The sequence below is a fragment of the Trichosurus vulpecula genome, chromosome 5 (genome assembly GCF_011100635.1).
Source record: "Trichosurus vulpecula isolate mTriVul1 chromosome 5, mTriVul1.pri, whole genome shotgun sequence".
Taxonomy (NCBI): Eukaryota; Metazoa; Chordata; class Mammalia; order Diprotodontia; family Phalangeridae; genus Trichosurus; species Trichosurus vulpecula.
Window position 1 is genome coordinate 174290338 of NC_050577.1, and position 144179 is coordinate 174434516.

At 38.0% G+C, this 144179-nt stretch overlaps 4 protein-coding genes across 6 annotated transcripts; 2 read left to right on the top strand and 2 right to left on the bottom strand.

Moving 5' to 3' along the window:
- Positions 1-3471: 3471 nt before the first annotated feature.
- Positions 3472-27930, bottom strand: ATP5F1C (ATP synthase F1 subunit gamma). 3 transcript variants are annotated; one of them, XM_036760121.1, is made up of 10 exons: positions 27779-27930; positions 21816-21850; positions 18303-18434; positions 10442-10646; positions 9390-9533; positions 9165-9229; positions 7029-7184; positions 6347-6443; positions 4667-4702; positions 3472-3617 (listed from the first exon to the last, which is right to left on the bottom strand). In XM_036760121.1, exons 1-9 carry the CDS (start codon positions 27832-27834, stop codon positions 4696-4698), a joined length of 897 nt encoding a protein of 298 aa, XP_036616016.1. In that variant the 5' UTR covers positions 27835-27930; the 3' UTR covers positions 3472-3617; positions 4667-4695. The 3 variants fall into 3 exon arrangements, with proteins under 3 accessions (XP_036616016.1, XP_036616017.1, XP_036616018.1); XM_036760122.1 differs by lacking the exon at positions 4667-4702; XM_036760123.1 differs by lacking the exons at positions 3472-3617; positions 4667-4702 and having other exon boundaries at positions 6343-6443.
- Positions 11057-14220, top strand: LOC118850077 (methyltransferase-like protein 17, mitochondrial). The gene is made up of 2 exons (XM_036759274.1): positions 11057-11104; positions 12699-14220. The coding sequence occupies exons 1-2, from the start codon at positions 11057-11059 to the stop codon at positions 14049-14051; spliced, it is 1401 nt and encodes a 466-aa protein (XP_036615169.1). The 3' UTR covers positions 14052-14220.
- A 76-nt stretch (positions 27931-28006) lies between the features above and the next one.
- Positions 28007-58775, top strand: KIN (Kin17 DNA and RNA binding protein). Its single transcript, XM_036761869.1, has 13 exons — positions 28007-28223; positions 31610-31704; positions 36775-36818; positions 36907-37029; positions 39010-39191; positions 41675-41723; positions 41928-41982; positions 45450-45579; positions 47998-48048; positions 51219-51287; positions 54063-54162; positions 55936-56036; positions 58439-58775. The coding sequence occupies exons 1-13, from the start codon at positions 28110-28112 to the stop codon at positions 58499-58501; spliced, it is 1176 nt and encodes a 391-aa protein (XP_036617764.1). The 5' UTR covers positions 28007-28109; the 3' UTR covers positions 58502-58775.
- A 17628-nt stretch (positions 58776-76403) lies between these two features.
- Positions 76404-134391, bottom strand: ITIH2 (inter-alpha-trypsin inhibitor heavy chain 2). The gene is made up of 21 exons (XM_036758898.1): positions 134201-134391; positions 131851-131925; positions 125564-125602; positions 122018-122190; positions 119499-119603; positions 117543-117708; positions 116036-116143; positions 114526-114654; positions 111881-111997; positions 110127-110295; positions 108992-109117; positions 107217-107398; positions 104761-104946; positions 98875-99014; positions 96118-96290; positions 93726-93863; positions 85465-85578; positions 79743-79941; positions 79297-79469; positions 77896-78007; positions 76404-76962 (listed from the first exon to the last, which is right to left on the bottom strand). The coding sequence occupies exons 1-21, from the start codon at positions 134282-134284 to the stop codon at positions 76803-76805; spliced, it is 2868 nt and encodes a 955-aa protein (XP_036614793.1). The 5' UTR covers positions 134285-134391; the 3' UTR covers positions 76404-76802.
- Positions 134392-144179: the final 9788 nt, after the last annotated feature.

Genomic DNA, 144179 nt, shown 5'->3' on the forward strand with positions numbered 1-144179 from the left:
AATAAACACTAAACTTCTACGTGTCAGGCACTGTTGCACCCTGGGAATACAAAGCCAACAAAACTAAACAACTTTCTGCACTCAAAGAGCTTACATTCTATTGAGGGGAGATGGGGCTCCTCTCTTCCAATGTTTTTCCTTGACTGAGGAGTCAGAGCAGTCCTAGAATCTCTTACAATTCTGATAGAGGAAGAATAACATATGGATTAGGTCCCTGGAGACTGAATTGAAACTACATCTTTCTTAAAGCCTTATCCCAAGATGGTAAAAGATGAGTCACACAAAGAAAAAATTCTGCATGTAGTACAGGAACTCTGGCTCCCACTCTATCTTTGATGAACTAAGGCTCAAAATCTGTGATCCTCAAGAGCAGATCATCTACTGCCCTAACACCATCTGAGTCATAAAACTTGACTGGAAATCGGTACAGCAAAGAAGCACATTCAGAGATACTCTTTGAATTACAACGGCACATCTGGTGGGAAAGAACACAAAGCATGTATCACCCTGACTTGAGAGCCTGAAAAAGCATTAGTTTATGCTCCTAGAAGTTAGGGACTGCTCTCATTTTGGTTTTTGTATTGCCATTGATTAATTGAGCACCTGACACGTAGAAGGTACTTTTAAAAATGCCTATATTATGATTGGTGATTAAAATGTACTGGCCAAAGAGCATACAGCTTATATAATCAGTCAACAAACATTTATTAAGTGCCTGCTATGTGCCAGTCACTGTGCTAAGTCTATAAAGACAAAAGATAGTCCCTGATTTCAAGCAGCTTAGTCTAATGGGAAGCTAATATGCAAACAACTATGTACAAATAACTATATACAGGATAAATTGAAGTCAAGGCAGCCAGGAAACGGAGATGAAGGGAGAGAGTATTCCAGGCATATGGGAGACACACAGTGAAAAAACTAGAGTTGGGAGATAAAGTCAAGAGTTGTTTTTTTTTTAATTTTCATATTAGCAAAAATTAATGTGAAAATTAGTGAAAGAATTAGAACCAATGTGAGGAATCACGAGAAAAAAAGAAACAAAAGGAGAGAGCAAATAATATGCTTCTATCAGCATTCAGACACCGTAATTCTTTTCCTGGATGTGGATAGCATTTTCCATCATGAGTCTTAAGTCCTTGCATTGCTGAGAAGACCTAAGTCTATCAAAGTTAGTCATCACACAGTGTTGCTGTTATAGAGTTACGGTTTCTTGTTGGAGGAACAAGGTCATTGTCACTGGATAGTAGTATGTTTGTGAGGGTGGTGGTGACTGTAAAGGTGGGTGGAAAAAGGCAGTTTTTGGAGGCCTTCAGCACTAGAGGATTTTGTACTTGATCCTGGCAGTGACTGGGAACCAGTGGAGTTTTGAGTATGTGTGGAGGGGGTGACGTGGTCAAACATGCTTTAGGAAGATCATTTTGACAAGTGAATGGAGGGTGCACTGGAATGGGTAGAGATTTGTGGCAGGGAGACCAGCCCAGCAGCCTTTGGTGGAGATGAGGGCTTGCACCAGGGAGGTGGTATTATCAGCAGAAGAGACATATTCAAGAGTTGTTACAAACATGAATTCGACAGGCCTTGGCAACAGATTCAATATGGGGAAGTGAGGGTGAGGACTCAAGGGAGCCATCTAGGTTGTAAGCCTAGCTGCCTGGATGGTGGAGCCCTTGACAAAACAGAGAAGTTGGAAGAGGGGAAGGTTTGTGGGGAAAAATACATGCCGAGTTTAAGATGTCTACAGGACATCCAGTTCAAGATAGCTAATAGGTAGTGGGAGATGAGAAAGTTCTTATTTTTCTACATTTTACAAATATTCATGTGTATCTACACGAGTTCAATTCTGTCACAATGTCTAAAAAATTGGTAATCTTGGTTTACATTTCTCAAAAGACATACAATCTCAAGTGAAAAAACGACCCATACTTGTAATGCTCCTTCCAGATTTCCACCTCCTGAAATCCCTTCTCTGGGTTCAAAGTGTGAGCTCAAGTGCCACCTACTTGCCTCAGGGTTGGAGGCTTCCCTTCCTAGTTACTTTGTATTTGATTTCTATATCCCCCTGTATGCACACACCTCTCCTTCATGAATATAGATAAGCTTTTTGAAAGGAGTGACTTTCACTTTTGTCTTTGTATCTTCAGCTGAACAGTCCTCTTCATCAGTGCTTTGGATTGTTAAGAATGCACTCATTGTTACTATTTTGTATACATATGTTTTAAGAGCTACCTTAATACTGAAACACACTATACAAATTTCAGATATATTTTCCCACTGTTTGCTGAGGCCATGCCACATTAAACTACTGAGACAATAGACAAGGAACATCAAATGATAACAGCATTTATGAGGTTGTGGTGAAAGCAAGATAGAAGCACAGGGAAGGCAAAGCAGCCTACGTGAAGCAGTGCCACCTAGAAAAAGAGATGAGGCAGCATGTGCCAGGCAAGTCAAACTTTTACTACTTTGATCAACATTTCCCCTTAGATGGAGACAGCATAACAGCCTAAGCCCAAGAGCCTTGGGAGTATAGCAGGGCACCCCAAACCATCAGCCCTGCTTCCAGCCCAATCCTTCTAGCCATCAAAGGGAACAGTCTCTGTGGAGAAGTGGCCCATTTCCTCCTCATCACTAGCAATGACTGCTAACAAAATGCCAACTGGCAGACAGGCACAGGAACTGAGAGTGGCAGCACTCACCCAGACCATTAATCTTGCTTTCATCCCTGCCCTCTTAGCTGTCATCTAGGGAAGCAACTCTGGTGAAAGGGCCAGCCATTCCTAATGCCACTACAGACAGGCAGCTAAACTGGGTTAGCTGAAACAGCGGAGAGAGGAGGCAGCAAATATAAACTAAGTCATTTGCCACGTCATACCCTAATGGAGCCAGCCCAGGATCCCAAGCCTCAAAGTCTTGAGAATACCAATACTTCAGTGCCCACATCCATCTTGGAAACTAAACCCTGTGGAGATGAATGCTGGCACCTGCTCCTTCAGGTGCTACAGCCACAGCTACCATAGGCTGAGAAAACGAAGTTCTCGTCACCAAAGACTTTGGCACTGTCAAACAGTTCATTATCAGAAAGTAGTATGACTTTTATAGATGGAATGACATTAAAGAGACCTTGCCATCCATCCGTTCCCTTTGATACCAGTAAGAAATGTCCAGGGGGAGGTTATACACTCTGATTATTTCGATCTTACTAAACATTACTCTTTATTCTCAAATTACTAAGCTAGAGAGCATTAAAAAAAAAAGCAGGGGTGATATTATAGAAGAATAAGAGGGGAAAGTCTTACCACTAATAAACCACATTTAAAAGTTTTAGAAATACTCTTCTCAGTGTGGCTCCTTTCATAACATTCTACTGTCTACAGTATTTATACAATAGCAGCCTACTATATTAACTTTTTTTAAAGTAAAAAAAAAAGCTTAAATTTTGCATCACTGTAATGAGACAACACATAAAAGACATTATTTTCACATAATTTGTTTATTGTAAGATAATTTACAAATATTTTGTCTTCCATGTACACAATGGACCATGTACACAATGTAGTTCTTCTGACAGATAAAAGTAAGCTAAACTAATTAGCTTGCTTCATATTTCATGTCTTTACCTGAAAAATAAAAATAAATTGAACAACGTTAATTTGGAAGGTAAAATGTCCTAGAGGTGATGTAATATACCCTAGTGCTTTTAAATGACACTACACCATTGTTGTAGGGCAGCTAGGTGGCCAAGTGGATAGAATACCAGGCCTGGAGTCAGGAAGACTCATTTTCCTGAGGTCAAGTCTGGCCTTGGACACTGGTTGCGTGACCCTTGGGCAAGTCACTTAACCCTGTTTGCCTCAGTTTCTCATCTATAAAAATGAGCTGGAGAAGGAAATGGCAAACCAGGATCTTTGCCAAGAAAAACCCAAATGGGGTATTGAAGAGTTGGACGCTACTGAAATGACTGAACAACAAAATATTGTTGCAAATTGTCCTAGTCAGTAGCTAATATAACATTTAACAAAAGAATAAAATTTTATGACGTGTTTTCTATTACTGGGTCACAGTTCTTATCTAACATAAATACTGATGGTATCTCACTTTCCCTAAAAAGAGATTTCCTATACTGTTTGCCTATTTCAATAACTCAAGGATCTGTCATTTTTGTGTAGAGGTACTTACTCTTCTATAACTTGATAGATAGTGAAGAGCTGCTAGGGCATTTCACCAACATGTGTCTAAACTGGTGATGAATCTCTCCATTTTTAGCAAGGCTGCTTAATGCATAATAGATACAGAGCCTTTTTATAGGCCTTTGCATCTTGGTAGGAATTGCCAGAACTTGTGCTCTGCAGATATAGCCTAGGAGAACCTAGAGTCACTGGAGTAAGACTTTAGCAAAGGGCTGGTCTAATCTACCTTCTTTAAATGATTAGAACATTTGGGAGTTTACTTTTAGAAAAGGCGTAAAAAAAAAAGCCCTCAAACACATGGCACCTTCTATTATGCTATACTTTATAGTTAAAGTCATATCACATTAAATCTACATATAAAAAAAATCACGTTCACTTCTTTTAAAATAACTAGTTTTGTTAAATTAATTAAATTTCCATTTTTTTTTCTTTCAGGGGTTTAGAGGGATGGGAAGGCGGGTGAAGTGTTGCCGTTTTACCTCTTGAATTTGGATAAAACTTGGATCCGTTAGTCCCTGGTTATGTTAGAGGAAAAAAAACACAAAACAAGCAGATCAAGAAGCATTCCATGCAAGCCAACCAATCACATTATTTTAGACAGAAAAAAAGCACAACTCTTTACCTGTAAAGTTAAATATATCAAAAAAAATTCAAACATTCCTACATAATTTTATTTATAAACACATATGTAAGTTATAAATTTCACTTTTGTTAGAAACTATAAGCTTTCTCCATGCAAACAACACATAGCACACAACCAATAAAAATTTTGTACCTGTGGGCAGCACTAAGAATAAATAAATGCTGCATTTTATGCATGTTTTATTGATAAAGACACAAATGCACATAGGCAACAAAAATTAAATGCTCTATTCAGAATAATCACGTATTTCCTAGTTCCTGTGCAAGCTAATCTGTCATGTGTGCAACCTACCTTTAACTGCACAAATCATATTTTTATGGAAGGAGCAAAGTGTGTACTTCACAAAAGATAAAATTTTCACTTTGCTAACTTCTTAGATCATTTTCTAATTATTTGGATGTTGCTATCCATATTTTAAAGGTAGACCAGCACAAAAAATTTTATTCATAGGTCTTCTCACATCTGAGGAATCAAGACCTCTGGTAGCCTTCTTTCATGAAGCATTCTCATCTCTCTCTGAGCAGGTGTCAGTGTTCTGGAAGTGATGATACCTGTCACTTAGAGCACATATCAAATTCTGCCTTGTATTTATTTCTACACGTGTATCACCTCCCCTATGGGATTATAGGTGTCTCCTTTCCTATAGTTTGTAAGGAAGGGGTTGGTCCTTCTTGCAAAGGCTAATCTCTCCATTAGGCATCTTGATCTCACCCCCTCCACCCATTTTTATCCAAGAAGCATGCTCCCTTTAACATTTTAGCCTTTTCATCTCTAGTGTTTCTTTTATCCACTGGTGCTATCCCACAATCTTCAAGCACCACCACATATATTCCATTCTTAAAAAAGTCCTTCACTTCATCCTGACAGCCCTAAAACTATCACCTTATTATCTGCTTCATTTCACAGCCACATTCCTAGAAATAGCCATCTATATTATTCCTCTATTTCTTCTTTTCATTCGTTTCTTTCTTTTCTTCTTTTTAAAGGCTGGGTGTTTCACTGTCTCACTCAGGCTGGAAGTACAAGGGCTACTCATGAACCCACTGCTGACTGGCATATAAGCTTTTACCTGCTCCATTCCTACTTGGGCTGATTAGCCCCTGTGTAGGCAGCCTAAGATCTTACTCACATTGATACCAGGCACATGTGCTTAGAAATGTTACACAGGCAGTTTTCAGCACTTTTTCACTGCTATTTTATCATATAGGGATAGCCTGTTGGAGACCATTTGCTGTAGCCTCATCTTCTCAAAGACCAACAATTTCCTATTAATTTGATAATGCTAAAAATGACAACATAGTCATTTATAAAAGAATTTGAACCTTACTATTCAGTGATGTTAGCCAGAACACACTGGAGAAAAACTCATCTTTACCAGATTTCTTATGATGCCAGAACAAGACAGAAAACAATCATGCAATTTCTGTTATCTTCAAATTTTAGTACCCAAATACTAAAACTAGCAGAAACAGGGATGCAGAAACTAAATTGATACAAAATCTAAACAAATACTTACAGAGCTGCAGCACCAGAGATGATTTCAATCAACTCCTTTGTGATGACAGCTTGGCGAGTACGGTTAAATGTCAAAGTCAACTTATCAATCATCTCAGCTACGAAAAAACAAAAAAACCCCACCAAATGTCTTACACATTTATGTATGTGTACACACACACACACACACAGGATTTGACAAAGAATCATACAGCAGAGCATTCCTTAACCTAGCTCTGAAAGAAAATAAGGTTGCCTAAGACAGGGCCCTAAAAATAGGACTAGTTACTAGTACTAAAGCACTAGTTATCTTCTTAAATGGTTAAGTATAGAGTCTCTGTCCTTATTCAGGGTGACCACTTCCAATATCCCAAAGTCTATCATTACCACTTAAACAAGATAGGTATACTTTTGTAATGAAAAAATTCCCATTTACTTATAATTTCATTTCTTATGAGTCCGAAAGGTACATAAACCAGGTGGTATTAATATCATTGTATAAATTTAAAAAATTTGGGCAAAATTATTCCAGGACCGTATTACAAAACAATGACAACAGAAGACTAGATTATTACCCCTGTCACTGATGGAGATGTTGTCACATAATTTTAATGTTGTTACCCCTCAAAAAGTTACAAGTATGTAGTTTTAATAATGTCTTTATGTTTCCAGGCTATTGAATTTACTCAGTATATTGTTCTTACAGGCATTCTTGCTGGCATTGTCCATAGCGGTCATTCTTGCACTCTGCTCACTGGTGGTGGACTCCTTTAGAGTGTAGTAGATGATGTTTGCCAGGCTATACTCTTGATAGTTTTGCAACACATCAGCATCAATGTCATCGTAAATACTCATACTCTCTGTTAAGACAAGTTACAGTTTTAAAACAGCAATACTTAGTACTGATAAAACGAAAACTCATTTTTATGATCAAGGTTGATGATACAGCAGATCAGAAGGACTTTGTTCCAACATTTTCACTTCTATTAGTCACACTGAACAGTCTATAGAACAATATATTATTAATGTTCCAGTGGATTACAACATGGAAACAGTATACTTCATATCCTTCCAGAGCTTTCTATTTAACTTAAAGATTGATACCTCAAAGAATTCAATTAAAAGAGTACTGCTAAAATCTCGGGGGCACAAAGTCCTTTGACTCTGCAATCTGTTATTAGTTATAAACATTTACAGATCACTCCCACTTTGTGAGTTTTCTTGTAACAAAGTAAAATAGTTAAGTAAAATAATACAGTGTCCTCATCTGAAAGTACATGTGACATTTCACATCTATAGCAACCCCTCAGCACTTCTATGCTTTTTAATAAATTTTGCTGATGCCTCGTTTCTCACATCATCAGTTACCCCCAGTATACTTCCTCCTCCCCCAAAGAGCCATTTCATGCAACAAGTAGTATTTTTTAAAGAGGAAAAAAAAAATCAACATCCAACTCTATTGAAAAATAAATAAAATCTATTTTCTTCCTCTCAGCCCATGCCACACTGGGGGAAAAAAAGGAAAAAAAACTCTTGTAACAAATTTGCATAGTTAATCAAAACAAATTTCTTCAGTGCTGTATATAAAAATGTTTCATTCCATACCCTAATCAATCACCTTTCTGTTATCAGTTGAAAGAATTATCTACTGAAATACTTTCAAATAAGAGAACCTGCATTTTTGAGAAATAGGAAAACGTTGCTCCAGGGAATGAGAAACTTTAGGCACTTATAACAGAATGGAAGAACTAGAAATTGCTTTGAAATTTATTGTTAACTTAAAAACCGACTTACTGGAAACACAAATCATGAGATGGTATCAAAAAAAAAAAAAAGCTTTTTGAAAAATAAAAATCAATTTCACCAAGAATTATCATAAATTTCACTTCCAAACACTTGGAATAAGACTAAGTATTGATACTGGGTTAGTAATTAAAGTACTCCCAGAAGAGAAGCCATTCAAAGGTAATGACTGAAGCATTTAAAGGTTGATGTACACAGGCTACAAACTAAGTGTATAAATATGATTTATAAAGGTCTCATTGAGTATTTGAACAAAAAAGAGGCTGATCACTTGGCAAGAGCATGGGATAACCTATGCACAATCTATGTGATTTATTGGTATTCTCATAAAGAGAGGAGAAAGCAAATCAGCCCCCCGCCAAATGTTGGATGGACTCCTTGTGAACATATGGAAGGACATGGACAAGAATCCCATCGACAGAGATGATATGTAATCTGTTTACTAGAAGGAATATGCACCCATCCTGATGAGATCGCATATCCACCTGAGTATTCATCTAAGAAAAACAAAACTTAATGTTATAAATATGGGTGGTCATAGCAATTAGGAATCAATCAAGATGGATTGAGATTTTACTGAGACAAATGAATTTCTCCCAATATTAAGAAATTCCTACAAAAGGGCCCTGTTGTTAGTACTCAAAACAAGCTGTCAGTAATCCTTCTGTTACATCTTTTAGGATCTTCTTCTCCCCTTGCCATCCCTGGGCAGATAGATTAAGCCCTCCTTTCTTACAAAGAAAAACGATTTAGCAAAAATATTCAATATAGTGATCACACTGTACGATGTATACACTATTCTTCCTTAGCAGTCTTTTACCTTTGCCATGAGAAAGGAGACTTCTTTCAGCATCTGATTCCTAATATTTGGCACAAATCTCTACCTAAGACCTGTAGGGCAAGGACCATATCTCATTTATCTGTCTTCCCTAATGCCAGGCATGTAGTGAAATGATTAAATGCCTGCTGAATGACAAAATATATTATGACACTCTGAAAACATGCTCTTAAATAGGTTTTTAAATTTTAATACTTACCAGCATTTGCAACAGTATTTAGGGAAAAGATGGGTTTTTCTTCTGTCTTATAAGAGATAACAGACCTAAAGATGAAAATATATGTAATTTTCAAAATAATGTTTAAAACATGCCTCCATGTATTTGTGATTTGTGATACTTATGTTAAATGAAATAATTCAGTTCTATTCGTACATTTTATAAGTCTTTCATTAAAAAAAACAAAACAAAACAAATGTATCTTACTTGAATCTATTAAAGATAATAGATCCTTCATCAAACTCATATCCAGAATTTAGTAGCTCAAGGGCAATGACTGAAGCATCTCCAAAGGTAGGGGGTTTCCTCCCCACTTCTTTAAATGTCACCAAGAAGTGGTCAGAGTGAGTCCTAAAACAAAATTATGTCTCCATTAAATGAAATAATACACATCAAAAGGGACAATATAGAAAATATCCCATGGAGCTTTCTATGGGTTTTCCTGAAGTTCTCCAGCTATTATGAACATGTTTTTCCTCCTATTTTTCTTGGCAACTGTAAATGGCTAATGTGGTAGCAGTAAAGCAATGGTTCTTAATCTTTTTTGTGTTATAAACAGTTTTGGCATTCTGGTAAGGCCAGTGGAACCACTCCCAGAAAAACATTTTTTAAAATGCATAAAATAAAATAATGTAGGATTATGAAAGAAAACAGTCATATGATTTACTGAAGTATTAATTTTCAAAAAAGCTCACAGACCCCAGGTTAAGAACCTTTGGCCTAGTATTATACTTTGATCATCTTTGTAATTCACCAATGGGACCTATTTTTCAGATAGACATCATTTTAACTATCACCTGAGTCTTAAGTACTCATGTTAAGACAGCTTCAGAACAGTATGTTTATGAACAAATGTTAATGGCTTTTGACAGACTCTGTATTATTTAGTGAATGGTGATGTGGAAGGAGGAAAGAAGCAGAAAGGGAGGTTAAAAAAGTATTTTTTAAAAAGTCATATCATGGAAAACAATGAACATAAAACACATAAAAGCCCACCTAAAATAACTGCCAGTTTATAAAGCACTTTCTTTATAAAAGCTCTTTGAATTGGGTAGTACAAGGACCATACTTTATAATGGATGAAGAACTGAGTCTCAGAGAGAATGGGTGACCTGCCAATCATCAAATATCTAACAAGCAACAGTCATACTCTGAACTCGGGTCTTCTTCTTAAACCAAGACCAGTGACCTCCTTCTTACTATTATTTCAAAGAAATTGCGTTTTCTATTTTTTACCAAAGTCTGCAATAAACACTTACCTATTGAGTATGCCTCTGATTTTGTCACCAACACCAACAATCATAACTTCCTTCCCAGCTGCTGTGAGGGTAGCAACCTCATTTTTCATCAGTTTAGCAACTGAGGAATGGATAGCACCACAAAGGCCTCGATCTGAAGATACACCAATGATGAGGTGTTTCTTCATGTCTTCTGGAGCCTTAATATCAGCTTTTTCATAAAGAGCTTAAAAAAATAAATTTAATCATAAATACTAGTAGTTCAACAAAGGAAGAATTAGCTTTTAAAAAATATTTAATTTTAAAATATCCACCAAAATTCAAGTAATCTCAATGACAATTTAAAAAAAAAATGCTTGTATTTCAATCCCTCTTACCATATGGGTCATATTCTGTAACAAAATCTTCACATAATAATTCTAAGCCCTCATCCAAAGGTCTTCTACTCTGAAAGAATACTCAAGAGAACTAAAGTCTAGTAAATAAAGAAATGTGAACAGTCCCATTTGTCAATCTGATTAACAACAGAGGGGTCTGTTGTCTTCTAGGGGCATGTATCTAAGACATAACAGGGAATAACATCCCAATAGCTGTTACAATACTACTACCCATTTACAGTAATTCACAGAGGCACAAATGGCACCAGAATCCAGAGAACATAATCTAAGGATTAAAAAGCCTAAGGCAAGAAACTAAAGGGAAGCATAGTTGGTATCATCTTCATCATTGCTGCTCACTGATGGCAGGAATTATAGAAGAATAAAGAAGAATTGGGAACTGTACAAATAACTGATTAAGAAGATATAGTACTGAATGATAGGCTCTTGGCCAGGGAGAGAACACAGCCAACAAAAGTTGCTAAGAATGTATTTGCCTGTACACAGCACACACAAGAGCAGGTTGAAATTTGTAACCCTGCAGTTCATTCTTACTAGACTTGCAATGGCAGCCCTATTTAGGACAACCAGACCTGAGTTCCAGCTTTGTGTATTCTGAAGCGTGCTATGGGCCTCATTAATTGAAACTAAATGGTGACAAGGACATGCTGCTTTGGATGTTAAGTTGGTGGGTCTAATGCCAGGTAGAAAGCATGCTAAGTGTCAGTCCACTCTTCCCCAGAGATGTGATGTAGGGGAACTTGGGCCCCAAGGTGTTGGGGGAAATGTTTGTGTATTCACTTTTGCTATATCTTTGACGTAAATAACCCTTTGTAAAAGAAACAAAGAAGTATTTCCCTGCTGTCTTACAAATCTAACAGAAAGCACTTTAATTGGAAAAAGATGGAAGAAAGGATAAAATTGTATCTTCACTAAACTGCATACCATAGCTAACAGTTTGTGGGGGAAAAAAAAATCCAAGAAATAAGACAGTATTAAAACCCACAACCTCAAATGTCAATATACAAGAACCCAAAGTTTAGGAAATAAGCAAGATAAAATAGAGGTCCTAACACAAGGATGCATATTAGATTCCACTGGGAGACTTGGTGGGCTGAAATTTATGATGGGAAATCCGTGACACTGGATAGGTAACTTAAGTATGATGGCGAGAATATGGGTGAAGGGAGGAAACAGAAGTGATTTTAAGAGTATATATACACTACACTCTATGTGAGGCTACAAAGCATTGTGTATAAAGAGCTGCCCTCAACGTCTGGAATGTGTAAGCTTACGTTCTGCCTCTGACACATTTGGCTGTGTCACTGGTTAAGTCGCTGATGAACCTCTTAGGGTTTTAGACACTTCTCAAAGACTCTTAAATTTCAGAGAAGTTGCCAATTTGCGTAGAAGGCATTTCTTTGCACTAGGCTTCTCCACACAAAGGAAATCATAGGTCCAGTCTGCATCCCCTATTTTATAGACTACCTGCCCAGAAAGAACAGGTGAGAAGTACAATCACAAGCCTGCAGAGAGGCATGATAAAATGTGATAGGAAACCTCAACTATTCAGATATCTGCTAGAGCTTTCTCTGACAAAAGAAGAGAAGCTAACTTTGTAACTTACTTTAATTAAAATATTTTTAAAAGGTGAAAGAAAAAAAATCATGTGAAATTCAATTCTGAATCTCATTCTTGCCAACAGGGAGACTTTGGGATTAAAATTCTACAAGAGCATAGGATAAGCAACAATAGAAGAGGAACTATATACAAATAAGGTTTTAAAAAATCCAATAGCATAAAAATCCTCTAAAAAAAACAAGCAATGGTGGCATGATCAGAGGCAGTTTACAGGACGTCTGGTGACATAAAACAGCAATGATGAATAAAATCGAAACCAGGGGTTGTGGCTGAGAAGATGGAGCCGCCAGCCGGCAGGAACCCCGTTGTCCCGGGCATTTGCTGACCTTATTCCCAGAGTGTCCCAGGAGAATGATATATTAGATTTCCTGGGGAAGAGACCACATCGTAAGCACCCAGGGGTCTTACATTTGTCCCAAGTGCAGCTGCCACAAGCCCTGGTCACCGCAGCCCAACGACTCGTGCAAGAAAGCTCTATACCCAACATAGAGAAGCAGGTTCAGACACTCACCAACTATCTCTGGAGTCGAAAGCTTCCTACAGAACCTGAGGAGCTACGCAAAAAAGCAATACAGCTGGAAAATAAACTCCAGGATACAGGGTCATTACAGTCAGAGAAACAGCTTCGTGGAGCTGTGTTGAGTGCCCTACGCAAAACTATTTACCTTTGGCAAAAACTGAGCTATGATGAAAGGTTGAGCCTAGTATACATGGCAGCACGACTAGATGGTGGCTTTGCAGCTGTTTCCAGAGCTTTCCACGAGATCCGAGCTCGTGTTCCAGACTTTAAGCCACAAACTTTGATGGATTTTGGCTCAGGCACTGGTTCTGTTACTTGGGCTGCTTATGATACCTGGGGCCAGAGCCTTCATGAATATTTGTGCGTGGATAGCTCAACTTCCATGTTGGCCTTGGCAGAAAGGCTTCTGAAAGGTGGCTTAGATTCTGGGAAACCCCATATTCCAGGAGTCTTTTTTAGACAGTTTCTCCCAGTCTCACCAAAGATACAATTTGATGTGGTGGTGTCTGCTTTCTCCCTAAGTGAATTACCCAGCACGGCTGATCAAACCGAAGTCATCCAAACTTTATGGCGTAAGACAGGCCAGTTCTTGGTTTTGGTGGAGAATGGAACAAAAACTGGACATCATATCCTCATGGATGCCAGGGACCTAGTCCTTAGGGGACCAGAGAAATCTCCCATAGACCATCGACCTGGACATGTCTTCGCTCCATGTCCCCATGAACTTCCCTGCCCCAAGCTAGCTGCTTCCCCACCCCAGGCCTGCAGCTTCTCCCAAGCATACAGCACCATCCCTTTTGGTTGGAACCATAGTCATAAGGAGGAGAAGTTCTCTCTGGTTATACTAAGCCGGGACCTTCAAGGGGAGGATCATCGATGGGCCCGTCTCACCCAGCCTGTCCTTAAACGGACACGCCACGTACATTGTCACTTGTGCTGCCCTGATGGGCATCTCCAACATGTGGTTACTGCCCGACAACATGGCAGACACTTATATCGCTGTGCTCGTGCTAGTACCTGGGGAGATTGCTTGCCTTTGACCACTTCACCTGAATTTCCTCCATCCCCTGTTCAAGATCCTTCTGATGACTGACAAGAGATCTTAGGAATGGTTGGCTGACACCTCCCCGGTTTTGCCTTCCTTGCCAAAAACAATGCATCCCAAGGATTCATGATAGGGGTGCCAAGTACCCTCTGACTTTTTAATTGAATTGTTTTATTTTTTTTAAAATAGAAAAAAAGAATTAGTGTTATGCTTAGCAGGAAAGGATTCAAGTTTCCTTCCTTCCTAACACTGTAATAAAATTTAATTCCAAAAAAAAAAAAAAATCGAAACCAGGGCAACAGCATCAATGATAACACCCCTGTAATGGGTCCCCCTCAAGGGAAGGATAATCTATAGTAAAGTAGTTGAGAGGTCACAGACTTCTTATATGCAATGCATTCCCAGTTCCTTCATCTGGTTTTCATATGGCATGTACTCAAGGCCCTTTATCATAGTGGTTGCCCTCCCAAAGATGCTTTCCAATTTATCAAAGGGAGGTGTTTTGCTAATGACATGAGGAAAGTGAAATTATCTTTTCACTTGGAAGAGCTGAGAAAAAAGAGGAGGGGAAAAAAAGGAGTTGAACATCACTACCAGGAAAAAAAAAGAGTATAATTTTAATTTTAATAGTGAAAGTTGGGTTTCCCTTTCATCATAAACTGGGCTAGTGAGATTTTTAAAAAAATTTCTTTTATACCCTTTTAAAATGTGATCCTCCTCCTGCACTGCCCCTTCCCTAGAGGCCCCCAGTCTTAATTCATACTGATATTCAGTAATTAATATTTTAAAAATGATCATTATCACTCAGGAAAATAACTGAGGTAGTATAATATTCCTGAAATAAATTCAAAATTTGTCTTACACCTAAACTTCACCACCACCACCAAGGACTAAATATTAGATGTTTAATACAATGATAAATACTCTGGAGAAGTGTCAAACTCAAAGCCTCCAAGCTGCCCTGCAAAACTCCCCAGTTGGTTCAAGCCAGATCAAAATGTAATTGGGAAATGTTTAAATAAACATACAACACACATAATGTTAATTAGTGGCTTCCTAATCAGTTTCTATTTGAGTTTGACACCATTATTCTAGAGGTTAAGAGAAAAAGTGTAAGGCATGATTTGTACCTTTAAGGAATTAAACAAAGAAGCAATTACAAGTAATATATAATCAAATGCTAAATTTTGCAGTAGGACATTGACAGTAAGGAAATAGAAAAAGCACCAGCCTGGCATTTGGAACATCCAGGTTCTAGGTCAAGGCCTATACAAACTAGCACCTTAGCCATGGTTAAGTTACTTAATCTTTGTACTTTATTGTTTTCTCATCCATCAAATGAAAGGGAATGGACTAATTAGCTAGGGTAGAGTGTAAACTTGAGCCAGACACGAATTCATTGAAAATGGAAAGAAAATACCCTAGGAGTTGGGAGACAAATATCAACTACCAACATTTGCATTAAGTTTGATGTCAGTAGAGGATAAGTCTGGAAATGGCAATAGGAAGCAAGAAGCATTTCAACTCTTCCACTGAGATCAGTGATCTGGGAGATACAAGGGAAAGCACAACCAGCAAGGGAAAAGAATGGCCTCCATATACTGTCATTCAGGGAAGCCCCATCTCACTAAGTGACAGAAGATGGAAGGAACTGACACGAATATATAACACCAGAACCATTACTTAATGAGCAGCCAAAAAAAAAAAAAAAGAAAAGAACATTTCCTCCCAAAATGCAAACTATACATGACCACATGCACCAAAACATAAATAGTAAGAGCAATACAAAAAACAACTATTATTTCACCTCATATCATGCAAACTGGCAAAAATGAAAATAAATGGGACCAGCCAATGTTGGAGGGGCTCTGGGAACACAGACTACCTAATAAATTACTGGTAGAATTGAGAAGTGGTCCGGCTGTTCGAGCTATCAATTTGGAATTATGTGAGAAAAATTACTAACTACCCATACCCTCTGACTCAGTGATCCTATACAGAGAATAAACCCAAGGGAAGTCAGAGAAAGAAATAAAAATATTCATAGCAATACTTTTTTTTACTAACAAAGAAATGGAAACAAAGCAGATGTCTACCAAAGGAAGAAGCAAAATAACTGGGGTAATATGAACATAACATTATCATGCAATAAGAAATAAAGGATATGAGGAATTAAGAGAAACATGAGAAGATTTGTATGAAGTGACTTGAAATGAAATAAACAGAAACAAGAGAACAATATACATAATGAGTACAACAATGCAAATGACCAAGGTCATTAAAGCTGAATTGGGAGTCACTGAAGAATCAGTGAGTGTCCTGGAACATAGATTATTCCTCCCTCTAGGAGAAAGGCAGGGAATTACTAGGCCAGATTATTGTACACAGTGTTAGATGTGGTCACTATATTTGATATTTCTGCATATATTTTTTTGGTCACAAGGGAAGATTCGATCTGGAGTGTGTTGGCAAAATGACTGTGATATAAAGACAAGGGAATCAATAGAATCCATTCTTTTAAAAATGACATATCACAAAAGAAAAGCCAAATGTATGAAATGTTAATTGTGCAGACTATATGACATGCAGGTGAATGGGTAGTACATTACCCATTAGTCCATCAAAAAGTGTATTTGGGGTAAATACTCAGAGAAAAGATAAATCTTTTTGAAAACCAATATTCTCCAAGTACTCTTGTGTGGTTATGAAGTATGAAACACTACAGTCTTTGGAATAAAAAAATCACCTGTGAATAAAAAAATCACACCTGTGACCTATGGGGCATGGTGGGCACAAGAAGGTTGTAGCATTTACCAAGGATGAGAGCATACTTGCAAGAAGAGGCTTGAGGGACATCTTCCAGTAAACAATTGATTGGAAAAGTAGCTATTCTTGCATGAAAAGTAAGACAACAGAAAGAGAGCTGCATAAGTAGCCTTGAAATATACAGAGCTAAAGTCCTCCATCATAGTGAACAGATTCTCTGTGGAGGATTTTTGGAAGACAGGGAAAAGAATGACACAAGATATGAAGGCATGGATCTGTTGGTATAAGTACAGGAGAAAAATGAACTTAAAATGAACAGAAGAAAAGTAACAGAGGCTGAAAGGATAGTGTTAGGCTTTTGGTAGGAAGCTGCTGCTAATCACCAATCAAAGTAGCTGGGCAGGATAGCCTCACTCCCTGAGAAAATTTTTTGTTATTTCTTTATATTATAAGCAAATTAAAAAGCTTAGGAGTTTCTATGAACAGATAGTCAAAGTCAGCCAGCAGTTTCCTCCAAGAAGTAGCCACAGGAACTACCAAGGAGACTGAAAATCTGGTTTCATTAACAACAAAAGACAGGAAATTTTGCAGTGACCCAATAGTGTTCACCATGTTTGACTGTCATGGCCAAGTAACTGCTCCACACAAAGTATAGGCTATTTTCTCTCCTCTACTGAGATTATCAAGGAGTAATGTTCTTTTAAAAAACTTGAATGCTTTACAATTAAAAAAAAAAAAAAGGATATGAGGTGGCAGATCCTAACTTCTACAATGTTAAAGGGCACAAGAATGTGACCCAGAGAAAGAAGAGAAGAAATGGACCAACAAACACTTGCAGCAATAAAAGACACGGGGATTTTCTATAAAGGGACAAAATGAATCCTCTGAGGAAGATGCTGTTGCCTACAACATAAGTAATGGTTTTGTGAACCAAGAGGTGGCAGTAAAAAAGATCATCCAATAACAGCCAGAGGAATACTGCGTGAACAGTAGTAGCAGTTACCTGTTGAGAAGTATTGAAGCCAGATTTGCAATGTTTCATAAACCCATCTACTTCCTCTTTCTATCTGTGGTCAGTAGTATATTTCTATAATAGTATCACTTCTGTTTCTTTGTTGATCTTTACCATGCCTCCCTCTTCTGTTTTTCGTATTTCCTAACATGACTACAGCTTATTATGTGATGCTATCCCACAGCCTCCCCATTACCTAGCTTTCCTTTAAAGAAAAGACTGTCAAAGGAAAATTCAGTTAAAAATATTTACAAAATTAAAAGACCTATAGTTTAGAAATCATTTAGTTCAACCTCCTACTTTGACAGATGAAGAAAGTGAAATCCAGAGGTTAAGTGACTTTCCAAAAAACATTACCTAGGTCCTAGGCAGTATGTAGAAGAGATGGAATTGAAATGTCTGATTCCAAGTTCAGTGCCTTTCTGCAGTATTCTTAAAGAATGTTTTTAATAGGTTAAAGCAGTTACTTCTCTTTAAAGTAGTCTTTTCTGTCTTAAGTATCAATTGTGTTTTTCTCTTACCCAAAGATCCAACTCCGTATACTCTGGCCGGTTTCAGCTCTCTCTCAGCTCGGGCATACTTTGCAGCTGCAACCATTTTCATAGACTTGGTTATTTTCTGGATGTTTTTGATTGACTTCAATCTCCTGGTAACTGAAAATATCCAGAAGTTAGAACCATTAAAATTCTCCAATACATGATTAGTTGCATAAAAGTACACTGGAAACCCCACACATTTCTTGCCCTCAGTTAAATTGTGAGAAACACAGGATTTTAGGCCCAGAAAGGATCATACATATAATTTAGTCCAATGCCTTATTTCAAAATTGAGGGAAATCAGTTTAAGTGACTTGACCAAAGTGACACAACTGGGATTAGAAACAAAATCTCCTAAATACCATTCCATTGTACTTTTTCTGAACATGCTGTCTCCTATGTAGCCACCTTATTAAAGTAGTTCAGATATATCATGCGTTAAAGTACTAAATCTAAAAGGAATAAATTGTAGAACTAGAATTGGAAGGGACCTCAGAGGCAATCTAGCCTAGCCCCTTCATCTTATAGATGAGTAAATGGAAACAATAGGAGGCAAAGTGACTTGCCCAAGTACACAAAGGAATGATTAAAATAATCTTTTGGAAACCAGTATTTCTCCTTAAAACACAAACTGAGGGGTGGAGCCAAGATGGCAGCTGAAAAGCAGGGACTAGTGTGAGCTCCCCATCAAGTCCCTCCAAAAACCTATAAAAAATGGCTCTGAACCAATTCTAGAACTGCAGAACCCAAAAAATAGCAGAGGGAAGCAGGGCTCCAGGCCAGGACAGCCTGGATGGTTGCTGGGTGAGGTCTATCCTGCATGGAGCTGGGAGCGGAGCAGAGCCCAGCGTGGGCCACGTGGACCAACCAGACTGGGAGCCAGGCAAAGCGGGCCCCATCGCCCTGAATCAGTGAGCTGTGGCAGTTGCCAGACTTCTCAACCCACAAACACCAAAGAAAACAGAGAAGAACTGCAGAACCCAAAAAATAGCGGAGGGAAGCAGGGCTCTAGCCCAGGACAGCCTGGATGGTATCTGGGTAAGGTCTATCCCGCACGGAGCTGGAAGTGGAGCAGAGCCCAGCATGGGCCGCGCGGACCAATCAGAGCAGGAGCTGGGTGGAGCGGGCCCTAGTGCCCTAAATCAGGGAGCTGCAGCAGTTACCAGACTTCTCAAACCACAAACACCAAAGACAACAGAGAAAGTTAGTGGGAAAAGCTGCTGGGGATAGGGTGATAGAGTTCGAAGTTCAGCCACTGCCCCGGGGGCAGCGGAGGTGGGGCAGCTATAGAACTACAGCTGCAGTTGCTCTAGGCCCACCTGGTGGGAGGAATTAAGTGGTGGATCAGAGCAGGAGTGCAGAGCCTGCTGAAGATCTGAGTCCAGTCCGGGTTGGAGGTTCTTGGGGAAGGAGGAGTGCTGGTGTGGCAGAGCTGGCGCATCTCCTCAAGCTTGGAACAAAGTACTCTTTACTCTACAAGCAGTCATACCCTGAAGAAAAACTCAAGGGTCAAGTAAGTTGGCTAAGAACATGGCCAGGCAGTGAAAACACACCCAGATTCAGTCTCGGACTTTGGAATCTTTCTTTGGTGACAAAGAAGACCAAAACATACAGCCAGAAGAAATCAACAAAGTCAAAGAGCCCACAACAAAAGCCTCCAAGAAAAACATGAACTGGTCCCAGGCCATGGAAGAGCTCAAAAAGGATTTGGAAAAGCAAGTTAGAGAAGTAGAGGAAAAATGGGAAGAGAAATGAGAAGGATGCGAGAAAACCATGAAAAACAAGCCAATGACTTGCCAAAGGAGACCCAAAAAAAAAATACTGAAAAGTATACTGAAGAAAACAACACCTTAAAAAATAGACTAACTCAAATGGCAAAAGAGCTCCAAAAAGCCAATGAGGAGAAGAATGCCTTGAAAGGCAGAATTAGCCAAATGGAAAAGGAGATCCAAAGGACCACTGAAGAAAATGCTACCTTCAAAATTAGACTGAAGCAAGTGGAAGCTAGTGACTTGATAAGAAATTAAGATATTATCAAACAGAACCAAAGGAATGAAAAAGTGAAAGACAACGTGAAATATCTCATTGGAAAAACCACTGACCTGGAAAATAGAACCAGGAGAGATGATTTAAAAATTATTGGACTACCTGAAAGCCATGATCAAAAAAAAAGAGCCTAGATATCATCTTTCAAGAAATTATCAAGGAGAACTGCCCTGATATTCTAGAGCCACAGGGGAAAATAGAAATTGAAAGAATCCACCGATCACCTCCTCAAATAGATCCCAAAAAGAAATCTCCTAGGAATGTTGTCGCCAAATTCCAGAGTTCCCAGATCAAGGAGAAAATACTGCAAGCAGCCAGAAAGAATCACCTACCCAGCAAAACTGAGTATCATGCTCCAAGGCAAAATATGGACTTTCAATAAAATAGAGGACTTTCAAGCTTTCTCAGTGAAAAACCAGAGCTGAATAGAAAATTTAACTTTCAAACACAAGAATCAAGAGAAGCATGAAATCAAGAAAAAGAAATTGCAAGGGACTTACTAGCGTATGTATGTATGTGTGTGTGTGTGTGTGTGTGTGTGTGTGTGTGTGTGTGTGTGTGTAAACAGAGGGGGGGGGGCGCACAGGGTGAGTTGAAGATGAAGGGATGATATCTAAAAGAAATAAAATCAAATTAAGGGATGAGAGAGGAATATGTTGAAAGAGGGAGAAAGGGAGAGATAGAATGGGGTAAATTATCTCGCATAAAAGTGGCAAGAAAAAGCAGTTCCGTAGGAAGAGAAAGAAGGCAGGTGTGGGAGAATGAGTGAATCTTGCTCTCATTAGATTTGACCTGAGGAGGGAATACCATACATACTCAATTGGGTATCTTACCCCACAGGAAAGAAGGAGGAAGAAGATAAAAAAGGGGGGATGATAGAAGGGAGGGCAGATGGGGGAGGAGGTAATCAAAAACAAACACTTTCAAAAAGGGACAGGGTCAAGGAAGAAAATTCAATAAAGGGGGATAGGTTATGAAGGAGCAAAATATACTTAGTCTTCCACAACATGAGTATTGTGGAAGGGTTTTACATAATGATACACATGTGGCCTATGTTGAATTGCTTGACTTCTTAGGGAGGGTGGGTGGGAAGGGAAGACGGGAGAGAATTTGGAACTCAAAGTTTTAAAAACAGATGTTCAAAAACAAACAAAAAAAAAGCTTTTGCATGCGACTACAAAATAGGATGCACAGGCAATGGGTCATAGAAATTTATCTTGCCCTACAAGAAAGGAAGGGAAAAGGGGATGGGAGGGGAGTGGGGTGACAGAAGGGAGGACTGACTGGGGAACAGGGCAACCAGAATATATGCCATCTTGGAGTGGGGGGGAGGGTAGAAATGGGGAGAAAATTTGTAATTTAAACTCTTGTGAAAATCAATGCTGAAAACGAAATATATTAAATAAATTAAAAAAAAAAAAAACCACAAACTGAGACACACAAAATACTTACTGTCTTTTAGGGTTGCCATATTTCTGACTTGGATCCTGAAAATGAAGATAAAACTTTAAATAATATTTCACCTCCATTTGAACAGGTTCCAAATTATAGCCCCCTTCTGCCCCTGCCACTTCTATGAACAGCAGAATCATGATTTTTGAAGTATATTTTGGTTTCATGGATTTATATCACTACCCCTGCGCCCCCCACCATTTCTCATCCTTTGTGAATCTTCTACATATCTTTTCCCATGAGCCCCCTACAGCCTGGGCCATCTCCAGTCATCCTGATGAATATCCAGGTCGCTGGATGCAGATGGCTCTGGAGGAGAAAGTAAGGCCGGGATCTTGCACAGCCGTCCCTCACTCAAATCATCAAAGTCAACTTCAAGTTATACCATCACTTCTCTGATGCCATGGTCCTCTTCAAAAACGAAGGACAAATACACAAAAACCCACTCTTTTAGAAAGAACGGCCTTCTAATTTTCACATGTATGCTTCTTGTAAGGCTTTGGTCAAACACAACTACCTTTACAAATTCTCAGCTTTATAACAACTATTTTTGCCCTTCAACAAATTTTGTTCCATTAACAGTTATAGTCCCTAATAGAATCGTTATTTTCCCAGTTATGACAAAATCACACACACACACACACACCCCTCTCAAAAACTGGAGAGAATACTTAATCTCCTCAACTAGATTTTAAGCTTCTTAAGGGAAAGAACTCTTGTCTCTCACATTTTTAACCTGAAGAATGTCTAGTACAGTGCTGGTCACATGGCAGTACTTGTTGGTATATGTATGCATATATGTATCCCTAAATAAAATTACTTGAATATGCAAATGACACTTTCTTCAATAGTCCAAAAATGCTCCGTTCTAGTCACAGAACGGACCATTAACCAAGCCAACCACCTTAACTACTAACTTAAATCACAATTTAGCCTACCGATGAAGATTTGATGTAATTCCACTTTTACAACCACAATTTTAAAGCAGTGATTTACTTTCAAACGATTTAAATTTTGTAGCTACCTAAAAAAGCCCAAATGGCAATTCACTAAGGCTAAAGGATATAGATACTTGTTACATCTTTTAAAAAAGGTGACATCCAGGATATATAAAGAATTGATAAAAATATATGAGCCATAACCAATAGATAATAGCATCAAAGGACACAAATAAGCATTTCTTAAATGTAGAAAAGACTATCAACTGTGGCAACTAGAATTTAATAAAAGGGTAAACTGAGGCAGATCCCCAAGTAAGATAATATTTATTAGCAAAGGCACAGGACAAAGAACAGAACAGGGTAGATGACATCATGGGATTAAGGACAACAAGACGGGTTACAAAGTTGAGGCATGGAGAATAACAAGGCTGGTTGGAAGTTTAGTAATGGGGACTAGAAACAATCCTTCTCTAATGAGACTAAGAGCACTCATTGTTTGAGTCCAGGTGAGAGATAGCAGTCCAGACTTTTGGACAGCAAACCAGACATCCTTGAAGGATGGCTTGGTGGAGTAAAGCTACCAGACTCTACTCCCTTTCTTTCACACACATTTCCCAAGATTGAGGCAAGAGGTGAATTTTTAAACTTAACCCATTACAGGCCAGCTGAACCCTGAACTAAGTTCAGAGACAAAGAACCATGACTTAAGCAGTTAAGAGGACAAAATCAATTAATTGTGAATAGGAACAAGAAAACAATACAGGAACAATTTTAATCGTCTCACAATTCCATGTAAAAATGTTCTACATCGCATAATTATAAGAGAAATGCAGATTAATACATCTCTGAAGTTCTATTTCACACTCATGGATCTGGCAAAGATGATGAAAGAGGAAAATAACATTGTTGAAAGAGTTGTAGAACTGGCACACATTAATACATTGTTGGTAAAGCTGTGAACTGGTTCGATCGTTCTAGAAAGCAATTTGGAACTGAATTAAAAAAAAAAACCTGCTTAACAGTATAAAGAAATCCAATTAGGCATCTATCCCAATTATGGTCAAGAACAGATGAAAAGGTGACACGAATATTTTGAATAGTATTTTTTGTTGTAGCAAAGAACTGGAAACTCAGTAGGTGCCTATTAACGGGGGAATGGCTGAACAAACTGTGGTATATAAATGTAATAAGATAGTATTGTGCTTTAAGAAATGACAACTACCCACAAGCATTGATTAAATGTCTAATATGATATAACAGATTTAGAGGTGTGGGGAGTTTTCCATGAACTGATACAGAATGAAATAAGAAAAATCAGGAAACAATTTATACAGTGATCATAATAGTGAGAAAAAAACAATTTTTTAAAGACTTCAGAACTTTGATAATGAAATATATTTCCCATCTCTTGGGAGAGAGGTGACAGACCAGAGGTACAGCATGAGACATGCATTCTCACACACATCTAAAGTGTTAATTTGCTTTGCTCAACCATATCCATTTGTTACAAACGAGGCTGGGTTTGTGGGCAGTGAAAGATATACAAAAATAAAGAAGCACCAAAAACAAAAAACACAAAAAACCAAAACCCCCCAAAATCCCCAACAACGAAAAAACACTTTTAACAAAATACAACAAAAGGGTTCAAGATAAAAAGAAATTGTGTTGCACTTTTGTTGTACCTTGTTATACTTAAATATATAAACCTATATGTATTTCTTTTTTTAAAAAGCTGTACATAACAGTGGCTTGCTTGAGTACCTCTTTTTTTACTCCTGAAATTAAACACCTAGCACTTAAAACTGGCCCCAACTTACTTTTCCAAATTTATCCCATATACAACATTTCATGTCCCATTTGTGACAGAATGGCCTTCTTTCATATGGTGAATTAGGCCCTCCCCAATATACATGTTTTACAAATTTTTTGCAAATTACCAAAATATATCTTTAGATGTTTTGACCCCCCCCCCCCAATATTATCACTTGCTATAGTGATTCCCTTAACAACTAAGTCTAGTGTTTTACTTATCACCCAGGCCTAAAGTTCCCTGAAGTCAAGAACTGCTTGGGTTCTCATGTGAATGAATGAAAGGAAAAAAGCTTACCCTTTTGGTGGTTGTAAGCAGAAGAGGCTAGGGAGATGGAGAAGCAAGGAGTAAGACCTTGGAGAGTGGAACCTGAGAAGGTACAAGATGGCATTTTCCAGCTCTCTGATAATGTTTGCTACCAACTCATTGATTCACTTACTGAACCATCTGGGTTATACACCATCATACTCACAAACACAAAGATATTTAGTCACCTCAAATTAATGATTTTTTGCCTTTTCTTTAAAAATTCTTTTTAAAAAATAGTACAGCATTAAACATCAAGGGTTGACAAAATGAAGTTCTTAAAATGTGGTGTAGTAGAAGTAGCAATGGGACCTAACACGTTTGCAAATTGGGGTAATACCTTTGAAAGACTAAAAGTTATGTTTTAATTTAGCATTATCACGCATTAATAGCCATAAATAGCAAAATGGCTGCTATTTAATTAACAGCAACCATTTAATAGGATAATTTTGTTTGTGTATTGTAACTGTCTTTCAAGAAAAAAAGCAATGATAAAATCTTTAAAAAAGTGCCCATAATAGCCAATAACAAAAAGGTAATTTAAAATGAAATTTGATTTCTAGTTATCAATTTACCTAAAGTGTCTCTCTCTCTCTCTCTCTCTCTCTCTCTCTCACACACACACACACACACACACACACATACATTCTCTCTCTCCCTCTCCAAGTTTTAAATCCAAAAAGCAGCCTATTTGGGGGGGGGTGGGGTGGAGGCAGGGCAACTGGGGTTAAGTGACTTGCCCAAGGTCACACAGCTAGTAAGTGTGTCAAGTGTCTGAGGATGCAGTTGAACTCAGGTCCTCCTGACTCCAGGGCTGGTGCTCTGCTCACTGTGCCACCTAGCTGCCTCAAGCAGATTAACTATTTACAAGAAAGAACAAATTAGGAAAGACAGATGAAAACAACTTCGGAGGAAAAAAAGCAGAAACAAATACGACTATGTCAAGATGAGCTTTGTGTAACAGTGGTGCTTATTGAGCTTAAGACTTGCAGACCTCACATTAGTGTTAACAAGAAGTGTTAACTGGTGATAGTGTTAACTGAAGATAGGCTTCCAGACTTCTGAGGTTCTAGGATAATCACCAGGATAGTCTTAAAGTCCTGGGTTTGGAGTCAGGACTTGGGTGTGAATCTCAGCTCTGCCTCTTACTTCCTTTGTGAATCTCGGCAAATTATTTAACTTCTCTGGGCCTGTTTCCTTATCTGTTAAATGAACATATTAGACAAGATAGTTTTAAAGGTTTATTCCAGCTCTAAGTCTGTAATTCTACGGTCTAGCTGGGTCTCCAAATGAGGGTCCTAGTTTAAATTATACTTTACAACACACTCTCTTGGCTACAGTTAAAGTTCAGGTCAAGGATTCCACGTGAAAACATTTCAACTTTGGTTTCAGAAGATTTTTCACTTCAGTTTAACTACGATAACCACTTAAATAAAAGTTTCATATAAATTTTAACAGGTGATATTAATATATAGCACAATAAATAATTGTATGTTGTTCTAAAGAACTATTTTGTTATGTCTTCAAACAGACTGACCTACACTGACCTCTGAAACCCACATAGATAATATTTTTTCTAGGTTGAAAAACTACTTCTTAAATCTCAAGAAAAATGAAACAATCTACAAATTTATACAGCTTTAAGGATTTAACTGCTCCAGCTGTTCTGACATGTCTCCCTTTTTATTATAAATTAGTTGCTTACATGAAGATTAATCTCCCCCTAATTTCTGCTTCATGCAGCCAACAGTGCAACACTCCTTATTCTCTGATTAAAACAAGACTTTCTTTCACTTTAAAACTTGAAAAGTTCTATGGAAAGGTCTGTAATTTCTTTCCTCCCAAGAGATATCTAAATTCTTCCAGATTTTGCATAATCCCCAGTGTGCCAGCACTCCAATACCTCTATCTTTATTACTGCCTCCAAGCAGTTTGCCCAAGAACTACCCAAGTTCACGAACATACACATACCTTCAAATCTGCTAACAGCCCTAATCTGTGTGGCAGCAAACAATGGCACACATTCATTCTGCTCCCAGATTCTAGGACATAATTGCCTCAGTACTTCGTGACCTTCCTAAGGAAGTCTTCTACATAATTTCCTGCAAAATCCTAGTTCTTTTCCAGCACCCAAACTACAGACCTAATCTCTCTTACACAAGAAGCCTTAAAAATCTCAATATTTCTCTCTTTGGGTAAGTAACTTAATTCAATGAATATCTCAAGCACTCCCCCTTACACAAGAATCCTTAAAAGCCACAATTTTCTCTCCTTGTGGTCTTTCTCTTACATATCAAATTCTTAGTTCAATAAGCGTAAAACTTAAGCATTACCCCTTACACAAGAATCCTTAAAAACCACAGTGTGTCTCCCTCTTCGGACTCTTCCTTACACGAAAATCTTCAAAACAGTATTTCTCCCTTTTTAAATACCTAAGCCTTAATTCAATAAGCATATCATAAAGCTTCTACTACGTGCAAAGCACGAAGTCGTGGGGCTACCCGGGCCCTTGAACTTCCTTTTGCTCTCAGGGTGGCTTCTGCACTCTTGACCCTTACATCGCGCAGCGGCGGCCTCATCCATACTGCCCTTAAAGCCGGAGGTTCAGGGTCATCCCTTCCCCCACCCACATGTGTAGACTCTCCGACTCTTAATCGATTTCGGGCCTGCGCCACCAGGGGCATGGGCCCTTTGGGTGACCTTACTCGTCCCCCTGCCCATCCTGCAGGCCAGAGCTTTCCTGGAGCCTCCTCGTCTCGGAGGAAGAGGCCTAGCCCGGGCCCCACGACCCTCTCCCACCCTACCCTGCCACGTCCTCAAAGCTCTACCGCCCCGGCGTCCAACCCTATACCATCAATCCCCCAGACCACTCTGCCCCCGTCCTGCTATCCACGAGGGTCGCGTACCATTGTGGCTGCAGAACCAAAGCGGAGGAGCCTGCGAGAGTAGCTCGACAGAACATGGTGGTACCGGCCCTGCTGAAGGTCGGGCAGACGGACCTCACTGCGCACGCGTCGACCGCTCCTCCCGCCCCCTTTCTCAGGATTTTCCCTCTCAAAACCTCGCGATATTTCTATTAGATTCCACCCCACCCCTTCTCCCTCCCGGTTTTTTTTCTCTGTCACTCCTTCGCTCCCCGCCCCCTGCTCTGCTTCCGGTTGGCACTACTTCCGGTTTCTATAGCGGTGGGTTTAGAGAACAGAAGAGGGTCTTCAGTGGTCGCTCTTGCTTCTTACCATGGGGAAATCCGATTTCCTCACCCCCAAGGCCATCGCTAACAGGATCAAATCCAAGGGGCTCCAGAAGCTGCGATGGTATTGCCAGATGTGCCAGAAGCAGTGCCGGGATGAGGTGAGTGTGTAGCCCAGACCGGGCTGCCTTTCTGATGTGTGTGCTGCGCGATCCTCGCACCTGGAGGGGCCTGGAGTCCGAGTCCCGGCGCTGCGGGTCCTGGTTCAGAGAGACCGCAAAACGAATGGTGCGCGTGTGAGACTCGTTTGGGGAGCACTTGAACGCTTCAGTCAATCTAGAAATATTTGTTAAGCGTTTGCTATGTGCCAGCCACCGGGCTAAGCGCTGGGCATACAAAAAAAGGGGCGAAAGACAGCCCCTGCCCTCAAGGAGCTCACAGTCTAACGGGGAAGACAACATGCAAGCAAATACAAAGCAAGTTATATATAGAATAAATAGGAAATAATTGAAGCGCCGGAATTAAGAGGGACTGAGGAAGACTTTCTGGAGAAGGTGGGATTTTAGTTGAGACTTGAAACTAGGGAGGTCAATAGTCTGAGCAGAGGAGACATTCCAGGCTTGGGGGACAGCAGGAGAAAAAGCCTGGAGTGGAGAGATGGAAACGATTTCAGATTAAAGACTATCCTTTCCGCCTCCCCCCCCCCCCAATTCTTTTTTATTCTGAACTCCACAAACATCTACTAAACTGAGCACTGCTATATATACAGAGCGGCACAGAGAGGGTTGTACACGAAACTGCGAATCTTTACTATTGAGACCCTTATTTTCTTTTTAATTACATAATGAATTCAACACATAAAAACTGTTCTGCTCGTCTGTGTTCGCTGTTTTAATAACCATCCTTTTTCTTTTTGGCAACTCTGTTCCCTGCTCTCTTCTCTACCAAATTGAGAAGAAAGAAAAACAGAAATGCATAGTAAAGCCAAATAAATTCTCATATTGGCTGTGTCAGAAAATTTGTGTCTTATTCTGCAATTTGAGTCCATCCTCTCTCTGTCAGGAGGTGGCTAGCATGCTTCATCATTGGCTTCTGGGATCATGGTTATAGACTAAATCTTTTCTTCTAGCTCTACCTCAATCAAGAAACCAAACAGTATTCTGTATAAGATATTACAGTGTTACAGGGGAAAGATTGCTGCATTTGGAGTAATAGAAGCTTGGTTCAAATCTCAGCTCGGGTTTTTCAACTAATTGGCTGATAGTTTTTTATTGTTTTCTCCGCCAGAGGTCTGAAATAGTCTAAGAGGGCAAAAAGTAAAATAATCTTCTAACTCTTCTATATATGCCTATACTATATAAATAGTACACAATCCTCTGCACAGAGTCTCAAATTTTTAGACTTAACAAGTTTTATAGCTGAAAGACCTTTAGAGATCATGTAGTCTACATTTTCCCCCCCTCCCCCCTTTCCCTTTTCCTTCCTTCCTTCCTTCCTTCCTTCCTTCCTTCCTTCCTTCCTTCCTTCCTTCCTTCCTTCCTTCCCCCTTCACCAGTTGGGGAATATTGTTCTTATGAAATTTTCAGTATTTTGAAAGAAGTTGAGATTTCAGGGCAAGACCCAAGAGGAAGCATGGTGGTGGAACAACCATTGAGATGGGAGGGGTAGGTTTTGAATACTAGTTCTACTGTGATATTGATATCTCTGTGATATTGAGTAGGTTTTTTTTAAACTTAGACTCAATTTCCTCATCTGTAAAACGAAGGAGTTGAACTAGATGAACTCTGAGGTCTCTCTTTCCACTCTAAATCTTACAATGCAAGGCCTCACCACGAATAAGCTGCACAAGTGTAAGTTGAGGAGATGAGCCTAGATAATGCTTCTTTTGAAAAAGGATTGAGGATTTTAGTGAAAGGAAAGCTCAGTGTAAGTCATCAGTACTACCTGGAAGTCAAACAAAAAAAAAATAGTACTATTTTAGACTGTTTAAAAGAAGCATAATATCCAGATTGAAGGCCCCATTCTACTCTGACTTGGTTAGTCAGTCAAGCATTTATTAAATACCTACTTTGTATTAGGCACTGTGTATTGGGAATACAAAGTAAGCAAAAAAGAGTCCCATCCCTCAACAGACATTTTAATGGGAGAGGGGTGTGTGTGTGTGTGTGTGTGAGTGATAGACATGTCTCCAGTCTTAGTTTCTTCAATTGCAAAATGAAGCTAATAAAGCATAATAAACCTACCTCCCAGGATTGTTGTGAGGATCAAATGAGGTAATATTTGTAAACCACTTAGTATAGTTCTTGATACATAGTAGGTGCTTAATACATGCTTGTTCCATTCCACATCCCACCCTGTATTGGGTTCTGGGTCCAGTATTTTAGGATAGACATTGATAAGCTGGAATATAGGGTGCTTACCCACATGATGAGAGGACTGGAGACCATATCATAGAAATGTCTAGAATGGGACAGATAGCCTGGGGAGGTACATTGAAGATTTTCAGAGGTTCAATAATCACTTGTTGGCTGTGTTCTAGAAGGGATTCTTTTTGAGTTAGAGTTGGACAAGATGTCCACTTAGGTTCCTTTTACCTGTGTGATGCTGTTTGCAGTAGGGAGCCATAGACTAGGTACCCCTTCCTCTCTTATAAGAGAAGACTGAGGTCTTCATTTCCCTCTACCTTCTCAACTCTTTTTTTTTTAACCTGCTCAACTGTTACTCAGAATCATTACCTCAGTCAAGGCTCAGCTCTGGTCCACCTAGTTTTTTGTATTCTCGTCATCTTACTTTGTATTTTTGTACATATTGAACTCTATAGAAGAATGTAAATTCCTTGAGGGCAGAGACTGTTTTTCTGTTTTGATCTTTTTATCTCTACCTCCCAACATATTCTATGCATAGTAGGAGCTTAATATTTTTAGTTGAAATGAAAAATTATGGAGAGAAGCAAGTTTGGGACAATTTTCAACACACTGAATTTGAGGTAGTAACAGAATAACCAAATATAGCTTCCCAGCAGGTAGGATTTATGTGTATTGACAGGTAAGGCTGGAGTTATACATTTTGGTATCAGCTGCATACAGGCGATGAAGTCATGGGCATGGGTAATATCACTTTGCCACAGGTGCTTAGAAATGACCATTTTCCTGAAAAGTAACATAGGCCACAGCAGAAATTGTTCAACAAGAACAAATTTAGAGGAAGCTAGAGAATTGGGCTAGCCTTTAGGTGTAAAGGAGTAGAGATATATAAAAAACACCTCCCTGAAGAAGGGAATGCAAGAAATAGATAATACTTCAACCATGTGGAAGTGTCTAGGGAAAATATTTTTTGCCCTCCATCTTTCCCAGTATGGAGATGGAAATATAGTGATATGAAAAGGAGAGGGAATAAAGCCAGGATTTGAATATGTATAGGCATTAGCCTTGGAAAAGAGAGACCTTTTATTCTGAATCAGGTAGGAATGTGGATCAGATATTAGAACCCAGTTTGATGAATTATGAAAATTAAGAAAAATTTAACCATCATTTTTTCTGTTTTGTAGAATGGTTTTAAGTGCCATTGCATGTCAGAGTCTCATCAGAGACAACTCCTTCTGGCTTCAGAAGATCCTCAGCAATTTATGGATTATTTTTCAGAGTGAGTATCTCAATACTGAGTATCCATAGTTAAGAGACATTATTCAGTTGGGCAGCTAAGTGGCACAGTGAGTGGAGAGCTGTGCCTAGAGTCAGAAAGACCTGAGGTCAAATGCAGCCTCAGACACTTATTAGCTGGGTCATCCTGGGCAAGTCAGTTAACCCTGTTTGTCTTAGTTTCCTCATTTGTAAAATGAGCTGGAGAAGGACATGGCAAGAAAACCCCAAATTTCTGCCAAGAATACCCCAAAGGGGGCACGAAGAGTCGGGCATGACTCAACAACATTCAATTGAACTTTTAAAAAAATCAGTTTTTATTGATGTCCTTTTTTTAAACATTACCAAAGTTTCCCCTAGCATTCCTCCATTTCCCAGAGAGCCATTTCATATAACAAATAGTATTTCTTAAGATTCATCTTAAAACATTTTTAAAAAAATCAGCATAATTGATCAATCCATCAAAAAAATCTGAAAATATTGCCGTGTGTAATACTTGTGAACCTTCGTGAAAGGGTGGGCTGGAAATGACTTCTCATACCTTTTTTTGAGCCATGCTTGTTACAATTTTCACATTTTTTATTTTGGTGATTGTAATTGTACTTTGTATTTACTTTGTTATCATTATGTATATCTTTGTATGTAGATATTTCCATGATTCTGTGTATTTGTGACATTTGTCATTCCTTACAGCACTGGAACATTTCACTGCATTCCTGCACCACCACTTGTTTAGCCATTTCCCCCCATTGATGGGCATCTACTTTGTTTCCAGTTAGTTGAACATTGTAACTAATGATTTACTTTTGAAAAATAGAGAGTTCTTTTAGTGGGTCATGTTTTAGTAGGGCAGATTGTTTCCACAAGCAGCTATTCAAACTTAGAGCTGCACCAATACTTTAGAGATACCCTATATTACAGGATTTAAGAGCTGAAAGGGACCTTAGCAATCATTTATAACGGAACACTCATTTTACAGATGAGGATACTGAGGGTAAGTGACTTGTCCAAAGTTATGTAAATAGTTGTATTTTTGTTTCGGCAGCACGAAATTCTGTGTCTGTTCTTTTTATTTGTCTTATATAGCTTATTTAAAGAAATCAGGCTGAACTTACTTCAACTGTGTATCATAAATTCTCATGATATTACTTGGTCCTTGCCAAATAGTCCTTTCTATGTTTAGTTCTTCCTTCATAAGAATAGGTTATGTCAGAGTAACCTTATTTCCTTTTTTGACAAGGTTATTTAATTGGATGGATGAATGGACCCAGGAGGTTCACTCCCTCCTTCCTTATTTCTTTCCTTTCTTCCTCCTTCCTTTCCTCCTTCCTTCTCTCCCTCCTTTGTTCCTTCTCTCTCTCCCTTCCTTTCTTACCTTTTACCCAGTCCCTACCTGACAACCTCACAAAACTCAATCAGTTAATAAACATTTATCAAGCCCCTATGATGTTTCAAGCAGTTTGCTAAGTGCTGAGATACAAAGAAAGGTAAAAGAGCTTGCCCTCAAGGAGCTCACAATCTATTGGGAGAGATAATGACAGCAAATTAAAACAAAATATATACATACACACAGAAACAAATTATATGCAGGATACAACACAGTAAATAATTAACAGAGGGAAGACACTAGAATTAAGAGGGGTTGGGAAAGGCTTCTTTAGAAGATTGGATTTCAGTTGAACTTAAAGGAAACTAGGGAAGGAGTTGAGGACCTAGAATCTTCCAGGGATGGGGGATAGCCTAAAAAAACTGAAAGAAAAAAAAACAAAGCACAATACTTGTTACAAATTTTCACAGTCAAGCAAAAGAAATTTCCACATTAGCCACTTCTGAAAATGTACGTCTTATTCTACATCTTAAATCCATGGTAGCATATTACACCTTATTTCTCATTGATTTCTAAAATCATGGTTGGTCATCACATTGATCCGTATTATATGCTATTTTTGTGGAGATGAGATACAGGGATGTGGACTAGACCATAATACAGTCAAATGGATTCAGAACTGGTAGGATGGACATATTTATAAGAGCAGTTGTTAATGGTTCAGTGCCAGGGTGGCTTGAGAACTCCTGTGGAATACCTCCTGGATCTTTGTTAAGTACTGTGCTATTTAACATTTTTATTAATGATTTGATAATAAAGATGAAATACTCATCAAAATTGCAAATGACACAAAGGGAGGATTAACTAATAGTAGATGGCAGTCAGGATCTAAAAGGTTCTTTGACTCTCTTGATCCTCTTTTCTCTCAAGGTTTTCTGGGTGCCACTCTCTCCTGAGTTTCGTCATCCCTGTCTGACTGCCTTTTCTCAGTGTCCTCTGCTAGATGCTCATTCCGATCACACTTCCTAACCTTGGGTATCCCTCAGGGTTCTGTCTTGGGCCTTCTTCTCTTCTCCCTCTGCTACTTCATTGGATCTCATCAACTCCCATGGATTTAATTACCATCTTTATGCTGGTAATCCTCAAATGTAACTGTCCTGCCCCAGTCTCTCTGCAGACCTCCAGTCTTGCATTTCCAGTTGCCTTTCAGATATGTCGAACTAGATGTCCAGTACACATTTTAAACTAAAAATGTCCAAAACAGAACTCATTATTTTTTTCCCTGAAAACCTCCCCCACTCCTACCTTCCCTCTTACAATAGAGGACTACATCCTTCCAGTCCCTCAGACTCACAACCTAGGTATCATTCTGGATTCCTCACTACCTCACCCTTCCCTGCCCCACCACGTCCAGTCTTGCCAAGGCTTATTGATTTTACCTTTGCATCTTTTCTTGAATATGTTCCCTTCTCTCCTCTGACACTGTCACCATTCTAGTGCAGGCCCTCATCACCTCACACCTGGGCTATTGCAATAGCCTGTTGGTGCATCTGCCTGCCTCAGGTCTTTCCCCACTCCAGTCCATCTTCCAGTCACTAAAGTGATTTTTCTAAAGCTTAGGCTAACCATGTCATCCCACTACTCAATAAACCACAGTGAGTTCCTACGGCCTCCAGAAACAAATACAAAATGATCTTTTTGGCATGCAAAGCCCTTCATTATCTAGCCCCCTTCTGCCTTTCCAGTCTTACACTTTATTGCCTGACACATACTCTTTGATTCAGTGACACTGGCCTCCTGATTATTCCACAAACAAGACCTTTCTAGTCTTTTTATACCTTACTCCTTAACATGTAACAAGTGACACTTGTGTCCTGACTGGAAGAGCTAGGAACAAGACAGTCAATTTCTTGGCTCTGGGCATTCTCTCTGGCTGTCCCCCATTCCTGGAATGCTCTCCTTCCTCACCTCTGCCTACTGACTTCCCTAGTTTCCTTTAAGCCCCAGCTAAAATTCTACAGGAAGTCTTTCACAACCCCTTTTTCTTCTGGTGCCTTCCCTCTTAATTGTTTCTTATTTATGCTGATATAGCTTGCTTTATTTATATTTGTATGTATTTTGTCTCTCCCATCAGACTATGAACTCCTTGAGAAGGAGTTCAGGAATCCTTGAGGGACAGCCTCTTGCCTCTTTTTGTATCAAGGTGTCTAGCACATAGTAGGTGCTTAATTGATGTTTATTAATGGATTGACAGGCTAGATCATTGAACTGAATCTATTAAGATAAAAGACACTAGGGATAAACAAAAAGTGTTGCACGTGGTAACAAAATTTCAACTTCACAAATATAAGATGGAGGATATGTGGTTAGGTAGCAGTTATTCTGAAAAAAGATCTGGGGGTTTTAGAGACTGCAAACTATATGAGATAGCAATGTGATGCAGCAACCAGCTAAGCTTAATTTAGTATACTGAGAGACATATCTTCCAGGAACAGTGAAGTGATATACTCTGCCCTTGTCAGTTCTTGTCTGCAGTTTTGTGTTCCATTCTGGGCACTGCTATTTAGGAAGGATATTGATAAGCTGGAGAATGTTCATAGGAGGACAAGGACTTTGAGTCCATTCATATGTGGGTCAGATAAAGGAATTGGGTGTGTTTAGTGTGGAGAAGGGAAGATTTGGAAGGGAGCTAGCCTTAGAGAGGAGAGAAAATAGCTATCTTTAAATATGTGAAAGACTATGGAGTAGGGATTAGACTGGTTTTGTTTAAGCAGAAGAACCTGAAGGCAATGGGTGGAAGTACTAAAGAACCCAATTTAGGCTGATGTCAGAAAATAACTTCCTAACAATTTAGAGCTGTCTAAAAGTCTAACAGGGCTGCCCTGTGGCTTGCTTATACTTAGAAGTCTTGGGCATTCGCTGGAAAATCATTTGTTGTGTATGTTATAGTGAGAATTCCTTTGTGTGAAGTTAGGACTAGATGGCCACTAAGATCTCTTCCAACTCTCAGATTTCTGCCATTACTAACCCTCTTAAAATATCCACAGAATATAGACATTATCCTTCTGTATAGTCTTAAAACCTCTAGTCTTTCTCATTTCTTATTCCTGTTCCTGAAATACGAAGTGTGAAATTCATACTATTGTTATATAAGAGTTTACTCTAAAACCGACAGTAAAAAGAGATCTAGGCGCTATGTGTTTTTGAGCAGAAGCAACTGATTTCTGGGCAGCAGCTCTGTACACTTTTAAAATATTACCTTTAAAAGGTAACTTTTAATTGTGGAATTAAAGATACTGTCAGAACTGAGATTTATTCATTGTCTGAGAAGGATAGAGTTTTGATATAGGGAGACCCCAAAGATGAGATTGACCAATTTCTACATTTTATTGAGTTTTTTTTCTTCTCACTAGGCTTTTTTCCCCCCACCCAACTACCAGGTTGCATTATAACCTTTTGATACAGGTACAAATCTATATTAATTTGTCACTTCACCTTAAATAGTTTATGTGGTCTTGCCTAAAGATTGCAATCTCTTAGGATCTTTTCCCCACCTAAATTCTATGATTGGACCACTATTACAGTAATTATTAACATCTTTCACATAGCATATTTTATAGTTGTATTCAGATATTTAGTGGGATTTATTTAATATTTTTCTTCTCAATTTCAGGAAGATATTATGATGTGGTATGCATATGAATCTTGCCAAATTTACCTAAATATTTTTCTTTATTTTTCCCCAAGGGAGTTCCGAAATGACTTTTTAGAACTGCTCAGAAGACGATTTGGTAGGCAACTTATGTTATTCAAGTTACTTTCTAATTTTAATTTCATAATCTTCTCCACGTTTAACTGCTCTGTGTTCTTTGTTTTTAGGCACAAAGAGAGTCCACAACAACATTGTATATAACGAGTATATCAGTCATCGAGAGCATATCCATATGAATGCTACCCAGTGGGAAACGCTAACTGATTTTACCAAGTGGTTAGGCAGAGAAGGTAACTTTTTTTTAAAGAGTTAGAAGTATAATTGTTATATGTCTTTTTTAAAAAGGACAGCTGTTATAATTTACTGGCATATTTGTGAAATTAATAGGTGAATCAGGCAACAAAACAATTGAGGCAAATTTTCAAGGAGAAAGTTGGACTGTAATGTAGCAGGACTTTCTGTTGAATGCTCTTGAAAGGGCATTTTTTTTTCCTTTAAACCACCCCCTCTTAGGATTTGTTACCACCTTTACGTCTAATTCTTCTCATTCTTCTTGTTCAAGCTTCTTCAGTCTTATCTCACCTAGGTGGGTTTTGTATTTGCTTTCTCCTTTTTACTTTTATCTTTGAAGGATTAGATACTGGGGTGGGGAACCTGCAGCCTCCGAGGTCCATGTTGCTTTCTAGGTCCTCAGGTATGGCCTTTTGACTGAGTCCAGGTTTACAGAACAAGTCCTTTTAAAGGGGATTTGTTCTGTGAAGTTTGGATTCAGTCAAAGGGCTGTACTTGAGGACCTAGAGGGCCACATGTGGCCTGGAGGCCGCAGGTTCCCGACCCCTGGATTACAATGTGACTTCCTTGAGAGCAGCAACTGTCTTACTTTTGTATTTGTATCTCCAGTGCTTAGCATGGTGCTTTGTACTGAGGGCTTCATAAATACTTCATTTATTCATCAGTTGGGGCAAGATTGAAAGGGAGAAGTCTCATGTTTTTTCAGTCATGAACTCATAGAGTATTAGAGCTGGATGAGAACTAAGAAACAGCATCCAAATTTTTATTGTACTGATCTAGAAACTGAGACCCAGGGAGTTGAAATAAATTATTTTTCTAGTGACACATAGCTAGCTAATTGCGGAGCTGAGACCAGAACCCAGGATTTTTGAACATGGTTCAATGCTCATTCTGTATCTCACCATTTTCCACTTAATTGAGTAACTACTTAAAGAACATTTCCCCCATTATCTAGTCCACTACATTTACGAATTCTCTGCCCCAAAGCTTCTGTAAAGGCAGTAAGCATGTGATCTGAGGAGTGACAAAACGTTAACTTTGACTTGGGGAACAAGGTAGTTTACTTAGATTGCTCAGACCTTTGCTGTTGGCTAACCTTACTTACCAGTCATGATATAGTATTTGTAAAGCACGTAGTATAGTGCCTGGCTCGTGGTAGCCCCTATATAAATGCTTATTCTCTTCCTTTTCCTACTCTGCCTCTCTGTCCTCTCTGTGTCCCCGACCCCCAACTTTTCATACCTTAGAAACAATAAAACAAGAGTCTTACAACTTTTGTAGCTTTCTTTAGAACGGCAGAATGTTGTAGTGGGCAGAGCCCTGAACCTAGAGTGGCTTGTTGTAAAGAAAGTGCTTTGTAAGTGGTAAAATACTATGTAAATGTAAGTTTCTGTTGTCATTATTACTTCAGTATTTCAAGGATCTATGATTTCAGTCTGTGGGTTCTCCCTTTAATCAGACACCTCTCAGTCTCTCCCAGGTTTAGTCGACAATTATTTCTTGAGATTCTATAGCTATAAAGTCATAAGTCAGTGGCCAACCCTCTGGGATGGGCTTCTCTGAAGTTAGGAAGACCTCTCCTTGGGGGACTAATAGAATTCTTGCTCAGAGACTAGAATGTTGCACTTGCCAGAAGTTGTTTTTCATTGGCCTAGCTTTTAGAGAATTCAGAGTTACTTTGATGCCACAGTGAGGTATTAGTTGGATTTTTTAAGATTGTTATTTTTATATTAATTATAATTAAATATATGTTTCATGTTCTACCTCTTAAGTATATATACAGCAGTCCTCCCTATTAAGCTGCATCTTCTTCAAGAGCAGGTGTTTTTTCGTATTTGTGTTTCTACTGCCTAACATACTTACATTAGGCATTTTATTAAATGTTTGTTGAATTTAATTCCTAATCAGCTTTCATCTCCATTTATATTTTAGTTTTGAATGCAAAGTTTGATTATATATTTGTGAATTTATTTTTTAAGGTTTATGCAAAGTGGATGAGACACCCAAAGGTTGGTATATTCAGTACATTGATAGAGATCCAGAAACTATTCGTCGACAACAAGAACAGGAGAAAAAAAAGAAGCAGGACCTTGATGATGAAGAAAAAACTGCAAAATTTATTGAAGAACAAGTAAGAAGAGGTTTAGAAGGAAAAGAACAGGTAAGAAAATACTTTTCTCAAGAGAAAAGAGAGATTACTTCCCATTTACTTTTTGACGATGCCGCTAGGAAACTTCTTTGTAAACTTATATTTGAATAAATTTATTTTCATACATTAAAATATCATAACTTTCACTCATTCCAGGTCTCCATTAGGCTTCTTTGTCCATTTGTTCCTGTTTACTTTTCTCCATGTGGATCTAGTTATTTGCGCTTTTTAGCTTTGTGTTACTTCATAAAAGCGCTCTCTATATTTCTTTATATTCTCTGTGCTTATCTATTTTAATTGCATTATAGTATTCTGATACATTAATGTAACAGTTTATAGAATCATCCCCTTTTGCTGAATATTTAGGTTGCTTCCAGCTTTTTGCATTTAGAAATAATATTCTCCCTCTTCTCCATGGCTTCTCTTGAATTGATAACTGGCCAATAGCTAAAAGCAGTGAGTTTCCCCACTAACCCGCATACTATAAAGCCTCTAGAGAATCCTCTTTCCTCCACATGCCCCCGCCCCCCCAATGGTGAGGAAACAACCTATTCCTTCTGTTTCACCTCTCACTCCCCTGCCAAAAAAGCACCTCACAGAACTTGATTTCTTTTCCCTTTCATGGGGACCACAGTAGCTTACTGATTCTACTCCCTTCCTTGAACCTCATCCAAGCTTCCCACCTCAAGCACTACTCTGGAGCTGCCTTTCACACTGAGCCCTCATTTGCTAATAGTGTTTCTTCTAGAACTCCCATCTTCAGACTCAAAAAGGATTTCTCTTGAGGGCTGTTTCATTGCCCACATAGGAGAAAACTATCTTATGTAGCAAAGACCTTTCAGTCACCTTATTAGTAGTAGTTATTATGCCTATCACATTTGATCAGGCAAAACATCTCTGCTGTATTTAAGCGATCTTCCTGTGACCTGACAGGATTTGGACTAGATGGCTTCTGAGGTCCCTTCTAGCACTAGCTCTATGATTCTGTTATCTTAAATTTCTTTACATTCTTTGCGCTTATCTTTTTTCATTGCATTATAGTATTCTGATGCATTAATATAATGGTTTATAGAATCACCCCCTTTTGCTGGATATTTAGGTTGCTTCCAGTTTTTGCTGTCTTCCTTTCCCTCTTTTGGACAGTTTTTAAAGCCATGTTGCTCCTTTGCAGCTATAGACATAAATAGTTTCTCTGGATATTTGTCCTAAAGACCAGATGCAACTGAACAAAAGGCTGAATCTGACTCATTGGCTCATGTCCATTTCTAGTTAAAACATTAGACCAAGAAAAACTCAAGTTCTCTTAGACATTGTAGAGTAACTTCTTCTGACGCTTCAGTCTTTTACGTAGAAAAGGTTTTTTTAAATGACTGTTTTATTGTTTATTGTTTAACTTAAAGCATTATTTAAACTATAGACTGGTGTCTATAGTTAGTGAAAAGACTAGGTTGTTTAGAAAAGCTGCCATTATTAAGAATGTATTGGTTCATTCAGTGAAAATAGAATAATAGTTGGAAAACATTTACAGTAAAGAGGTTATTGCTAACAAAATAATTTTCATTTTTTTAGAAACTTAATTTAAGGTTGAGTCTTAGACTTAATTAGCTACATTGGGATGGTGTTAAAGTATGTTTCATGTCTCTGATTTCATTGATGTGTAGGAAACTTGAAGAGGAAAATTCCTTCAACCTCTGTAGGTCAACAATTGTTGAATAGCTTTATAGTCTTAGAGAACTGCCTGAGGCATTGAGGGATTGGGTGACTTTCACTGTACAACCTATGTGTCAGAAGTAGAACTTGTACCCGGGTTTTCTTAAGTCTTAGGTGTCAACAGGCAATCATAACTTCACAAAACTTACATGGAAGGTAGATTTATTACAAGAGAAATAAATGGGCATGTGGAACCCAAAGAGTTTACAATCCATATAGTAGTTTGCATATTTATGACAGCAGGACAAAGGAAGAAACACAAAACTCCACCTAAAGGAGTTTGGCATGGGAAGGGGAACAGTGCAGAAAGGTGGAAGAAGAACAAAACCCCTCCTGAAGGGGAGGAGCAAGGCAGAGGCAAAAGCTGCATTCTTTTCCCTTGGGAACTGCTAGACTATGAAGATAGGAGGGTCTGCTTATGTACAAGGGACCCAGCTGCAGGAGTGAATTTTCCAGCCTGGGAAGACTGCTGATGCCTATCTTGATTCCCAAGGAACACAGGGAGTCCAGTTTGGGATACAGACAACAAATTATATCAATTGGGGGGTGAGGGGAGTGGGCAGGGCTCATCCTTGATGTATTTAGAACCCCCTGCATGCTGTGGGTCTGGTGTTACTGGAAAATATGGCAATTCAAAAAGAGAAGGGACCCCTTAACATAGGTCATCTCTACTATGCCACACCTCCTCTGATATTAAAATAAAGAGCTAATTTCAGGCAGTTTCATATTCTGAATAAATCAAATGATGAACCTAAAATCTTGGAATTCTTAACTTTTCTTTCCAGGAATGTCCAGTTTTCACTGAATTAAGCAGGGAAAATGATGAAGAGAAAGGTAAGGGGTATTTTTTTTTAACATAGATGCTTTGAATTCCTGTAGAATGAAAAAGCATTTTAGTTCTTAATTTTTAAAATTTCTACCTGAATGTTTAATTTCTTGATTTGTTTAAAATTTACTAAAAAAAAAAACTTATGTTGTCACCTTCCTGAAGCATATTTTGATTTCCATTTTTCTTTTTTGGGGGTGGGGTGTCCCTAGTTGCATTCAATTTGAATAAAGGCGCAAGTACTTCAGGAGCTTCTTCAAAATCAAGGTTAGTAACATTTACAGTTACTTAATTAGGAATATGGAAAATTTTTGTGAAATATGTATAGGGGAGAAAGTTCTTATTCTTTAATAATTTATGTTGTAGTTGATAATTGAAAAAGCTCTTTATCTACATTATCTCATTTGACCCTTACAGCAGCTCTGTTAAGTGGAAATATATTTTGTGAATCATCTTAACTCTGATTTGGCTTAGCATGTTTTTTTCTCCTTTTATAGCAGGGACTTAAATTTTTTCGTCTTTAAAATTGGGGAGTTGAATTAGATGACCTCTATGGTCTTTTCTGGCTCTGTAAGTCTGATTATGGCTTATTTGGCACTTACTTATATAAGATGTTATGTTTTCAGAAAAAGATGTTTTGATACTTTGTTATACCTTTTTTTTTAACTTCTAGGGGTATGGTCTGTCTAATTAAGTTTTAATGATTAATATTGTTAAATCATGAAGGCTATGCAGTTTTCTCATTTCAATGCCCTGTCATATAAATTAGTATCATTAACACAGGTAAATATAATTCCATTATAAAGGATAATGTTCACAATTTTCATTGAAATTTTACGTGTCTGTATTTGGTTTAGATCCTACTCATTAGTTTTTGTTAGATTTTTAGAATCCTTAGCTTCTTTAAAGCCTGAGCTTTGGTCCTATTCCCTGCAAGATAGGATATCCCTAGTTGTTTGTGCCCTCCATCTCTTGAAATAAGTATTTAAAATTTGTCTCTTTATGTGTTGAATCACCCACGAAAATGTAATTCCTCGAGAATAGGGGTAATCGTTATTTTTGCCCCTATTGTTCTCTTGGGCAATTTCATTTGTGATTTGTTGTGAGTGTTCAGCACTTTTATTTCTTTCTCATATCATGGTTTGCAGGGAGCCCGATGATTTTTAAATTAATCTCTTCTTGAACTCTTTTCCAGGGTGGTGGTTTTTGATATCATATATCCTATATTTTCCAGTGTTTTGATTTTGTTCTTATATTTTTTGCTGACTCATGGAGTCATTGATTTCTCTTTGGTCTATTTTACTTTTCAGGGAATCTGTTACTTGGGTAAAGTTTACCACTTTCTCTCTTGTTACTTATTCTCTTTCCAGTTCTTTCCTGAATAGTTTTTATTTCACTTTTTTTTTTAATCTCTTGCTTCATTTCTTCTGGTATTCATATAGTCCTTGTGGAAAATCCATTTTTTTCTTTTTGGGTCTTTGCTTGACATTGCTATGATATCATTATTCTGAGTTGGATTTTGGGGCATCTCTCTAGATCTATGATGAGATCTTTATCCTGGTCTGTGTGTTCTTTGATTTACACATTTCTTCAGCTTTAGTTCCTGAACTGGGCCTTTGAGCCAGGGCCAGGTACTGCCCTCAACTATACTTTTTGGTAGGGTAGTCTTCCCCTTGTTCTTGACCTGAGTTACCTGGATTTTTGTGCTGATTTCTGTCTCCAGGAGAGTTATCTACAGTTAGAATGCTGATAGATTTTAGACCTTCCATGGGTCTGTGAGGTTCAGTATGCTCAATGTTCAGGGTCCTGTATGGTGTCTCAGGGCAGAGTACTACGGACCATGGAGTTCTTGGGCTTAGGATGTCCTAGATGCTGATGCATGCATACTGATCACTGCTGTTTCAGGTTGCTTTTAGTTTATGTCGTGGGTTTCTGACCACTCTGAGATTTATGGTAACCCTTCACTTTTGCTGCCTCCAGAAACATAGCCTTCTAGTCTACCCGTGTCTTTAGCTTGACTTTGGTCACTGAGAGGCCTCTGGCTGTTTTTTTTTTTTTAATGCCATTCTAGGGAGGATAAAATGAAAAATTATAGTTTCTCATTTGATTTCTCGATTATTATTTGGTTTGGTACTATTTTGTGGGTTTTTTTATATTTGTTTTGGGTTTTTTTTTGACTGTGTGAGGGAGCTGCACTGCCTTTTTCTCCTCAAGCAGCCATCTTAGCCAGGAATCTATTAATGATTTGATATAAATTTGGAAGGAGGACCCTAGTAAGGAGTTATATTCTTGGCCGTGTGATACTTAACATTTTTATCAAAGACTTGGATGGCTATAAATAGTATACTTCTCAAATTTCTAGATGACACAAAGTTTGGAGAGCTAGCCTAAGGCTGGGTGACAGATCTAGATCTTTCTGGGGTCTAAAAAGAGCTCAGTTGTCTATAGCATTGGTGTCAAACCTAAACAGAAATGGGGCTGCTAAACTATATATAAGGATTCCTGCAGGCCACATATTGACTCAGAAAACTAGATATTAACCCTATATATTTTCTATTGTATTTTTAATTTATTTTGTTAAATGTTTCCCAATATTTTAATCTGGTGCAGTTCTGAGTGTTGTGGCCGCCTATTCGACACCTGGGGCAGAATCTAATGAATGAAATTTAATGGGGATAAATGTAAAATTTTACATTTGAATTTAAGAAATCATCTTCATAAGTATAAGATGAAGGTGGAATGTCTAGATAGTAATTCTTCTGGAAAAGATCTTGGCACTTTAATAATAGAACTGTAAACATTACATGAGTCAGCAGTATGAGATGGTAATCTGAAGGTTACCATGAGATATAAAACTCTTACATTTGAGAGAGGCATAGTGTGCAAGACTAGGGAGACAATAATCTTGTTTTATTTTGTCCTTGTCAGATCTGGGTGCCACATTTTAGGAATGACATTGATAAGCTGGAGAGTATCCAAAGGAGGGCAACCAAGGTAGTGAAAAACCTCAAGATCATACCATAAGAGGATCTCTGGCAGGAATTAGAGATGTTTAAACTGGAAAAAAGATTTACTGGGGACATGATAGCTGTCTTCCAGAATCTGAAAGGCTGTTGTGTGGATGAGGGATCAGACTTGTTCTCCTTGGACCCCAAAATGCATAACTAGGATCATTAGGTGGAAGTTGCAGAGAGTCAGATTTTGACTGGAACTATGGAAGAATTTCCTAACAATTAAAGCTACCCAAAAGTGGAATGAACTGCCTCATGAAGGGGAACCCACTGCCTCTTACTCTTCAATTCTTCAAGGAAAGGCTGAATGACTACTTGGATTCTTAATTAGGTATGCGTTGGACTAGATGGCCTCTGTGTTTTTATTTTCAATTTCTGAGATTCTGTGAAAGTTTACATGGCTGGTCAGTGCCTCTATGGTGACTAGAACCTTGTGAGCTCCTGTCTAAATTTGTTATCTTCTAAACCTTGGTACCTTCTGTGTTCTTTTGATTGATTTTAATTCTTACAAATCAGAGGTGCTATCAAATATAATGATTCTCTTGTTGATCTTTATTGTAAAACAATTTATTTGCAAATGGCATTTGCTAGGTCAGTCAGCAAGCATTTATCAGGCAACTGTTATGTGTTAGACATTGTGCTAAGTGCTGGGAAGAAAGGTAAAAGACAGTCCCTGATCTCAAGGAGCTCACAGTTGACTGACCTGGTCTTTGTTTCCATCAGTTCTCTAGGTCCTAGTGCATTGAACATGGTGGGGACTGCAGCATCAGTGAAACGGAAAGAATCATCCCACAGTTCATCTCAGTCAAAAGAAAAGAAGAAAAAGAAATCTGCACTTGATGAAATAATGGAGGTATAGTTATAGAGGGTATCTCATAAAATATTAATTGATTCTTAAAGGGGTGATTAATTATATATTTCAAAGCTAATGAAAATCCAAGAAGTGGTTAATGAATGTTGTGATATATTATACAAATAAATGTCCATCTTGGACTGGGCAAGTTTATGCACACTATTTTGAGAAGTGATTGTTAGCTGTATCCGTCTGTGAAGTTATCTATTTAGAAAACCAGAATAAATACCGCACTTTCTTGCCTGAAGAGTTGTCATTAAAAATCACTATACAGTTTGGGTACAGAATTAGGAAGGTCAGCAATAACAAATTACCAATCAAAGCTTTATATCCAAAGGGTTATTAAAGCCAGAACAATTATTTTTCCCCTTAGTCTCTGAGCTAATTTTTTTCCTCTTTGGAAATACATATTCTCATTAATCAGACCTTAATATTAGACCAATATCTTTATGCCCTTCCATTGCTTCCAACCTTAGCACATCCTGACAAGTGATTAAAGATATCCAGATGAGGTGTTTTTAGTTTTTTGGTCAAGCTCAAAATCATGAATCTTCAGTTAAAGTAATTTGTACAGTTGAAAGCATTTAACTGATAAGGGTCAGTTTGTGGCTCTAAAACTAATTGGGACTTTGTACATGTTCTAGTGGATATCTATCTCTGCAGCCCCCAGACCTTACCTTTACCCTACCTAAAAAGGGAGGAGAAGGACTGGATGGAAACTGAATACTTCTGTTGTTAAAATGATTAAAACAGTTGCTGTGTCTTTCCCTCTCCCTAACCAAAGAAACTTTCTACTTTTTTCTGGCCATCATGATTGACATAAAATATTTTTGAGGTCATTGAATGTGATCATTTTTAGTCTGTGCATCATTGTGTTATACCTGCCATTGTCTTTCAGGAATGCATTTTTATCTATGGATTTAAAAATTTCATCCCTTAAAAATTAATTTAGGTAGTACTGATAAAGTAAAATCTCTAGTGCTTTTATCTGTTGTTTTTTTTCTATTGGTCAGTCTCCTCTGATGTTGGAAATTCACCCTGTGTAGGACAAACTGAAAGGCTTAAGTATTATATAAAAGCAGCAAACTAAGTAGTTGCTTTAAATGGCATACCCTCCAGATTAATTTCTTTCAATTGTAACCTTGAATATCTTGGTTACTCTTCATTTATATGAAAAGTTGGAGATTCTAGAATTAGGTTTCACTTGGAGATATAGTATTCTCATTTGTTCCCAAGGAAAGTTGGAAAATCAGGGTTAACTTTAAGCTGCTAAGAATGTCAATCTGAGTATGTGACAGAGTTCTGTCATCCATTTATCTATTCCCCCTTCTGATTGTTTGTATTTTTTATTTCTCTCTTCCTCTGGCTTTATTATCATCTTCAAATAATTTCAGATGCCATTGGCTTCTTGTGCTTAAACTTGCTCTGATACTGAAAGTATAATCCCTACTCTTACTTTGCATAAATGTCATTTCTAGTCTTTAACATTGGGAAAGATGGACAAGCTAGTTTCAGGTGCTGAAGGTAGTTGCATTTGTTCCATTCATCTTTAAAAGTGAATGAGATGAGAAATTTTAGGAATCCTGCTTTGCCTGCTTTTTAACAATTAACAGTCCATAGCTTACAGTCACCCAGCCAACAGGCATTTAAGTATTTATTCTGTTCCAGGCATTCTGCTAAGCACTGGGGATATAGAGAAAGGCCAAATCAGATCTTGCTCTTAAGGAGTTCACAATCTAGTGTGGAGACAAAATATAAAATGAGAAAATACTAGTAGTTGAAGGGGGTTATCTTTTGCAGGAGGTAGAATTTGAGCTGAGAAAGAAGCTAGGGAAACTAAGAGGCAGAAGTGATGGAGGAGAGCATTCCAGGAGTGGTGCAAAGGCCCTGATGTGGGAGATAGAATATTTTCTGTGAGGAACAGTGAGAAGCCCAGTATAGCTACCTAGAGCCTGTGGAGAGAAGTCAGGTCTAAAGAGACTAGAAAGGTCAGAAGGGCTGACACTTTAGATAAGTCAATGGAGGAAATTCTTACCCTGGGATTTTTCACACTTATGACATGCCCTGAGTCTTTGGTGTTCAACTTATTGACCATAATTTTTTTTCATTCTTCTCTTTCCCCTTTCTCTCTCCCAATCCAAGCTATCCCTGCCTTTTGGAATACTTTTTCCGGAATTTTGTGTAAATTGCTTTTCTTTTTTCTTTTTCTTTTTTTTTTTAAATTATAAACTCGACAAACTTCACCAAGCAGGAATATTTCCATATACAAAGAAGGCCAAAAAGAGAATCATATATGAAACCATGAATCTTTATAGTTTTTGTTTTTTTATGGTCTCCTCTTGGTGATTAAAAATGATGTTTACAACTTATTAAGGACTTTATAGGAACAGTATTATGAATAGCTTATTTGTTTTGTAGCTTGAAGAACAAAAGAAAAAAAGTGCTCGAACAGATTATTGGCTGCACCCTGTAAGTACTAGTTTTTAAGTAAGTACTAATTTTTAAGGCCCAGATTTGTCTTAATATGAAATTTTTTTCTGTTCTTGTTTACCACAAATATCTCATTTTCCAAATACAGATTCTTTTTAGTGAGTTTTCTACAATGTATTTAGTAATTTTCATAAAAAGACTTGCTTCTGTAGCTAATGACTTCAGGTCTTTCAGTTAGGATACAATATATTTCAGAGCATTCCTTTATACTTCAAGAAAGGAATAGCTTTGTTTTACAGGAAAGTGCTAAATCTAGCAATAGATAATTTAAATTGAAGATTGTAAGTATCCCTTTGAATATGAGAATTTGTTTTCTACCTTTTTCTAAGAGAATAAGGACTAGCTAGGTTTTCATATCTGAGACTGAAGATAATTTTTAGCTAAGAAACTTTAAAATGTTCCTGGATTATAGAAGAAAGCTGATTTGAATCTGGCAGGCCAAGGAAAAGCATTTATATTTATTTATTGAGGCACCTCTTCTGAACTTAGTAAGCTGGAAAGTTTTCACAAAACTTTTTTTTTATTTTGAAGTGGCACTCAATCTTGTGAGGAGACAAATCTTAGAAGAAATAATTGTGCCAATTACAAAATGAAAGTATTTAAACTAGGAGATGAGAGTCTGGTCACATCGGTATGTTGTATCTATCCCTGTCTTTGAAAATCAATTGCATCTTTATTTTTACCTTTATGTCTTCTTTTTTACCACTGTAAAATGGAGATAATTCTCACTAGTGGTGGCAATGAGGATTAATTCAGAAAGTGTTTCTAAAAAGAAAATGCTTCTTGTTGTAATGTAAGAAATTAATACAATTTGTAATACCATTTTAGATAACTATACCTGATTAATTTAGGAATATGAAAATTGAATCATCTTTATTTATCTCATTTATGGGTTGAAGTTTAAGGTCATTGTAAACCTTTTGAAGGCAATGTCTGAGTTTATGTGAGAATGAGGGTTTATTTTTCCTTTCTCTCTTATAGAAGCAAATAGATATTCCTCCACACCTAACCAATGGAGAATGTTATTATACCCTGTAGGAGGGAAAAATCAACCTAGTTGTTTTAGAAATATTTTTTTTCCCCTTATGATAGGTATTTTTTGAAAATTGGTAGGTTTTGTGTTTTCTTTAGAGATTTTTTGTCATCTGGAGTTTTATAATAAAAGCTATAATGAGAATAAAACCTGAATCAATCAGATTAATTTCATAGGTTTATAGAGTTATTGTTGAAAGGGATCTTAAAGATCATCTAGTCCAATATATTCATTTTATAGGTGAGGAAAATGAGGTTCAGAAAGTTTAAGTGATTTGCTTAGGGATACCAGGGAGTAAGTGGCAGAGACAGAATTGAATTCAGGGCCTTTGATCAGGCACTCTTTTAATACAGGACTCTCTCTACTATGCCACTAAATCCTGTTGGCAATTCAGTGATTTTTTGCTTAGTAAATAATTGTAATTCTCTGAAGTGTTGCTGGTTTTTATGGAATAGCTGTTATTCCAAGAATATGATATCCAGTTGTAATTTATCAACAGCTTCATATGGCTTACATTTATACAGTTAAAATAACCAATATGTTAATGTTGTTCAGCCTTTTTTTAATCTAAGGAGGTGTATTGTATTAGATATTTTAAACTATTCCAGTAATTGTTTTCATTAATTTTCTATTTTCTTTTTACCCTTGAAGCAGTTTGTCTAACTATGAATTTTTCAAAACTCTAGAAAGAAAGGAACTTAGTGGGTAAAAACTATAATTGCATAATGAGTCTTCATTTCTCTTCAGGTTACCTCATTTTATGGCCTTTGGTAAATTCAGCTTATTTTCTGATGACATGCAGTAGTACCTGAGTCAAAAAAACTGCCTACCCTGGCATTAATTAGCTTCTTTTCTGAGTTTTCAGGATAGACTTGGATTAAGAAGGTTCAAATGTTCTCTTAGATACTAGAAAGAGTTCTAGTATTAAAAGACTCTCTTCTTTGTTGCCTTACACCCCTTCTGCCCTCCCACGTACCAGCCTCCTAAACTTTTTAAAATTCAGTATTTAACATGGCTCAATGTAGGACTGGTATCTAGCTGTTCTCTTTTTAAAAATAAACATTTGAAATAACAGATACAAAATCATTGTACTGAATATAGCAATAAATGAACCAATTGAATTTTCATTGCTAACTTTTGGAAAACATCAGAATCAGGAAGACAGAAAGAAGAAACAAGCCCAACATCTATTCATGCGAAATATGTAATTGTAATTTTTTTCTACCATTTGCAAATTAGATTCTGAAAAGATAGATAATAAGAGTTAATTTGAAAATTCTTAGTAAATCAAAAATTGGAAGTCATATAATGAGAAACTTTTGAACTAATTTGACTATAATACATAAGCTTAAAGTTTTCCTACTATTTTTTCTAGGAATCTTTGCTAATTCCTATATCTGTCAAGATTGAACACTGGTTAATTTTGTTTTTTAAAAGTTTCTTAAACTTTTCTTTTTTTTTTTGGAGGGGGGAAGGCAGGGCAATTGGGGTTAAGTGACTTGCCCAAGGTCACACAGCTAGTAAGTGTGTCAAGTGTCTGAGACGGCATTTGAACTCCGGTCCTCTTGACTCTAGGGCCAGTGCTCTACTCACTATGCCACCTAGCTGCTCCAAGTTTTTCAAACTTTAATTGTAAATAGTGAAATTTTACACTTTTCTTACTGTCTTTTTTGTTGAGTGTTAGAATTTTTGAGTATGTTTGATTAAGTTTATATATACATATATGTATACATATATATTTTAAAAAGAATGAAATCAATGAAATAATAGACTATACATGGAAGACATGAGTTAATGGGGTTAAAATTCAAGAGGTAAATGTTCTTAGTTGTCAAAATATTTTCACCATGGAGTGAAGAATCTTCTTGTCTTAACTCTTCTTTGGTAATAGTGATCTGAACAAGAAAGTAGAGATTTTTAAGAGAATGTTTTGCTCATAGATTAGCCAGCAGTGGCCAGGTTTGGAAATCTGTGCCTTTCTATGTAGCATAGCACTAACAGCTGATTTAGGAAAAGCTCTTCCATAAACATTAACTTAAAGTAAAGGAACACAATAGAAAGGAACATTCAATTCTTTTTCTAAAATAACTTCATTTTTTTTTTGTTTTTGTTAAAGGAAATTATTGTGAAAATTATAACCAAAAAACTTGGAGAAAAATATCATAAGAAAAAGGGAGTAGTCCAGGTAAGTCTATAAAGCTGTTGTCAGCCAGAATATTTGGAGAAATTGGGTAAATTTTTTGTTCTGTAATGAAGCACCAGTATGTTGACCAGTTATAGCTTGATAGTTTAGTGCTGCTTTGGGGGCCAAAGTCTTCTTTTTGAATCCTCAAAGAGCAAGAAACATTTTTAAAATGCAACAGTTTCTTACATTTCCTATATCTCTCTACATTCAGCTGTTTACCAAATTCTCTCAATTCTGTTTCCATAAGAGGTCTCGAATCCATTCTCTTCTTTCTATTCTTCGTGCTTCCACTGTAGTATATAATACATCTTACCTGGACTGCTCTATTAGCCTAACTGGTCTCCCTACTTCTAGTCCCTTACTTGTTCTGTCTTTCATATCGCTTTCTGAAGCATCTTTCTGATGCATTGGTCTGATAACATTAACATTCTCTTGCCCTTACTCCCTTTCACCTACAGTTTCAGCCCAGTTGTACTGTTCATTATTTCCTGATTTCTTTCTGTCCTTTTTTGCTTCAGTGCCCTTGTTCTTCTCATTCCCCATGCCCATATCTATCCATGTATTAAAATCCTTCCTATTTTTTTAAGGCTTACCTTAAATACCTTATTCTCCGTGAAGCCTTCCCTGATTCTTTACCTTTTCCTCCTCTTTGCCTTCTCAACCCCTTGCCTTGCAGGTGGAAGCAATATCTTCTTCAACTCTCAATCTCTTTGTACTTTGTGGGATTTCGCCTTTATACTTAAAAACAAATTATAAAATTGATGCCTCTTTTTTAAATCTCACATTCATTTACACATATATCTCCTTTCCTTGTAATAAAGATTTTTAAAAATTCTTTTTAAGTTTAACAAAACCAACCAATATATCTGTGCCTGACAACTTATGAAATAGTCCACATCCTTAGTTCCCCATCTCTTCACTGAAGATAGTGATGGTGATGATGATGATAGCTAGGATTTGTGTAACACTTTAAAGTAGGGAGGTACATTTTTTCATCTCTTTTCCAGGACCAGTGTTCATGATGATACAGCATTTATATAGTGCTTTAAAGTTTACAGAGCACTTTACTACATTATCTTGTTTGATTCTCACAAGAAGCTGTGAGATCAGTTAATAAACATTTATTAAGTGCCTGCTATGTGCTAGGCTAAGCTCTGAGGATACAAATATGAACAAAAAAGATAGTTACTAGCTTGTAATCTAATGGGGGAAGATAGGTGCTGTTTTATCCCATTTTTGCAGATGAAAAAACTGAATCTGCAAAAGGCTGCATGATGTTGTAAGGGCCACACAACTAGTAATTATTTGAGGCAGGATTTGAACTTGGGTCTTCTGGACTCCAAGTTGGATAGGGACCAAGCTTCCAGTTGGGCAATATAGCTTTCTTTCTTTCTTTCCTTCCTTCTCTTTCTTTTCCTTCCTTCCTTCCTTCTTTTCTTCTTTTTCCACATAGTGCTCTGCCCAAAGGAATTGTAAATTTTAATCTCTGAAATTTTTTGTTTTCTTTTGGTTTGTCCTAAAGACCAGTCTTAACCTGAAATCACTCTGGTTGCAGACCAAGCCCAACTTGGTTGCCTTTTGGGCTCTGATTGCCTCAGAATGAATGTAAATAACAGTTGTTTCTGTTTTGACCAAAAGCCCTGAGTCTTCCACTCCCAGATGTATTTTTTTAATAGGCCATTCTTTGCCTCATTTTTTTAAGCCTTAATCATTGAATGGGCACTGCCTCAGTCAAACCGAGTCCTGTTAAAAACCTTAGCTTGAAAAGGCCAAGGCTTCCCACTGTGTCTTGGGCCATCTCCAGTTGTCCTGGTCAATATCTGGCCACTGGACTCAGATGACTCGGGAGGAGAAAGTAAGGCTGGTGACTTTGCAGAACCCTCACTCACTTAAATCCAGTTCACTTGCATGTCATGGCATCATGTCACTGATGTCATGGTCCTCTTCAGAAACGAAGGACAAACAGCAGCAAGCAGCAAGTTCTTTTCCTTTTTCCCTAATCATCTTGGCAAACAGACCTAATAATGGTATTTCTGGATCAGAGGGTATATACAGTTTTGTAACTCTTTGGACATAATTCCATATTGCTCTTCAAAGTGGTTGAATCAGTTCACAGTTCCACTAATAGTGTATTAATGTCCCAATTTTTCTACATCCCCTTCAACATTTGTCACTTTCCCCTTCTATCATTCTAGTCAATCTAGTCAAAATGATTATCTCAAAGTTGTTTTAATTTTCATTTCTCTAATCAATAATAATTTAGAGCATTTTTTCATATGACTATATATAGTTTTGATTTCTTCATAAAAAAAACTGCCTGTTCATATCCTTTGACTATGCCAGTTGGGGAAGGAGAAGGATATTCTGAGGTTTTAAGAGTCACAAAGATTTTTTACTTTAGTGGGACTCTAGAGTATTATTAACATTCTGATGGAGTACTTAAACTATATTCTCTACTTTTTTTTTAAACTAACTGTATATTAGCACTCTGCCTCATGTATATCTTTAAGTTGGGCCCAGTGAGCCCTTGTACTTCACTCTTAAAAATTGTCTCTGAATTTTCCCAGCCTCTCTTTCTTTAGCAGATAAACATCTTAGATAAATTTTGATCTAGGTTTGCTTTTGGAAGCTTTAGATTTGAAGCCATTTTTGGATCTTGGAAAAAACACTGAAGTTTGTCAAATGACTTTATTGTTCCTTTGATATAGCCGTAAGTTTTATCTTTTGTCTGTGTTTTTCAAAATTTGTTTGCTAAAATGTTAATTTTATGCACAGGAAGTAATTGACAAATATACAGCAGTGGTAAAGATGATCGATTCTGGAGATAAGCTAAAACTTGACCAGACTCATTTAGAGACAGTAATACCAGCACCAGGTAAATCTCTTTTCAAATTTATGACTTCTGTGCCATCAAAATGATTCATTTCATTCTTAGATTCATGCTGTGCCTTCATTTAAGGGTCATGAATGAGATTTTGTTTTTAGACTTTTTTTTGTCAGTTTATAGAGGGGAATAGTGTCATAAATGAAATTTGGGTAGATTCATGGATCTTCTCTGTATACTTTTTCTTTACCAAAGAGAGTTATTTACATACAAGTTACAGCAGTGGCCTTCTGATTTTTTCTCCAGTACCTTTTCTCTGCTTGTAAAGTTGGATGATGCCACTACCTTGCCAGGACATTTAAACTTATTTTTCCTCTTTTAACTTGAGTTCCTGGTGCAAGTTTTTTTCCATAACATGAAAAGAAAATTTGAAAGTATTTATTATGTTCTAGGAATGACATGTAATTTTGTCCATGAAGGTTACTCCTGATGTGGAACTTCCCTATTGCATGTTGATAGTTCATTTGTAATTTATAATTTCAGTTACCTGGGGTGCTGATAGATTAAGTGATTTATCTGTGGTCAAACAATATTGTTCAGAGGCCAGTTTTGAAATTAAATCTTACTGATTCTTTCTTCTTTGATTTTTTGGGATACAGCTCTAGTGGTGGTATTGCTGGTTCAGAGGGTATTCGTAGTTTCATAGCCCTTTGGCATATTTCCAAATTCTCCAGAATGATTGGACCAGTTCACAACTGTTGGCATTATTTTTCCTATTTTTCTATATCCCCTCCAACATTTGTCCTTTTCTTTTTCTGTCACATTAGCCAATCTGATAGGTATGAGATGGTACCTCAGAGTTGTTTTAATTTGCATTGCTCTAATTATTAGTGATTTAGAGAATTTTTTCAAGTGACTGTCGATAGAATTTATAATTGTGCTCATAAAGTCCTTGTGTATGTCTTGGCAGGTAGACTCCCAAGTATTTTATATTGTCTGCAGTTATTTTAAATAGAATTTCTCTTAATTTCTTCTTGCTGGGTTTTGTTGGTATATATACTTATGATTTATGTGGTAAAGTACAAGTCTTGACATGGGTCACTCAGTTAACTCCAATGGCACCTGTAGCCTCCCAGATTATTATTTTGTCTTTTCTAAACTTTTATTTTTTCTGTGTTTTATAACATAATTATTAGTATAGTAGTACATGTATATTATTTATAAATAAATAAACACATGTTAGGGATGTGTTCAAAAATTTTTTTCTGATGAATTTTGTGTTAAACATTTTTTACTGATAGGCATACATAATTGAAAAAAGTCTGGAGAAAGATGATCTAGGTAAGTTCCCTCATTTGGCAGGTGAGGGCCAGGGAGGCCAAGAAAAGTTAAATAACCTACCCTTGTTAATACAAGGGACTTGAACTGAGGTCTTTAGATCCAAATCCAGCATTTTTTCTACTGTATTACATTCTGCCTCTTATATTCTCTTGTTGCTTTTGTAAGAAAAATGTTTCTCTCCACAAATTATATTTTAGGACATTTCAATGTTTGAGCAAACCAGTCATTTCTGTTTTTAAGATAAGGTTATTATTATTAGCAGTGTGGTGCCAGTGTGGTACAAAAAGCCCTTGGCTAGTAATTGGGATGTGTAATTTAAGTTTAATCTTTGTACATTTTTGTGCATTGGTTTCTACATTTGTAATAAATGAGTTCTGAAATACTATGAGCTACCTTATGAAATTATATTTTGCTCTCATATAGATAATATGAAAGTGCATATTTTCTTTGTGTGAAGTTTTTTTTGTCACTTTTTTTTTTAAGGGAAAAGAGTTTTGGTTTTGAATGGAGGCTACAGGGGAAATGAAGCAACCTTAGAATCTATCAATGAGAAAACTTTTTCTGCCACTGTCATGATTGAAACCGTAGGTATATTTTTATCTAGAAAGAGCCATTTTGAAATGTTCAAAAAATATGAAATGAATTCTTTAATTTACAGTTTTTATACGTTCTAGAAATAATCCAAAATGAAGATCTTTACAAATATAGCGAAACAACAAACTTTAATGTAGATTTTAATTTAGAGAGTAAAGAAGTAAGACTGAAATAAGTTTGTAGGGTGGTAAAAGGAGAGGAATTAACTCCCTTCAAAATCCTCCATATGTTTAATATTAAGACATTTGGTTCTTTTGACAGAAGAAAACTAATAGGGCAGGGTTGTCTGGTACTCAGTTCTCTATATATTCTAAAATGAGGCCTTTATCAAAAGAACTTGCTTTTTTTCCTCCAGTATTCTGCTTTACTTCTAATCTTGGCTGCATTGGATTTGTTTGTGCAAAAACTTTTTAATTTGATGAAATCAAAATTATCCATTTTGTATGCCATAACACTTTCTCTTCTTTTGTTATAAATTCTTTCCTTATCCATAGATCTGACAGGTAAACTATTCCATGCTCCCCTAATTTGCTTATAGTATCACATCTAAGGTTTAAATCATCATTTTGACCTTGTCTTGGTGTATGGTTTGAAATGTTGATCTATACCTAGTTTCTGACAAATTGCTTTCCAGTTTTTCCCAGCAGTTTTTGTTATATAGTGAGTTCTTGTCCCAAAAACTTGAATCTTTGGGTTTATCAAACACTAGATTATTATGGTCATTTACTACTGTATATTGTGTACCTAATCTATTCCACTCATCCACCACTCTGTTTCTTAGCCAGTAACAGATAGTTTTGATAATTACCACTTTATAGTATTGTTTGGAATCTGGTTTGGCTGGCCACCTTCTTCTGCATTTTTTTCATTGATTTCCTTGATATTCTTGACCTTTTGTTCTCCCAGATAAATTATTTTTTTTCTAGCTCTATAAAATAATTTTGTGGCAGTTTGATTGGCATAGCACTGAATAAGTAGATTAATTTAGGTAGAATTGTCATTTTTATTACATGGGATCAGCCTACCCATGAACAATTAATATTTCTCCACTTGTTTAGATATGACTTGTGTGAAAAGCATTTTTTAATTGTGTTCATATAGTTCCTGTGTTTGTCTTGACAGGTAGACTCCCTCATATTTTGTATCATCTACAATTTATTTAAATGGAATATCTTTTTCTATCTCTTGCTGTTAGACTTTGTTGATAATGTATAGAAATGCTGATGATTGATATAGGTTTATATCCTACAACTTTACTAAAGTTCTTAATTATTTCAGCTAGTTCTTTGTTGATTCTCTGGGTTTCTCCAAATGCACCGTCACATCATCTGCAAAGAGTGATAGTTTTGTTTTCTCAGTGCCTCTTCTAATTCCTTGAATTGCATTTTCTTCTCTTACTGCTATAGCTAACATTCTAGTATAATACTGAATAATAGTGGTGATAATGGGCATCTTTGTTTTACCCCTGATTGTATTGGGAAGGTTTCTAGCTTATCCCCATTACATAAAATGCTTGCTGATATTTTAAGGTAAATATTACTTATCATTTTAAGGTCAGCTCAATTTATTCCTGTACTCTCCAAATGCTTTTAATAAGAATGGGTGTTGTATTTTGTCAAAAGCTTTTTCTGCATTTATCCCACCTGGTCACAGTGTGTGATATTTGTAATATATTTCTGTAATTTCCTTGCCAGTATTTTATTTAAATTTTTTGCGTCAGTATTCATTAAGGAAATCGATCTATAGTTTTCTTTCTCAATTTTTGCTTTTCCTAGTTTAGGTATCAGCCCTGTATTTGTGTCATAAAAGGAATTAGGTAGGACTCATTTTTGCCCATTTTTTCCAAATAGTTTATGTAGTATTAGAATTAATTGTTCTTTAAATGTTTGGCAAAATTCACTTGTTCTTTATAACCTGATCCCTTCTTACCTTTTTAGTCTTCTTACACTTTATTAAACTCCAACAAGTACTTTGTGATACAGGGACATTGGTGGTGTCTTGCTGTTCCTTGAATATGATACTTTATTTCCTAAAAAAGGGAGACCTTTGTACTAGCTGCCCTCAGTGCTGGGGATGCTCGCCCTCTTTGTTCTGTTTCTTGTCTTTCCTGGCTTCTTTCAGCACTCAATTCAAAACTCACCTTCACAAGGCTACTCCTTTTCTTTCCCCTCTGTTCTCCCCCTTACTGCCTTCCCTCTGAGATTAACTTGTGTAACATAAGCACTTAGCAGAGTGTTGGCATATAGGAAGTACTTAACAGATTTTTTTTTTACTAAGTTTCATATTTTAAGGCAGTTGGAGAAGAAAGGAGTTGGACTTAATCTCTTTTTGCTGTCATTTTCTTATTCTTTCTCTTCCATGTGTACTTATACTTTTTATTTTTAATTTCTAGGGCCCTCTAAAGGGACGCAGAGTTGAAGGTATTCAATATGAGGATATCTCTAAACTTGCCTGAGGATGGAAACTGGTAAAAAGCCCTTTAAAATTTCAAAGCATCAAATTGGTGTTCTCTAGAACAATATATGACTCTACCATGTTAGGGTGCTTCTTTTGTATAAGACAAAAGAATCTACTTAAATACTGCTGTATATCTTAAACATATTTGGAATTCATTCAGATTTATTAATATCTTCAGTTGTATAATTTTTGAATTTTGTCTTTGTTTTTATTTCCTTTTGTAATATGCCTTGGAATGTTGTACCTTTTATTAAAAGAATGATATTCTAAAATGTTTTCTGTAAGGCAGTTGATAGTTATTTCTTCAAGAACCTTATTCAGCATTGTAGGAGACTGTTCTCCAGGCTAAGGAGAGCTAATAGGTCATCTGGTCCAACTTTCTCATTTTTGCACATGAGGCAACAGTGGCTTAGGGAGATGAAATGTTTTTGTGAAGGTCACTTGGTAGTCAAGATCGGACTCACACTGAGGCCTTCTCTTTCCCTTGTCTCTCTCTTTCCACTGCATGCTATGTGCAGTACACCTGGGGTTTTGACTCTAAGTAGAGAGAGAACAAAAGAAAGGGTAGCAGTAGTCTAATGACAGTAGTCTTACTAATTATTTCCTTCTATGATGTTATGGTGCATTTGAAAATATGTTACTTAATTTAATCTAGTGATATTTACACTCTCATAAAGTACTAAACTTATTGGTATATTTGCATAATTCATCTTTCTTCTAGAATCTGATGAGTGTTGCCTAGAAACAAATTCGTTATTGAGAAAGACTCTCCCCAATACATATTGACTTAATCATAACTTCTTAATTGCCATATTTCTTCTTAAAGACCTTTACCATGATGCAGTGTAAAGAATATGAGTTAGAATCAGGAGACTCCTCTTGGAGTTCCAGCCTCAGGATCAGTTGTGAGACCTTGAGCCTCCCCTCTCTGACTTTGTTTCTGTCTGTAAAATGAGGGCAATTATTCAACTCAGTTAAAATCTGTGAAGCCTCTACTACTCTAAGCACTGTGAATACAAAAATGAAAGTGGTCCCTCAGGGTCCTGGAGGATACAATGTGTACAGATTAATTCAAAACATTTTCAAGAGAAAGTAACTAAAATGGGGGAGGGGAACAGAAAAGCTCTCAAGCAGTGGTGACACTGGGCTGTCCTTTGAAAGAAGTTAGAGATTTTGTGAGGCAAAGATGAGGGGAGGAAAGAATACCCAATGTCGGGGCCCACTCATGTAAATGACCAGGGATAGGAAATGAAATGTTATGTATGAGGATGCTTGAGAATGCTTTCAATTCCTACCTCCTGTTAAATAAAAATTGTCAAATATGACAATGTAAAGCACTTTGTAAAATGCTCTATTAGAAGAAACAAAAAAATATTTTCCTTGGATGTACCACTTTGTGACCTTTCCTCTTATTTTTTCTGGCATTTAAAAGAAAACAAAAACATCACTTTGTTCCTTAGGTCTGTAAGTGATGCAGCTCACACCTTTAACCCTAATTGAGTAGGATCTATATAACCATGAGGATAATTGTTTTCTTAATCAAAATAACTTATGTAAGACTTCACTTTTCTCAAACTGCTCCCCACTCCTCTAGCCCCCTGTATCCAATCAATTGCCAAATCTTGTTGAGTCTGTTTCCATAATGTATCTAACATTTGTCCCTTTCTCTTCACTCACATAGCTGTCTATCTAAAAGTCCTCACATTCTGACTCCTGCCTACCTTTCAAAATGTTTTTCATTCTTCTTCTTCATGCACTTCATGGTCTAGCCAAATCGACCCTCTTGCTGTCACATTTACTCTAGACACTTTGTTTCCCATCTCCACGGTTTTACATAGGCTATCTCCAACCCTAGAAATGTACTCCCTCCTCTTCAACACCTCTTAGGATCTCTAGTTTCTTGGAAGCTAAGCTCAAGTACCCTTAAGGCCCCCTGCTGCTAGGGCACTGCAAGTACTTTCTATATACTTGCATATATTTTGTATAAACATTCTATGTTATTTTTAGATAAAATATAAGTTCCTAGATGACAGGGGCAGTTTCATTTTCATCTTTGTGTTCTAAAGGTTAGTACAGTACCTGGTATATAGGTGCTTAACAAATCTTTGTTGATTGTTTAATGCAGATACCTGAAGACAAATCTTATATTCACTGGTGTACCAAAAAGCATTGCAAAATGTTCTCTTCCACTTGAATTAGTGATTTCCTCAAGGATATACATCATGTTACTAATATTGCTAGACTACAAGACCTAAATATCATAAATTTTTTAAGTTTTTATTATGAATTTAAACCAAAAGGATCATTTTCATATATCTAGAACACAAAGATGATTGTACATAAAACTGTGAATTTCAATTTCATAACTGCATTTTAAAAAGTATTTAATAAATTCCACATTATTTTCAAACCTGTCCTGCTTGTCTTTTTATCCCCCTGAGCTTCCTCCTGTTTATTTCTGACCATTTGAAAATGTTTCAAAGGCTCTCTTTTATTTTGGCATCACTACTAGGTAACCTCATCCTTTCAAACACCCTTCCCCCCCAAATTAAAAACTGAGAGAAGAAAAGAAAAATCAATATAGCAAAACAGATCCACACAGTGGCCAAATTTATAAATATATGTCTCTTTCTGCACCTTGAATATGTTAATTGTCTCTCATGGAGTGGGTAATGTGCTTCATCGTTGATGTTCTAGAGAGATGGTTGGTCATTGCTTTGTTTTAGAGTACTAAATCTTTTAAAGCTGCTTTCCTTTACAATGTTGCTGTCTTTGTATGAATCTTGTATAAATTGTTCTGCTTCGGCTCACTTCATACTGTTCAGCCATTCCCCAACCGATGGGAACTCCCTTTGATTATAGTTGGTTTTTCCCCCCTTTTAATTACTCCCATCAGGATCAGGGTGATTATTTTGCTTATTACTCTCTTCTCCCCCTTAACTCTTTATTCCTGCTCATTTCCCTTGAGTTTGAAGTATTTCTTCGCCAAATGGTATATTTGTATGATTTCAGCCTTGCTTTGTCAATTTCAGCTAAGTGAGACTTACCTGATTTTTACTCCCCCTACCCCCTTTGTATATTCTCCCTTACCCCAATTATGAGAAGTATCAAATTCTGTTACCTTATTTCTCTTTTTCATACTCATGTATTCCTTTTACCCTCTATTCTCTTTCCCTCTTAAAAACCTTAAAACCAGTCCATCCCCAGGTCCTTTATTTTTCTTAAATAGTTTCCTTAGTACCTTTTGAATACACTAAAGTTCTGAAGGGACAATTGTTTCTTCTCCACCAATGAGAATAGTACTGTGACATCATTATATAGCCCCTTCCAATTCCTCAGGTGGGTTTACTTTTCTAGGTTTTTCTTCATTCTTTTGTTTGTATTTGTGTTCCTACTCAGCTCTGGTCTTTTCATCATAAATACTTGAATGTCTTCTATTCCATTAATACTAGAAGGATCAGAATTCAAAAATATCTTAAAGAACCAGACCAACTTGTATCAATTGATATAGTGCACTTTTTTTAATCCATAAGGCAAAGAAAATAGAGGTAGTAGGATGAAAATTTTAATTTCAAAGTAAAATTATAGTATTTTTTGCACCAATTGACACACCTGGTTCTTCTAGTGTTAAAGGTCTATTTTTTTTCCTCTGTAGTATTATGCTCAGCTTTGCAAGGTAAATTATTGATTGTAAACCTACATCTTTTCCTGTTTGGACTACTATTTCTCCAGGTCTTGTCTCAACCTGGTCATTTTTACAGATCTCTAAATGTACCACTCTTTTTACCATACCTCAAGAGGGAAGGAGTAAATACACCACTCTTTCTACTATACTGTGAGATGGTGGGAGTAATCCAGGTTTGGGGTTTGCAAGGATATAAGCAGTGATAAGAAAAGAGGTGAAGGATTTGGCTGGTGGTGAGGTCTAAGATTGCCCCTTAGAGTCACTAAGATGTAGAATGAGAGATGTAGATTGTGTGAGTTGGGGGGTTTGATGAACTCTAAGGCAGGGGGTTGAAAGGGACATTGTGTATTGACATCAGTAATTATGAGGGCAGAAATTAAGGATAAAATGAAAATGTGAACCAGGTATTGACTTTGAGAAAGGAGTGAGGGATTGAGAGGTTAGATCTAAGATTTATTGTTGGAGTGAATATCAAAGAAGAAAAGATTGCTGAGTGATTGATGACAGAAAAAATCTAGAAGTGGCAGTGGGGTCTAAGGGGTGTCTGACTCTTCTGGTATATTTGTGTCAAGTAAGCACGAGACGAGAAACAATCAACACTAAGGTGTTTTCATTAATGAAATATCTTGAAAAGAGAGATGGGTTATTGTGAGCACCAAAGAATGGAAAGGATGTGAGAAGAAAAGCCATAAGATGAATGGGAGTTTTAATCCAACCAACATTTTTAAGGAAGTGAGCTACTACCAAGGACTGGGGATACAGAGACAGTAAACCTTCCCTAGGCTGTTTGAGTGTAGAGAAGGGAATGGGTTTGAAAGATGTCGGCTGTGAGGGCGGAGAGAGGGAAGAAAAGGGGAGAGTCAGAGATGACTCCAAGATCCCCAATCCAGGTGGCTGGAAGGATGATGGTACTGTGGACAGAAAGGGGATTTGGAGGAACAATAACTCCTCCTCCTCCCTCGCGACTATACCGAATGCACTTAATATCTCTGATATCGAGCATGGGTATTCTAAAACTTATAAATGACCCATATTTACAAATGACATGACCCCTACCTGGTAATACCATCACAACAAGTACAGAGTAGGATCGGTATCTACCAGGCTGAGCCGGCTTTTACCCTAAAAGGCTGGAAGATACTCGATTGGTTCAGGGATTAACACTCCATCCTTTGATGGGGCTTTCAAGTCATTTAGGACCTGGAAAGGACAGCCTCAGATTTGGCAGATATCCACTGCCATATGAGTCAATACAGCCTTCTGATCCAAAAAGCCCTTCTGATTATATTGATTTCTTTGTGGAGATGAGGTAGGACTGCTTCTTTTTAAATAAATGCTGTGTCCTTGCCGCGTATCCTTTCCATGCTATCGCTAAGTAAATTTCTTTTTGTTGGGATAAAATGAGATAGTATTTATAAAGTGCTTAGCGCAGTGCCTGGTGCATAGTAAGCGCTATATAAATGCTTATTCCCTTAAGTGTTAGATGGTCTATTCATTCTGGTCTGCACTACCAGACTGGCCCGAGTAAGATTTGGCCTGGAAGAGCCTACTTTCAGAGTTTCCAGGGATAGGAGCTATTGTTTAAAAAAGAAAAAACAACAAACTCAAGACTTTTGGAAACTGATGGTCTCTAAGTGGAGAAAGAAAGGCCTTTAAACTTTGGAGGAAGTGTAATGGTTTGGACATGTTAAGATGGAGATGCCAATGGAACATGTAGGCGGAGCTGTCTGATAGGTGTTGGTAATTCACATCTAGAGTTCAGAAAAGGAATAAAGGTTGTATATATTGTTTGCATAGAGTTTGTGAAACACAGACTTGGGATTCCAGGGAGAATAATGGAGGGAGAGGACAGAAGAGGGTAGGAATTGGGGAGGGATAGGACTGACCCAGATGAGAATGATAGTGCAATGTGAGGTAGCAGGGAAAGGAATTTTAACCTTGTCAGGAATAGCAATTCTGAATCTTGGGAATTAGGTAGAAGTTGAGGATTTGTCAGCTCAGGATAGGGAAAGGTAGGTCAGGGCAAGCATGGCATAAAGAAAATGCTCTGGATTTGGAGTCAGAAGGCCAGGATTCAAATACTGAGGCTGCTACTTATCTGTGTGACACTGACCAAGTCATTTAATCTCTTTGTGTCTCTGTCTTCTCATCTCTAAAATGAAGTGAATGACCTTTAAATTCCTTTCCAACTCTCATCCTTTGGTCTGATGCTCAGTTAATTGGAGCAGGGAGCTTGAAGAGTTTGATGATCATAGGGGCCCGAGATGTCTGGTGTCGAAGGAGTCTACCAGTTCTAGGCAGCCACTTCACCATGGTAGTCCTCTGGTTCCTCAGCTATAAAATGTTGACCTTGGACTAGGTAACCTCTAAGGTCCCTCTCAACTTTGAATCTTTCCTAGTCTAGCTCTCTCATTTTGGATTACTGGTATTCTCAGTCTAAAGAAGAAACTGGGCCAACGTGTCATTAATGAAATTTCATAAGATAAAAGGTAGGTCCTAGAAGCAAAGATTTTCAGTGGGTCTCTTTTCCTTAGAGCTCATATCTATGCTGCTAAAAATCAGATGGTGCTTAGAAAAATGTTGAGGGTAGGCTAGATAAATACAGAAGACTACTGATATTTATTACAAGGAGTGACGACAATTAAATCAAACCTTATTTTACTTGTGTATGTATGTGTGTGTGTATGTGTGTGTGTATTAAAAAACCAAGTTTCTAAAAACATTCTCGATTTTTTACAAAGTTCTTTTATGTAAATTGTTTAAATCAAAGACTGATCAAGTGGCTTTTGACCAACACATTGACCTTAGTTTATTTCTTTAATTAATGACTACTTTTTCTTTTCCTTTGTTTAAAACTTCCACCTGGTCATTCCTACAATCAGCATGAACTCATAGTCTCATAGGGACACCTGCAGGCAAAAGGACAGATTGCACTCTTCTCTTTGCTTACAGTTTGCTATACTTTTTCTCAGGCTAAAGATTCCTGTATCTGATAAGTGACAATCATAAACAAAAGTATTTATGGAGTCTAGACCAATGTTGTCAAAGTCAAATAGAAACAGAGGCCACTGATTTATGCATAATGATCCCTGTAGGCTGCATATTGACTTAGTTTAAAAATTTAATGTTAGCCATGTTTTATTGTTTTTATTTATTTGGTTAAATAATTTCCCAGTTAAATTTTCATCTGGTTTGGACACATTTGAGAGAGTGGTGGTCCCCACATGCAGCCTCCTGGAGCACGTGTGACACCTGTAATCTAGACTATTCAGGTTTTTGTTTTTAAGATTGCAGTCAGGAAGACCTGAGTTCAAATCCTGCCTCAAACACTTACTTAACTGTATGATCCTGGCTAGGTCACTTAAACTCTCTCAGCTTCAGTTTCCTCATCTGTAAAATAGGGATAATAATAGTACCTACCTCCCAGGTTTGTTGTGAGGATCAAATAAGATAACACAAATAAAGCACTTTGCAAATATCAAAGTGCTATTATATAAATGTTTATCATTATTATTATTATTAGTAAGTTTGCTCCCATTGACTGAGCATATAGAGCAAGAAAAGGAATGGGGAAGAGAGTCAAAAAATATTTGTTACATGCCAACTGTGTTCCAGATATTATGCTAGGCACTAGAGATACAAGTACAAAGAGTAAAATAATGTTTACTCTCAAGGAATTTACATCCTAACAGGGGAAATAACATGTACATATATTCATGCACACACACACACACACATATATACAAACACATATCTGTATATATGTTTACATACATATGTATATTCATATGCATTTATATATGCACATATACATGTTACTACAAAAATATAAAGTTAATAACTACAAATGTATACAAAATAATTAAATACACAGTAGTTTGGGAGAAAAGGCACCAATAATTGGGGAATCAGGAAAGGCTCTGTTCAGAGAAGGTGGTGCTTAAGTCCCTTTGAGGGGAATTAAGGAGGGAGTACATTTGAGGCATGATGTAACCAGCTCAAAGACATGGCTGGAATGTTAGGAGAGGAACAGAGAGAAGAGCATATTGGATGGATCAGAGATTGCAGGATGGTGAGCAGTGTCCAATGAGGCTCTAGTAGAATGGTTTTGGTCAGGTTGTGTAGGCTTCAAAAGCTAAGCAAAGGAGTTTATATTTTATCCTGGAAGCAGGAAGAAGGCACTTGAATTGATTGAATAGGGGAGCTACACGGTCAGATCTTTGTTTAAAGAAAATTACTCTGGCGGCAGTGGAGGATGGACTGAAGTGGTAAGAGACAAGGGAGGGAGAAAAATCAGGAGACTGTTGTTGCAATAGTCTAGATGATAGATGATGAGTGCAAGACATAGCTGTGTGAATAAAAAGAAGGGGTCAGATGTAAGAGATATGAGGGCAGAAGCAGGAGGATTTGGAAACAGATTAAGTATGTCTGGTGAGGAAGAATAAAGAGACCAGAGTAATGTTAGGGTTAGAAACCAGGGAGGCAGAAAAGACAATGGTGCCTTTGACAGAAATAGGAAAGTTTAGAGGAGAGGATGGTTTTGAGGGGAAAGATAAGATCAGTTTTGGACTTGTTGATTTAACATGCTTCTAGGATGTCCACTGTGAAATGTCCAAAGACAACTGGTGATGCAGGACTGAAAGTTGGGGAGAGACTGTCCTGGATGTCTGTATAGATCTTGGAGGCTTCTGCACAGAGATGATAGTTAAACTAATGGAAGCTGATGAGGTTACCAAGAGAGAATACATAGGGAGAGGAGATGAAGGCCTTGGACAGAACTTTGGAGAACACTCACAGTTGGGGATGCGATATGGATGATGAGCCAGTTAAGGGGTGGTCAAACAAGTAGGAGAAAAACCAAGAGAAAATGTCCAGGGTGGAAAGAGAGGGTGGTCAAGAAAGGTTATGACAAAAAAGCAAGTTTTGTCATTAAGAGATCAGTGGTTCAGTTGACGAATGAAGTTGGAAGGCAAATTGCAGAGGGTTGTAGAGTAAATGAGAGGAGAGGAAGTGGAGGCTGCCAGTGTAGACATCTTTTTCTAGGAAATAGGATACTAGCTTGAGGGAATGTCAGGGTCCAGTGAAGGTTTTTTAAGAATGAAGGAGACTTGGGTTCTAAGGCTTTGTGGAAGGAAGAAGTTGACAGCTAAAGTTGATAGGTAAAGATAAGTAAAGTTGATAAAGCTAAAGTTGAAGATTCAAGAAAAAATGGGACATTCCAAGAGCAAATCTGCTAGAGAAGATGGAAGGCTGCTTCTCTACTGCCCTTGTCTCCCCCATCCTCAAAAGCCCTACAACTTGATCCATCCATTCTTGCTAGTTGTGGTCCTTTATTTTTTCTTCCTTTTCTGGTTTATCTCATAAGAGTGTTGTCTGCAATCAAACTCCTCTACTTTTCTTTCACTTCATTAATTCTCTGCAGTTTGGCTTTCAATCTCATCACTCAACTGAAACTGTTCTCCTGTAAAGGCAATCAGTGAATGGGAAGATCTTCTCCACCCATTTGAGTGGGCTTCAGGGGTGGGGCTCTCAGGGTCCTGGGGGGAGTGGCTAGGACTGGAGCCAATGAAAGCCTGTGGTGGGAGGAGCTTGCTGAACAGCTGGAGCAGAGCTAAGAGGCAGTTGGTGAGAGCAGTTAAGAGCTGAAGGAGAGAGGAAGCAGTCAGCTAGCTGGAACTCAGCTTGGAGATTGCGGTGGAAGCAGTGGTAGCAGGTGCTACAAAAAAGCAGGACTGACCCTTGTGGAGACCAGAGAGTGCCAAGCAGGGGCTTGAGGCCAGTGGGTGGTCTTCTTGTTGGAGGGCCTGGCATTGTGGGGGGAAGCACCAGTGTGGCTTGGCTTGCTGCCATAATGTTTTTCTTTGGCCTCCTGGTCACTGTTGTGAGATGGGCATACTGGTTTTGGAAGGTTCTTGCCAGGATGTCGAACTGGGGACACTGGTCCATGGGTTTGCTACTTTTGAGTTTCAATAAATGCTTTAACTCCTCTGCCTTCTACTTAGAGAATTCCTTAGATCCTGCAATTCGGGACCATTCAGGCATATTCATGGTTATCTTTGAAGTCATGAATTCTGCCTTGATGTTACTAATGATGTCTTATTTGCCAAATCTAATTGGCTTTTCTCCATCTTCGTCCTTCTTGACCTCTTTGCAGCCTTTCCACTGTTGATCACTCTCTTCTCTTTGATACTTTCCTCCCTGATATGTACTTTCCCTCTCTATGTTTTTGTGACATTGTACTCTCCTGGTTCTCCTCCTATTTGTCTGATCTACTTTTCAGTTTTCATTTGCTGAATCTTCATCCAGGACTCTGTCCAAGGCCATCTTCTCTTCTCCCTCCATACTGTTTCACTTGATGATCTTATCAGCTCTTAAGATTTCCACAGTCATCTCTATGCATATGATTCTCAACTGGGCCATCACCAGTTATCTTTATTTTTGTCTTGCCAGTGGACTCAGATGACTCTGGAGGAGAGAGTGAGGCTGATGACTTTGCACAACTCTGCCTTACTCAAATCCAATTCACACTCAAGTCAAGACATCACCCTCTTGATGTAATTTGTCCTCTTTGAGAATGAAAGATGAATAATAACAACAATATATGACTCTCAAATCTACTTATCCATCCCTAATCACTGAGAATTGCATTTCACTTGCCTGTTGGACATTTTGAACTGGATGTTTCCCTTAGATTGTGAACTCTTTAAGAGCAGGGATGGTCTGTTACTTTTCTTTGTATCCCCAATGCTTAGCACATACCTGACATGTAGTAGACCCATAATAAATGTTTATTGATTGACTGACTGGATGGATGTCTGAGATCTTGAACTCAAATGTCCAAAACACATCATGCTTAGCCCTCCCTCCCCCCAATCCAGTCAGTTACCTTCATAACATCTCTTGTGTACCCCCTTCTCTCCTATGACAGTACCATCACTTTGGTAAATCCTCTGATCACCTCTTACTCATTGAAATAGCCTGCTAGTTGGTCTCTATGCGTCAACTCTTTCTCCATGCCAGTCAATCCTCCACTCAGCTATCAGAATGATGTTGCTAAAGTACAAATTTGACCATCATACTCTTCCCCCTCCCCCCCGCCCCCACTCAATCAATTCCACTGGCTCCATGTTGCTTGTAGGATCAGATATAAAATACTCTGACTTTTAAAGCTTTCCATAATCTTGTCTTCTTAATCTTTATATCCTCCCCTGCAACATGCTCTACAATTCAGTAACACTGGCATCCTTGCTGTTTTCACATGTAACACTTCTATCTCTTGAATCTAGGACTTCTCACATGATGTTCCCCATTTACCTCACAACTTCCCTCAAATTTCAGCTAAAATCTTCAGCAAGAAGCCTTTCTCAAACCCCCTTAATGCTAGTCCCTTCCCTCTGCTGAGTTTATCTTGTATATGTCTGGTTTGTACATAGTTGTTTGCATATTGTCTGCCCCATTAGACTGTGATCTCCTGAAGAATAGGGACAGTGTACCATGTTTCTTGTTTCCCCAGCCCTAAGCACAGTGCCTGGCACATAGTGGATCAGAAAAAGTGCAAACTATTCACAGTCATATTTTTTAAAATACTCTGGCACTAATAATAAAAGAAATACAAGCTAAACAACTCTGAGGAAACATCTCACACCTAGCAAACTGACAAAGATGACAAAAGAGAAACAACGTTGGAGGTGTAGAGCTCTGAATTAGTCTTACTAGTCTGGAAAACAATTTACAAATATGTTAGAAAAATGACTAAACTGTTAATACCCTTTGACATGATGACAGCACTCTTCAGCATAGACCTTAATATCATAGACAAATGGAAATTTCTTACATATAACAAAATAATCATAGCAATACTTTTAGTAGAGCAAAAAACCTAGAAACAAAATGGCAGTTAGCCAAAGAATGGCTGAACAAATTGTGGCTAGGCAGATTTATGTTACATATACATGTAATGCATTTCACCATAAGAAATGAGAAATTTGAAGAATTCAGAAAAACTTTCAAAGACTTTATGAACTGACAGCAAGCAAAGTAAACAATAAAGAGAATGACATACATAGTTAATTGCAAAATAATTCAATGGAAGTAATGGAAGTAATGACGTAGTAATGTGTTAATAAGATGTAACATCTAGTGAACAGAATTCTCTGACAATTAAAGGGAGAATACTCATTAGAGAAGCAAAAATTGGACGCCTTTTTCTAGGGCTTTAAATAGCCGAGCCCCTGAACAAGTTCAGGTGAGTCCAAGCCATGAGCCTTAAGTCAAGGAGGAATCTGGTCCCCTAGCATTGCTAGGATCAGGTCTTCTGAGGTTGCTAGGGAATGTAGCCCAATTCAGATGATAAACTTTATTTAAGACTAAATATGTAATATTAGCACAAGACTAACAGTCAGTAAACAAACAAGTACTTTGAGGGAGAGTTGAAAAAAACTTTGAAGAGAGAATTAAAGAGGGTCTGAAACTATTGAGAAGTGCCCAAGGAAGGTGTAAGGCCCCTTGAACACTATTCCATTTCAGGCTTCTGGTTCAGACTTTCATTTCCTTTCCCAGGGCTTAGCAACTTAAAGTTTTGTAGGACCAGTTAGGTGAGACAGTGGAGAAAGTGCCAGGCCTGGAGTCAGGAAGACTCATCTTCAAAGTTTAAATCTGGTCTTAGAAACTTGCTAGCTGTGTGACCCTAGGCAAGTAATTTAACCCTGTTTGCCTCGGTTTCCTCATCTGAAAAATGAGCTGGAGAAGAAAATGGCACACCACTCCAATGTCTCTGCTAAGAAGACCTCAAATGGGGTTACAGAGTCAGACGTGACTGAAATGACTAAATAACAAAGGACCAACCAAAATGGCAGAGTAGGTGGAAACAGTACAGTCTAGCTCCCAGCAGAGTTACTCCAAAGAATATGTAAAAAATATGCCAGATAAATATGCCACACTGAGTAGTGATCAACAAATCTAAGGAGAAACACAGGATTCATCTTTCTAGCCCAAGATCACAAATTCAGTCCACAGTCAAAGTGACCAGTGCAGGAACTGGGGAATACAGATATCCTGGGTTATGGTATAGTAGAGATGTCAGGTTTATCCCTAGCCTCAGAGTAGGGCCTTAGTACTATCCTTCTGACCCCAAAGCAGGCTTAAGGATTCATCCTCCAGGCTCAGAACAGGATTAGTGCTGGCAGTGGCTGTTATTTCTCTGACTCCAGAGAGAATCCTGGACTGGACTCAGCTTTTAGGCTCAGGACAAGGGTAAGCAGAATACACTATGGCTCTAAACTTTCAGAGGCTCCCATCGACCTGACAGAGTTTGAGACCAGCAACTGTCTACAGACTCTACACCCAGGAGCTAGTCTGCAACTGTTTTGCCTGCCCTAGACCAATGCATTGCCTACAGCCCTGAAATCCCAATGGAGCAGTGATCACTGTGCCCTTGATCAGATGACATAGAGTCTGCTGAATGTTTGAAACTCTCTGGTCCAAGGTGTCCCTTGCGATCCCCTCAAAAGTATTTTATGTTTTCCAATTTTATATAAAGATAGTTTTCAACATTCACTTTTATAAGATTTTGAGTTCCAATTTTTTTTACTCCCTCCCTTCCCTCCCTACTCCCTAAGATGGCATGCAATCTGATATAGGCTATACTTGTACAATCCTATTAGACATATTTCCACATTTCACATGTCATGAAAAAAGAATCAGAACAAAGAAAGAAAAGAAGCAAAGAAGAAAGAAAGAAAAGAGCAAATAGTATGCTTCAATCTGCATTCGCACTCCATAGTTCTTTCTCTGGATATGGATAGCATTTTCCATCATGAGTCTTTTGGAGCTGTCTTAGATCATTGTATTGCTGAGAAGACCTAATTCTTCACATAGCACAGTGTTGCTGTTACTGTGTACCGTGTTCTCTTGGTTCTGCTCACTTCACTCAGCATCCCTTCCTATATGCCTTTCCAGGTTTTTCTGAAATCTGCCTGCTTATCATTTCTTATAGCACAATAGTATTCCATAACGTTCATATATCACAGCTTGTTCAGCCATTCCCCAATTGATGGACATTCCCTCAATTTCCAATTCTTGGCCACCACAAAAAAGAACTGCTGTAAATATTTTTGTACATGTGGGTCCTTTTCCCTTTTTTATTGTCCCTATGATCTTTAAAGGACACAGCACACAATGCCTGGAGAATATGGTGGTAAGATCCTAAATAAGACAGGCCAGAACCATCCAAAGCCATGACAGTATCCTTAGAAGTGTGCAAAGGCTGTTCTTAACACAAATTCCCAAGGCTGGAAATAAGGTTGGAAGAATAAGAAAAGATAAAGAGTTATGATACCAAGGATCCCCAAAATACAAACCCAGAAGAGAACTAAAATTCCTACAAGCAAAGCCTGAAAGAAAAATCACAACTTGACTACAAGATCATCAAGAATTTCTAGAAGAAATGAAGCAAGAATTTTAAAAAGTTTAAAACAGTATTATAAATGAAATGAAAGCACTAAAAGGAGAAAATTGGTTTAAAAAATGAGAACAGTGGAGGAAAAACTTGGAAAGTGAATTTAATAGCTTAGTACAAGAGATAAAAAACCTTATTCAAGTAACAGACTCCCTGAAACTTAGGATGCACCAAATATAAATTAATGACCACATGAAATGATGAGAAATGTTTTTTAAAAGAGTCACAAGATTGTGGGAAAAAAATGAAAGAAAATGTAAGGTATTCCATACAAAAACTGACCTGAAAAACAGTTCTAGGAGAGAGAATTTAAGAATCATGGACTACTGTAAAACCATGACTCACCCTCCCCATCTCCCCCCTCAAAAAAACACAAAACACCTGGATATCATATTTTAAGGAATCATGAAGGTAAATTGCCTGCACTCATTAGAACAAGAAGTAAATAAGAAAAAATCATCAGTCACCTTCTGAAAGAAACCACAAAATGAAAACCCCAGGTGGTTACATCAAAGCCAAAATTCAGAGTTTGTGGGTTAAAGAAAGAATTAAAGTAATGAGGAGCCAAAGTGAAGATCACTAAAGCTCAGCAGTTGTCACTTCAAAGGAGTAGAGAACATGGTACCCAGTACAACCATAAGTAACTTATCTGGCAAACTAAGTATAATCCGCTGAGTGTGTTGGCATCCTTGAATCACTGCTACTGGGGAAGCTGAGACTGATGGATTGCTTTAATTTGGGAATTTTGAGCTACAGTAGGGCTAAAGCTGGTTGGGTGTCCACACTAAGTCTGGCACAAATATGCTAAGCCCCTAGGAGAAGAAGGCCTTCAGTCTGCCTGAAGGGGGCAGACCAGTCAAGGTTGGAAAAATGGAGTAAGTTGAACCTTCCGTGCCAATCTAATAAGCTCACAAGATCAGGAGTAATGCAAAGATGTGCACTCCTGTTTGATATAGGACTACAAATACTAGCTATGGTAATAACAAGAAAAAGACATTGAGGAAATAAGCAGAGAAAAAGAAAAGTACATATATTTTTTGCAAATAATATAATGGTATACTTGGAAAACCCTGGAGAGTCAACTGAAAAAAAAAAACAACAGTAACTTCAACAAAATTTTAGGATATAAAATATGTCCACATAAAAGATCAACATTTCTGTATTTTGCCAACAAAATCTAGCAGGAATAAATAGAGAAATTTCATTTAAACTGCAGAATGAATATAGAAAATACTTGGCAGGCTGTCTATTTAAATACAGATAGGAACTATATGAATAAAACTACAAAACACCATTTATTGAAATAAAGACAGACCTAAATATTGGATAAATATTCATTATGCATAGGTAGACAGTGTTATTAAAAGAGAAGGTGAGGGGGTATGGTGGATAGTGTGCTGGGCTTGGAAGTCAGGAAGACCTGAGTTCAAGTGCAATCTCGGACACTTACCAGCTGTGTGACCCTGGGCAAGCTACTTAACCTCAGTTTGCCTCACTTTGCTCATCTGTAAAATGAAGAATCCCAGAGTTGTTATGTGGATCAGATGAGATATTGGTAAAGTGCTTTTAGCACAATGCCTGGCACATAATAAGCACTATATTAATGTTAGCTATTATTATTCAATTAACTTATTCAGTGTATTATCAGTTAGATCACCAAAGGGTTATTTTAGAGAGCTAGAAAAAATAATGCTAAAATTCATTTGGAAGAACAAAAGGTAAAAAATCTTAAGGGAAAAAAATGAAAAAAAATGGGAAGAGCCCTAGCAGCACTGGATCTCAAGCTATAGAACAAAACAATAATCGTCAAAATGATTTGGTGCTGGCTAAAACACAGATTGATCAGAAAAGATTAGTTATACTACATACAGAAGAAAATGAATCAAATAGCCTCGTAAGTATTCAATGAAATCTAAGACCTCAGTTACCAGGGAAAGCCTTCACCATTTAACAAAACTGCTGGGAAAACTGAAAGTAATCTAGCACAAATTAGGTTTAGACCAACATCGCACCATACACCAACATAAGCTCCAAAATGTATATATGACCTAGATATAAAAGATCACTTTAGAAAAATGAGGAATCAGGAAAAAATTACTTTTTGGGTCTATAGATAGGGGAAGAGAGTGCATGACCATAAAAAGGATAAAGAGGTTCACAGATGATAAAATGGGCCATTTTAATTAAATAAAATTGAAAAGTAGTTCTGTGCAAACAAATCCACAGCATCTAAGAATAGAAAGGAAACAGTTACCAGGGTGGGTGGGGGTGGGGGGAATCTTTGCATCAAATTTATTGATACAGATAAACTGATTCAAATTTATCAATTGATAAATGGTCAAAGGATATGAAAAGACAGTTCTCTAGATAAGAAATCCAAACTAACTATAGCCATGTGAAAAAAAATGCTCCAGATTACTAATAATTAGAGAAATGCAAATTCAGTCAACTCTAGGTATAACCTCACACCAATCAAGATGAACAAACTTGACAGAAAATGAAAATGACAAATATTTGAGGAGTTACATGAAAACAGGCACAAAGATGCATTGTTGGTGGAGTTGTGAATTGGTACGGTAATTCTGGAAAGCAACTTGGAATTATGCCCCCAAACTGTACATAACCTTTAACCCAGTGACATTACTATTAGGTCTATACCCTAGAAAGATCAAGAAAGAAGACAAAGTCCTATATGCTTAAAAATATTTATAGCAGCGTTTTTTTTTTGTAATGGCAAAAAAAGGGGGGAAGCTAAGAATTTGCCCATCAATTGGGGAAGGGGTCAACAAATTATGGTATATGAATGTAGCTGGAATACTTTTCATGTCCTGAGAAATGATGAAGGGGATGGTTTCAGAGAAAATTGGTGAAACTCACAGGGTATTATGCAGAGAACAAAACAAAGAGGAAGTTCCCACTCTAACAACATCATTGTAAAGACAAACAATTTTGAAACTTGGGAACTCTGATCAACATTGTGACCACCCACGATTCTAGAGGACAGTGAAGAAGAATGCTACCCCCGTCCTGGTAGAGAGATAATGGACTAAATACGCAGAACTAGACATCCGTTTTTAGGCATGGGAAGAAACATGGGGATTTGTTTTCCTTGACTGTGCATATTTGTTACAAGGGCTTTGTTTTTCTTGTTTTCTTTTTTCTTGGGAGACTGAGGGAGGATAGATGGGAGGAAGAAAAAAAATCTTTGATAATTTGAAAAAAATACAATTTAATAGAAAAAATAAAACCTTTCAAAGCAGTGTCCAGTTTTTGCTTGCTCAAGGAGGTTGCTCCCTTTAACTGTATCAGGGAACTCCATTCATACTTCATAAAGGAATCATTGGATTTGAACACCTCATTAACACCTCATTATCTGTATCATCTATTGTTTGTTTTCTGTGGCTATATCAACAAGGAGGAGACCAAATCTTTCCTCCCTTATATATACCTATGAATACACACATGTGAAATTTTTTTTCATCAGCCCTATGATTACATTGGTGTAGGGAACTTTCCAAGAGGAAATTCCCTTTACAAATGCAGGTGGCATCTATTCTTTATATACATACATACACATATATGTATATAATAAAACATTAACAAAGAAAAATGTGGTCAAGTATGTTTGTTTTGGAAATATATTTGCCATGGAGAAGAATTTTGTTTGGAAATTAATAAATGATGGAAAATTTAGTTATAACTAATGTATTTTTATTTTCTTTCAATAAAATATTAGTAACTCAAGACAGGACTATAATGGAGTTTTAAAAAATTGTATTTCTTGAAATAATCAGTTTAATTAGACCTTATTTTGATTACAACTTGGTAATTCAATTTATTAAAAAAAACCAACATCCAACAATACTTTTAAGACACATTAACAGTATTGTTCTTTATCTTGTGTAAAAATGATGTTGCAAAAAAAAGGAGACCAATACAAAGAAAGAACTTATATTTCAAATATTTTGATGGCTGGTTTTTTACTTTAAAACCCTGAAACTTACTTGAAAGATGATTCTTTTTCTCCAACTTCTGCTAGTTCCTACATCGTTAGTGACAGGTTTGGCTATTTTTAATATTCCAAAATTCAAAAAACAAATGACAAAATAAGGGGTGGGAGGAAATTTTACCTCTTTACATAATAATTTCAACTTTTATCTAGACGTTTTTAAAAGGTACTTTGAGGAAGCTATACAGCTGAGGGACAAGGTAATCCTTATAATGTCCATCAAGGAAACCTTTCCCACTGTTGTGCACAAACCAGCAGGGAACATCTGTTCCCAGCACCATATCCGTTCTGTAGTCTTTCTGCAAACCCCTGTAAAGATAAACATTAACTGCAGTTAGGTCAGGGATGCTCATAGAGCATCCAGTGGTTCTCATAGAGACATACTTCTGCCATTCTTGATGCTAGTCCTACTGTGCTCACCCTAGCAGCATGGGGCATGTGGGGTGGAAGTGAGGGGTGGGAGAAGGGGGGAGGTGAAAGGGCAACAAAAAAGCAACATCTACTTAAGTGCCCAACTGGTTTGTTCATTTATCGTACACAGAGACACTTGGATGTGGACCTTTCCAGTAAAGGCAGAAGATTAAATGAACAAAAAGAGAAATCAGATTCCAAGGGATTATAGACCAGCTCTTCATTAATTTTAAGAAGAATAAACCTGAGGCTTTGCATTTGTTTTATTTCTTTGTTCTCTTGTAAGTGGGTCTATAAGAGCTGCCAACTCAAAGCCACTGATGAATTCAGGAATGATCCTTTGTTTGCAAGGAAGATAAATATGGACATCATTCTTTATCTTAAAAGTTATTTCTTGATCATTGCTATTCTTCAGGCTTAATGAAACAATTTGTTTGCATCTGATAAATATGTTGAATTTCACAGCCTATACAGGTCACAGCTCAGTACTTTAATATAGAAAAAACCCTGATGGAGATAGAAGGTAAGATATAGACTAGGTTTTACTCTGTGGGTAAAGGGTAAAGGGTAATTGAATAATTTGCTAACTGTTCTTGGCATTTTGTAATACACCAATATATCTAGTCATCTTTTGTGTTTAAAGGTGAGCTGTCAGTGGTGCTCATACTACACAAATTATAAGTTCTATATTTATTTCTTTTCTAGTGAGATTTGGTCATTTTGAGGCAAGAAAGGTTTGATACCTTTTCAATGCCTCTACTTCATTTTGTAGTGGAAATTCAATCCTATTAGGGCCTTTTCTTGCCCAAGCAGTTCAATCCAAAGGCCTACCTGGTGACAGTTAGCTTGTGGCCTTTCACCTCCATATTAGCTTCTGGCTTCCCAGGGTGTTGACCAGGTCTCTCGTTGAAGATATGTACTTTTGGCTCATGCATGAACTGACCTAAAGAAACAAATGTCAAAGTCTTTTGTATTTAGCTAATCCTTGTTTGTGTTTCATCAACTGAGATTGCTGTGTGTGAGTCTTGTGAGTTTGCAGCATTACTTCCCAAGTTTTTAGGGTGGGAAATGACCTCTTGGCCATGAAAGGAGTAAGGGGAAGGGGGTGATAGGTATTTTTTATCAGAGAGCTACAGGCCTGCTCCCTTCCATCCTGTGCTCATCTCACGAGAGAGAGATCTGAGCACGAAATAGTTTTGTGTTAAGTTACAAACAAAGAGTAAAGCATTGATGTGTACTTAAAAGGAAGGGGAGGAGAGCCTGCAAAATACAGGCTTCTGTTGCCTGAGAGACAGGGAAGAGTTTTCTTTAGGACATGAGATCCTTAGATGTAAAGGATCATTGAAAGGCTAAAGGGAAACAGTCAAACTCATTACCAAACCCATTGTTCTAACATAGCCTTACTGCCTTTGTAAACTAGTTAACATTATCTAGTTGTTAAAAGAGCAGCTAGGTTGCTAGACAGAGCTCCCTCTGTGGAGTCAGCAATATCTGAGTTCAAATCTAGCCTCAGACACTTACTAGCTATGTGGCCCTGAGGTAAGTCTCTTCACCCTGTTTGCCTCAGTTTCTTCATCTGCAAAATGAGCTGGAGAAGGAAATGCCAAACCACTGCAGTATCTTTGCCAAGAAAACCCCAAATAGAGTCACGAAGAGCCAGACACAACTGAACCGACTGAACAACCAGATATGGGCTGGACAGTGAGACTTTCCTGGATACTATGCCTCTTTAAACTGTTCTGTTTTGTGATTATGAAATCTTGTCTCTGAGGAAACTTTGCTTGACCTTTGAAGTATCCCTGGCTATGGCTCTCATTCATTCTCCTCTAAATTGCCAGGTTCTTCCTAGAATCACAGAATCTCAGGGATAGAAGGGACTTAAGAGTCTATTTAGTGAAAGGCATAACTGAACAAGAATAGTCTCTATGATATATTCAACAAAAGCTATAGCATTTGCTTGAATGGAGTGGGTGTGGGGGAGCCCACTGCTTCCCAAGGCAATCAGTTCTCTTTTTGGTAAGTTCTGATTGTCAGCAAGTTTTCTCCCTTTCATCCAGCCTACGTTTACCTCTTTGCAACTTCCATCCTTAATCTTCATGATCTCTATTATACTCAATAATTAGTCATTGCGTTTCTCCAAAGGCAGCTTCTGGCTTAGAGAAGAAAGCCATCTAAAGTCCTAATAATACCTAGAGACTTGGTGGTAGCTACCATTTTCAGACAAGTGCTTACCTATTAGTCCATGGGCATTCAGCGAAAACTTGTTTGTAGGAGGGATATAAATACCCAAGAAATCGACATTAATGGGATGTTTCTTCCAAACACGGTGAAGTAATACTGAGAAAGACATATCTCCATCTAGGGTGATGTTCACAGTTTTCTCTTTTTTCACTGAGATAAGCAACCTAACACAGGAGAAAAGCCAAAGTAAGATTAATTTTATTTCTGGGCAGACCTAGAGAACAGCTCCACTCAACCCTAACAATAGCTATGTGCACTTCTCATCACTGCTCCTCATAGTTTTTCTGTTAAAAAACCATTTGCAAGACATTGTTAATGTAACAATTATTTAGGTCTTTTTATCTCATTTTTAGGTCAATGGCATATCAATATGTGGGTGACTAAATTATTTCAAAGGTAAAACATAAGTGGAAAAGATGTGATACACTGGTACTTACTTCTTATGAACAATGTGAGCTGTGTCCAACCATGACAAAACGGTAGTATGGAGACCATTTTTCAGGGTGATCATCTCTGTACTAATTTCAATTTTCATGTCTTGACTTTGGAAATAAAATGCCAGTTTTCCAAAATAGGTACTTAGTTTTTTATTCTTAGGCCTCTTGGCTCCAATGAGCTGTCCATTTACCAATACTCCTATAAAAAGAAAAGTAATGATTCCTTTATTTTTCTTCTTTTCTGTAAACATTTGATAGCAAGAAAGAACATCTATTATTTGGTATACACCTGACACTGTGCTAAGTGGTGAGAATACGAATACAAGCAAACGAGAGTCCTCGTCCTTGAGGAGTTAACATTCCACTAGGAGAGGGCAAGACCTAAAGAAATGGGAGCTGGAAACTGTGTGGGGTGGGAGGTATCTGCTGGGGAGGAGCAGAGAAGATAGAGGACCCTAGAGAGCCACTGAGTAGCAGTGAAGTGAGCATGGGTGGGGTCCCCCATGTAACAGTGGTCTGATTGAGGAAGTCATCAGGTAGGAGAGCAGAGGTTGCTCCAGGTTGGCTGATGAGCCGGCAAGGCAGTGGAGAAATCTAGAGAGTGAGTCAAGTAGAGGGAATAGAGGGAGATTGTTTGGGGCTCTTCATGAACTGGTGTTCCAGGTGAAGGAGTCCCCATTCAGAAGAGCAGGACTTCAGGGCAGAGATTTCTTCAGAGGCAACTGATTAGGAGATGAAGTCTGGATAAAGCTGATTAAAAATTGCTATTATGGGGAATTTTTTCTTCTATATTAAAAGAACACTGGAACATTTAATATCCTTTATAAGTAATGTCTCCTCTCATAAAATCCTTTTCCAGTGCTTTCTAATGGTGCAGAGGTAATCCAGCTGGGAACACAAGGTCTGGTAAATTCTACCGTAGTGGAAAGGTCTTCAAGCATGGTGTCAGCAACAGGTTGGGTAAACTGTTTAAGAACCAGCTCAGTTAAGTAAAGAGAGGCTCAATATCTGTAGGATGAGAAGTAGGTGCTGAATTCTTTTACCAAAGCAACCCATGAAACAAAGAAATATTTAAAAACTGCTCTCAATTATATAGCCACTTTCCACTTACACAATGATGATAGGGAAATGGTCAACAAGGGTCCAGGGAGTGCTAAGAATCACATCATGTTTTACAATCTCTATAAATATTAACTATTAATGGCCTAGATGTGAGATTTATCCAATGACTAACAAATCAATGTATTATTGGAAGAACTGAGAATGTTGAGAATATCAATATTGACAATCTCAAAACAAGTAATTCCAGAGGAAAAAGTATAGTTCAGTTAAATAATAATTAATAAATTTTAACAACCTTATAATAAATAAAATTAATAAACTTTAATAATAATTAATAAAATTTAATTAATAAATAAAAATAATAAATAAAATGATAAAATTTAATAAAATTTGAAGTTCACATGTATATATGCATGTGTATGCATATATAATGATGCAGAATAGTTATATATAAAATTATATGTGTACAATTATATATTTGTGAAAGCATTGCTAATGTTATTTGAAATGGAGAAACATTGGAAGCTTTGTTGTATAAACTGGGGTAAAGGAAGGATACTCCTTCTCACCGCTATTATTTTACATGGTTCTAGAAATACTAACTATAGCAATAAGAAAAGAGTTTGAAATTAAGGATATAAACATTGGCAATGAGGATACAAAATTATCCTTATTTACAGATAACATGATGGTTTTACTTAGAAAACCCCAGAGAATCAATGAAAAAAAATGCTAAACTAATTAAATGATTAATAGCTTTGGTGAAGCAGGATACAAAATAAATCCACAAAATAATTAGCATTTCTATATAGTGCCAATCAAAACCAGGAGGAAGTAATAAGAGAAATTCCATTCAAAATGACTACAAAATGCATAAAACATCAGGGAGAAGCCTGCCAATATATTAGGAGGACTTCTATAAATAACTACAATATATTCTTTTAGAAATAAAGGGAAGACAAATAACTGGAGAGACATTCCATATTCATGATTGGCCTGTGCAAATATCATTAAAATAATTATACAGATTTAGTACTATACCACTCAAACTCCCAAGGAATTTCTCTATAGAACTAGACAAAAATAAAATGAAAAGATTTAGAATCTCAAGGGAAAAATGCAAAGAAAGGCAAGAATGAAGGGGAACATAGCTTCATTGGACCTCAAACTATATTATGAAGTAGTAATCATCAAAATTCTTTGGTTCTGGTTAAAAGATAGAAATTTAGCTCAGTGAAACAGGTAAGCAAGAATCAGAAGCCACTGAAAACAGTAGCCAAGTATTTGATAAATTTTGATGAATGCAAGAACATAAATGACTAGGGGAAAGTATTCTCATTTGACAAGAACTGTAACACAGTGGCAGAAATTAGGTTCAGATCAGGACCTAAATGATACAGTGGATAGAATGTAGGACTTAGAGTCAAGGAAATGAGTTTGAATCCTGCATATCCTAGCTGTGAGACCCTGAGCAAGTCACTTAATCTCTCCCAGCCTCAGTGAGGATTAAATGTGAGAATATATGTAAAGTGCTTCACAAGTCTTCAAGTGTTATATAAATGTTAATTGTTGTTATTGATAATTAATAAATAAATATGCATATTTGACCTGAATAAGAAAAGTCATATTGATAATATGAAATTATAGTCTAAATGTTTCACAGACCTATACAGGTGCTATATAAAAGTTTGTTATTATTATCAAAAATTATATATTGTTAATATATAATAATAATTATTAGTAATAAGGCACATATCCATTTGACAAAAATAAGAAATATCACAGAGGTCATATGAAATTATGTTCCAAATCACAGATAAGATGAATGTAAATTTGAAATAACCCTACAGTAACACTGTCACATTCATGAGACCCAACTGAGTCAAATTATTCCAAATATCCATGAATGAAAAAGAGAGGAACAACAAACATAGGCAAAATTGTCAGTGTTTTTTTAAGAATATATTTTCATCATCAGTAACAGAAGCTAGTATCTCAATCTTTAATGAGCTATATGAAGTTAAAATGTTACTTTTTAAAAAGATGAAATCAGGAAGAATGGATGGACCAGGACAAATATACACTAAAGAAGTCTGTGCTGTATGCGGCACAATCCTGACAGCCTTAAAGGCAGCTAGGTGGTGCAGTAGATAGTGTTGGAACTGTCAGGAAGACCTGAGTTCAAATCCTCAGACACTTGCTAGCTGTGTGATCCTGGGAAAGTCATTTAACCTCTGTTTCAGTTTCCTTATCTGTAAAATGGGCATAATAACATCTACCTCCCAGGGTGGTTGTGAGGGTCAAGCAAGGTAATAATTGTAAAGTGTCTGGCACAAAGTAAGCACTGTATAAATATTAGCTATTATTATCATCATCATCTACAAATGTGTATGCAGTTATCAAAAGAATGGAGACAATATTTTTATCAGATGATATTTTTATTCCCTCAAAAGGTAAACGACAGGACATCACTAATTGTTGATTCATGTATCTCCCTTTTTCATACTCATAAAACTTTTCTTTGGAGGGGGGGGAGGGCAGGGCAATTGGGGTTAAGTGACTTGCCCAAGGTCACACAGATAGTAAGCGCGTCAAGTGTCTGAGGCTGGATTTGAACTCAGGTTCTCCAGACTCCAGGGCTCATGCTCTACTCACTGCGCCACCTACCTGCCCCATCCTCATAAAATTCTAATGGGAATGATCTACTCACGTATAGAGGTTTCTTTAATGAAAAAAAAAATGGGAAAGAAACCAACAGTTTGGCTTTTGTAAACAATTTTCTACAGCAGATTTTATCTTTGCAGTCATACAAGTGACTGAAAGTTTCGAAGAATACGAAATCCCAAATGTGTTGGGCGATTATGGAAAAGCATTTGACTTTATAGAACAAAAATGGAGTCTGAAAGGCTCTCCCCCAACAAGGAGTCTCTTCTGTATGTTAAGATCAGATAAGACTCCTTGATAGATTTAACAGGTCTAACACTAATGATTTAACATGGTAGATCTAATACTAATGATGTCAATTGTGCCCAAGTCCCTAAGTGCTCAAGTCCCTGTTTGTGGGTGATATTGTGGGGATTACATCAAGCTGCAGAACATTATAAAGTCTCTTTGTTGAGATACATGATTACTCATGAGAGGTCAAATGAATAACTGATAGGAAAAACCAGATGGATGAAAAATGCTTATTGTCCAGACAAGAACATACAATTAAATGGGACATCTTTTGAATAAGTACACCAGTACCTATATCTGTCTCAGGCACGGCAGGGGAATAATAAATTAAGCTCAGAATTCAATAGGAAGAACAGAGTAAGCTAGATTGATTTGGGAAATTGGACAGTGCCTTTAACAGTCACAGAATGCTCAAAAACCTATTTTTGTTCAGTTATTTTCAGTCATGTCCAGCCCTTCATGACCTCATTTGGGGTTTTCTTCGTAAAGATATTGCAGTAGTTTGCCATTTTCTTCTCCAGCTCATTTTATAGATGAGGAAACCAAGGCAAACAAGGTTAAGTGACTTGCCCAAGGTCACACAGCTATTGTCATAGGCCAGATTTAAACTAAGGGAGATGTCTTCCTGAATCCTGAACTCTGTCCACTGCACCAACTAGCTGCCCATCATTTTGACACAACAATTCTAGTGATGCTATATGGCTATGAATCTTGGAACATGTCAAAGTCTAAAAGATCAAAGTTAAAGGTGACTCAAAGTTCAAGGGAGTGACTCATGGTGGATGTAAGTAGATTTCGACATGTTGGTGCCATTCGAGAAATGTGAGATTGGAAGAAATGATGGGTAGCTCATATCATGAGAGAGGGAGGACAGCAGATGGACAACTCAAGTGTTGCCCTGGTATCCTTTGGGAAGTCATGTATAAGAATTGTCCAGGATGAGAAGGCACACTTGTGTTGTGATTTGCACTGATGGAAGCAATATCCACTTTGATTAGCTCCACAAATACAATTACATATAGAAAAAGGATAAATCTCTAAAACATATTACCCATAACTGATGTTTGATAATGACAAAAAGTTTTTCCAGCAATGATTAAAGATAATGGAACTGATTACACTGTTCTCAGAATATTTTTCTTTCTAAAAGTTCAAAATCTTTAGGAATGTAGTTGAAAGAACTGGGAATTTGAATTCTAGTTATGATTCTTACTACTAACCATATGACCTTGAACATATAACAGCTTCTCTAAGCTTCTAAGAAAGGAAAAAAATATACCTGTCTAGCTTGTCATACAGGGTCATTTCATTTCAAATGAAACGATGCATGTAAAAATGATTTGAAAACTATGAAGCACTGTATACAAAGGCAAGGCATTACCCTCAATTAATCAATCAGCGTGAATTAATTAAGGAACTATTATATGCCAGATACTATATTAGGTTCTATACATATAAATTTAAGGAATGATACAGTCCTTGCCCTCAGGAAGCTTATGTTCTATTGAAGGAGACAATATGTAATAAATTGATGCAAAATATATGCAAAATAATATCATAGTTTCCCAAAAATTCTATGAATTAGGGAAATATGAAGTTACTATAATGGTGGCATAAGGAAAATTATTATTGAGTAGTGACAATGACACATAAGAAATGCAGCATTTAGTTTGGCTGGCTTAAATTTAATTTATTTGTCACTTACCTGTCCCTGGATCAGAAACCAAGTTAAGGATTTTACCAGGTTCTGAATCAATATTGAAACAAATGTTCTTTTGACTCTTTGGTAGGTAAATGATGAAATGTGGGTCATTTTCGACTGAAAAATAAACATAGAAAGTAAAAATGCAAATAGGAAAGGAGCAAAGCTAAAATGGTATTTAGTATCTGCTTCGCCAATAGTTTCACTTATGCTTTATAAACAAGTCAGTATTTAAAGAATTAAAAAAAGTTAAATATTTGTCTATTACTGCTAAAGTCCTCTAATGCTGCACCTCAGTATGTAGGAAACTGGTTATTCAATTTCCGGTGACTTCTTTACAGAAGTGGAAAGATTTTGAGTATAGACTTAGTAATAGATTATATTCCTGTTATCCATGGAACAGTGTATGGAATTTGGGGAGGCTCATCTCCAGGTTGTTTAAAAGTGGTAAAGTTTGCAGCCAAAGTCTATCTACTATGTCATATAGTGGTTGTAGTTTGTTTTGGTGAAAGGAGTAACTATACCAAAATACTTAAGTACTAGATAGTGAATAAATATAGAAGTATCAAAATAAGTAGAAACCCATATCACTAAATAAGATATTATAACCTCAGTTGCAATTTAAAGTATGTACAAGAACAAAGAGAAGTCAATTACCTTGATAGCACTTTTTTTTATTCGCCTGTGGCACCGCATTGGTTTTACACCTATACTGCTTTGCCTAATTCTTCTCTATCTCCATTTCTTCCCATAACTCCCTCTTCTCAACTATGGACATTTCTCAAGGTTTCCATTTTTGCCACCTGTTCCTCTTTATAAACTCTTCTAAAGAGAATTTATTATTCCCACAGCTCTAATTCAATCAACAGATACTATTTAGGAGTATAAGATATTTCTTGCCTTCAAGCAGCACACAATATAATTAGAGACATAAGATATAAACATGCACAAAAAATTAATGATACAAGAGATAACTGTCAATTCAACACAATAGCATGCAAAATATCAGAAGATAGTACCATTTATAACTGATTGCCAAATAAACGATACAGATATTATCTATGCTAATGGAGTCAACTTGGAAAAAAACCCAGAATCATTGTCTTCTGAGAAGGCTCCAAAAAAATAGTTTAGCTTTGAATTTGAGCTCAAAGTATGAGTTGGATTTGTATAGGAGGAGAAGAAAAGGAGGATAGTTTTGCAAAAGTAGTGGTACAGAAGTGAAAAAGGACAAAATATATTTAAAAAAATATTAAAGAGATGGTTAATCATCCGTGGTTAGTTAGAAGAGGATACTCAAGAGTAGAAGTAGTTGGAAAGGAGAAAAACTGGGTTTTGGTTAGTTAGGGCCTTGAATACCAGGATAAGAAATTTGGATTTTATTTTATAGGCAATGGAGAACCACTGCTGGTGGCTATAATTTCTCTTGTGCTGTTACGTAGATAAAAGAGTGGGAAAAGGAGATAATGCATTTTTTTCCTTTAGTCAATTTCTTCTTTGTTTTAGCTGAAACAGAACAGACTGGGGAGAGTGTTAGCAAGAGAGAACTGAGAAACCTCTGGCTATAAAGTCCATGTCTATGGAAATCACAAATTTCTTGATAAAGAACTTATAACAACAGCAACAATAATAAAAGCTAACATGAGGCGGAGCCAAGATGGCGGCTGGTAAGCACGGACTAGAGTGAGCTCCGTACCCGAGTCCCTCCAAAAACCTATAAAAATGGCTCTGAACCAATTCTAGAACGGCAGAACCCACAGAACAGCAGAGGGAAGCAGGGCTCCAGCCCAGGACAGCCCGGATGGTCTCTGGGTGAGCTCTATTCCACACGGAGCTGGGAGCTGGGAGCTGGGAGCTGGGAACGGAGTGGAGCAGAGCCCAGCCTGAGCAGCGTGGACGATCCAGACCAGAAGCCGGGCGGAGGGGGCCCCAGCGCCCTGAATATGTGAGCTGCGGCAGTTACCAGACCGCTCGACCCACAAACACCAAAGACTGCGGAGAAGGTTAGTGGGAAAAGCTGCGGGAGTGGAAGGAGTTCGCGGTTCGGCTTCCAGCCCCGGGGGCAGCGGAGGTGGGGCAGCTACAGCTGTTGTTACTTCCGGCTCCAGGCCCACCTGGTGGGAGGAATTAAGTGGCGGATCACAGCAGGGGTGCACAGCCTGCCGAAGATCTGAGCCCAGTCTGGACTGGGGGTCCTTGGGGAAGGAGGAGTGCGGCTCTGACAGAGCTGGCACCTCCCCCCCAAACGTAGAACATAGAACTCTGTAATCTACAAGCAGTCATACCCCACTGAAAAACTCAAGGGTCAAGTTAGTTGGTTGGGAATATGGCCAGGCAGCGAAAACGCGCCCAGATTCAGTCTCAGACTTTGGATTCTTTCTTTGGTGACAAAGAAGACCAAAACATACAGCCTAAAGAAGACAACAAAGTCATAGAGCCTACAACCAAAGCCTCCAAGAAAAACATGAACTGGCCCCAGACCATAGAAGAACTCAAAAAGGATTTGGAAAAGCAAGTTAGAGAAGTAGAGGAAAAATTGGGAAGAGAAATAAGAAGGATGCGAGAAAACCATGAAAAACAAGTCAATGACTTGCTAAAGGAGACCCAAAAAAAATACTGAAAAATACACTGAAGAAAACAACACCTTAAAAAATAGACTAACTCAAATGGCAAAAGAGCTCCAAAAAGCCAATGAGGAGAAGAATTCCTTGAAAGGCAGAATTAGCCAAATGGAAAAGGAGGTCCAAAAGACCACTGAAGAAAATACTACTTTAAAAATTAGATTGGAGCAAGTGGAAGCTAGTGACTTTATGAGAAATCAGGATATTATAAAACAGAACCAGAGGAATGAAAAAATGGAAGACAATGTGAAATATCTCCTTGGAAAAACCACTGACCTGGAAAATAGATCCAGGAGAGATAATTTAAAAATTATTGGACTACCTGAAAGCCATGATCAAAAAAAGAGCCTAGATACCATCTTTCAGGAAATTATCAAGGAGAACTGCCCTGATATTCTAGAGCCACAGGGCAAAATAGAAATTGAAAGAATCCATTGATTGCCTCCGCAAATAGATCCCAAAAAGAAATCTCCTAGGAATATTGTTGCCAAATTCCAGAGCTCCCAGATCAAGGAGAAAATACTGCAAGCAGCCAGAAAGAAACAATTTGAGTATTGTGGAAGCCCAATCAGAATAACCCAAGATCTGGCAGCTTCTACATTAAGAGATCGAAGGGCTTGGAATGCGATATTCCGGAGGTCAATGGAGCTAGGATTAAAACCTAGAATCACCTACCCAGCAAAACTGAGTATCATGTTCCAAGGCAAAATATGGGCTTTCAATAAAATAGAGGACTTTCAAGCTTTCTCAGTGAAAAGACCAGAACTGAATAGAAAATTTGACTTTCAAACACAAGAATCAAGAGAAGCATGAAAAGGTAATCAAGAAACGGAAATTGCAAGGGACTTACTAAAGTTGAACTGTTTTGTTTACATTCCTACATGGAAAGATGATGAGTATGATTCATGAGACCTCAGTATTAGGGTAGTTGAAGGGAATATGCATATATATATATGCATATATATATATATGTTTATGTATATATATAAGTGAATGTGTATGTATGTATGTATCTACGTGTATATGTATGTATGTGTATGTATGTGTATATATATATGTAAAAGAGAGAGAGCAGACACAGGGTGAGTTGAGGATGAAGGGAAGATAGCTAAAAGAAATAAAATGAAATTAAGAGAGTAACATACTGAGAGAGGGAGATAGGGAGAGATAGAATGGGGTGGATTATCTCGCATAAAAGTGGCAAGAGGAAGCAGTTCTATGGGAGGAGGGGAGAGGGCAGGTGAGGGGGGAATGAGTGAACCTTGCTCTCATCAGATTTGGCCTGAGGGGGAATACCATACATACTCAGTTGGGTATCTTACCCCACAGGAAAGAAGAGGGAGGAAGATAAAAAAAAAAATAAAAGGCGGGGGGATGATGGAGTGGAGGGCAGATGGGGGTGGGGGTAATCAAAACAAACACTTTGGAAAGGGGACAGGGTCAAGGGAGAAAATTCAATAAAGCGGGATGGGTTGGGAAGGAGCAAAATGTAGTTAGCCTTTCACAACATGAGTATTGTGGAAGGGTTATACATAATAATACATGTGTGGCCTAGGTTGAATTGCTCAACTTCTTAGGGAGGGTGGGTGGGAAGGGAAGAGGGAAGGGAATTTGGAACTCAAAGTTTTAAAATCAGATGTTCAAAAACAAAAAAAGTTTTTGTATGCAACTAAAAAATAAGATACACAGGCAATGGGGCATAGAAATTTATCTTGCCCTACAAGAAAGGAAGGGAAAAGGGGATGAGAGGGGAGGGGGGTGATAGAGGGGAGGGCTGACTGTGGAACAGGGCAACCAGAATATACGCCATCTTGGAGTGGGGGGGGGAGGGCAGAAATGGGGAGAAAATTTGTAATTCAAACTGTTGTGAAAATCAATGCTGAAAACCAAATATGTTAAATAAATAAATTGCATTTATAAAAAAAAAATAAAAGCTAACATTTTTATAGTGCTTAGTGTGTGCCAGGCTCCGTGCTAAGCACTTTCCAGTTACTTTCTCATTTAATTCTCACAAGAACTCTGAGAGGTAGGTGCTATTACTATCCTCATTATACAGATGAGGAAACTGAGGCAAACAGAGGTTAAGTGACTTGCCCAGGATCATATTGTTTCTGAGATCACATTTGAATTCAGGTCTTCCTGACTCCAAGCAGGGTGCTCTACCTACTGCACCATGTTAGAAGAATCCAGGGTGGTACTCCCTCTGTGTCACTCTCCTAACTTATATTCACACTCCCAGTTTGGGTCCACAGATGGTAGCTGCTACTTTGGATTCTAGGGTTCTAGAACCTGTAGGATTGCAATATTAATCCTAATACTCAACAACTTTCCACCAGTATACTTCCCCATTAGTGATGTCACTAGATATAGCTAATGTCTTGGCAAAGGTAAAAACCAGGATGGTACAATAAAAACATTAAATATAAAACATCCCCTATATAAACCTGGGGCACATTCTTCCACAAATGTGTATTATTATTATTTTGAAAATATTGGCTTAATACTTGGTAATAGATTCAAAAGTTTGATTCTACATTCAGTGCATTTCAGTACTTGGCTTTAAAGGCTGTCATAGCTGAAGATTCCTCACCAAGATATGTAAATCCAAATGGAAGAGGTGCGTTATAGGCTACATTTATTAAACTATGATCCTTACTTTTTTCAGTCCTACTCACCAACATTAAAAGGTTTTTTATCAAATTCTGGCTAGTAAATATGCAATTTGGATTCCTTGATATTAATCAGGAGTTCTTGGAAACTAATTGGAAGAGGTTGCATTTTCATATTTTTAACAAATAGATTCAAAACTTACTAAAACTTCATTTGAAAGATTTTCAAACTGGTTAGAAAATTCTGTTTACAAAATTTAAAAATGTGTAGATGTGAAGGTTTATATAGGTAATACATTGTTTTTGCATAAAAAAGTTTTTGAATGTCTTGCTAATCATGGTGGCTTCATACTCCTATTGACTAATATCTCAAAGTATAATATACACTTAGGGCAAGATTCATCCTTGATGATAGTCAATGTGAATCCATATTTCAAATAACCTTCTAGATGGTTTTGAAATTTTTGGCCATGTACTTACATTGTTATTGTTTTTACCTCTTTACGTGGCTGGAGAAAAACTAGAAATAGAACTGTGCTAGAAATAGGAAAGTGTCAGTTCTACCAGTTTCTTATTCTTCTAGACTCAGATTATTAATGTTGTCTTCATGCCAGCACTTAGCACAATCCTTGGCAAATAGTAAGTGCTTAATAAATGCTTTTCATTCATTCATCTATGATTCTTTTGCAGAAATCTTTTTAAACCATTTGTGTATTTTGTGAGGATTAATTTAGTTAAAACTAAATAATACAATCTGCAAAACAACTGAACTGGGCACATATAAGTTGTAATATGTCACAATATACTAAAAGTGAACAAACAATACGGTCACTACTGTCAAGCCTTCCTCGATATGGAATGCGCACTCTTCTCTAAGGGCACCTCCTGAGGCCTGTGACCATCCAACATATGGATGAGGCAGGGCATTTAGTCCATCTACATATTAATTAGGAAAGCTTAATTTCTTTCTTATTTTTTCTATAAAAGTAACTGAACAGAAGTTCTCACATTTTTTCCCCCAAACTCCAGTAGATTGTCTTGAATGCTCCCTGGGCTAGAGGACCACTTGTTAGGAATCTTACAGAGGGCAATCTTGTTGATATCATCTCTGAGCTCCTTTCCAGCCCTGTGATTTTTGTGATACTCTGGCATTTCCACATGCATCTCACCTGTCTATAGTCTTAAAAAATAATTGTTCTGTGTTTGCTTCATCCAGCTATAGTCTTAGCTTTTACTGTAACACACTTCCTCAGAATTCATCTAATTGAAAGTTCATGAGTAAGCGCAAAATCTCGAAGAAACTAGATAGAACTTTGGAGTTATTATTAAAGTGTATGATGCTAAAAAAGGCACCAGAATTCGTGTTTTCTTTATGTGCAGATCTAATCCTATTACTCTTCTTTTTTAAATCCTTTAATGACTCCATATGTCCCTAAAGAAAGTTCAGAGTTCTTAGACTAGCATGTAAACCTTTTGTATTCTGAAACTGCCTTTTTACTTCTTTTCTCCATGGCCTAGGCAGCTAGTGGACAGAGCACCAGGCCTAGAGTCAGGAAGACCAGAGTTCACATCTTGTCTTAGATACTTCCTAGTTGCATGGACTCTGGGCAAGTCATTAACCTCTGTTTGCCTCAGTTTCCTAATCTGTAAAATGGGGATAATAATAATACCTACAAGATCAAATGAGATAATATTTGTAATGTGCTTAGTATAGTGTCTGGTGCATAGTAAGTGCTTTCAAAATGTTAGCTAATATTATTAAGATAATTATATTGTTAAACACTAATATTCTATGTAAAATTATATATTTATGATATATTATCTATAAAATTATATAATATATGACATAATATATATTAAAATAATAATATCCCAGCTAATGTGGATTTCTCTGTCTCCTACATACAGTGCATGCTTTCTTATTTCCATGCTTTCGCTGGGTGGTTCAGTGGATAGAGCACTGGGCCTTGAATCAGGAAGACCTGAGTTCAAGTCTAGCCTCAGATACTTACTAACGGTGTGACCCTGAGAAAATCACTTCATCTTTGTCTGGCTCGTTATGCTCAACTGTAAAATAGGGATAATATTAGCACCTACCTCACGGGGTTGTTGTATTAAATGATATAATATTTGTAATGAGCTTAGTATAGTGTTTGACACATAGTAGGTACTATATAAATGCTTATTCCTCTTCCCCTTTTACTCACATGTTTCTCCTAGTGTCTAGAATGTTTCCCACCCTCCCACCCCCATCTAGTTCTCTTGAAATCTTGTCCATTATTTAAGACTCAATTCAAATGCTCTATATTCTATGAAGCCTTCTTTGATCCTTCAATTTGCAATGATCTTTCCTACTTGGGAGCCTTTTTTTTTGTTGTTTGTTTGTTTGTTTTTGCTTTCTGCAGGGGGGAAGGCAGGGCTATTGGGGTTAAGGGACTTGCCCAAGGTCACACAGCTAGTAAGTGTATCAAGTGTCTGAAGCCGGATTTGAACTCAGGTCCTCCTGACTCCAGGGGCCGGTGCTCTACTCACTGCACCACCTAGCTGCCCCATAACCCTGGGAGCTGTGTTAATACTTCTCCTATGTAATTAAATATTATTTTGTATGATAGTTGTTTGTGTATGTGTCATATCTCCCTTTTAGATTGTCAGTTTCCTGAGAGATTCAATAAGACTTTGATTTATTTAATTTTTATATAGCCCCTACTGCCTATCATACTCATCTGCACATAGTAGATACTTAATAAATGTATACTGAAATCTCTTGAAGTTGAATTATCTTCAGGTGAGAAAACCTATTACCCCTTGATCTTTAAGCTAAGTGTAGCAATTTCTGCTTCAAAAAGATCACCACATTCTCATATAGTTAGGGCAGGATTTATCTCTTTTTTTTCTAGGAAGCAGTCATGCTGAATTTGAAAAATTCTCCAGTTCTCTGAATATGGATCTTGGCTTGAGAAATATAAAAGCTCTATAAAATTGCACTTGAAATGAGATCTGGGAAGTGAAGTGAAGAAGTCAAAGATCTTTTTACCTCTCATTACATGAGGAGGAGGAGTTGCTACAAGCACTTGAGCTTGTTTCATACTCATTGGACCCGTTGTTGGTGCCGGTTTGGCCCAAGATGGAATTGAACTTTGAGCAGCCTTCTTGCCATTCGATAATAAGGTACCTGTGTAGATAGAAAATGGATTCTAGTTAACAAGGAACACACTCCAAACTCACACTATTGTAATTATTTATAATAAATAATATTAAAAATTTGGCCTGTTCAATTTACAGTACCCCTTAGCTGTAGACCCTCTCCTTTCACTTTTGCCCTATATTCCTTCCCCTTTTCAATCATGTCCATTCGTGCCAGCTATTATAGTATTTTTAAAGTTATCATCATTGTTGGAAGATTATTATCAGATGTAGTTATTTACTTATAATATGAAGTTGTTAGACCAAATGATCTCTAAGGTCCCTTGTAGCTTTAAGATACTATGATTTCTAAAATTCAAAAAAAAGATGTAGCTCAGCAAAAGTTAAATCCGTTTATCCAGCTGTACATACTTAACTATATATATCACCTTCCTAGGATGATGCATGGGTTCTTCTAGCAGCTGTTGCTATTAGGAGTTGGCACGATGCTAAGAACTAGAAACTCAACTAGATACCTTTTAGCTCTTGGCAACAGAGAAGCCATGATATAAGGGTGATCCCTATTGTTGCTGTTTTAGTCATTTCAGTTGGGTCCAACACTTTATGACCCTATTTGAGATTTTCTTGGCAAAGATACTAAAGTAGTTTGCTATTTCCTTCTCTAGCTCATTTTACAGATGAGGAAACCAAGGCAAATAGGGTTGAGTGACTTGCCCAAGATCACACAGCTAGTGAATGTCTAAGGCCATATTTGAACTTGGGTCTTTCTGACTCCAGACCTGGTGCTCTATCCACTGTGATCTTTGTATTCTTGAAAAACCAGTGATTATTCCCCCTCACGAAGCACCACTGCTATGAAAAGCTCTGTGTAAAAGTGGGGAGGCAAACTCAATGTAATTCCTTTCCACTGTACATGTGAGACAACTGAAGAGAATTCATTAGCACAGAAGACAGAGGTACATGGTAAAGAAAAATGCAACATATTTGCTTCCAACTGATTGTTTAGTGCTAGGCAGCCCTATATTTGCAGTGGAACTGAAATCGGGACAAATTTGTAGCCTTTGGGGGGTCTTGGATCTTATGCTTCATAGTTGTGGTAAAAGAAGATTCCCCATTCTATGATTGATTTAATATATCAATCTAATTAATTAATTTAACTAAATTAATCAGGAACAGAAGCTAGGAGGTATTGATAAAAGATATTATTAGCCACCCTAAGCACAAAAGGGAAGTGTCTCAATAACAAATGAGGAAGAGGGCTCATCTCAGCCAGTTGGTCATTTCTAGCTCTGTACGAATTTTCCCAAGTCTGATCCCATATCAAAAATCTAGCAATCTTCTCATTTGGATTTGATTTTTCAAATCAGTTGCCCTGCTGGAGAGAGATGTTTCCATTTTAAAATATAAAATTGGCTTTCTGATACAAATCATTTTCCTCTTTTCCAAGGGCTTGATCACTCTCAAATCATTTGGTCATTAAGGAAATGAGAAAAATTACTTTGAAGAAAGTGGTGGCAAAAGTATAGTCTTCTTACACCTTATCTTTCCAACCTTGACATACCTTTCTATCAAGTGACTCTCACCTCTTTATTGTTCCTGGAACAACAAACTCTCTTCTGACTCCAGGCATTTTCACTGTCTCTCCCACATACTAGGAATTCTCTTCTTCCTCCTCCTGGCTTCCTTCAAGTCCCAGAAAAAATCCTATCTTCTACAGAAAGCATTTTCAGTCTCCCTTAGTTTTAGTGAATTTTCTCTGTTGATTATTTCAGATTTTTCCTGTATATATTTTATGTGTACATATTTGTTTGCAGGTTGTCTCCCTCATTAGACTATGAATCCTTAAGAGGAGAGACTGTCTTCTGACTTTCTTTGTATCCCCAGTACTTAAAACAATGCCTGGCACATAATAGATACTTAATAAGTATGTATTGACTGACCAATTGACTGAGATCACAAGATCTCTTCTTGAATATCAAACTACTAGTGTTAACTGGCCATCTAGCATTAACAAGGCTGAAAACATAGACAGCATTTACTGTGATATGTGGAGATGTTTCTCAAATGTGTTTCACAGATGTCAGTCACTAAGAAAGGGAAGTAAAAGGTACCAATAGAGTGACTATTCCAAAGTGTACCACATTGAACCACTAGAGTACCCACTGACATAGGCCAAAAATTGCAACAGTAGGGCTGGGCCTTGAAGCGACACAGGGTGGCCTAGCCTTCGATCCAGGTTGAAAGGGATGGTTTCTGCCTTTGGACTAAAAGGTAACACTGACCCTGACAGCAAGGTCTTCGTTGGTCCATCGGAGAGTCTGCCAGCATCCTCTCATTCCCATCAGCACTTTCAATCAGCATGGCAGTAAGTGGACTTACAACATGGTGGTCCAAAGACATCTGTAGGATGGTTCTTGTTATTCTCTTTTTGTCAAGGTTTGTCATAGCCAGACTCCTATATTGGGGCAGGGGGAGAACCGAAGAAACCATCACCAAACATTGCAGACTGAATTAGAGACTTGTTTTGGGGGATCCAAATATGGACCCAAGTTGGCTACTATGTTTATGGGGAAATGCTCAGTTGATTGCTGTCATGGTTAAAAATTTTTTAAAAATAAGTTTTAATTGATGTCTTCTTTTTTTAGATATCATCATAGTTATCCTTCCTCTTCTCTCTCCCAGATAGTCATCCCATATGACAAATAGTATTTTTTTAAAAGAAGAAAAAAATAAGCACAACTGAACAATACTTTGAAAAAACCCCAAAAGATGTACAATGTGTAACAACTGTGGACTTCCTGCACCCACAAAGGGGTGGATTGGGGATGACTTCTAATATTTCTTTGAGTCTTGCTTGTTGTTTATAATTTTGTTATATTCATTTTTTATTTTTATTTTTTGGTGTTTGGTGATCCTTGTCATTTACAATTATTGTAGCTATTTTATATATTGTTTTCTTGGCTTTGCTTTCTTCAATTTGCATTAGTTCAGGCAGATTTTTTCATGCTTCTCTATATTCATCACATGCATAATTTCTTATAGGACAGTATTATTTCATTACATTTCTGTAATATAATTTGTTTCGTTATTCCCTAATCAATGGGCATCTACTTTGTTTCCAATTCTTTGCTATCACAAAAAGTGCTGCAATAAATATTTTGCTGTGTATGGGGATTTTCTTGTTATCAGTAGCTTCCTTGGAGTATAAGCTCATTAATGGAATCTCTGGTTCAAAGGGTATAGACATTTTAGTTATTTATTTGCATAAACACAAATTGCTTTTCAAATGGTTGTACCATTTTACACCTCCACAACAATGTATTAGTGTGCCTATTATTCCACAACTTCTCCAACATTGACTATCCATATTTTGTATCATCTTTGGCAATTTGCAGGGTGAGTTATTTATTAATCTTGAGTTAGCTCATTTTGCCTTTACAAAAGGGGATGAATATTCTTCACCTTGATTTCATAAAGGAGACTAAATCCTTTGGTTCATAACCTTATGTCCATCATAGTCACTCTACAGTGCTTCAGTCAAGAAACAACCATACTCCTAATTTGCCTGAGTTATTTCCTGTGTACTAGCTCCACTTTCACTTTTCACTTTGATTATTGATAATGACAATATTTAGAAACAAACATGTAAATTGTAAATTTGTAGATTGAATGCCCTAACAATCCAACTGCCATGAGGTTACTTTGTAGAACTAGGTAATACCAAAATTCATCTGGAGGAGCAAAAGGTCAAGATTCTCAAGAGAAATCATGAGAAAAAAAAGTAAGAATGAAGATAATCATGATCAGATCTTAAACTATACAAACTATTTGTAATAATAAAAATAGCTAATGTTTATATACTGCATACTATGTGCCAGGCACTATACTAAGTGCTTTAGAGTTTAAAAAACAAAACAAAACAGAAAAGTTGATTGAAGGAACAGGTTAGAGAAACAAGACAGAAGCTAACGTAGCAGCATAATGCTTGATAAAGTAAATGATTCCATTTTTGACAAAAACTGCTAGAAAAACAGGAAAACAGTCTGGAAGAAATTAGATTTTGTTAAAAAAATTACACAGCATGCCATAATCAATTGCAAATGGATATATAACGTAAATATAAAAGGACATAAAAATTAGAGGAGAAAGAATGGTGATGCCTTCCACAGCTATGGTTAGGGAGAGAATTCTTGCCTAAATAAAGGATAGAGACAATCATAAACAATAAAATGGATAGTTAGATTATATAAAATTGAAAGGTTTTTGCATGAGCAGAATAAATGTTGTTAGAACTAGAAGGGAAATCTCTTCGCAGCAATTTCTGATGAAGTTTGAACATCAAAATAAAGAATTGATACAAATATTACTTTTACTCTTTTTTACTCTTACTTTTTTTTCCCTCATGATTTCCCTTGAGAATCTTGACATACGTATGGATTGGAAAGTATAAGTATAGCCCAAAATGAGGCCTGGGTGGCTGACTAGGTGAATACTAGATATTCCGCCAATCTTGATTTATAATCTTCTGATATTAGAATACTAAACTTGTCAGTGCAGTAATGTCTTTAGTCTCTTATAGTAGAGAAAGTCCTGGGCATAAAATCTGATGATTTGGGTTCAAATCTCTACTTTGACTCTTCTGTTTGACATAGAACCCTCGACCTCACTAAGCCTTAGTTTAGTCATTTGTAAAATGCAAACAATGAAATTTATACTTCCTACCTCACAGAGTGTTTTAAGGAATGTATTTAGTAAACTATAAAGTGCTTTATAAGTGTTAGTATTCAAGAATGAATACAACTAATTAGTAGTTTAGGATGAAGCTTCAACCATCCACAAACATTTATTAGACTCTTATTGTATGCCATATACTGTGTTAGGTGCTGGGGGAAATTCTAATCCAGACTATGTTATGTCAATTTGCAGTTCTCCTGTGTACCTTCTTCTCCTTGGGAATTACTGAAAATTTCTGAGTTGCACATCAAGAAAATACCCTAAGAAAACAGTTACTCCTTTAGGAGATGCTCTTTCCTGCTTACCTTTCAGCCAGAAGTTGGTTTATCGTTAGGTAAGCCCATAATTTCCTGGTGAAATCAGGGTCTGCATGCTTGTCTTTTGACAAGAAGGCATCCAAGTCCTCCATTTCTGCGAGAGTGTCCATGACCAACTGTGCATTGGCCTGGAAGAGAAAAAGGTCAATTGAAATAAGTCCAAGAAGTAGATCCATCAGTTGGCATTTCTGTGTCTACAAGTGTGTAGAGTCACTAGGGGTGGTGGTTGTAACAGTAATATCCTTTTTTTTAATGGAAGACTTTAAAGGAGCAAATAGAATCAAACAATCACCTTCTACCACATTAAGGGTTAGGTATACTACCAAAAGTGAAAGTGCTGGATCAGCAAATGTTAATTTTGCAAACTTCATTACCTCTTGAGTACCAGCTTTGGGCTTTTGATTCTTCCCAGAGGCATCAAATAGCAGTACTGGTCCTTTGGCCCAGACCCATCATTTCAGTGAGAGATGGAATTCCTACCGGTAGTGATCAATAACCATTCTACAACTTGTAGACAGAGAATAAATCACTAGCCCAGGGTAACACAGCTTGTATGTGTCAGAAGTGGATCAAAGCATACTATTTGTTCTCTCTCTCTCTCTCTCTTTCTCCTTCTCTCTTGGTTTTGTTTCTTCTTTCTCTTGGTTCAAGGAAGTAGCCTCTGCATAGTAAAGCTTTATTAGACACTGCAATCTCAAGTACAAATTAGTCAAGTTTATCTTAAAAGAAGTATGTATCTCCATTAGGATTGGATGCAGGGCTGGGAACCTGCAGCCTTGGGCCTCTGCCACATGTGGTCCTCTAGATCCTAAAGTTGGGCCCCTTGACTGAACAAGTTCTCTAAAGTTTGGATCCAGTCAAAGAGTCACACTTGAGGACCTAGAGGGCCACATATGGTCTCGAGGCCACAGGTTCCCCCCCATCCCCCCGTGGGTATTCAGTTCTGCCACACTCTTTATTAGTGCATATGCTTTTATTAGTGTAGAGATTCCTAGTGGTTACCCAATTAGGGTGTGTGCTTAGTCAATATTCCTATCAAGCACATGGACTTCCCTCCTTCCCTTTCCCCCCTCCCCCCACTTTACTTTGGAGTACTCACAGATATTCTCTATCTGCCACCTGATTTACGGAAGGGTGGGGGTTGATTGAACTAATCTATCAATTAAATCAATCACTGAATCCTAGGGGCCGAGAACTTTTTCGGGCGAGAACACATCTTGATGACTCAATTAAAAAGATATGTCAACTAGGTGTGAACTGGACTGTTTGAATAACTGGGGCTTGTATGAAACTAGGAGTTTGGAATCAGAGAAAAATTTTGGTAGAAGAGCGGAAGGATTGGGGACCTCAAGGGCTGAACCAGAAAGAATTGGCAGCATAGGAGTCACAGAAAAAAGTAGAGAAAATGAAGACTAAGATGTGGCAGAGATGGGAGAGATCAAGGAGGGCCATCAGACCTCAAGGCAACTCAGAGCTAAAGACCCTGGCTGAAGCCATTAGTTGGACTCAGTTCCTCAAGGATTGAAGATAGTTCCAGGAAAAGGTCTGTTCTCCCCACCCCCACCCCTATTTCCCCTTCTGACATCTGTCTGCAAGCCCTGTAACATACTCTGTTCACTTCTTTACCTAAACATTAACCTGAATTTTTGCCTTAATCACAAAGTGGCCAGGGGTTAACTAGAGATACATAGATGGAAATTAAGGCAGAGAGCCACCCTTCTTCTTAAATTTTAGGAATTTTACTCATTGGTGGCTCTTATGGAATTCCTAACTTTTCACTTAATATAAACTCCCTAAAGCAGCAGAGAAGGGAACCACTATTATTGCCCTCTGCTAAAGAATGAACTGATTGTTGGAACAGAATGTGACTGATTAAATTTTTAGAGACAAAAGGAGTAAGGAGGAAAAAGAAGCAATGACTATCCTGGTCACCCTCCAAAGCAATACCTGCTTCCATCATCCATCTAATTCAATGCTGAGTTGAGTCTCCCCACTTGTTGCTGAGTTGGAAAAGCTGATGATAGATGGTGCCACAAGTGGTAGAAGAGGTGACCTCAGGGTAGCAGGTCACTTGGAGGCAGATTTTGAAAAGACAAGATGTGACTCCAATTGAGTTGAGGAACCCAGTGATGAGTCAAAGAAAGCCAGAAGTAGACAGAAGATAATTTTGAGCGTTCAGATTTTTACATACTCCTCTTGGGGCAAGCAGAGACTATCTGCCTATGTTCTAAAGAGTGGGAAGGGAAAAGTGAAGTTCTTTACTAGACTGCCAACTAGGTGGCACAATAGATAGCCCACCAGGCTCAGAGTCAGGAAGACTTGAGTTCAAATCTTGCCTTAGACACTTACTTTAATGTGACCTTGAGCAAATCACTTAACCTTTGTTTGTTTCAGTTTCCTCATCTGTTAAATGGTGTAACAACAATATGGCTTGCTGCCACTCTGGCTGTGTAAGACCAACAATATCAACACACAGAAGGGCTGCCAGCACAGGTTCTTTCGATCTGCTTTTCTAAGGAAAGCAATTTTAAAAATCTCACTTTAATCAAACATACATATAATATCCACTTAGCTCAGGGGGAAAAGCCAGCACCCTGAACTTCGGAGCAAATACACACAGAAATTAGAAACAGAGACAATATAAACAGAGCAAACACACACAGTTATCAACAGACAGGCCTCTCTAGCTGTCTGACCAAAGAATTACATAGTTACCAGAGAGAGAGGCACCAACATCTAGGTTTTCAAAGCCGGGGGGCTCCAGCGGCTACCCAGAGTCTCATCTGATCAAATCACACGACACTTGGGGCATCTAGGTGGCGCAGTGAGTAGAACATCAGCCCTGGAGTCAGGAGGACCTGAGTTCAAATCTGGCCTCAGATACTTGACACATGTACTAGCTATGTGACCTTGGGCAAGTCACTTAACGCTAATTGCGTGGCCAAAAAACCAAAAACAACAACAACAACAACAACAACAACAACAAAAAAACAAATCACATGACACTCTTCCAGTGAGCGAGAGCCCCAAACAAAATACTAACCTCTGAGTTTATATATGCTGTTCAGGGTTAAAGGGCATCACAACCATGTGACTCAAACCTATGTGAACTAGGCTTTCTCTTGATGTAAGTAGGTCATCAAAGACTCCAAATTTAATCAAAGAAACAAAGGACAGACTCATCAAAGGCACTTGATTACAACAATGCTCCAAAAGAGAAAACAGTAAAGAGGTCCCACCCTAATTACCATTACAAACGGAGATGATAATAATAGCACCTACCTCCCAGGGTTGTTGTAAGGCTCAAATAATGATTATAGAGCTTAGCACATGTCTGTCACATACACATCTGTATGTGTGTATATGTATATATAGACATGTATGTACACACATATATACTATATATACATATGCACACATAAATACATATACATACATGCACACATACATACATATATGTACATATATTGGCTATTATTATTAATTAGAATTATTAACTGAACATGTCCTGAGGAACAGTGCCACTAGTAAGTGCTAACTAGTAATGTGATCCACAGTTGGTTTTAGAACAGTGCCAGCAGGTGCTGCCATCCAGACATAGCTTGCATCTTCAAGTGAGCCTACTTCATTTGCAGTGGCACCTTCTATGAATTCCTTTTTGCTACTTCAGGACCTTTGTGGCATCTTCTATAAACTCATTCCAGACTATCACCAGAGGAGCAATAGTCACCAGAAGGATCAGGAGAGTACAGCACACTAACTCTTGAGCCAGAGGACCTGGGCTCAAATCCTACCTAAGACCTTATAGCTTGTGTGACCTTGGGCCAAGTCATTTAACTCTCTAGCCTTCACTTTCCTCCTCTGTAAAATTAGGGTCTTGGATTGAACGGCCTCAGGGGCCTGTTCTGTCCTTTGATTTATGAACATCTGGCTCAGCGTCCAGAAATTTGCCTATAGATAGCACTTGCAATTCCTGTCTCCTATAGTCTTCCTACTAAGGTTAGTGGCAGTTTCCAGCTGTTTTCTAGGCTAAGTGGCTTTCCCCCCCCCCACCTCAATAAATACAAATTATTAAAAACTGAATCTGAATGGCTCATTGGTGCAAGTCTATGCTGCATTTGGACAAAGCAAGGCAATGGTATCCACTCTCTTTCTGTCAAGTTGCAGCTGCTAAAATATCGAGTAATTCCTTTAAGAGTGGTGCAAAGAGGCAGCTGAGTAGAGTGCAGTGAGTAGAGCCCTGGCCCTGGAGTCAGAAGGACCTGAGTTCAAATCCTACCTCAGACACTTGACACACTTACTAGCTGTGTGACCTTGGGCAAGTCACTTAACCCCAATTGCCCTGCCTTCCCCCTTCCAAAAAAAAAAAAGAAATAAAGATGTTTAAAAAAAGAGAGTGGTACAAAAACAGGACCATTTCTAACAAGAAGTTGTCATCTACCACTTCTTTCTCAAGCTTTATAGACACTTTCACAATATTACAGGATTATAGAATTTTAGAGTTGGAAGAAGCCTCAGTGACTAATTAGCCCAACCCATACTCAAGAGGAATCTGTCTCTACCATCACATACCTGACAAGTAGTCATTCAGCCTCTGCATGAAGTCCTTCATTGAGGGTAAGCCTACTATTTCCTGAAACAACCCATTCTCCTTTACGGACAGCTTTAATTATTGGGGAGTTTTTCTTGATTTCAAGTTTAAATTTGCTTCTTAGTTACTTTTACCCATTGCTTTTGGTTTTACCTACTGGGGATAAACTGAAGAAGCCTAATCTCTCTTCCATATGACAGTCCTTCAAGTCCTTGAGGATAACTATCACATCCATTCTGAGTCTTTTCCTCTCCAGGGTAAAAGGCCCCTTCAAATTTTATTGAAATGAACTTTTATATGGTCACAAACTATCTCTCTGTCTTTTGCTCTGTGGTTTCACTGATTAACTTTAAGTAGATGACAAATCTTAAAAAAAAGCCTACATCATAGATTAAACATTCATGCAATGTGTGTAAAACATAGGGCTTTGGCAACAACTTTTAGCATGTGAATTGGCAAAAAAAAATGGTGCTTAAAGTTGGTTAATAAGTAGTGGCAGATACTATATTGCAATATGCAACCTATGTCAGACATGTATTATATATAATTTTTTTCTTGGAAATTAGCTATTCGTGGATATCAGTGTCTCTTACTTTAACATTGTTATATGAGAAATATTATTGGGAAATAGATTAGTCAATTTAAGGTGTCATTATACTTCTTGGTATTACAAATGAGTTAAATTATTTTATCCATTGCTCCTGAAAGTTATGAAGGCAACTGGAAGGTTTTATTTATGATTCAGTTTTTCTTTCCTTTCCTAAGGAGCTTTTCTAATAACATATACCAACACTCTTTAAGATGTAGAAGGATATCTTTTTGTTTACTAAAGCTAACCATGTTTTGCTATAGTTCAGGTGAAAAAACAATTGGGAAAAGATAGACTTATATGATATTTCTTCAGATGTTGAGATTAGTGTTTCATGGAAGGAGTGATATTAGCTATGATTGGGAAGAAGGTATGTATACTCTTGTTCCTTTTTTCAATTCTAGATGGGGCAGAGCATCAATTAATAAGCATTTATTAAGTGTCTGCTATATGCCAGCACTGTGTTAGGCACTGGGGATACAAAGACAAAAGGGAGGTAGCCTCTTTCCTCAATTATGTTCTGAGGAGATAACATGGACAGGTGTAAGTATATGTAAAATCAATATGTGGGGGTTAGGCACTAGCAGCTGGGGAGATCAGGAAAAGTCATACAAAGAAGGTGATTTGAACTGGGTCTTGAAGGAAACTTGGCATTTTAATTAAAACCTTCAGCATCATAGCAAAGTAAACATACCGATGTAGCTGTGATGATACTTTCCACATGGTCCAGCTTCTCAGGTTCAACTTTTCCTGCCACCACTATTTCTGAGCCTCCAAAATAGTTATGAAAACTGTTCTGAGTAACATCTGTCACAGCCTCCTGGGGATAGTTAAACTGAACGTTTCGTAGCAATGGTGTAGAGACCTGGTTGTAGAATTGCTGCAAATTAAAAAAAGAAAGAAAGAAAGAAAAATCATTACTTTCATACCAATCTATGTGTCTATAGCATATTTTCCGAGGATTTTCAGTCAATATCACTTTATTTACATTCCCACAGCCTCTCCACTGCGTCTATTTCTGACATGGGTAGGGTATGAAGAAATGCACATATTATTAAGCCTACATAGTCTGCTATGAGAAATTGCATGACATAGTAGCTCAGACTCAAAGCCAAGAAGACCTGGGTTCGAGGTCTTCGTAACTTCCAGGAGCAATAGATAAAATAACTTAGCTCATTCATAATACAAGAGAAATGATGGCACTTTGAATAGGTAGTATTTCTCACATAAGAAGCCCTGTCCCACCTCAGATATATACTCACTGTGACCCTGGTCAAGTTACTTAACCTCTCAGTACTCTAGGTAACTCTACTATCATAAGTTAGAGAGAAAGGGCTGATCTGCATTTATGAAGGGAGTTTCTCCACTTGGAATTTCCCTAACAGAAGAAGTCACAGGTCCAGTTCCTATTCCTATAGACAAGATCTTATGCCAAGTGCTAAAACTGAGCCAAAGGAAGGGAGGCTATGAGACTTACCAAGGAACCTACCACAGAGTCAATGATAAAGACTTGACAAGATCCTTATCTCCTACTTACCATCTCACTATTGGCTCTACTGAACCAAGTGCAGGAAACGCACTGACATGCTAGCATGTACAAAAGGAAAGTCATCTGGGAAAAACTTCCCTAAACTGGTACCTTTTATTTTTCCCAAAATGAAAAAATAATTTAGGTCTTGGAATCGGGTATTCCCAGGGAAAGGTGTTTTCTTTGTTCTGCTGGTCAATATAATCTTAGTAGTAATCTCCAAAAAACATTATTCCAAAATAAACAAGGAACTTGATCTTTTATGCTTAAAAGACTTTACAAATTGTAGCTTCATCTCTTTTGTACTGACTTTAATAATGTCATGGCCCTTGAATAAGAATCATGGTTTTTTGATCATAGATCAAGAAATGCAAGGGCCCTCAGAGGCCACCAACTCTCCCATTTTACAGCTGAAAAGCTGAGAACTAGGGATATTGAGCAACTTGCCTGAGGTCACAGGAGTGACATGTTAATTTTTCTCTCTTGTGTTGGGATGATGCAAGGGATAGAGGGGCAAGGAGCAGTACTTTCACCTTTAAAAGGGCTCCTTTTTTTTTTAACAGATGCTTTTCTTCTGCACTTATTTCAGTGAACCTGGCATGTTACTGAGAGGGGAAGAGATAGATACAGGAGTGTACCAGATTCCTGCAGTTCTTCTGGACTGCTTAGGAGCAGCAGGAAACAGCCTCAACTTGGTATTGTTAGTCTTGGACTGATTGACCTGGGAGCGCAGAAGGAGAGGAAGCATTTGTGATTGGGTTGTAAATTTCAGTGAGACTGAATGAGAGTTTAGTGGGTTTGGGAGAGTAGTTTCAGTCTCAGGATGGTTTGCAGGAGAAACTGAGTCAGAAAGGCTAGAGTTTGAGTCTTGGCATGAAGGAGACAAGAGGGCAGAGAGGTGGCATAGTTGTTAATGACCTCTTTTGCAGAAGGATGCAGGTAATGAGAAAGATGAGATTCTGTCTCTTACAACGTATCTGAGATTCTCCTGGCTTCTGTTTAAGGAAGTTATTGCCTAGAGAGGACAGGACACCCGGCTTTGTAGCAGCAGTATAGCAAGAGAGCAGTTTCATGTGTGTGTCTTGTCTCAACATTAGTGAATGCTAAATACTTTCTGGCTTCCTATTCATCAACCCACGCCACCAGTGTCGAAATGTAAGTTGGGTGGAAGGAGGAGAAGAATTGAAAACCCTTCTATGAGTCTTGAGTCAGGATCTCAGAATCCCTTGATTTCTAGACCTGAGGTGGCTAGATGATATACTGGATGGAGCACTCCTTGACTAGCAGTCAGGAAGACCTGAGTTTAAATCCTGCCCCAATTTTTACTAGCTGTGTAATCCTGTGGTCCCCCTCACATTCTTCACCTGTCAAATGGGAATAATAAAAGCACCTACATCATAGATATATTGTAGGAGACAAATAAAGCGATATATGCAAAGTGCTTTCTGAACTTTATGTATAAAGTGCTATCTATATATTATCTATTAGTATTTTAGATTTCATTCATTTGACAGAAAGGGTAGAGTACCAAGAGTTTTCTTTGATTCTCTTCTATTACCTATGGGTTGTTTCTTCTTCAGCGGACACAATTGGTGAGGAAAGAAAATGGGCACAAAGGGTACCTTGAGTTGTAAAGAAGTATCCTGGTTTCCATAAATCCTTTGAGCAACGCCATGGTTTTCTCGAGACAGCCTCTCCAAGAAGTCAAAGTCAACATCAAAACCTATCCCCAGACTGAACAGGGAGATGTTATCTTGTATGCTTCCCTTGACATTCTTTTGGATGTTGGACAATTTTAGCTCTCCTGAAAGTGAGAGTATGAGAGAGGGAAGAGAGAGATGAAACAGATTTATTGAGTCATCAATTTGGTTTGAAAGAAGTATAAATGACAAATTGAAACTAAAAACATTGCAATTACTCATTTTTATCTCACTATGATGAAACATTTTATTTGTTCATATAATCTTTTTTTGTTTTTTAATTATTTTTTCTTTTTCAAATAACAAGTTTAAGAAAAATTAATCTTTCCTCTCACTGCTTCTTACAAGTGAGCAAATTAAAAAAAAAGAAACCTGTCAAACCCTGCAATATGTATCTACATTTTCTAGCAAAAACAGATTTCTAAATTAGCCATGACTGAAAAAGAATGTCTCTTTCTGCATCTTAAGTTCATTATCTTTCTGTCAGAAGGTGATTGGCATGTTTCATCTTCAGTCTTTTGGACTCATGGGTTATCGTTGCATTGATTAGAGTTCTAAAGTCTTTCAAATTTGTTTTTTTCTAAATGTTATTATTATATAAATTATTCTCCTAGTTCTGTTCACAGTGAAATATTTTCTATTATTTTTTCCACAACTTCCCTTGTCATTGAAAGTCATTATTGTTAGTTTTTACTCTTCCTCTCAGCTGTGTGGGAAGTAGAACTTATTTTGTAAACTTATTTTGTAGGTAAGTGACCTTGACTATGCCATCTAGAAGCTTCAAATCTAGAAGCTTCAAATCTAGAAATCAAGGACTTCTGATTTCCTGATCCAAGACTCATGGTCCTCTCCTAACTGCCACAGAGCAGGTAAGGTGGCACATTAGATATAGTGCTGGGCCTGGAGTCAGGAAGATTCATCTTCCTGAATTCAAATCTGGCCTCAGACATTTACTAGTTGTGCGACCCTGGAAAAGTCACTTAACCCTGTTTGCCTTAGTTTCCTCACCTGTAAAATGAGCTGGAGAAGGAAATGGCAAACCACTCCAGTATCTGTGCCAAGAAAACCACAAATGGGATCTTAAAGAGTGAAATGATTGAACAATAGATCTTCCCCACATTTTTACACTTTTCCGTTGTTGGCATGGTGTTTTAAATACAAGGCCGTAAAATACTTATCATTCATTAGAGAGAAAACTTCGTAGAGATAATAAATACATGTGAAACAACTCTGTTGTTGTACCCCTGTCTCAAAGCCCAGTGTCCTGTACTCAGCAGATGAGGAAATTCCTTCCAATAGTGCAGGTTGATTCCTTATTTGCAATTTATACTCTTAGAGGGTTGCCTAGGACATCTAGAGATTAAATGATTTCCCCAGGGTCGGGGGGGCCAGGATGCATCGGAAGCTGGATTTGAACTTAGTTCTTCCTTGCTTCAAGTCTTGCCCTCTAGCCCCTATGCCAAACTGGCCCTCATTAAATAATGTTGACTGAATTTCATAATTCAGTTCAACAAACATTTAGTAAAAGCTCCACAGCAGAGTAGATTTCATAAATTCTGAATCGAATGAAACAGTATTAGCCTAAAACAGGCAAGTGCCATCAGATCTCCCGGTTCCAGGCCATCACTTGTTCTGGAAAGTTTGATACGACAATCAGTGGAAACATTCATAGTCATAGAGATCCCAGTGAGGCTTACCTACTGTTGGATCTCCATCAGAAACCAAAATAATCAAAGAGACCGAGTTGGGGTCCAACATCCCTAGGTTGCTGGCTTCATTCAAAATGAAAATTGCTCTCATGAGAGCTTCGTTAATGTTTGTGCCTGTTTAAAAAAACAAACAACACTGCTTAGTTGCATACTCCCCCCTTTCTCAAAAACAATCACACTGTTGATTCTAGTTTTCTTTTGTGATTATTTATGAATAATTTATCCATTGTTCAAATCATATCTGTTTGCTTCCCAAGTGTCCCAGATTTCAGAAGCTGGGCAAACTTCCACTTGGAGAGGGAATTCTCTACTTCTTTGTATTTCCCCATCACTTTAGAATTGTAGTAGCCCCTTCTGGGCCCCATTTTGCCATTTAAAGTACCTTAAATCAGGGTACCTCAGAAATTTCCACCCTGCCCCCACTCCTCACCCACTCTTAGTAGCAATCATGTAAGCCTTTTGTTTAGATTAATATGTAATGGCTTCAAAAGGTCTTTGAGAAGAATAAAAGTGTATATGGAAGTAGTGAAAATAGGTGAATGTTGTGAAAACCTCAAAAAAACCATGAAATTCAGGTCTGAAACCATTGACTTAAATTAACTTCTAAACTCTCAGCTTTCTGAGAGGAGTAACATTTTTCATGTAGGATAATTAATAAAGGATTGTAATTTCATTTATTATACTATATACATAGAAGAGTTAGTCCCTCCCTCTATCCACCTCCTCTGTGAGACTTCAGCCAAAGGTGAAGGCCTGGCGGAGGACTAAAGGACAATTGTTAATTTAAAGAGGATATACAATTGAGCTTTTCAAACCTTAGCCCCTCTCTAGGGTGAGGAATGTCTATTTTGCTTCTGAAGATCTCTTTACATATCAGTGTCTCTGTTCTTTAATTCTCTGGACTACATACACACATACGCACATACATATACACGTGTATATATATATGTATATATATATATACATATATATATATACAAATACATATACACATACATATGCACACGTACATATACACACACATATATGAAGTGTATGTATAATGTTCCACAATGCCCTCTGAAGCCTCTAGAATTGAACTTTGTTGCTATTTCTCACTGGGCATTGGGTCAAACCCACATACCCCCATTAGGCTGGATCTTCTCAATGTACTTCTTGGCATCAGTGATCTGTGCATTAGTGGCTGGAACTAACTCATCTCTCCAACTTCTGACATTGTGGTTGAAATCCACCACTGAGAATTGGTCTTCAGCTCTTAGGTCATCCAATATGGTTTTCATTGCTTCAACAGTCTATTAAAAAATAAGAGTGAGAAATTGCCATCATATAAGTCAAAAGCCTGAGTGACACTGAATCCATTTCTGGCTGTCCTTTGGGAAGCCCTTTATAACAACTCCAACTAATATTTCTCTTTTCCCTGAGTACATATTTTACATACTGCTCATCATGGTATTGCTTTCTAACCATTTCATCTGTGTGTAACTTGTCTCCCCACGTAGGCAGTATGATACAATAGAAAGAGTTACAGAATTTGGAGTCAAAGGACCTGAGTTCAAATCTTGGCTGGGATTTTCCTAATTTTGTGACCTTAGGCAACTCACTTGACCTCTTTAGGTTTTAGGTTACTTGTAAAATAAGGGGGTCCCTTCCAGCTCTAAATCTGTGATCCTATGAGATTGTAAACTACTTCAAAGGTTAGCCCTCTTTTTGCCAAGCTTAGTGTTAAGCATATGATAGATGAACAATAAATGGATAAATAAATTAATTTGACAAAAAGTCTAAATTTTATTCTTTGCAGTTTTCACACATTCCTTAGACTATGTCAGCTTACACTTGCTCATATTGTTCAATAATTATTCTGTAGTTGTTTTTGGTATATATGTGTGTTTTTTTCTCTTCCTCCAGTTAAGTTGCAATCTTTGAGAGGCAATATGGGAGAAAGGGTCCTGGATTTGATGACAGAAGACCAAAGATCCTTTCCAGTTTTACCATTAATCTACAAGGTGACCTAAGGAAACTATATATCCACTCTGAGTCTTCATTTTATCTTTTGTAAAACAGGGAAAATACTTGTATTATTCAGCTTACAAGGTTGGAGTAGAGCTCACTTAAAATAATGTATATAGATTACTTTATAAAAGCTAGTTTTAATAATAATAACTGGAATTTACATAGCACTTTAAAGTTTGCCATAGTAGGCTTGTTGTTCGGAAAAACTTCCTAATAATATGATGTATCTAAAACTGGAATCAATTGCCTTGGGAGGTAATGAGTTCCCCATTACTTAAAGTCATCAAGCAGAGACTGGATGATCACTTATTCAATGTGTTGTGGTGGGAATTCTTTTTGGGGTTATGAATTGAACAAAATGGCCTTGGAGGTCTATTCCAACATTGAAATTCTATACTTTTGGATTCTTAAATACTGAGGGGATGTGGAATAAAGGAGGAATAAGTTAGATGGAGTTATTTTGGGACAGCTTTTTGGAGAAGAATTTTGAGCTTTGGAAAATATGGACACGGCTTAGTGAAGAGGAAAAAATATTTTAGGTGGGGGGAATTATTGAAGATTGGCTTGGATGCAACAGAAGTGTTCTATAGAAGCATATAATCCCAAGAAAACAATTCATTTCACTCTTGAAGTTCTTCAAGGAACCAGATTTGCACATTCACATATTTGTAATGATTGAATCTCAATGTCCAATAGCCATTTTGCATGACTCTGCATGCGTGTGTGCATGCACATGTGTGTGTGTGTGTGTGTGTGTGTGTGTGTGTAAGGTAGTCCTCGTGAAGATGGGGCAAAGAAGGGCAGAGATAGCTCTTTGCCCATTGTACCCATGATTGGTCTTGTACTCGTGACCTATAAAATACTCACTTGTTTCATTTTAATTCCCCACATTGATCCACTGACATCAATGACAAAAAGGATGTTTTTAGGAATTGGATCCAAGCTTTCAGGAGCAAAGAAGTGGACAAAATAACCATTAAAGACCTGTAAAAGAATGAAGTTCCAGTCACTAGGCCTGTTTTCAGGGATAAATAATGATCATGTGAACAATTCTGAAACACTCAGTTCAACATGAAACAATCTGTGGAAGGAAAAGCCATACTCCTTTGGAATAATTTACTCCCAAGTTCTGCTGTGTTCTGGTCAAAGGCCAATGAGTTGTTCTTTCTTAAGGAGCCATAAATATAAAAAATAATAGAATGAGAAACAATCTTGAATTTTTATGTGGGTCTGATCACTCTATAAAGATAAAATCTGCATAATTGTATTGCATTCTGTTTTTTAGATAAATGTCTATTGCTTCCTTTTGAAATTAAAAAAAGCTTATGTATAGGAAATGGACATATTGAGAGAAATGGACCGTTACTCATTAATCTTTTCAGCAATTCTCTGAAGTATTACTTAAAATGTTAATATACTGCATACTTATCATAATCTTTATTGCTTTAGATTTAATATAAATCTCCTTTATGATAGGTGCCAGCCATTCTGTTTTGATCTAGTACCCAAGGAGCCTTTTTCATTATTACTTGCCCTAGTAAAAAAAATCCTTAAGTTAACCAAATTCTACATTTTCACAAGCAACCTCCACAGTAGCCATGCCACTTCTTCCACATTAAGCCTCTTGCTACTCAAAAGATTCTTTTGGAAATTCCAAACATTATCTACCAAGTATTATTCTGTGAATATGTTTTCCACACCACCACTTTTCTGAAACCTTTTTTTCAATGGTGACCTAATTGCAAAGGCCATTGACTCCACCTTAGAATGAGTTCATCAGATTCAGTTCCATTCCATTCTATTCTATTCAACAAAGATTCATTAAATCTCTACTCCTCATAATGAATTCTTGACCATTCTTTAAACACCAAGCCAGAAGCCATTTCCTCCATGAAACCTCTCCTGATCCCCATTGTCAGCCATGACTTTTCCCATCTAAGGCTTCACAGAACACCACTTTGCATATTGAGAATTGAGAGGTCATCAGTGGGAGTTTACTCCCCCACCCCCACTGGATGACAGAGACTGGATTCAAAAGGAACTTGACAGTCCAGTGCATTGAACTGAATCTAATAAGATGAAATGCAATAGGGACGAATGTAATGTCTTGCACTTGGGTACAAAGTCAACTTTAGAAGTATAAAGTGAGGTAGTTATGTCTGGACAACAATTATGAAAAAAATATAGGGATTTTAGTGGTCTGCAAGCTCAATATGAGTCAACAGTCTGATATGGCAGACCACAAAAGCTAATGCTGTCTTGGGCTGGATTAAGAGGAGTGTAGCTCCCAGGAATAGGAAGGAGATATTCACATTGTACTCTGACTTCATTAAGCAGCATATGAGGACAGCTAGGTGGTGCAGTGGATAGAGCACTGACCCTAGAATCTGGAGGACCTGAATTAAAATCTGGCCCCAGACACCTACTAGCTGTGTGACCCTGGGCAAGTCACTTAACCCTGATTACCTCAAAAAAAGCAGCATATGGAGTAATGTGTTTAGTTCTGGAGGTCACAGTTAAAGAAGGATGAGTGTGTCCAGAGGAGGGCAACCAGGATGGTGATATATGAAGATCAGTTGAAAGAACTGGGTAAGTTTAGCTGAGGAGTGAAGGGGGAACATGATTGCTATCTTCAAGCATTTGAAATGATGTCATTTGGATGAAGGAATAGATTTTTTTTGTTTGGCCCCACAGGACATAGCCAAAAGCAATGAGAAGAAGTTTCCAAGAAGCAAATTTAGGTTTGATGTCAGGAAAAAAAATTTCTTAACAAGAAGAGGCATAAAAAAATGCAATGGTATGCTTTGACAGGTGGTGGGGTTCCTCCTCTTTGGAAATTTTCAATCAGTGGCTAGACAGTCACTTGTTGGGAATGTTATAGTGGGAATTCTTTTCATGAATGTGTTGTGAGGCTAGTGAGGTTCCTTCCAATTCTCAAATTCTGAAATTCTGTGATTCCTTCATGCACTTATCATGTATGGTGTATTATCCTGATTCATATGTCTCCCTTTTAGAATGTGAACTACATGAGAGCAGATACCATGCTTTATTTAAACTTTCTACCATCCATAGTGCTCAATAAATAGTAACTATATGCATATATCAGACATTTAGTAAATCTTTCTTCATTCAACTGAATTGAATCTGATGAATTATCATTTTTCAGTTTTGTTACCTGATTTGACCCTTATCTCATGTTCTATATTCTGGTTTCTTCATCTTTATAACATCCTATAGAGAATATAAAGACCTTTGTTATCCTCAGCTACAATCTTCTGTCTGTATTGTATTTCCTTCAGACCTCACATCAGCAAATCCTCTTAATCTGAAGAATCATGTTTAGGAATCAAAATAGAAAAATGCAATTCTAGACCTTTCTCTAGAGTCTATGGACCTGGCAATTCTTTGAAATGGAATTTTAGGCCACCAAATCCATGGTCTTTTTTCATTGCAAGAAAGTCTTGACTTGGTGTTTCCAGAGACTCCCCAAGATAGAGCTGTTACATACTTACTTCAAGTTCACCAGCTTTCTTTTCTCTATTCACATCATATTTGATGACCAACTGTCCATCTACTGCAGTCCCAGAACAGCTGGGGCATTTTCTTTGTTGAGCTACTGTTGGTTTAAAGGAAACATGTGCCTAGAAAAGAACAGCAACATGAAGGTAAAGTCCTTTATAACCTGGCCTCTTCCTACCTATCCAGTGATCTTAGGACTCTCTTCTACCCACTCTCTTCTATATACTCTGCATTCCAGTGATATTATTCTCTTTGCCATTCCTCTCATATGACATTCCATCTCCTGATTCTGAGCATTTTCTTTGGTTGTCCATCATGTCTGGAATGTTCTTTCTCATCATCTCCACCTCCTGGCTTCTCTGGCTTCCTTCAAATCTCACCTAAAGTCCCACCTTCTGCAAGAAGTTGTTCCTGGTCCTCCTTAATCCTAGTGCTTTCCCTCTCAGATTATCTCCAATTTATTTTGTATATATTGTTTGTACATAGTTTGTGTCTCATCTTCCTCAGACTATGAGCTCCTGTTTTTTCCCTTTCTTTGTATCCTCAGCATTTAGTACAATGCCCAATCCATAGTAGGTGTTTAATATACGAACTGACTGACTTCCTCCAGTTCAGGAAGATTGAACTCATGTTAAGCCATGCTGGGTTGACTGATGCAGCTGATGGAGGATCTCTCCTTCCAGCTTGCATAGGTGGAGTGGTTCTGCTTAGTGAGCATTCAACATAATGAAGTGGAAATAATGTTGGATTTGGAGTCAGAAGATCTGAATCTGAATCTTGGTTCTGACACTTATTAGCTGAGTGACTATGGGCAAGCTACTTAACCCCTCTGAGCCTCAGTTTCCTCATCTGTAAAATGTGAAAAATATTTACACTACCTACTTCATAAGGTCACAATCCCTGAGCTTGCAAGGAAGGCACTTTGTAAAACTTAAAGCAGCAAATAGAAGTTAGTTACTATCATGGTAATAAGACCCAGGTTAAATTCCACAAAGGTACTGTGTGTAGGGAATATATACAAATATATGCCAGTTTCCTCCATCTACCTTCTAAAGGGTATAAGACAACTATTTTACTGGTGGCTATATTGCCTTTCTGAGAGATGTTTTCTCTGCTGATCACACTGGGGGAGAAGCAAGCTGAACAACTGCTATGGTAGTTGGAAATCAACTATAATTTCAAGGCAGTTTTAGGTTTTATTAAAGCTCTACTCAGTCCACTGACAGAGGGATATCTTGGAGGAAACTGAGGTCCCAAAATAGAACCAGATTGGAAGTAGATTTCTGGGAATTCTGTTCTTAATTTATCATTGTGATCTAGACTTGACTACAGTTATTCTCCACTAATTCATATTAGGCAGTTCACAGTGCTTAGAGGGGGGAAGATGACATTTAAATATTATCTAGCCTTGCCTTGAACCTTTCTCCTTTTTTGCAGGATGTAAGAAGAAGATAGCACAACACATCAGCTAATAGGCACTTCAGTTACTTGGTACCACTTTACCTTTTGTTTGCCTTTAGTTATAACTGGAACTCCATCAAAATGGTCTCCAAGATTCTCTGGAACATGAAGAAAACGAATCCCTTGTGGCTCAACAATCCATACATCCACCTAGAAGCAGGAAGGAAAAGCATTTGTAGCATTAACAATCCTTTTTAAAAAAACTTCATAAGAGAATTTTCAGAAGATGGCAGAATGAGTTGCAAGAGAGCGCTGTTCCTCAAAATCCTCCTACAAAAACAGCAACAGACATGTCCCCCAAAACCCAAGACGCAGAAACAAAAAACCCAGAGATATTAAACTTCATAAGTAAATTGGCTCTCAGAAAATGAAGAGGAACCATCTAAGAAATGAGTGAAAAAAATAAAAGTCCAAATACATTGAATTGAAATTGAAGCAAAGAGACAAAAACAAAATATTAGGAATTAAAACAAACAATGGCGTCAGAAGTGAGGCTGGAACAAGACATCAACATGGATAAGTAAAGAACTAAAGAACCAAATAAGGAACAAGACAAAATGATGACAAAACTTAACAATCGGGAAATCATGGACAATATAAACAAAACAATGACTTCCCTGATAAACAACATTTTTGTGCTGGAGAGCAAAATTGTGGAAATAGTGGGAGAAATGACAAAACAAATGAAAAAATTACCTAGGTGGAAGAATGTTTGAAAGCTTTGCAAATAATGCTGATGGATCTGGAGGACAGAGCTGAGGGAGATAATCTTAAGGTCGCCTAATTCTCCTAAAAATGCAGAGAAACTGTCTGACTACTATATATTAGGAAACCATATAAGAAAATTACCTAGAAAATAAATCGATGAAAGAGTGCAGATTGGTAGAATTCACAGTTCACTAACAGGTATGAACCCTAGATTCAGTTCTTCACATTTTCTTAGAATAATTGAATCTCAGAAGCAGAAGATATCCTGTGGGTCATTTAGTGCAATCTTTACTTAGCAAAATGCCCCCAAAGTGGTCATTCAGTATTTGCCTAAAGACCTTTGGTAAAGAGAAACTCACTATTTCCTGAGATAGTTCCTTCTACTTTCGGTTAGCTCTAATTTTTAGGAAGTTTATCCTTGTATCAAGCCTAAGCCTGCCTCTTTGCTCTTACCCCTGGGACCAAGCAGAATAAGTCTAATGTGGCTGGCAAGTCTTCCTTCCATGTGGCAGCCCTTCAAATGCTTGAAAGCAACCATCTTTTCTTCTCGAGGCTAAGCATGTCCAGATCCATCAAGTGATTCTCTTATGGCATAATCTCAAGGTATGACGATCTAATATTTTTGTGGTTCTCTTCTTGGATTCTTAACTCACATTTCTCAATCATACTCTAAAAGCACTCAAGTTTTAAAATTATTGAAGTTTAAGATATTAAATATCTTAAATAAAATAAATAAAATTATAAAAATAAATATATAAATAAATTAAAATATATTCTAAAAATAAAAATATAAAAATAAATAAAATTTCACTAAGACTCTATATTATGAGTAAGCTCTTACCTCTAAGTGTTTGGCTAATCGACCAGGCTTCAGATGGAGCTTATGTTCATAGGATCCCAATTTCCTCCATTTTACTTCCTGGTAATGAAGCTCAAACTGCACATTAGATCCTGGGAGGACATTTACTTCAATTTTGAAATTCTCCATATCAAGAGAATTGCCACTGCTGAAAGTGTTATTCATAAAAATGCACATTATTCTAAATGCAACAACATGGAATGATTCTTCAGCTAGTTGGCATAGTGGATAGAGTGCTGGGCCTAGCGTCAGGGAGACCTGATTTCAAATCTGGTCTCAGATACTTACTAGCTATATGACTCTGGGCAAGTCACTTAATTTCTGTTTGCCTCAGTTTCTTCATCTGTAAAATGGGGATAATAATAGCACTTCTTTACCAGAGTTGTCAGGAGGATCGAATGAGATAATATCTGTAAAGTGCCTAGCAGCACAACATCTGGCACATAGTAGGTACTTAAAAAATCCATGTTTTCCTTCCTTCTTCCTTCCTTCCACCAAGTAGATTACTTAGACAGAAAAAGGAAATAGATGAGGAACTTGGGAAACTAATTGCAAGCCTAGCAGAGAGGCATGATCTATTAGTGATAGGGCAATCCAGACATCTTCTGGATCTCTCAGTCAAAAGTAGAGCATCTTGGACCCTGAGATATAGAGGGTGCTGACAGTACTTTGCTCCTTCAGGAGCAGCTAAGCCCAGCTTGTGGTTAGCAAGAATAATTTATTAAAATAGGAACTTAACAGATGGTGTTTCTGACCCCTAGGGCTGGAGTCCAGTTGCATTCTATCCCTGCTGACCCTGCCTTTTGCTTCGCTCAGATAAGAATCTTATGGCAAGCCACTAGACTTTCCTGGTTTTGGTGCCTTATTCCACCGGGCATCTCAGTGGCCTTGTTTCTATCCTCCCTGGCTGCCTCGTGTTGTGGGTGTCGTCACTATTGTTAGTCATTGCAGTCATCTCCAACTCTTCATCACCCCATTTGAGGTTTTCTTGGCAAAGATACTGGAGTGGTTTGCCATTTTCTTCTCTGGCTCATTTTACAGATGAGGAAACTGAGGCAGACAAGGTTAAGTGACTTGCCCAGGGTCACAGAGTTAGTAAATGTCAGAGACTGAATTTGTGCCCAGGAAGAGAAGTCTTCCTGACTCCAGGCCTGGCACTTAATCCACTGCACCACTTAGCTGCTCTGTATTGAGAGAATTTTTTCTCAAAAGGTTTGTTTGCTTTATTTTCCCATGTTAATTTGTATTGTGCTGTGTTTTGTCTGGTGATGTTCTGTCTCTCAGCCACATCAGTGTTCTCCATTGATTGGGGCTGGAACTAGGCCTTGACAGCTACCCTTGTGTTCTAAGCTATGACCTAAGTAATGCAACAGCTAGGATCGAGAACCCAGTGTCTCAACTATAGGACCTTCCTCCTTCTGGGTACCAGAGCTGTGCGTAGGATCCTGCCCTGAATCATGTTGTTCCTTGGGCTCTTCTCCCTTGCATCATAAGTGGTAAATAAAGGAAATTGCTGGCCCCTCCTTGTACTATATCCTGGAATCCCAAATTTCACTCAAAATTCATTAAGATAGTGGTGTATCTCTTCTCCCTTGGGGTCTGTGCTCCAAAAGCTGATATCTAAGACCTCTGAAGAACTTTTTGAGGGTTTTACTCCTTTTCTCATCAATTACATTTATCTTAGGAAGTTGATTTTGGGGCACCTTTTATGTTGCTTGCCTCTAGTGATAGAGACAGTTATAGGTATACATGTATCCACTTTTGGAGCAGACTATGGAGCGATTCAGTGACTTATGTGAGAAGTAGGACAGTATTATAACCCTTTAAGGGCCACATTATTTTTAACTTGAGAATAGGGTAATCCTAGGAAAAGGATAACAGAAAGAGTTTAATAATAGGGGAAAAGAAAAAGACAATGGGTCCTTGCCCCACCCTTACCTCACCCATCCAGCAGTTTTGCCTTTGGCTCTTGCTTGTGCATAGAGCCCACGAGCCACAGTCCTCTCTCTAATTGTGCTGACAAATGGTACCCCATTCACAATCCTAGAAAAGACGAAGAAAGGATTCAATTAGTCAAAGGATCTAGTTAAGAAACAGACACAATGAGACCAACCTAATAAGAACTACATTACATTTTTTTCAACTCTAAGGCATTTGCCTAGCAGGTGCTGTCCTAGGTTCTGGAGACAAAGACAAAAATGAAACTATATCTTGCCTTCAAAAGAGCTTATATTACAGAAGGGGGGAAAAGCATGTACATACATAAGCATATACAAAATATGTGCAGATAGTTTTGCGAAAGGATGGTGACAGAAGCTGGAGGAATAAAAAAAAGGCCTAATCTAGGAGTTGTTGCTTGAGTTGAGCTTTGAAGGAAGCTAGGCATTTTAGGAAGTAATGGCGAGCAAGCAGCGCGTTTCAGACATGGGGGACAGACCATATAAAGGCACGGTGTCAGGAGACAGAGTAGTGGGTGAAAAACAGCAAAAAGGCTAATCTGGCTGGATAGACAAGTACATAACAAACCATAAGAGCCAAGGCTGGGGGTGAACATCTTATGTCTAGTGTGATTTCAGTGACACTGGAAGGTCCCCTTCCAAAAATCCCAAACCCCATAATGCCCTGTCTTATTGCACTAATGCACTATCTTATTTAAGATACCTGAAAGCCAACTACTGGATTTTTGCTGTTTTATAAAACGTCAATGAGGCTGAGAAGAATAGTACATTAAACACTTAACTACTCATTGTGAATTTATTAGATTCCCTGAAGGTCTAGAGGGACTCAGAATAGCATGGGAACATTGGATGCCTGGGCTAGGGGGAAGAGAGCTTTGGAGGGGTTGTGTGGGGAACTGGTACAGAAAATTTGTGTGCGAGGGGCAACTAGGTGGCACAGAGAGTAGCGCACCAGCTCTGGAGTCAGGAGGACCTGAATTCAAATCTGACCTCAGCCACTTGACACACTTACTAGCTGCATGACTGTGGGTAAGTCACTTAACCCCAATTAACTTCCCCCCTCAAAAAAAAGGAAAAAAAAGAAAATGTGTGTGCAAATGTCTGAGCAAAATGTAGGCTGTTTGTCTCTGGCTGTCTTCCCTTTTAACCTGACTTCTCTCCCCTAATTGATCCCTTTGTGACTGCAAAGGGCTTCTCTGACACCACCTTCTGAATCTGTTTTGCTCTGAGCTCAGCTGACATTCAATCCTACTAAGATATTAGAAAATAACAATGTTTCTCCCCTTCTTAGAGATATTATATTTTATGAGAGAACTCTTAAAATTAAAAAGCCTTCAAAACCCAGAGGAATGAAATTTTAATGGTGAAATCAGACACCTTGTTGGGCAAAGAAGATGTTATTAGCTGGGGGCCTTGCCCAGTACCCCTTAAACCTCACATATTATATAGATAGTCAACTTTGTAAAGCCAGTCTTGTGTTCAAAATGAATTTTGTCTACTTCAAAATTTGTCCTGGAGTCATCCCTTTGAAAAAGTTTGAATTTTTTAAAGATGCATAATCATGTTTGAGTTTTTCACGACTCATCGGGATATGAGCACAGGTCTAGTAAATATTAGAATTGATCATTCTACACTCTACTGGGTAGCTAGGTAGCTCGGTGGATACAGTCCCAGGCCTGGATTTAGTCAAATCTGGCCTCAGACACTTACTAGCTATGTGACCCTGGGCAAATCACTTAACCCTGTTTGCCTCAGTTTCCTTATCTGCAAAGTGATCTGGAGAAGGAAATGGCAAATCATTTCAGTATCTTTGCCAAGAAAATCCCAAATGGGGCCAAGTCAGACAGGACTGAAAAATGACTAAACAACAACACACATTATTTCTTTCTTTGTCTAAATAAATGTACCATTGGCTTAACCAGCCATGTGGTTTCTATTATATACTTAACTTTAAAAGTTTTCTTCCACTTTGAAAAAAAAACCATGTAGTTATGGGAGTGCTAAAATAATTTAAAGAGTTTCATGGGTCATTTATGGGCTATGAAATGATTTTAGAACTTGTTTGAGGGGAATGCATCTTATATGAAGCCACATTTTATTGACATGTGAATTTATGGTGAGAGCCAGTATAATGAAGTGGGGAAAGGAAGGCCATATGAGACAAGAGAAATTGATTCAAATCCAAGCTTTGCTATTAGGTCACTGTTTGACCCTGGGCAAGCTACTTTAATCTCTCTTAGACTCAGTTTCATCCTCTGTCAAGTGAAGGGATTGAATTATATGATCACTAAGGTCCCTTCCAGTTATAAAATACTGTGTTTCTATGGTAATTGATTTTTTTTACACATTCTATTTTTCTCATCATTGGTCACCTTGTTATATGAGAGAACTAAGTTTAACTAAAGTATGTGGAAAGTAAACCATCCTTCCGTCTTATTCAATGTGGAGTCGCAGAACAGAGGAAATGGGAAGTCCTGGTCATAGTTACGGCTTACTCACATGGAGAAGTTGGTAACAAAGGCTCCTCTGGGTATCTGAACATCTAACTCTACATTCTGTGGATATGGAGAGTTATTCACCACTTTGCTTTGGACAACAGTATTGGCCACTCGGGATGTCACTGTAGATTGGACTTTATAACTGTGAAGAGTTATTTGGTCATCAACATTTTCCTGTGGTTGAGAAAAAAGGATTATAAATGCCTGAGGTGACTAAGAAATGAAATAACCATACATATAAGAAAAGTACATAGCATTACTCTAGTTATTTAAGACTTTATCTTAATAAGCCATAGGTAAACACTTCATAAATTATAAGGTACTATAAAAATGTTATTTGTGCTTTTAAAAATATTACTTTTCTACATATAGTAGTTAGAGGGCTGCTTTCAATATAAGATCTCTTGGGATCCCTTCTAGCTTTATTATTATATGACAAATATAGAAATAAACTTGGAGATTAAGGTCGAAATAAGAAAACATAGGAGATAATCTGTAAAAGAAGGGGGGCAAGTAGGGGAAGAATGCAGGGGATGGAAATATGAGGGGGACTTGGCCCAAGTACATATCCCAAAGGTGAGGCAAAAAGGCAAAAAACTCTAGAGTCCGATTTCTCTGCCTATATTTTTATCTTGGCACCTAATTCAATTCAACAAAAATTTATTAAGCAACTATTATGTTTTAGGTACTATGATAGGTACTGGGGATACAATAATAATAATGCCACAGTCCCCGCCATCAAGGAGCTCATATTCTACTAGGACACAGTACATACATAGATAAGTATAATGTGTAAGCGGAGAATTAAAGGAGACAAGGGATAGAACAAAAGACTGGAGATATTTGAGGAGGGAGAGAGCATATTTAGCAGGAAAAGAGTGCATATTACACATAAAAGATTGCATGCACATGCATGGAGGTGGGAGATGCTTGTCAAATTCAGGGAACATTATCATAGTTTTGTTGGAACACAGAGTGAGGAGAATAATAAGACATAAGACTAGGAAGAAGGATTGGTGATTTTAAGATGCTGGTGGTTCATCTGAGTAGAGATGCTCAGCAAGAAGTTGGAAATGCTGGACTGGAATTCAGGAGAGATGGTGAGGGGATTGAAGGCAATGCATCTTATATGAAGTCATATTTTATTGACATGGGAATTTATGGTGAGAGCCAATATAATGAAGTGGGGAAAGGAAGGCCATATGAGATAAGAGAAATTGATTCAAATCCAAACTTTGCTATTAGGTCACTGTTTGACCCTGGGAAAGCTATTTTAATCTCTCTTAGACTCAGTTTCATCCTTTGTCAAGTGAAGGGATATAAATTTGGGAGTCAGCTGTGTGGAAGTAATAATTGAACCATGGGAGCAGATGAGGAAGTGAAAATGTAAAGAGGAAAGAGAAGTGAGTCTAGGATAGAGCATGGTGGGGTACCCATGCTCAGGAAGATGAACAATGAATGAGCAAAGGAGATTAGGAAGGAATGGTTGGATGTGTAAGATGAGAATTAGTAGGAATCGGTATCACAGGGGACAAACAATGGGAGACAGTTCTGGAGAAGTAGAAGGTCAACTATACTGAAAGCTGTAGAGAGGTCAAGGAAGATGAGGCAAGAAAATGTCATTGCTAATTCAGCGATCAATAAAATGCTTAGCGAGGATAGTGTTAGTAGTGTGTTGGACCATTAGAAGTCAGATTGCAGGGGTTCAGTTCAGATGGGTGGGTGAGGAAGTGAAGACAACAAGCATAAACTATTCTTTCTAGAGTGTGTGTGCGTGTGTGTGCGTGTGTGTGCGTGTGTGTGCGTGCGTGTGTGTGTGTGTGTGTGTGTGTATGTGATGGACTCCTTTGATAATCTGATGAAGCTTGCAGATTCCTTTTCAGAATAATTTTTTAAATGAATAAAATAAAATGCACAGGATTATATTAAAATACAACTATCAAAATATTTAAAAAACAAGTTCATGGACTCCAGGTGAAGAAGCCCTATGAGAAGTTTACTTGTGACAAAGAGGAGAGCTACAGGAGGATAACTTGAAGAGATCTTTGAGTTAAAGGGAATTAAAAATTTTTTTTTTAAGAAATAGGGAAGAACAAGGCAAGTTTGTAGGCAGTAGAGAAGGAGGTAGTAGATAGGGGGGAACTGCTGATGAGAGAGATAGAGGGAATTAATGAAGGAGAAAGTTCCCAAAGCATTGAAAAAGGATAGGATCAAGTGGGCAAGTTGAGTGGTTGGCCTTGGCAAGAGAAGGGGAACCTTATCCTCTGAGACTGGAGCCAAGGAAGACAGGACAAGTGAAGCCATACACAGAGTAGAAGAGATAAGGGAGCTCATGACAGATTGCCTTGATTTTCTCAGTGAAGAAGGCAAGCCCTTTTCCTGAGGAATGGTACAAGTGGTTGGGGACTGAAGAGAGAAGAATTATATGGTGTCAGAGTTAGAAGAGATCATGTAGGTTGGATCTCAGGTGAAGGGGAAACCCACTTAAGAAGGTTGTGAACATTAGCTCTGAATGGGTGGGTGGGTGGGTGGAGAGATAAAATAGAGACTCAATTGGAGAGGAATAAAAGTATTACTGTGGAGGAATGACTGGCAGTTCTCACCACAGAGTTTTTGCACATGGTGTGGTACACCATAAGCTCCTTGAGGGCAAGGGCTATCTTATTTTTATATTTGCAGCTTATCACACATAGTAGGCACTGAGCAAGTGTGTATTAGTCATAGATTCTATGATAATGGATTTTTTTTTACCCACATACTCTTCCTTTCATCATTGGTAATCTTGTTGTGTGAGAGGACTAGGTTTGACCAGAATAGATAGGAAGTAAACAGCCCTTCAATCTTATTCAATATGTAGCTGTAGAATATAGGAAATGGGAAATCCTAGTCACAGTTAAGGCTTACTCACATGGAGAAGTTAATGTGAGTAAACCTGGCACATAATAGGTTCTTAATGAATTCTTGTTGATTGATTGGTGACACCTTTCAGTCATTTGATTACCACTAGTAGTTGCCCCAAGACTACAAGTTCTGAAAAAACTTCGTTATTTTAATTTTTATTTCACATACTATAAATGACTTCTCTATGCACCCTTCTAGCTCAGAGCTCTGAGCATAATTGAAATCTTTCTTTTGGTGTTTTCTTATCATTTTAGGGTGCTGGGCTACTTAATATTAAAAAGTGCTATTCCCACATGAAGCTTTTATCCTCCCAGGTGGCTGGTGCTGTTTTTATTTAAATCAAAACACAGCAGTCAAATCTGAAAACAAGCATATATCCATAGAATTTCCAGGGTCATTGGCAAAACTTGAGGATATTAAACATATTGTCAGCATTTCTCACACTTACAAATATGCTGTATACTTCATCACTACATCTTATAACCTCTCTCTCTGGTTACGCAAGGAAACATTTCAAGTCTGGTAAATACCCTCCCAGTAACCAAGACAAATAAAACAGCAGAATTGATTTTCAGATAATCATTTCCAGAAAGGTCATTCTGTCCCTGATTCCTAATGTGCTTCTATGGAATTAAGGTGAACTTACCATTACTTCATCAGATTCGTGATCATTGAATGTGCTTCTCTGGGAAAAGAAGTTAGAAAAGAAGTTACATTTCAATAGTATGTTAATTATCTAGAGCTCTGAGGATAAAAACCTATTGCTCTGATAAAATCCTCTGGTACAATAAGTAGCAGAAACTCATTCATTGTCAGGCAAGCAATAGATATTGACTTGTATTAACACTGGATATATTTCTCAGACTTTCTGTGATTATTTGCCCATGATCCCAAAACTAATGGTTGAAGAATGCAAATATAGTAGAACAAATTGATGCCAAACAGTTAGCCTGACCATGGACTTTACTAATCTCTCTTCCTACCCTTCTCTGATCTTCGGTTGCTTTGCAGGACCAGGTTTCACATGCCCCCTCTGATGCTTTAAATCTATGAGACTTTGGGAAAATCACTTAAACTCTTGGGGTTTCAGTTTCCTTGCCTGTAAAATGGACTTATACTAGATGATCTCTTTTCCAGCTCTAAATCTATGATCCTTTGATCCTAGACCCAGACAATGTCTCAGTTCACTCAACTGTGGAAATGGGTCAGTAGGTCAAGTGTAATGGTTGACTAATTGGCATGTTTAGAATGTCAGATGACAGAAGTCAAGTGAGGAATTTAATTCGTTCCGCCATATCCCGAGGTAGTGCACATGAGCTGCCAAATTCTTAGTCTTCCTTGGCTCAGTGTGCAGGATTTTTGACCATCCATTTTTAGTTATCTGCTACTCAATCTGTCATTTTTTAAAAAATTCAATCATCCAATTCTTTTTATTTGATATATTTTTTAAGTTTTCAGCATTGATTTCCACAAGATTTTGAGTTACAAATTTTCTCCCCATTTCTACCCTCTCCCCCATTCTGAGATGGCATGTATTCTGATTGCCCCATTCCCCAGTCAGCCCTCCCTTCTATCACCCCCCCCTTTTCCTCCCCCCCATCCCTTTTCCCCTTACTTTTTTGTGGGGCAAGATAGATTTCTATGCCCCATTGTCTGTATATCTTATTTCCCCGGTGCATGCAAAAACAACCTTTTTTTTAAGCATCTACTTTTAAAACTTTGAGTTCCAAATGCTCTCCCTTCTTCCCTCCCCACCCACTCTCCCTAAGAAGGGAAGCAATTCAACATAGGCCACACATGTATCATTATGCAAAACACTCCCATAAATAGTCATGTTGTGAAAGACTATTTTTCCTTCCCTCCTATCCTGACCCCCTTTATTCAATTTTCTCCCTTGACCCTGTCCCTTTTCAAAAGTGTTTGCTTTTGATTACTTCTTTCCCCTATCTGCCCTCCCTTCTATCATCCCCTCTTTTTTATCCCCTTCCCCCTACTTTCATGTGGGGTAAGATATCCAATTGAGTGTGTATGTTATTCCCTCCTCAAGTCAAATCCGATGAGAGCAAGATTCACTCATTCCCCCTCACCTGCCCCCTCTTCCCTTCCAACAGAACTGCTTTTTCTTGCCACTTTTATGTGAGATAATTTACCCCATTCTACCTCTCCCTTTTTCCCTCTCTCAATATATTCCTCTCATCCCTTAATTTAATTTAATGTTTTTTAGATACCATCCCTTCATATTCAACTCATCCTGTGCCCTCTGTCCATATATATATATATATATATATATATATATATATATATATATATATATATTCCCTTCAACTACCCTAATACTGAGAAAGGTCTCATTAATTACATAAATCATCTTTCCATGTAGGAATGTAAGCAAAACAGTTCCACTTTAATAAGTTCCTTGTGATTTCTCTTTCTTGTTTACCTTTTCATGCTTCTCTTGATTCTTGTGTTTGAAAGTCAAATTTTCTATTCAGCTCTGTTCTTTTCACTGAGAAAGCTTGAAAGTCCTCTATTTTATTGAAAATCCATATTTTGCCTTGGAGCATTATACTCAGTTTTGCTGGGTAGGTGATTCTTGGGTTCAATCCCAACTCCTTTGACCTCTGGAATATCATAATCCAAGCCCTTCGATCGATCGCTTAATGTGGATGCTGCTAGATCTTGTGTTATCCTGATTGTGTCTCCACAGTACTCGAATTGTTTCTCTCTGGCTGCTTGCAGTATTTTCTCCTTGACCTGGGTGCTCTGGAATTTGCAACAATATTCCTAGGAGTTTTCTTTTTGGGATCTTTTTCAAGAGGCTATTGGTGGATTCTTTCAATTTCTATTTTACCCTCTGGCTCTAGAATATCAGGGCAATTTTCTTTGATAATTTCTTGAAAGATGGTGTTTAGGCTCTTTTTTTGATCATGGCTTTCAGGTAGTCCAATAATTTTTAAATTCTCTCTCCTGGATCTATTTTCCAGGTCAGTGGTTTTCCCAATGAGATATTTCACATTGTCTTCCATTTTTTCATTCCTTTGATTCTGTTTTACAATATCTTGATTTCTCATCAAGTCACCAGCTTCCACTTGCTCCAATCTAATTTTTAAGGTAGTATTTTCTTCAGTGGTCTTTTGGACCTCCTTTTCCATTTGGCTAATTCTGCCTTTCAAGGCATTCTTCTCCTCATTGGCTTTTTGGAGCTCTTTAGCCATTTGAGTTAGTCTATTTTTTAAGGTGTTGTTTTCTTCAGTATATTTTTCAGTATTTTGGGGGTCTCCTTTAGCAAGCCATTGACTTGTTTTTCATGGTTTTCTCGCATCCTTCTCGTTTCTCTTCCTAATTTTTCCTCTACTTCTCTAACTTGCTTTTCCAACTCCTTTTTGAGCTCTTCCATAGCCTGAGACCAGTTCATGTTTTTCTTGGAGGCTTTTGTTGTAGATTCTTTGACTTTGTTGACTTCTTCTGTTGGTATGTTTTGGTCTTCTTTGTCACCAAAGAAAGAATCCAAAGTCTGAGACTGAACCTGGGTGCGTTTTCGCTGCTTGGCCATGTTCCCAGCCAACTTACTTGACCCTTGAGTTTTTCAGCGGGGTATGACAGCTTGTAGACTAAAGAGCACTATGTTCCAAGCTTGGGGGGAGGTGCTGTTGATTTCAGAGCTACTTCTACACAGCAAACTCTGCCACAGCAGCGCTCCTCCTCCCCCAAGAACCACCAACCTGGACCATGACTTAGATCCAAGCACACCCCTGCTCTGATCTGCCACTTAATTCCTCCCACCAGGTGGGCCTGGGGCCAAAAGCATCCTCAACTGTAGCTCTGGAAGCAGCCGCAGAGCTGCACCACTTCCATGCCCCAGGGCCAGGGCTAGGGCTGACTATGCACTTGTCTCACTCCATCCTAGCTGTTTTCCCCACTAACCTTCTCTGTTGTCTTTGGCATTTGTGGGTTGAGAAGTCTGGCAACTGCCACAGCTCATCGATTCAGGGCACTAGGGCTGTTCTGACCAGCTCCCGGTCTGGTTGGTCCTGGTACTGCCCAGGCTGGGCTGTGCTCTGCTCCCAGCTCCCTGCGATAGACCCTTCCCCATGACCATCCTGGCTTTCCTGGGCTGGAGCCCTGCTTACCTCTGTTATTTTGTGGGTTCTGCAGCTCTAGAATTTGTTCAGAGCCATTTTCTACAGGTGTTTGGAGGGACCTGTGGGACAGCTTAAGCAAGTCCCTTTTCAGCTGCCGTCTTGGCTCTGCCCCCCGCAATCTGTCATTTTTGAGAGAACCATGTTATCTTGTATCTTCCAGCATCCAGTGGAGCCTGATGCCTGGGGTTCAAATGAATGTTGTTGTTTCTACTTTCATGTCATATCTTGTATATATCCCCTTATGTCTACTTATACATCCACAACCACAGTTCAGGCACCTATCCCCTCTTGCCTGGACTATTGCAATAGCCGTCTGGTTGGTCTCCCTGTTCCAAGTCTCTTCCTATTCCAGGAATACCTCTACCACTCAGTAGCCTAAATGATATTCCTAAAGCTTATCTGACTATATAGCCTGTACTCCCCTCCCACCCCCCACTCAATTAACTCCAGAGTCTCCCTGTTTACCCGATCAATCAAATATAAATTCCTCTTTTTGGCATTTAAAGAAAGCCTTTCAGAATCTGGCCCTTTACTATCTTTCAAGTCTTCTAATACTTTACTTCCTTCCACATACTCTGTGATTTAGCTATACTAGCCTAACTTGCAATTCTTCACACAAAACACTTTCTGCTGATTTTGTATCTGAAATGCTCTCCCTCTCCACCTCTCTCTTTTAGCTTCCTTGACTTCCTTCAGGACTCAGCTCAAATTTTACTGAGTCCTTTCTTGATCTGTTCTCCTGCTAGCCCCTTCCTGCTGCCATTACCTTCCATTTACACTGTATAGACCTTATATGAAAATAGTTATTTACACATTGCCTCCACTATTAGAGTATGAGCTCCTTGAGGGCAGGGACTATGATTTTGCCTTTACTTATATCCCTACTTACTATGTGCCTGCCTGACACATAGTATGCACTTAATCAGGGCTTGTTGGCTGACTGACTGACTTGAAACCTTCTATGATGCTGTCATTTGCTCTAGAATTACAGCTGCCATTGGGGTGGCTTCATGGGCATGCATAGAGTATGGGTTGGGTATACCTAGCTATGGTGAAACACTCTGGGACAAGCATTTCCTTTGCCCCTTCTTCCCTTTGCTACTCAGCCACACCTCCTATCCATTCATATGGATGTCTTCTTTCTGCCAGCTAGGTCATTCCTGTTTCTAGCCCTAGCGCTACAGTAGGAATGGCAAGAGAATGGTATTATGGGAAAGCTTTGGGAATGACAGGAGATGCTTATTACTGCAGTGCTTTTGTGACCAGTAGAAGTGGAAGAGGGTCTTTCATCCTGACTGTCAGGAAATTCTTTATTTTAAGGCATGAAAATAGTCTTTAAAAGCTTAAATGTCCCCAAATAGTACATTAGCAGCATATACTTTCTTTTTTAACAATGAAAGACATTTTGATGGACCTGAGAAGTAACACAATTGTATGCCTCTGTCAGATGTGTTTGTATTTGTGCACCTTCAGGAGAATATTATGTTCTATTTTTGAGATGATTGGGAAAAATGTAATTTATGACATAGGTTTTTTTATCTCCTTTGCTCTTGAAGTGGAGACAGAGGGAGAAAGCTAGTTAACCAAGTGATTGTTAGTAAAATAGGTGTTGATGTTGTGACCTACCATGGATTCAGGAGACTTCCTGAGTGGCTAAGAGTCAACCTAGGATTCCAAAACAAATGAATGAACCCAATGGAGAGGTGAGTGAATCCCATTATACTATAGCAGATGATAGTCTAGGGTAGGAGACACAATTTTTCTTTGGGACCATGAGAGAACCCAGTATTGTGACATGGAACTCCTGACCTAAAAAGTACTATGGGCTGAGCTAAGCCTGAGGATCTGAAGCTAGATAAAACGTCTTACAAGTTTAAGTTACTCCCTACGCTGAGTAGATAATTTCTTTTATGTGGGACTTGAGATTATGTTCATGGCTGGTAGAGTTGTCTAATTCTCATGGCCCAGCTGGAGGCAGAGGATTAAATTTCCAGCTCATGTACTGTCTTTTTTTTTTTTTTTTTGAGAATCCAGGAGATGTAGCAGATTGATCTCTGGACTCAGAGTCAGTAAACCCTGGGCTTGAAACTTGTTTTAGATACTTACTAGCTGTGTGACTCTGGATAAGTTAACCTCTCTTCTTCATCTGTAAAATGTGTGGAGTGGATTTAATGAGTTTTACAGATCTCTTCCAGTTTTAAATGGATGATTCTATGACCTTAACATGTTGCATAGTTTTAGAATTGGATCTTCTTTTGTACCTTATATATAAATACTAGAAATAGATTGGTGAAATGAAGAATTTGTGATGGCAGAGGACAGACAGGAAATAGAGTAGATGCCAGAATTAGGCATCCAATAACTCAATTCAACAAACATGCATTAAAAACCAATTATGTGTAAGGTATGGTTATAGATGGGGAGCTAGGTGGTGCAGTGGATAGAGCCAGGCCTGGTATCAGGAAGACTCATCTTGAGTTCAAATCTGGCCTCAGACACTATCTGTGTAACCCTTTGGAGGTCCTTTAACCCTGTTTGCCTCAGTATCCTCATCTGTAAAATGAGCTGGAGAAGGAAACAGCAAACCACTCCAGTATCTCTGTCAAGAAAACCTCAAATGGGGTCATGAAGAATCAAACATGATTGAAAACAACTCAACAATGATTGTGAGAAGTGTTATAGTACATACACCCTCAAGGAGCCTACATCTGACTCAGACTTCTCCAGACAGTTAAAAGGTGATTATTATCTCTATCACTGGTTTTCTTTTTTGACCTCACATTTACAGTACCTGGTACCTTCTATTTTCAGGAGCAAAAGGAGATTTTCCAGGATCCAGCTCCACCAAATCTTCATAGTCCATGAACTGGAAGAGAATTTAAGAAATGTTCCAAAGGTTAAGCCACTGACAACAGATAAGGCACTTCTGATAGGGTACTAATGGGGACAATAGTTCCTGGGCTAGACTGCTGAGGAAGGTTTTGGACTCTCAAAAATAAAATAAAGGACAATTTATCTTCAGTGTTATAATTATGAGAATGCATACAGTCAGAGTCTGGACTAATTGACTTCTTGAGATTCATTAAAAAATGGAATTCCACAATCATAACATTACAAGGATCTTCCAAGACATCACTGGTCTATACAAAGTGCTATATAAATATTGGATATTATTTTTTAAAAAGTTTTAAGTGGTTCATCATTAGTCAAATATCAAAGAATAATCTGTGTTGATTGTGTAATTTCCTAGGAATAACTGAAAGCTATACTAGAGAAAGTCCACATAATGTTAGAATTGAAAGTAGCCTTGGAAAGCTTCTAGTCCAGGGGTGGGGAAGCTGCAGCCTTAAGGCCATATGTGGCCTTCTAAATCCTTAAATGTGGCTTTTTAACTGAATCCAAAATTTACATGAATTTGTTCTGTAAAATTTGGATTCAGTCAAAAGGCCACACTTAAGGATTTAGAAGGCCACATGTGGCCTTAAGGCCATAGGTTCCCCACTCTTGGACTAGTCCAACCTCCTCATTTTACAAATGAGGAAACCAAAACCTAGAAAGTTTGTCTTTTCCACAATCACATAGCAAGTGAGTGGCAAGGTTGGGACAAGATCTTAGGTCTTCTAGGATGATGTGTTTGAGGATGTTCCATCATAGAAGGGAGGTGAACAGGTAGACGTGGCAATTGTCTTAGTTGGCTGCCTAAAAGATTTATTGCCAAGTTTGCTAGAAAATCATTGGAGCCAAAATCTTCTAAAGACTTAGGGGATGGATCTCAGGAACACTAGATATTTTTAATTGTGTCTAAACTGTATGTATCTTTCTATGAACTGACTCCAAATCAAACGTACATTGACTAAACAATGAGCCTCCAGGAAGTTTAAAATGGCATTGTGTCTCCCACCAATAGAAAGAAATGGGAAGAGGATTAATTGGGAATCCTGGCTTCTTTATCCAAGGTACAAATATTTTTGTACTTATAGGTTCTTTTCTTTTTTTTCCTTTGATCTTTTTGAGTTATAGGCCTAGTAGAGGAATGGCTGGGTCAAAGGTATGTGTTACAAGAAACAACAAATGTGTCAGTTTCAGCAAAATCTAGGAAAATGTTAATGAACTGATACAGAATAAAGTGAACAGAACCAGGATTATTATGAATATTATGATTATATATTATCAATACATAATATAACATAATATATTATAACATTATATAATAGTATTAATTAATATTAATATTTTTTACTATCACAATAACATTATAAAAATGAACAACTCTAAAAGACTTATGAATTCAGATCAATGCAATGGCTAACAATGATTCACCAGTGATGGAGAATGTTGTCCATCTCCCGACAGTAAGGTGATGGTCTACATATGCAGAAAGAGATATACATTTTTGGCTATATCCTTCCAATTTGGGAATTTATTTTGCTTGACTATGCATATCTGTTACAAGGGTTTTGTTTTTATTTTCTTTTTCCTCTGATGGGAGGGTAGGGAGGGCAGAAGAAGAGAAGATAAATGCTTTTAATTGAAAAAAATCAATTCGAAAATCCTTAACTTTGGCACATTTTCCAAGTACAAAGTGCTTAGCAAATGGATCATTTCTAAGCACGTAGTGAATTAGTTGCGAAACTGTCAGATTATTCTTTTTAGCATTTAAAAATTTTTGCAGCTAATGTACCCTGCCAGTGCAGAAAAGAGTGGAGAGAACCTCAGCTGACTGAGAATAGCTTCTGTCCTCTGCCAGCCCGCTCCCCACCACCCCCACCCTGCTCCCTGTCCCCATACGCCACTGAAGGTGTATAGGTCCTGGAACTTTGGACCACAGCCCTGCCTTAGAGGAGAAAAACACTGGGGCTTTGAAAATGGATTTTCCTGGCACATTTCTCTTTCATTGCTTAGCGTAAGAATGAGAACAACGCATTTCACTCGGCTTACCTCTCATGCAAAGCATTTTAATGTTTTAAGAGATATAAAATTCTCTGTAGTAATCATAACGTGAGACAGCCTGAGAATGTGGAATGAATTTTATGAGAAAGCTTCATTCCACACAGAATTCAGTTAATAACTAGCAAGAGCAGGAGGCGATTTGGAGAGCAGAGCCTCAGATGTTCAGAAAGGCGCTCTGTGGAAATACTCACTTCAGGGAGTCCATTTGGAGGGAGATCCAGGCTTCGTGCTTGGGAAAGTAATAAAAAGAGGAGGAAGCCCACGAGCCGTTTCATTTTGTTCGTCTGCTTCGCCCAGAGCAGCCAGTGTGGGAAGGACTACGCTCCTATGTACTATGCCAAGTTCAAAGGAGAGACAGGGAGACGATGTTCGGTTAAAAAAATGAAAAAGAAGAAAGGGGAAAAATTCAAACTTTGTTCAGAAGTGGAACAAATATTTGTTCTAGAGCTGAAACCTGACCTGTGGGGGTGGAGGAGACATCCAGGGGTTGTCCAAACAGCAAAATTCTGCCCTGAGTCCTGTGATAACAGGTCAGCCTTGGATGGCTGTTCTTATCGGTGCAAATCTTTGTTGGTTTTAGGCAGGAAGCCTTTAGAACCCCTGTCCATCTCTTCTGAAACCCTGGCGCAGAATTACCCAGGGATAAGGCGGAGAGCAAAGTGAAAAGTTACTGGGAATAAAATTCATTGACACTAAACGACGTCAAGAAAACAAGCATTTATTAAGCATTTCCTACGCTCCAGGGACTGTGCCAGCACAAGCAGAAAGAGCCTGTCTTCAGGAAGTTTATAGTCGAAGAAGGGAAAACAACACATAAAAGAAAGATGAAATGAAGTTTGGAGAGACAGGGGTTGAGGAAGGTACCTGGTGTAGGGACACGGTAGACAAAGTCCGGACAGTCAGGAGAGCAGCCTGGAGAGGAATAAAGATATAGCTGGCCAGGGCGCCTTCCTTAAAATGGAGGTTCTGAGAGGAAACAGCCAATTGGAGGGAAAACATCATAGGCGGAGGATACTTTCAATGAGTGTTGTCCAGAGAGAAACTTTCAGAGTGAAGAGGTTTCTGGGGCATGGCACAGAAAATCCAGAGTCTGGAGTACAGCCAGCAGAGGAATAAAGACACGGCTAACTTGGCCATGCTCCTTAAAATGGCTTCAAGTCCCACGTCGGCTATGATACTGGCTGTAGGAGCCTGGATAAAGGTTTAATTGCCTATCTGACATTTCAAACTGGATTTCCCAGAGGTATCTCAAACTCAATTGTACAAAACAGAACTCATTTTCTTTCCCCCAACCTTCTCCTCTTCTAAACTTGCCTATTTCTGTTGAAGGTCCACAATCCTTTCAATCTCTTAGGTTATCTCAGCATTATCCTGGACTTATCACCCTCCCTCCCTCACCTCAGATGCCCAATCGGCTACTAAATCTTGCCTTTTCTACCTTCATAACATCTCTTTCACGAGACCCCCTTTCTCCATTAACACAGCTACCCCTATGGAACAGCCTCCTAATGGGCCTCCTCTCTTCCAATCTTTCACCGTCCCAGTCCATTCTCTAGTCAAAGTAATTTTCCTTAAGCACAGATGTGACCATATTCTTAGCCAGCTCTGGTGACTTCCTATTGTCCCCAGCACCTAGAACAGTGCCTGGCCCTAATAAATACTTCAATGATTAAATAAAATTACCATAGACTTTGAGAGATAATCAAGTCCCTTACCACCTTTAGTCCCCAGGCAGGACTATCTTCAATTTTACGAGAACCTATTTCTTTTTTCCAGATAATACAACTTTTGTAGAAAATACAGGAGGATTAAGAAAACAATTACTTGAGATAATCAATGATTTTAGCAAAATAGCAGGTCATAAAATAACCCTAAATCATGAACATTTCTATAAAATCCAGAAGAAACTTATAGGCAACATAACTTAGAATAATAGCAATATATCAAAATAAAGATTCTGAGAGACAGTATAATTCATTCCAGATGTTACAGAGATTAGTGACAACTCCCTCACAAGGGGTGGTTATCCCTCTCTTTAACTGATACTTGACTTGTTATCTTATTAATTTTCTTCCCAGACAGAACCTGTTCTTTAAAGAAAATTTAAATATGATTTAATTTTTATTAATTTTTGAAATTCAAAATTTTATTTAAAAAATTAACAAAAATCTACCTTCTCTCCTTTTTATCTCCTCTGGCCAAATGATAAAGATAGAAAAATAAAGCCCTTGCAACAAATATGTGTAGTCAAGCAAAACATGTTTCCCTGTTGTCCACTAAAAAAAAGTCTCAGTCTGCACTGATGGACTCTGATGCACTAATGCACCTCTTTCAGGAGGTGGATAGCCTCTTGATCATCAAGCCTCTGGAATCACTGTTGGTATTTGTATTGAATAGATTTCTTAAGTCTTTGAAAGTTGTTTGTTTTTTATAATATTGTTATCACTGTATAAATTGTTCTTCTGGTGGCAGAGCCTATTTTTAAGAGTTCTCCACCACCTGAAAAAAAATGCTCCCAATCACTAATAATTAGAGAAATGCAAATTAAAAACAACTCTCAGGCACCACTTCATACCATTCAGATTGGCTAATGTGACAGAAAAGGGAAATGACAAATGCAGGAGGGGATGTGGAAAAATAGGTACACTAATGCATTGTTGGTAGAGTTGTGAACTGGCCAAACTATTCTGGAGTACAATTTGGAACTATGCCCAAAGGGCTATCAAGCCATGAAATATAGCTATACCCTTTGTGATCTTTCTCTCATTGTATACATGTATACACATATATAACTATATGTAACATACACACATGTATAACTACATGCAGTTTTATATGAATAATTACATATAGTTACACATATGTCTATATATATTTATGTCTATACCCTTTGTGATATATAACTATACCCTTTCACCCAGCAATACCACTACAAGATCTGTATTCCAAAGAAATAAAAGAAAAAAGAAAAGGGCCTATATGAAAAAAAATATTTATAGCAGTTCTTTTTGTGGTGGCAAAGAATTGAAAATTGAGGGGATGTCTATCAATTAGGGAATGGCTGAACAAGTCGTGATATATGAATGTGATGGAATACTATTGTACTTAAGACATGACTAAGGGGATGGTTTCCAAAAAGCCTGGGAAGACATGTATAAACTGAAGCAAAATGAAATGAGCAGAACCAGGAGAACATTGTACACAGTAACAGCAACATTGTAATGATGATCCACCAGAAAGACTTAGCTACTCTGATCAATACAGTGATCTACAACTACTCCAAAGAACTCATGATGAAAAATGCCATCCACCTCCAAAGAGAAAACTGATGAACTCTTGAGTGCAGAATAAAACATTTCTTTTTCTTTCTTTCTTTCTTTCTTTCTTTCTTTCTTTCTTTCTTTCTTTCTTTCTTTCTTTCTTTCTTCTTCTTTCTTCTTTCTTCTTTCTTTCTTCCTTCCTTCCTTCCTTCCTTCTTTCCTTCCTTCTTTCCTTCTCTTCCTCCTGAGGAATAGTCTCCATCCTTAAAGAGTTTACACTCTCATGGGGGGAGAAAATATACATGTAAATAGGTACATAGAAAAGGCAAACAAAGTAGATGGAAAGTAATCTTAGAGGGGAATGCCCTAGCAACTAGGGGGACAATAAAATGGCTCCTCCAGAAGAAATGGCAGTTTATTGGAAATGTGGGTAAGGCTTTGGACTTGAAGTCCCCAAGTCTTGAGTTCAAGTCCTGCCTCAGATATCTACTAGCTTTGTATGTATCATCTATATACCTATTTATATACATGTTTTCTCCCCCATTAGAATGTAAAGTCTTTGAGGACAAGAACTATTTTTGCCTTACTTTGCATACCTCAAAGCTTAGCACAGTACCTGGCACATAGTAATAGAGATAGAGACTGGACCAGTGATTTCTTTGGTATAGGGAATTTCCAGGTGAGGGAACTTCCTCCATCAATTCAGGTTGGCACCTTCTCTGCAATGTAGAATAAACTGCTCATGGTTACATAACTAATCTGGGTCAGAGGCAGGACTTGAACGCAGGTCTTCCTCACCCTGGAGACCAGTTCTCTATCCACTACACCACCATGCATCACTGGTACATGTTGTTGTTGTTCAGTCATTTCAGTTGTGTCTGAATGATACTGGAGTGGTTTGCCATTTCCTTCTCCATTTGACAGAGGAGGAAATGGAGGCAAACAGGATTAAGTAGGTAATCACTTCATAAATGCTTGCTGATTGATTGTAATTAGGTACACAGGCACCTCATAACCATTTTCTCCATAATCTTATCCTTGGTATAGCCCAAGTATCCTCTGTTTGAGACAAAGTGCAGAGAATTGTGATGTCTGTTCTCTGAAGGCTCTGAGGCTTTCTTATGAATATTAGATCCTCCAGCATGCTTACGCATATTACCAGTAGATTATTTTAGGCGATGAAGTCATTGTCAGAATATAAAATAAGGAAGGATCCCCGCCCTCTCTCTTCAGAACAAGCACTGAACAAGTGAAACAGAAGACTGCTTTGGGTTGCTTTTCTTTATTCATTCGGTTAGCATGTCATCTTGAATTCCTGAGGCCTTGGAAAATACGTCTGATTTGACGTCTCTCTGTTCAAAAGGTCCAGTTGCTCCCTATCAGTTGTGTATTTAGGTCAGAGGATTTTGTACTGGACCATCCTTCTGCATGTCTCCTCTTTGATGAATTGCAAGTATCTTCTGCTGTTTACTTTTGAGTTAAGATGAAACTCCCAACTAACACAGTGAAGAAACTTGGTTAACTATTCACATAAGCAAATAGGGTAGTGGGCAAGGCAAAGGAAAAATCCATCGGGACATTATTTCTTTGCTCTGATGGTTATGTATCCATTACTCACTTTAAGAGCATATCTGAGAAACATCAAGAAAGTTATCCAAACAAACCTGAGATGTTTGGCAGAGCTGGGGTTCAGCTTAGAATGTAACTATGGCCATACCTTTTGTTTTTTTGTAATAAATTTTTTTACATAAATCTGTAGTTTTTGATGGCTATTGGTCAGGAGGAGGCCTGTGATTTCATTAGTATAGATAATTTGTAGATGAGGAAAGCTCTTCGCCTGATGTACACTGGCACCTTTCCTGCAATTTACAGTCTTAGAGAGTTGGCTTGAACACTGAGATATAAGTGACCTGCCCAGGGTTATGTAGCTGGGATGTATCTGAAATGGGATTTTAACCTGTATTTCTGGCTTCCAGGCTAACTTAGGGAGGATAACATTAAAAATAGGAAATGGAACCGAGGATGGCCTCAAAGGCCAGGTCCGTGCCCTTTCATGACCAGATTTGCTCAATGTATGGAATGCATTCAGTTTCTTTGGGCAGGCCTCTACATTGACTCTACCTCATTAGAGTCCTTGGTGTTTTAGACTATGGAGATAGCTGAAATTGCTTATCTTTTGTACATAAATCCTGTTTTGGACAAGTTTGAGAGATTGTAAGGATTGGACAAAGTGTCTAGTCCTCCATCTTGTTGGATACATCGACATTAACTTTAGCTGGGTTCTGGGTATTTATTCTTCAAGATCTTGGCAGATCTTTTATCAGAGAAAAATGTGATGGCTGAACCCAAAGTTATTAAAAGGTTTTTGAAAATTTGCATGAATTTTTGGGGTTGCCATCCCACAATATTGACTTTTATTGAATTTATAGAACTTTAGACCCCCTCAGACCTTTTTCAAGTAGATGACTACCTATACCTTCCCCATATGCAGTAGATAGAGCCCTGGGTCTGGTGCCAGGAAGTCCATTTGAATCTGAGTTAAAATTTGGCCTCATACCCTTACTAGCTATGTGACCCTTAACCTCTGCTCTCCTCAGTTTCCTCAACTGCAAAATAGGGGTAATAGAGCCTATCTCCTAGAGTTGTTGTGAGGATGAAGTGAGATAATAGTTGTGAAGCACTTAGCACAGTACCTGGCACATGTTGTTTCTGTTGGGTTGGGTTGGTCACGTACAACTCTTCATGACCCTGTTTGGGGTTTTCTTGGCAAAGATACTGGAATCATTTGCCATTTACTTCTCCAGCTCCTTTGACAGGGTGCAGTGACTTGCCCAGGGTACACAGCTAGGAAGTGTCTGAGGCCAGATTTGAACTCAGGAAGATGAGTCTTCCTGACTTCAGTGCTGGCACTCCATCCACTCGCTACGAACCACTGAGCTGCCTTGCTTCCTCCTTTCCCATCTTGTACTTGTATCAGATCTAGTCCATCTTCTGCTTGTTTGAAGTAAGGAGTGGCACTTTGCTTTAGTGTTGTGTGTGTGTATGTATGTGTGTTTTATATATATATGTATATAATATGTATAAATATATGCATAAATATATAATTATATGTACACGTATACACATGTATATACACACACATACACAACATATATGTGAAAATACTACTTCTTACCTCAGATAAGCAGAGACATGCACATATACAAGAAAATTATACATATATATATAAAGCCAAACATATAAACACACATACATACATATGAAAGTACCACTCCTTACCTCCAACAAGCCTAGTGATATATGCATATGCATATGTATATATGGATAATATTTATCTCTCTCTATATGTGTACATACATATATATACGCACATACACACATGCACATATTCCAGGGCTTAGCCAAGTGCCTAGCATAGGGGTGGGGAGCCTGAGGCCTCAAGATCACATGTCTTTGTATATGTGGATATCCAAGTTTGGATTCAGTCAAAGGGCTGTACTTGAGCACCTGGAGGGCCACATGTGGCCACAAGGCCGCAGGTTCCCCATCCTTGGCTAACACATAGCAAGTCCTATAATAAATGCTTATGGACTGACTGACTGACGCGGTGATGCAACTGCATCTCAATTGTTCCATTTTAAAATGGTCTAGGGATCATTTGCCTTCCCAGCACAATCCTCATTGCTTTCCTTATTGAGAATCTTCATGCCAATTTTCAGGGCTTTTTACTTTGTAAGGACCTAATAAAGATTAGTTGAACTGAATTGCCAAGCACTCTGTTCTGTTTCTGCTTTTTATTTCTGAGGCATAGATGCAGGTCAATATCATTTAAGGCCAGAGGCTTGAAAAGACTTTGAAGACTTTCAAATACAATGAAAGTAAAAAAAAATGTGGAAGTGAATAGTGTTGAACTTTCTTTTTCGGTGGTTGAAACATAGGCACTTGGCTTCATTCCTGAGTCATTTCTGTCATGCTCTTCTCTTTGCTCCATCTTGATGTCTTTCTCAGGACTAAGTCGATGGAAATATTTATTAATAGGGATGGTGATATTGTAGTCAGGGATTCCCAATCAAGTGACTTCCAACAGGAACCCCAGCTAAAGCCTGCAAACATTTCTGGGGAGGGAGAATATCTGAAGATCATTGCTTTAACGATACCTAGTAGTTAGCAATTCTATTGTCCTCTAAAGTTTGCAAAGTGCTTTACATCTGTTATTTCATTTGGTCCTCACTGTTATTATACTCACTTTACAGATCAGGAAACTCAGGCAGAGAGAGGCTGAATGACTTCCCTGTGGCAGGGGTATGCTGGAACCCACTCATACTTCCTCAGGAGAATTTTCAGTGTGAGCATTTGCACCTCCTAAATCAGCAAAGGCTTTAAATTAGGACTCAATTTATTGTTTTATTGATTGTCTAGACTTAAAAAGTGATGGAGAAAATGTTAGTAATACAAATTAAACTTTAAAAAATGCATTATGGGTATGTTTTTTTTTCTCTCTAGAGAGCCAGTGGTTAAATATTTACCAGCTCACTGCTGGCTCAGGGTCAGTCAGCTAGTAAGTATCTGGGGCTTGATATGAAACTAGCCTGTCCCAATGGTTGGAGAGAAAGCAATGATTTCCCCTCCTCTCTTCCCCAATTTTCCTGCATCTCTTCATTCTTTTTCTTCACTTCTACCTCTTTCACATATTAATTGAATTTTCAGGAATAGTAGATTCCATCCACAAGAAGGTCGAGGAAGGGGATGGCTTTAGGCTAAAAGTGTTATAAGGGTAAATTATCAGTCTACCCAGATGTCAAAGCTCTGTCAAAGGCTCTTTGAAGGCTCCATAACTTCTTGAGATGGCATCTTTGAATAAATCCTTTCTAATTATATCACCTTCACTTGGGCAAAAACATCTAACCTTCATGAGAATTAATGTCTCATAATAAAATTTGAGAATTATGTATCAAAATGAAATTGAGTCTCATGAATGAAATTGTGTCTTATAAAAACATCACAAAACTATATATACATGTGTGTCTACATATATACATATACATGTATACGTATATGTAATATATACATATACATGCACACATATACACATACATTATATAGATATATATTATGTATACACCCATGTGTGCATCTATATTTGTTGACCAATTTGCCAGTCTGGTACAGCAGTAAGCTATGCTCCAAAGTTTTTTTTTTTAATTTTATTTGTTCATTTGCAAAGTGCTTCCTTATGACTGTTTCTAAGATTTTCCCTTTAGCATTGAAGTTCTGGAATTTGTTTATATTTCTGGATGAGTTAAATTTAAGCTTTTCTTGTTTGTTTCGTTTTGTTTTTTTGGGGGGGGCAGGGCAATTGGGGTTAAGTGACTTGCCCAAGGTCACACAGCTAGTACATGTGTCAAGTGTCCGAGGCCGGATTTGAACTCAGGTCCTCGTGACTCCAGGGCTGGTGCTCTACTCACTGCACCACCTAGCTGCCCCCCAAAGTTTTTACAACAGAAAATTTTGTATGTAACCTTTGGTCCAAAGTCCCCAAGACTCTGGGCTCACCTGACCCTGGTCTAATACTGAGGGTCGGCCCCCTGCATACTCTTTTTGCTTTATTGCCTCCAGTCAAGAGTTTATTCAGGGAAAGTCTCCAAATATAACAAGTAATAATTTTTTCCTAAGTTTCCACAAATGTGGCTTATATGTTCCCAACCCCTAGATGAGATCTCAAGGTAAAAATATATTTTGGATACAGGACAGCCTTTATTTCACCCCTTAGAAACTGCAGAAGTCCCAAAGGTCTCATAGGAGTTCATAAACAAATGATACAATTTTTCTCCCTTGCTGGTATGGCCCATTTCTCCACTTGAGTTCTAAAGTCTTTCCATTTCAGTGCCACCAGAAGATTTGGGTTCACAGTGGGGGCCATCCTTAGCTTTCCATGGGGTCCTATGCCGTTGTGCCCCTCTGTATTGAGGGTGCCTCCTGGAAAGTAGAAACACTTGAGGCTGCTGGAGAGGCAATTTCCTTTCTGTTGAATACACTGATCTCTACACTGGTTGAATAACTTCCGGTATTTATGAGCAGTAGAGGTGGCTGGGTCCTGATCTACCGTGGTGTGGCTTTCCTGCCTTTGCTGCTACTCCTGCAGTTGCTGGGGCAACGTGGTGGATTGATCTTTTCTCTCCCAGAGTCTCCTGCTCTGAAAACCCACTTCTGTCTCCAGAAGGCCAGGTGTCCAAACCCTCATACTCAGAGTTACTTGTCAGTCAGCCAATAAACATTCATTAAGCCCCTGCTCTGTGCCAGTCACTGTACTAAGCCCTGGCACTGTGTTGCTGCTGCTACTACTATTAATAATAATAGCACTTAACTATATGCCAGACACTATACTAAGCACTTTACAATTATTATCACAACAACTCTGGGAGGAAGGGGCCATTGATATCCCCATTTTACAGATAAAGAAACTGAGGCAAACAGGGTTAAGTGACTTGCCCAGGGTCACACAGCTCTTACGTGTCTGAGGCTGGATTTGAACTCAGGTCTTCTTGACTCCAGGCCTGGCACTCTATCCACTGCACCACCTAGCCTCCCTGCTTCATTTTGTTTTTGTTGTTGAGCCATTTCAGTTGTGTTTGACTCCTTGTGACTCCATTTTGGAGTTTTCTTGGCAAAGATACTGTAGTGGTTTGCCATTTTCTTATCCGGAATGTTTTATAGATGAGGAACTGAGGCAAGCAGGGTTAAGTGACTTGCCCAATGTCACACAGCTAGTAAGTCTCTGAGGCCAGATTTGAACTCGTGAAGACAAATCTTCCTGATTCCAAGCCCAGTTCTCTACCCACTGGACCACCCAGCTGTGCCCCAGAGAGGGTTAAATTCACACAAGTAGAGAACTCAGATCATTTGATGCCAA

Excerpts from the sequence above, each read along its gene's own strand:
- ATP5F1C (XM_036760121.1), bottom strand. The coding sequence starts at position 27,834 with ATGTTCTGTCGAGCTACTCTCGCAGGCTCCTCCGCTTTGGTTCTGCAG. Across the intron at positions 21,851-27,778 it reads TTGGTTCTGCAGCCACAATG|GATCCAAGTCAGAAATATGG; the intron begins GTACGCGACCCT and ends CTTCATTTTCAG. Across the intron at positions 9,534-10,441 it reads ATCAGAGGCATACTCAATAG|GACTCACTCTGACCACTTCT; the intron begins GTAAGTGTTTAT and ends ATTTTGTTTTAG.
- KIN (XM_036761869.1), top strand. The coding sequence starts at position 28,110 with ATGGGGAAATCCGATTTCCTCACCCCCAAGGCCATCGCTAACAGGATC. Across the intron at positions 41,983-45,449 it reads GGAGCTTCTTCAAAATCAAG|TTCTCTAGGTCCTAGTGCAT; the intron begins GTTAGTAACATT and ends TGTTTCCATCAG. Across the intron at positions 51,288-54,062 it reads AGAAAAAGGGAGTAGTCCAG|GAAGTAATTGACAAATATAC; the intron begins GTAAGTCTATAA and ends TTTTATGCACAG.
- ITIH2 (XM_036758898.1), bottom strand. The coding sequence starts at position 134,284 with ATGAAACGGCTCGTGGGCTTCCTCCTCTTTTTATTACTTTCCCAAGCA. Across the intron at positions 110,296-111,880 it reads GGGGAATTAAAATGAAACAA|ACTGTTGAAGCAATGAAAAC; the intron begins GTGAGTATTTTA and ends ATTTTTTAATAG. Across the intron at positions 104,947-107,216 it reads ATACTTCTTTACAACTCAAG|CAATTCTACAACCAGGTCTC; the intron begins GTACCCTTTGTG and ends TTTAATTTGCAG.
- LOC118850077 (XM_036759274.1), top strand. The coding sequence starts at position 11,057 with ATGGCACCAGAATCCAGAGAACATAATCTAAGGATTAAAAAGCCTAAG. Across the intron at positions 11,105-12,698 it reads TAAGGATTAAAAAGCCTAAG|GGGTTGTGGCTGAGAAGATG; the intron begins GCAAGAAACTAA and ends AATCGAAACCAG.